General features: G+C 46.2%; 1 protein-coding gene and 1 long non-coding RNA gene across 8 annotated transcripts; one reads left to right on the top strand and one right to left on the bottom strand.

Annotated features, from left to right (window-relative positions):
- Positions 1-6,360: 6,360 nt before the first annotated feature.
- Positions 6,361-50,691, bottom strand: ELF5 (E74 like ETS transcription factor 5). Of its 3 annotated transcripts, none has more exons than XM_086677703.1 (7): positions 50,266-50,691; positions 31,459-31,583; positions 20,563-20,796; positions 17,027-17,077; positions 9,580-9,648; positions 8,195-8,390; positions 6,361-7,746 (listed from the first exon to the last, which is right to left on the bottom strand). In XM_086677703.1, the coding sequence occupies exons 1-7, from the start codon at positions 50,319-50,321 to the stop codon at positions 7,650-7,652; spliced, it is 828 nt and encodes a 275-aa protein (XP_086533829.1). In that variant the 5' UTR covers positions 50,322-50,691; the 3' UTR covers positions 6,361-7,649. The 3 variants fall into 3 exon arrangements, with proteins under 3 accessions (XP_086533829.1, XP_086533830.1, XP_025784092.1); XM_086677704.1 differs by lacking the exon at positions 50,266-50,691 and adding an exon at positions 38,691-38,845; XM_025928307.2 differs by lacking the exon at positions 50,266-50,691 and adding an exon at positions 36,368-36,557.
- An 8,086-nt stretch (positions 50,692-58,777) lies between these two features.
- On the top strand, positions 58,778-120,271 carry LOC147576555 (uncharacterized). 5 transcript variants are annotated; one of them, XR_015240913.1, is made up of 5 exons: positions 58,778-58,950; positions 60,489-60,660; positions 62,112-62,228; positions 91,260-91,379; positions 118,356-120,271. It is a non-coding gene; the product is annotated as an uncharacterized LOC147576555 (long non-coding RNA). The 5 variants fall into 5 exon arrangements; XR_015240912.1 differs by having other exon boundaries at positions 118,353-120,271; XR_015240911.1 differs by lacking the exons at positions 62,112-62,228; positions 118,356-120,271 and adding exons at positions 68,476-68,612; positions 94,335-94,420.
- The last annotated feature ends 18,425 nt before the right edge of the window (positions 120,272-138,696 follow it).

The raw sequence follows: 138,696 nt of genomic DNA, 5'->3' as shown, positions 1-138,696 counted from the left end.
AGCCCCGCGTCGGGCTCTGGGCTGATGGCCCAGAGCCTGGAGCCTGCTTCCGATTCTGTGTCTCCCTCTCTCTCTGCCCCTCCCCCGTTCATGCTCTGTCTCTCTCTGTCTCAAAAATAAATAAAAACGTTAAAAAAAAAAAAATTAAAAAAAAAAAAAGAAAGTAAGATTATCCATATGTACCCAGTGGTGAATACTTTCAATATGGTGACCTCACTACAGTTGTCTTTCTACAGTACATAAAAGATAAATATAAGTATATGTATCTTTATGATATAAGATAAAGTCATACAAATTAATATAATTTGACAGTGGGGAAGGAGTTGATTTGAATATTGGTTATAAACACAGAGATGGAGTTTTTGAGATAATTTCCCGTTTTGGTTTATTCTGTCATCTAGAAATAAGTCAGTAGTTAAAATCACGTGTATTTAACATGTTTCCTGTATATAAAAATCTGACACCTGGAAGTGTCTCCAGTTTTGCTCTGGAGACATCTTACTGTAGTTTTCAAAGATAAATATTGATGAGGTTAACTTCCCCAGTTAGGTTTTCCTTCCTGGGAAGTAATATCTAGTTGTATTCCTTTTAAGTGACATTAAGAGACATCCTTAGAGTTTCTGAGCCAAATTTATAAGGTGACTAAAATTAGTGAGACATGGTGTGTTATCACCTGTGGATATTTGAGTAAGTTGCTTTACCTCTCTGAGCACTAGTTTCCTCATCTCGAAGTGGAGTCAATAATTGTTCTTATCTCCCTAGGGTTGTATGGTGGTTATTCAAAATATTTGACTTTGACCACCACAGCTTTCCAGTTCAGCCCCCTAGGACTGTGTCTTGGTCAGATTTTGCATTGTAACAAACCACTTTAAAATTCAGTGACTTAAGTCAGATATCACCTATGTGTCCAAGTCAGCTAGGGATTGGCTGATCTAGGCTGGGCTCAGCTGGGGCAGCTTGGCGGTGTGACTCTGTGTCACATGTCTCTCAGCCTTCTGGGATGCATGGTGATGGCTAGCCCATAGTGATGGCAGAAGTGTAAGAATGCAAGAAAAGGAAACCTCTTTTTCCTTTCTCTGGAAATTGAGATTGCAAGAGTAGAATCCCAATTGCACAAGGGTTTTGAAGCCTTTGTTTGTGCCATGCCCACTGATATTTCATTGGCCAAAGCAAGTCACATGGCTACGCCCAAAGTCCAAGAGTGAGGAATTGTACTCCACCCCTGGAGGTGGAGTGTGCGCGCGTGTGTGTGACTGTATCTGAACATTAATTTACCATAGACTCCGCCCCCCATTAAGTTCCTCAGCACTACTAGAACATTCAATCAGTTCTCAATGATCATCACCCTGTTCATGTCCTCACTTCCCTTCTTACTCTGTTTAAATTTTATGTAGTTCTAAATCATAATTATTCCAGAACCCAGCTTTGGTAAGGGACACCTCTCAGTGACTCAGTTCCTGCACTGGAAATGACCATGACTGGAGCAAAACACAGCCCTGTTGGCTGGACTTTTTAAAATTTGACCCCAAACCTCAGGTGGGCCTTCAGCACTGCCTGGAAATCTGTCTTTGCCTCCTCACTAAACTCTCCCACTTGGTTCTTCCTTTCCCTCTGCCTCTCAGCTCCTTGTTTCACCAAGGATAGAATAACTTCCTTAGTTTTTCCCCCACCGGAATCTTCCAAACTGCCAGCATCGACATCCACATGCTCCCCTTTCCTTTCTATTGACAGAAGTGAGCTCTGCTCCTACTGAAGGCCAGACCCCTCGTGTGCACTGACCGCATGCCCTCCCTCCTACTCTGGGTTCTCCCTGTGCTCTCTTCCATCACCCCTGTGAGTATGAAAACCTGCTGCTCTAAGTCAAATCGTCTTTTGCCCTCGGAGGGCTCTCCTGTTATTGCCCCCTTCAGTCGGCAGTTCTCCTTTATGGAAAAACATCTTAAAAGAATTGCCTTTCCTTGCTATCCCCTCTGTCTTCTGTCCTCCCTTGAACCTACTCCAATCAGGCTGCCCTTGCCAGGGTCACCAGTGGCTTCCATGCTGCTAAAATCCAGTGGTCCCATTCAGCAATGCCACTTCTGGGTATATGCCCCAAAGAAGTGAAAGCAATGACTCGAAGAGCTGTGTGTACACCCTGTGCTCATAGCAGCGTTATTCACAATGTCCAAAAGATGGGTAGAACCCAAGTTTCCATTGATGGATGAATGAATAAACATAAGTTGGTATATCCAGACAATGGAATATTAGGCTTAAAAAGGAAGGAAATTCCAACACATGCTGCAACATGGATGACCTTTGAAGGCATGATGCAAGAGAAATAACCCAGCTACAGGACAAATGTGGTATCATTCCACTTATGTGAGGTCCCTAGAGGAGTCAGACCCTCTAGACCTAGAGTGGAATGGTGGTTCCCAGGGCTGGGGAAGGGGGAAGTTCGTGTTTAATGGTCATACAGTTTCAGTTTGGGAATAGGAAAAAGTTCTGGAGATGGATGCTGGTGATGGTTGCACAACGCTGTGAATATATTTAATGCCACTGACTTGGGCACTTACCATGATTAACTTATTAAATTTTGTGTTTACGTATTTTACCACAATGAAAAACAAAATCCCATGGTCCATCCTCCTTCCTTCTCCCACGTGGTCTCTTAGCAGTGTTTGACACAGTGGATCATTGGAACTTTTTAAAAAAAGATAATAGGGGCGCCTGGGTGGCTCAGTCGGTTAAGCGGCCGACTTCAGCTCAGGTCATGATCTCACGGTCCGCGAGTTCGAGCCCGGTGTCGGCTCTGTGCTGACAGCTCAGAGCCTGGAGCCTGTTTCCGATTCTGTGTCTCCCTCTCTCTCTGACCCTCCCCCGTTCATGCTCTGTCTCTCTCTGTCTCAAAAATAAATAAAGGTTAAAAAAAAATTTTTTTTTAAAAGATAATAGCTTTTTTGAGACATAATTTACATACCGTAAGATTCAGGCAATTAAAGCATACAATTCAGTGGCTTGTAGTATATATACGGAGTTGTATAGTCATCATAATTGATTTTAGGACATTTTTGTGCCCCCCCCCCGCAAAACCCTGTACCATTAGCAATCACTCACCCTGCCCCGAACTGAACTTTGCCCCAACCCTTGGCCATCACCAGTCTACCTGCTGTGTAGAGATGGGCCTGTTCCACACGTTTCATTTAAATGGAGGCCTACGACACACGGTCTTTGTGACTGGCTTCTTTCCCTCAGCATCGTGTTTTCAAGGCTCTTACATGTTGCAGCGTGTACCGTGCTTCATTTCCTTTTATTGCCAAATAATATGCCACTGTACGGATGTGCTGTGTTTTATTTACCCGTTCGTCAGTTGACAGACATGTGGGCGCCTCCACTTGTCGGCTACTCTGGATGATGCTGCTGGGACCGTTTGTGTGCCTGCTTTTGTGCGGACACGTCCTCTTCAGCTCTCACATCCTCACCTTCAAGGGCATTTTCCCTTCAGCTCTGGCACACCGCTGCCTGAAGATCCACTCCCGGTATTTTAAAATCGATGATTTGTTCTCCTGAGAGGAGTACTTGGTCGGGGCTTTTAAGCTCTGGGAGGGAGCTCCTTGTTCTTGTGAAATCCAGTGTCAGAATTTTGATGCAAAAACACATTCATCTTGTATTTCCCTGAGCATGAGCATCGCTCCAATTATCTACGAAGGAAATGAGCTTTAAGACCTTAGCACGTGCGTTTCTAAGAGAAAAGCGGGCAGGCTCTGTGGCCTCTTCTTGGCCTCTTAGTTCACGGCACCACAAAGCAGATGGCCGAATTCCACTTTCAGTGAGCTGCTGAGACAAATTGAAGGCTTTAAAGTCCTCATCAGAGCTTTTAACAACGTGAAAGGTTAGGAGAGGTGAACTCAAAAAGTTCTGTATACTTTTAGATTTTGGACAATTTTCTTTTTTTTTTTTTTAATTTTTTTTTTTTTCGGGGTGCCTGGGTGGCGCAGTCGGTTAAGCGTCCAACTTCAGCCAGGTCACGATCTCGCGGTCCGTGAGTTCGAGCCCCGCGTCGGGCTCTGGGCTGATGGCTCAGAGCCTGGAGCCTGTTTCTGATTCTGTGTCTCCCTCTCTCTCTGCCCCTCGCCCGTTCATGCTCTGTCTCTCTCTGTCCCAAAAAAATAAATAAACGTTAAAAAAAAAAAATTAAAAAAAAAAATAGAAATAAAAAAAATAAAAATAAAAAAAATAAATTTTTTTTTTCAACTTTTTTTTTTTTTTTTTTTTAATTTTTGGGACAGAGAGAGACAGAGCATGAACGGGGGAGGGGCAGAGAGAGAGGGAGACACAGAATCGGAAACAGGCTCCAGGCTCCGAGCCATCAGCCCAGAGCCCGACGCGGGGCTCGAACTCACGGACCGCGAGATCGTGACCTGGCTGAAGTCGGATGCTTAACCGACTGCGCCACCCAGGCGCCCCAAGATTTTGGACAATTTTCAACAGTCACGAATATACTGAAAGTTTTCTATCCAAAGCTCTACTGTGATTTTTTTTTTTTTTTTTTTTTTATAAAGCAACCACTTTTCCCTCATTTGACTCTTTGAATTTTGCATTGTCATTTTTAGGGTTTTTTGTTTGTTTGGTTTTGGTTTTGTTTTTTTTGCTCTAGTATCGTTTGCTGGCAGTGTGGTATTTTAAGCAGCTTTTCACATTTTCCGTTCTTTAGTGACTTGTGTCACGGAGCTCTACGTTCAAGTAAAGCTCACATTTAAATTTTTTTTTTACATTTTTTTTTTTTTTTTTGAGAGATAGAGTGAGACAAAGCGTGAGCAAGGGAGGGGCAGAGAGAGAAGGAGACAGAATCTGAAGCAGGCTCCAGGCTCTGAGCAAGCAGTCAGCACAGAACCTGATGTGGGGCTTGAACCCACGAACTGTGAGATCATGACCTGAGCCAAAGTGAGACACTCAACTGACTGAGCCACCCAGGCACCCCGTAAAGTTCACATTTTAAAGAGTATAGTGGGTTGAATTAAGTCCTCTAGAAGGATAGCCCGTGTCCCAACTCCGGAAGCTGTGAAGGTGACCTTATTTGAAAGGAGTTTTTGCAGATGTCATTAAGTTAAGGGTCTCAAGATACAATCATCCTGGATTATCCAGATGGTTCCTGAATCCAGAGATGAGTATTCTTCTAAGAGACGAAAGGGGAGAAGGAGGGGCAGGTGGAGGCAGAGGTTGGAATCTTAGAGCCCTAAGCCAAGGAGGCCTGGAGCCACCAGAAGCAGAATGAGGCAAGGAAGCATTCTTTCCTAGAGTCTAGGGAGGGGGCATGGCTCAGCCAACACCTTGATTTCAGACTTCCAGCCTCCAGAACTGGGAGACAATACATCCCTCCTGTTGTAAGCCACCAAATGTGGTCATTTGTCATGGGCAGCTCTAGGAAACTAATGCGAAGAGGATGCTGGTTTAATGATTTTGTAAAGGGAAAACTTCTTGAGTGGCAGAGGGATAAATTCTTTTGTTCTGTGAATTGCTCGAAGCCCCCCCTCCAGGGCTGGGCAGCATCTCTTAGGTAGCGTGTTACTCCTCCCCCCTCCCCACTCCCCCACCCTGCTCTGACCCCCACCTCAGTCCCCGCCATCTCCCCCCACCTCAACTTCTTGGTTCTGCTTCTGCCAAACTCTCTGCTGGAAAGTTCCCAGTTCTCTCCCGTCAGCAAATTTCCAATTCTCTGGACAATCTCTTCTTTCAGTGGGACTGTGGGCTTTGATCCATCCACTGCCATGGCACTTACCTCTTCAGATGGCCAAGACGGAGGTCCCAAGTTCAAAACGTACAAGCATTCTGGGTGCATGGAAACAACGCCACAATAGGGCGAGAACATAGCTGAATGTCCGGAAGGAGGTATGAAGTGGTGACCAGATGCTCTGCCCAAAGGGGGCAGTTTCTACTTAGCCCCAGGAAATTATTGCCACAAAGCATGGAGAAAACTAGTGTGGCCAGATCTGAGTTTTTAAAAGAAGCTGGGAATCTGGACTTTTCAGTCAATCCCCTGATTTTTAGATAAGGTAACTAATTCAGAGTGAGAGACAAAACCAAACCTCAAAACAAGCAAAAAAAAAATGTGTGTGTGTGTGTGTGTGTGTGTGTGCATGCTCGCACGTGGATACCAAACAGAAACATATCCATAGGTCCCACTCACCTATGTATTCCATTTTGTTAGGGGAACCTCTGCCTTAGGATGTAGAGGTGGTGGGTAGGGTTACTGCATACATTTCTTGCATCTTCTGGGGCTCTTTACACGTCCCAAACGCTAAGAAACGAAGTGTCGTCAAAGGTTTCCCAGGTCGCTAATGCTTTGCCAAGTCTGCCTTGTGGAATTTAACGACACAGAGACACTTTAACATGTTAAATATTTTATTCACATTGTTTACAAACTATATCCACCTGGAAAACACGTGAATCCAAAAATAGATTATTTTACAGTAATTCACATTTTTTTAAAACACGTTGCTTTTGAAGTTAAACTCTACGCATGGAGGTCCTCAGCCTGTATCCTGTTTCAGTGCCTTGTCACATGGAAATCCCTGCTCGGGTGGAGCAGCAGTCCTAGGGGCAGGCCACCTCATTGTAGGTCACTAATGGCTCCCCCCCACCCCCCCCCCCCTCGCCCCGTGAGTAATGAGAAGATGTCAGTGCAGACTCAAACCTGTGAACATTTACTGGTATAAATTCACTCTCGCTACTTTTGTCAAGGAAATGTGTTTTAGAGCTTGAGTACATGCCAGGAAGACAAAACAAAAGAGGCTTATACATTTAATCGGCCATTACAGAGTGGTCAGGGCACTGCCGGGTCTATAAAGGTTTAACGCCTTGGCCACTGACGGAATCGACGAGTTACAATTTTGTGGCACTGACAGCTGGAATCAGAAACAGCGGTGATTGGGAAATCGGTACAAGTATCTGTTGATTAACTTGGCTGCCCCCCGCCAGGAGGGGAAGAAGGGGAATAAACTCAGCAGGAGTAAATAATGTGCCTAATTTTAAGGGTGTTGCTCTAGAAAGATGGCCATGGGAGTTTTGCTGAGCGGCCCAAGAGATGCTCTGGTTCAGAAACTTACTATTAACCCATGCTAAATCCAGTCACGTCCCAGCTTGATGGATTAGCTCCTTTATTAATTAAGAAACTTTTCTATGGCATTTGACGTGAACGACTTAAAATCTACAGTATGTTTGTCTCACCCACGTCTCACCCCCTCCCACTATACTAACTGCTTTTCCTTTGTGAGCTGCCACAGTTAAAAATGTGAAAACTTCTGAGCCTTTCGAACGGGAGCACCGGACGAGTCTCCAGTGGCAGAACTGGATCCTTTCCTCCGAGCAGCACCAATAGCATGGGCTATTGTGTGTCTGCAATTCTTGATTCGGGAAGTAATGTTTCATCAAGGTACTGCGAAAGATCACCCCCTCCTCCCCCTTGGGTAAGGCAAAAAAAAAAAAAAAAGGAATTTCTTAAGAGCTGCTGCCGCTGTCCCCACGCAGGTGACAACAACTCTGAATCCAGATGTAAGCTGACAGGTGGAGAAATTTTATCAGCACATTTGCAGGTTGACAACAACAAAAAGACTTTGCAATGTCTCTGGTGATCCGATTGTTTTAGAAGACAGAGATCCGTGAAACCGAGCAGATCATAGCTTGTCTTCCTGCCACCCGTGTGCATTTTTGCCAAATTTGTACACTAGCCTCCGGTCGACTCGTTCCAGAATTCCCGTTTTGTAGTAGTACCTGAGAAGGGCAAGCAGAAGACGAATGTGGGGAGGTTCGCACCCCCCGGAAAACAACAGAATACAAACCCTGTCCTTCATTCCTCTTAGGTGAGCAGGCTGGTCTTTGGTTACCCTGGTATTTTCACACCCTGCTATCAGCTTACACTTAAACCTTTCCCAGACATCTTGAAGACTGAGCCTCCCCACTCTCAGTTCAAAGCGCGTTTTGTGTGTGTATGTGTGGGATGGCCTGCACTCAGCATGATCCCCGGGGCCACTGCCAAGAATGCGAAGGACGGCGTGTCCATTTACAAACCATAATCCCACCTGTAACTAAGAACCACAGTGTTGTCTCATGACCTTTCGATTATCAAGGAAGGAGCTGCAAACACAGTTTAATCCTCTGTGGCTGGCCATTTTGTATAACTCTGCCCGAAGGCTCATGGCATTTCATGCTCTCAACTTACCTCAGGGCTCTGCTCAACTTTTCATACGTCATTCTGTCATTTTTCTTCCTTTGTCCCCACATCTTTGCCAGGGCTTCTGATTTTACCACCCGAAAAATACCTTGTTCCCTATCTTCCCATTCCAGAATGCCACAGTTTTCTTCAGGAGATAGAAGCAGGTCTCGCACAAATTCCCATAGATGAGAACTTTGGAGGCCTTTTGAGAAGGAAAAAAAAAAAGTTACTTAAAAATTTTTTAAGGGGCACGTAGGTGGCTCCGTTGGTTGAGTGTCCGACCCCTGATCTCAGCTCAGGTCATGATCCCAGGGTTGTGGGATTGAGCCCCATGTCGGACTCTGTGCTGACAGCACGGGGCCTGCTTGGAGCCTCTCTTTCCCTCTCGATCTCTCTGGCCCTCCGCCCCGCTCATTCTTTTCCTCTCTCTCTCTCAAAATAAATAAATAAACTTAATTTTTTTTAAAAAAATTCTAAGAGAAGTATACAACTTCTCATTAATTTATGAGAATAGCTGCTTCTTTTATGGGGTTATTTTCCATCGTTATGACCCAGTGCTCCACTTGGAACCTGACTGAGCCATGAAATGTCTGTCTTCTATGAAAGCAATCAGAAAACACACATACGGGGACGCCAAATTTATACTGACTAGAAACACCATGGCTCACACACTGTCCTCGCTTCGTGGAGCTATGCACTAATTCTTAGGAATTAATTAAATGACAGTCAAATGGGCCGACAGGCATTATGGTTGTACTCAAATCCCATAACCCTACCTCTCTGGGCAGACCAATCCTACAATTTTGTTTTTCATGAAAAGCTGGTATTTCTCTTGTTTTCTTAACCACTTAACCACACTTTTCCATTGTGGTTAAGACTGTCTGGAGAGTCCAACCACCTGGGTTTGGGTCCTGAATTCACCTGTTCTAGCTCTGTAATCGTGATCTCTCTAGTTATCTGTGAAATGGGATAAGAGTACCTACCTCCGAGCAGACGTTGGAGGATTATGATTTAATACAGAGTTAGTTCTGCACTGGGTAGATTTTAGGGCCGGGAAAGGCTAACAGAACTGCCAACACCTGGTGTTTTCTCTACTATTGTCCATGAGTACTTCAGAGAGAAAACTCCCCAATAGACCAGGAGAAATAGACCCTTATTCAGAAATTCACCACGGTTAGAAAATTTCTTTCCTTCCTCATTTTAATTCTTGTAACACGATGTCTAAGTGAAAAGCAATGTGATTTTGATGCCATAAAAGTCAACTTTTCTGGTACCTTCTTCGGGAAACAACTGGTCCCATTCAAACATTTCAATTTGAAAGTGTATTAGAGTGCTTGTCTCATGAGTGGTTATAGGAAATTAGAAATGAGAAATGGCATCTCTACACTTACTCGTTCGACTATGACTGTGACAGTCTTGACTTTTGGTGCCACTGGTTTTCAAACAGTTGGAATCGGCATCTGAAATAGAATGATTTGTAGCAGGAGAAGTCACTCAGAGCTTAAATCACACCAAAATGAGCAACTCTTAACTGGCTGCCTTTGTGGCAGCCAAGGCGCTTTGGGGGTACGTAGTAGGTGCGAGGTGTTTGCCTGCAGGAAGCGTTTGTATGCTGACCCGCTGGGTGCCAGGTTCTGGGCTCTGTGCTGGGAACAGGAGAGAATGAGACAGACCTGGTCCCTGTGCAGGTGGAATTTAAGGACCCACAGGCAAGGCAACACACGAGTCAAACGAACAATCCACCTATTTAAGGTGTTGGGAAGGAAGCAAGACATCAGATAGAGAACAAATGGGGGGGGGGAGTGCCCACTTTAGGTGGGGTGGCCAGGGAGGGCCTCCTGTGCAGGAGGGATCTGCGCAGATGTGAGGAGGTGCGAGAGTGTTCCGGAGGGAGGGAGCAGCATGTGCAGAGACAAGCATGCAGAGAGAACCAGTGAGGCAGGCATCTGTGCCCAGGGGAGGGGCAGACAAGGATGCTGGGGAAGCCGGCTGCTGGCGGAGCCCATAGGGCCTTCCTTACAGGCCATAGTAAGGACTCGGGGTTTTATTCAAAGAGTAAAGTGAAGACTTTGGAGTTTGACAAGATCCACATTTAAAACTTTTTTTTTTATAAATGTTTTTTAACGTTTATTTTTGAGACAGAGAGAGACAGAGCACGAACGGGGGAGAGGCAGGGAGAGAGGGAGACACAGAATCGGAAGCAGGCTCCAGGCTCTGAGCCATCAGCCCAGAGCCCGACGCGGGGCTCGAACTCACAGATCGTGACCTGAGGTGACGTCGGACGCTTAACCGACTGAGCCACCCAGGCGCCCCAAGATCCACATTTTAAGAAAATTTCTCTGACTCGGGTGTGCAGAACAGACTGGAAGGGACACTAGCAGGAGCAGAGAGAGACCAGAGCTGATGAATAGCATAAAGCAAGGCAGGAACTCAATACAGAGCTCAATTAGAACTCATGCTGTAAGTAACCGCTTGAGACCCTCGCACAGCATCGTTTCAAAGTAGTATATGGTTTACGGAAAAATGAAACAGGTGGTACCAGATCTCACCCACCCACCCCCTGCCGCTCCCCTTGGTCACTTTGCTCCAGCCACACCGGCTTCCTGGCTCTTTCTGAAACTCACGTGCACATTCTACCCCAGGGTCTTTGCACTTGCCCTCCCTCTGCCCTGAGTGCTCTTTCCTTAGATATCCGTGGTTCGGGCCCTCCTCTCCATCTTTGCTCAAAGTCACCATCTCGGTGGAATCACACACACTCAACCCTACTCAGCATCCTGTATCCACAATCCCTTATTTTATTTTACTTTTTTTTTTTTGGCCTTAATATTTATCACCATCGAACCTGATCTTTTATTTAGATCTTTTATTTAGAACATCTTTTATTTAGTTCATGCTCTATTCCCATCAGAAGTCAGGGATTTGTGTCTCCAGATGTATTGTCCCCCCGACACCCAGCCCAGGGCCTGGAGTATGATAGATACTCAGTAGGTAGTACTGAGCAACCACTATACCACATGCCATTCTGTACTAAGCATGTGTACTGTGAGTCTAGTAGGTATACTACGCTATAATCACTGGATGAAAGGGTAAGTATGTTGTCAAGGAAAGGAATGGTGTCCTGTGTACCACACTGGTGACCAGGTCAATCTGTCTCAGTGCTACTGGGTCATGTCTCTCCCTGGCTTACCATCCTGCAGCAGCCTCCTCTTGTCTCCAGGATGAAGCCTGCCACGTTAGTCAGGCCTTTCACAAACCCAGCTCTCTAGCCTTCTGTCTTGCTGCTTCCCAACTTCTTCCCTGCTCTTGAGTTAGATAGTCCCAATGCAAATCGGCTTTCTCCTGCCTCAGGGCCTTTGCATAGCTCCCTGCTCCCCACTTCCACCAAACCCACTCTGGCTCTCCAGACCTCTTCAGGAAGTCTTCTCTGAACTTACCCCTGGGTCAGGTCCCCTCTCTGTCTCCTAGCGACTGTGCGTGCCTTAGTATCACAGCAGTGGTTATCTTGTCTCTTTTCTGCTCTACCGTGGAACGCTTGCTAAATGCCAAGTGCTTGTTAAGTGCTTCACGCAAACTATCTGATTTAATTACTGCAACCACCTTGTGTGGTACGGTTGCTATGTCCACTTTATGGAGGAAGAAATGGAAGCCCAGAGAGCTGAAGGATTTCATCCCGAGCGGTGGAGGCAGGACTTGAACCCAGGGCAGTTCCGTTCCAAAGCTGATGTTCAGAGCTATTACTCTAGCCTGTCTTTCATTGTAAGTGTTTGACAGACGTTTCCCGACTATGAGCTAAGCTTGTTGAGCGTGTGCTGTGGCCGGGTACTCACCTCACCCACGCTCGTGGTGACCGTCTGTTCCTATCCCCACGTGACACGGAAATAAACCGCGGCGCAGGGGACTCGGGGAGCACACTGCAGGTCATTGGCTCGTTTGTTCGCGAGTAGTGAGCCACCGCACGCCCACGCCACGAGGTGCTGGAGGCACGGCCCAAAAGAGGTCCAAGTCTCTCCTCTGAGACCTCCGAGTGGGTAGCAACATCTCACCAACAAGCCAATATGGACCATTTTGGCCGGTGATAAATGCTGGGAATATTGAAACGGGGCAGGGGCAGGGAAAGCGGCGCCCCGGATGGTAGGGGGGCGGGGCACGGGGCAGGTCACGTGCCTGGCCAGCGCCGGAGCAGGCCGACCTCAGAGCCCTAAGCTCCAGCAGCCCCAGTGCATGTCCACTGGAGCAAACAATGAGGTGCACGCATGCCTTCAGCCTTCAGGGTCCCTGGGCCTCTTCACCCTTTCAGATACTACAGCCTGGAATTGCACTGATGTGGAAAAACAGGCCCACGCACACGGGCAGGTATGTGCAAACCACAAGTGAATGCCCGGGCGAGGTCAGCGGAGAACGGGGACAGCTGCCAGGTGGAGAGACGTGAAAGCAGGTGAGCAGGACAGACAGCTGGCCGACTGCGACAAGAAAGACCGCTGCCCTTCTGTCCCCTCGGACGCCATGCTGCATGCACAGCGTCCCCCACGGGGCAGACCTGTTGTTGGGTTAATTTAATCTTTTAAGAAGAGAGAAAGCAACTGGAGTGGTGAAAATAGACGAAGGTGAATTACTAACCGGTGAAGAGACAATAAGCTTTCGCTGAAATGCCAAAACGGCAAGAAGAGGGAGGGGAAAAGTCGGCCTTTTAATTTTTATAATTTCTTCCATGTGTTGCAGATGAGGGGTATTCGACTGGCTGGGGTGAACACAGGATAGGTCAGTGTGAAACGGGGTTATGTGGACTGTGGGAGCCTCTCCTTGTGGGTCTTGCCAGACATAACTCTGTTTTGTCTGCCCCCAGTCCTCACTGGTGGCTTTGAAGCCACTCACGGGTCCCCTAGACTGGAGGCCTGGCTTGGCAGAGTGGCAGTGGGGGGCCATGGGGGCAGAGGCGCTGTGGCCATCAATGAGATGGCCAGGCAGAGGCAGGTTTCCAAGTCAAAGCCTCCACTGATGCCAGCCGGAGGCCACAGCGCCCCCACGAACCCGCTGTATTTCTTTGCCAGTGGTATTCTGGGGGACACTTCTCCCTGTCTCAGAACTATCTTTATCTCGAATGTGTCCCCGCAGCTAGGCTGTGCCAGTGTGGGGTGACTGGGGCGTGGCCTCAGTTCTCTGCTGTCTCTGGGATTTGGAAAGGTTCGGTTGCCTTGAGGCTGGAGACTGCTAAAATGTGGCCAAAGGATATATTCTCAGTCCTTGACTGAAGTCCAGAAGCCAATATGGGGCAGGAGAGGCAGAGTTTCCAAAAGCAGCTCATCACATCCCCACGATGTGAGCAGTGCCACAGAGCCCAGTCTCTGTGTCAGGAGGAGAGGCTCTGAGCCTAGAACCCAGGCCTTCAGGCTTTGTTTTCTGGCGTTTCTGCAGTGGGGGTGGGAGGGGCTGGGGCGTGTCACTTGGGCCAGTCCAACAGTTTCAGAGCTTGTTGGGCCTGGGTCCCTTCAGCAGGTACTAAGTTGAAAATCATCTCGTTCTCTGGATCACTGCAGAGCTGGGCCCAGACCCAGAAGATTCTTGAGCCTTGGGTCTCAGCTGAGGGGGCAACAGAATGAAGAGAAGGGTCTAGGCGCTTGTGCTCGTGTGCATGTATGCGTGTGTGTGTGTGTGTGTGTGTGTGTGTGTGTGTGTGTGTGTGTGTTTGGTGAATGGCATAGCGTATACAAGAACAGACTTGGAGAAAATGAATTGGAATCCCATCTTATTTGCAAGTTATTGCTCTTCTGATTTCCTCAGGTGTGAATGGGAGTAACAAAGCCACCTGTTGGAGTTTTAATGAAGATTAAATGGGCTAAAGTATGTGCAATACTCTTCCTGGCACCGCTCTGGGCACGTGTTTCACGGATGCCAATGAGTGATGTTAATCTTCACCGAAGACTCATGGGAACGTTACCTGAAGCCTCCGGGATGCCAGTTGTCTTGGTTGGCCAAGGCCTTGGCCTCTGGCTGGCACAACTCATTTCTGGGGTGGATGGTGTCTAAGATCGTGAAACATCACCTGGGCGGTGGGCATCATGATCATATGTCCTGGACTTTCTAGAACAGGCTCCTTATATGATCTGTTCCTACTAAACTGTACATTAGGGTTTCTGTTTGGGGAAATCTGTGAGAGAGCCAGGGGCCCAGGGGGAAGGCTGTGGTTTCCTGGCTGTAGCCGTGGAGGCTGCAACTCAGCAAAGCTGTGGTGCTCATTTTTGGGTGTACTCACCAGACCACATGACCCTGAGTTCAGTCTAGAACTTGTGCCGCTGATTGCAGCAGGCTGGGCAGGGCATGCACTGGGAGCGCTTGTCTCCATGGGTGCGTGTGCCAGAGAAGCCAGCTCAGAGTCCTTGTCTTATCACCACCTCTGCCTCCAGAAACTTCTCTCTGTCCCTCCCGTCACCTGGTCTGGGCCACCATCACCATCACTCTCCTCCTGGACAGTAGCCTCCTGGCTGTCCTCCTTCCTGACCTAGACACCACAGTCTGGGGGATCTTCTTAAAATGCAGATGGGATCTTACTGTTTCCTGCATTAGTGGCTTTCCAGCCTGCTCAGAATGACACCCAGACTCAAGAGCTGTACATGACCTGCCTCTGCCCTGCTCTTGGCCTCGGCTCCCACTCCTCCCTCTGCTGATGTGGCCAATGATCTACCAAGGTGCTGTCCAAGAGAACTTATCATGGTGACAGGAAGCTGAGCAGTCCTATGTGGTAGCCACTAGCTACCTGTGGCTATGGAGCACTTGGAATGTGGCCAGTGTGACTCAGCAGCTGAATTTTAACTTTATTTAATTTTATTTAAATTTAATAGCCACCTGTGGCTAGTGGTTACCATATTGAGCCTCCTAGTGTGAGAGTTTCTAGCCTTTTTTTGATTCTTCCTCAAGGGCTCCAAAATTGATCCTGCCCCAGGGCCTTTGCACTTGCCACTCATTCCCTGGACCCTTTTCTTCCTTCTTTTCCTGGCTAACTTTCATCCTTTAGGTTTAATTTAAAATATTTCTTCTTCCAGGAAGTCTTCCCTGGTCCCTAATTTAAATGCAATCTTTCCTCCATCACACACACAGCACCCTATCTTTTTCCTTTGCGATATCGTCATACTTAGTCATCACATATTTATTATGGGGATTATTTGTTTAATGTCTCTCTCCCTCTCTTGCTTTATGAAGGCAAGACCAAAGTTATCCTCATCAGTGCAGCCATGGCACATAGTAAGTGCCTGGGCCTGGCTCATAGTAGGTGTTCAATAAATATTTGTTGAATGAATGAATGAAAAGGGAAATAAAAGGGGTGCCTGGGGGATTAAATTAAAAAAACTTAAAAATTTAAAAAAAAAAAGGGAAAGAAAGGAATGGGTAGGAGATTAGGGGTTAAGGGCTTCAGATTTAGACACACCTGGGCTGCTCATCTTCCTAAACTTTAACCTCTAAGCTTTAGTTCCTATGTGGTACTAGGTCTTGTCTTACAGAGTTATTGAGAAGATTACCTAAAACAATGTCTATAAAGATTCTAGCACAGGGCCCAGCTCTTTGTAAGCACTCAGTAAATGCTAACTGCCATTGTTATTATTATAGCAATGACTCTAATTGGGGCTAGTTGTATACTCATGTAACAACTTCTTCTAAAGAACTTACCACATGCTATCTCTTCCTAGCTGTGAGGAAGGCAGGTTTGCAAAAAGACACCCATTTATAGGTAGAGACACTGACCCCTGAGAAAGGGTCAGGCAGGTCAGACTCATTGCTGCTTAGGAATACAGCAGGTGCCTGTCCCTGGGCCTCAGTGGGCTCATTTCTTCCAGGGGCTTCTCCTGGCCTGGGCTGGGTGGGGACAGCTGGGTTTGCACCCTGCAGACTGCTGCGGAAGGGTTCTAGTGGAGCTGGGAAGCTCCATGGGAGCTTTGTTCCCAGACAGGGATGAGGCTATGCTCTGAGGCCTGAATGCAGGGATGCCTCATGGAAGGCAGACCTGCTCTTGTGAGGTCCACTGGGGTCCATGGGGGCACCTCGGGCCTCTGTAAGCCTACAGAATGTGGTTCATGGATGCAGCTATTCCTGCACTAAAACTCTGAATGAAAAAACCCTTCATGGGGCGCCTGGGTGGCTCAGTCGGTTAAGTGCCCGACTTCGGCTCAGGTTATGATCTCGCAGTTCGTGGGTTCAAGTCCTGCATCAGGCTCTGTGCTGACAGCGCAGAGCCTGGAGCCTGCTTCGGATTCTGTGTCTCCCTCTCTCTCTGCCCCATCCCCACTCATGCTGTGTCTCTCTCTGTCTTAAAAATAAATAAAACATTAAAAAATTAAAAAGAAAGCTCCAAAGTTCCCTTTCCTAAACCTCCGTCTGCAAAAGTGAAACTGTGAGGGTTAATTTTCAGAATCAATAGGGCTCTTGTAGGTCCTCCATCCCCTTGTAATTGAAAACTGCTTAGTGAGCTCAGATCTTGAGAGACATTTGCAGCTACAAGGCCCCCATGGCTAGTAATTATGATGATTATTGCTCACAGATACCAGTGTTTGGAGCGTCCACGTCGCTGGCATCTGCCAGCCACTTCATGTGCACTATTTCTCCAACTCACCATGACCTGGCGAGGGCCACTCCATTTTACAGATAGGGACACTGAGGCTGGGGAGGGCAAGGAATCCATAAATCCAAGCCCCGTGCTCTGCCTACCACATTTCTCCCTGCTGTCTTCTCCTGGTCTGTGACCGTTTCTAGGTCATCAGCTTTTCAACGTGGTCACAAAAGGCCCATCAAGCCCCCGTGCCCAACAGCAGCCTCAGCACAGCCTTGGGCAGCTTGAACTTGGTTACTTACAGTCTTTGATGGCAGCCTTGGTCTCTTCTGTGTCATTAAAGAAGGAGTAACCTAGGAAAGAAAAAGAAGTCCACAAACCGCACCGTGATCCTGGGTTCCCTGGCCAGGAGAGGGGGTGCGGGGAGAAGGGGGGACAGCTGTCCTCTCTGTGGGGTAGTTTTATTTCAGAAAGAATCTTGGAGACCACCTGGCGCTAATTGGGCCACCCTGAAGCCATCCTTGGGAGATGACAGTCTCCTGGTTTTTAAAGGCCTCCTGGAGAGGGCCCCAGGGCCATGCATTCCAGCAGCCTCTAGGATTTTCCAAGCGGGCCTGGACTCTGAGCTGGACCTTGTCACTGACCCCAGTGGGACCTTGCCAGTCACTCAGTCTCCAGGCTCGTGTTCCTCGCTGGCCACAGGTGACAAAACTACCTCTGAGTCTCCCTTCCACTCTCAGGGTCTGTGGTCTATGATGTAGCCTCTAATCCTCTGGGGATTTAAATGCCTGCTACGTGCTGGTCACAGGGGAAAATGGATGCAGGAGGCCCAAAGAAGTGCAAGGCCCGCTAAGAGGCTTTAACAAGGATTTGGGGGGCCATGTTGGGGCCTTGGTTTGCTCCTCTGAAGCATGCGGTGAGTTGGGGGTGAATTCGGAGTTTCCAATCAAGTTACCATGTAGCAGTACAGGAAAAAGGACACCTCTGTCCTAGCTTGGTGGCCAGTGAGCACCAACTTCCACTGACTCAGGAGGCCGGGACAGGGCACATTTGGGACTGTTTATTCCTAGCCCCATTTTCTGATGGGTTCTGCTCGGCCGGGACACCTCGGTCCGCTCTGCCCACAGGGCCACCAGAGCACAGGATAGAGGATTAACCGATGAGGGACCCACTCCACCTCCACTGTGGCCCCCGCACTCCTAGCTGACCTCATCTTCCAGCAGCCAGCGTCCCCGGTTTTCCAGGCCCTTAAATCTTACCGAGATACCTCCGAACCGGACAGCACGCTGGGTCCTACGCTGCCCTGTAGCTCCTCCCGCTGTCAAAACTTACTTGTTTTGTGTCCTATTCTTTTTTTTCTCAAAAAAATTTTTTTTTAGTGTTTATTTTTGAGAGAGAGACAGAGCGCGAGCAGGGGAGGGACAGAAAGAGAGAGGGAGACACAGAATCAAAAGCAGGCTCCAGGCTCAGAGCTGTCAGCACAGAGCCCAATGGGAGGCTTGAACTCACAAACCAGGAGATCATGACCTGAGCCGAAGTTGGACGTTTAACCGACCGAACCACCCAGGCGGCCCTTCTGTGTCCTATTCTGCCAGAGTCCTAACCTATGCAGTAATAGAAGGCCTAAACTAGATAATAACCAGATCACCATATAATTAATTTATTATCCAAATGCAGGCACTTTTGAGAATGAAAGACAGTGCCTGTAACAACTATTCTGGGATAATGGGTGAAAACGATGTGTCCCAGGCAAATTGGGCCACTGTAAAGTCTGGTCACAATACGTGTACTTCAGTTCACAATACACAGCACACATTCCTGCTTGAAGAACATTGCTGGCCTGAAATTCCCCCGTTAGAGTTGGCTTTGTGACTCCAGGGATTCCTCAGAATAAGAAGGAGCCAAATATGGTCTGTTTGAAAAACAATTGTTTTGGGCTTGTTTTCCACCGACCCTGAGGCGATGGCACCAGGAATAGGGATTTGGGGTTGTAACAAGTGTCAGGGAAGGGAGGTACTCATGCGAAGAGACCCCAGCACAGTGGCTGCTGGGGGCCTGGGGACAAACTTGATGGACATGATGTTTGGCTAAGGCCGGCAATGCCAAGCTGCATCCTCTTCCAGGATGGGACACCTCCCTCTCTGTGGCCCAGGGGTTCTCATGCAAAGAGGTTCCCTCAGAAGGTGCTGGAGCCTGGAGCTCTACTCTGAGCTGCTGTGATTTACTCAGACTTTCCCCTTTTCAGGGAGGGCCCACTCTACGCCCAGACCACTGCTCCTGGCAGGGCACTGTCACTGGCTAAAGAAGCCAGGACTGGACAATGGACAGCAGGTCTCTTTGTCCCTTCCCTGCTCCCGATGGGTCGTGGCTCCCAGGACAGAAGCTGAGCAGTGCCCCAGGGCCAACATCTATAGCTTGCCTGCCCTCAGGCACTCATGATTGGGGAGAGCAAGGGGAAAGCAAAGAATTCTTAGAGTTGGAAGGTCTTCTGTGGTTTTCTGCCCAGACAGGAATCCCTGCCCCAGCACCCCCATCGATCAGGGGGCTATTAGACTGCTTGATTATCTCCAGTGATGGGGAGCTTCCTACCTTGAGTATATTCTGAAGCAGTCTTCCCTCAAAAAAGGTGCTAACCTTTAGAAATGTCTTTTCTTAAAATTGAGCTGAAATATGTTTCCTTTATTTTTAAAAATTTCTTCCCCTTGGTTATATGCATAATGACCAAAAAAAAAAAAAAAAAAACCAGCTGCCATTTATTGCATTTACACTTTTTTATGCTGCTCCAGGCAATGTTTCACTGAAACCTGTCACCTGTGAAGGTGTATTATTATCCCAGGGTACAGACGAGGCAGTGGAAATCCAGAGAGGGCAAGCCCTTTGCCAGAGGACCTATGGCTCCAAAGTGTTGGAGTCAGGATTGGAACACAGGTCTTTCTGAACTCAAAGCCTTTGCTTTCTATTGATTTTCCATGAATTAACCCTGTTTGCTGTATGACATCGGAGAAGTCACTTAATAGCTTGGGACCATAGTTCCTTTATCTGTGACGTGGGGATACAGAATTATACGTTCTCAAAAAGAAACCTATCCAGTTTTAAAACACCTGTTCAACATTCCGCTCTTGCGGGGCCTGTTGAAATGTTAAAGAATGCCACTGACGCCACCTTCTGGCTGTTTCTCCTTGACGGTTAGGAAAGTGATCACGAAATGTCAATGAATCGGACTCCTCTGGAAATGGGAAGGGAAAGGTCTAGTTAACTTTCTCTTTCTGCTTAATGAAAAGTCAAGCAGAAACCTCTTCTTCCATGTTTTATGGTTGCAAATCTTAATGAACATAATACAATGTTTTGTTGTATCTGGTTCCTGAATGTCTTTTTAGTTTTTCTTCTCGTATTAAAAAAGCACTCAACTGGGGCGCCTGGGTGGCTCAGTCGGTTGGGCGGCTGACTTCGGCTCAGGTCATGATCTCGCGGTCCGTGAGTTCGAGCCCCGCGTCGGGCTCTGTGCTGACAGCTCAGAGCCTGGAGCCTGTTTCAGATTCTGTGTCTCCCTCTCTCTCTGACCCTCCCCCGTTCATGCTCTGTCTCTCTCTGTCTCAAAAATAAATAAACGTTAAAAAAAAAAAAGCACTCAACTTGCTTCCCCTTAACTTGCTCCCTCTGACCTGCGATCTCTAATACTAGCAAACTAGAATTTGCAGGTATTGAGAGGTTTTGGTGACGGGGATGTTAGTGAACAGAGTTCCAGCGAATGAGATTTTGCCGTGTGAGTCACATCGTGGGGTCATTCGGTCCCAGTCCCGGGCCCCTCCCCTGGAGGCCCGGCCCTCTGGACACTGACCTTGGGAGCGGATGTTCTGGAGGATGAAGTAGAGGTACTCCCCACAGAGGCCGGCCGCCTCGGTGAACTCCTCCTGAGTCATGCTGCACAGCTGCGGGCCGCTGATGTTGAAGTGGCAGAAGGAAATGCAGTTGGCATCCAGCTTGTACTGGTCACAGCAGAACTGGAGCCATTCCCAGACGTGGCGCTTGGTCCAGTACTCGGGGTGGACGGACGTCCAGTAGGAGTCGCAGGCTATGCCAGAAGAGAGGGAAGTGAGGGACAGCCGCCCCCAGGGAAGCCTCTAGAGGGCCCCCGAAGGAGGCTTCGGTTGTGTTAACACCCCCACCCCTCTGCTGTGAGTTAAAAGAGCCTCTGGCTTTGGGGTGCTCTGGGACCCAGGTTACCTACTCCCCTGCAAAAACCAGAAGAGGCTGGATCTTACAGGTGGACGTCGGGGCAGGAGAGAGGATGACGGGTGAGAAACCCAGTCATGGCCTGAGAGTGCCTGGACCTAGTCTCGATGCTTAGAAAGAGGAGAAGTAGCGGAGAAGGGGAGAACAAGGCCCTTCAGTGGTTCGGTTTCAGACAACAGGTTATCAAGAGCACACTCTTTGGGGCCCGACGAGCCCGGGTTCCAACCCTAGTTTGGCTGCTTGCGACTGGGCAGGGTCCATAGACATTCAAGCCTCAGTTTCCTCATCTGTAAAATAGGTATAATATGCCCAACTCACAGGGCTGTGATGCAATTTGGAGTTAACGTATATAGGCTGTGTAGCGCCTAGAAAACTATCAACAATTCAGTGGTTATTAAATGCTGACTGTGTGCCAGACACAATCTGAAGCTGATTTGATTCCCTCTGCTCTTACAGCAGTTGCCAACACTAGCTGTTGGTTTGTGCACTGTTTCTGGTCATCTAGGGCCGAGGGTTCGAGCTGGTGAGACATTGCCCGCGGTCCGACAGAGCTTGGATCACCTTAGTGGTCTCCTCTGGGGAAGAGAGACGTGGGGGAGTTGATTGTATTGTTGCTTCTGTGGTTTTGACGATGCTTTTCTATCCTGAGGCCAGAGCCCCGTCACTCCGTCAGAGGAGCCCCATACAAACCCAGAGAGAAGTGGGCACCATCTTGTCTGGGAGGCTGGGAAGGGGCCATGCTTGGCTTGGAACAGAGACTGGGTGCTCAACAGCTCTGTCCCAATGCCAGGAGGAAAGGGTGGCAGACGAGTGTGGAAAAAGTGAGGAGCAAGGCAGAACGTAGAGGATGGCACAGTGACTGGCTCGGGCTGTGTCGACGACAGAAAGCGTCACTCAGAGTTAGACTCCACAGCAAATGTCAATGAGGCTATTCTGACTCCCTGGTAAATGCTGCATTTGCTGCCATTGTCCCCAGTGAATCTACGGAGCTTCCGATCCAAGGCAAGAGAGATGTTCGCTGCCTGTCAGGAGTCTTGCTCCTTCAGGAGCTCCTCAAGCACCCCTGGTGCGTCAGCTTCTCAAGGGCCTCAAATCCTCCCAAATAGGAATGATCAGGTGACTTCACAGAGGGGGAAACTGAGGCTCCCCCTAAAACTCAGAGCCCTTCCAGAAATCTCTTTCCCTACCGTGGAGTGGATTGAGGGGTGGTCAACTTAAACAATAGATTTGTTTTCATTTAAGTTTGTAATCAGAATTTTATATGCGTGTGGATAAAGGGTCGGTAGTCTGTCAAGATGGTCGAGATCAATGTTGTTGCCTATACCTGGTGCGTGAGGAGAACGAGGAGGCCGCCTCACTTCTTGCTTGCTGGTCGCTGGCTGCGGCCCGCCCACTAGCCCGTGAGGGGCACCTTGGGGCCAATAGGGTCTACTGGGAAAATAGGGCAGCCATTCCCCTGTCTGGTCTGTGCTTTCATCTACTGATTTCTGGCTTGAGTAAACCTCGGGGGCCTTTGACATTCCTGGTATTCTGATGAGGGATGTTTATGAGCCTTGAAATTCTTCCACCCTTGGTCCCTAGCTGAGTCCCCAACGGAGATGGCTATCGGTGTGCAACAGTTGGAGGATACAGTTTATTTCTTTCCGTGGAAAGGTTTCGCCAAGTCTCCATTCCCTCCTCTTTCCACTTCCACCCCCTTGTTATTTTCTTTGGCACGTGAAGAGGGCCATGTTGTTTCTGGACGCTAAAGGGCCTGGAGGATTCGGAGAAATGCTTGGGTGGGGGTGGGCACTGACACGAGGAGGTGTTGCTGGCAGGCTCTGTTCCCCTCAGCTCTCTCCTTTGAAGCTCACCCACAGAGCAGGCTTTGTGTGCGGCTCCCCCTGGAGGAAAGCCAGAGCCAGAGCCAAGCATGGCGGGCTCTCTTTAGGGAAGGCCTTCCCACAGCCCCCGGAGCTGAGAGGAAAATGGCTGTTCTCACTACACAGAGGGCAAAGAGAGTCAGCATAATGGGGTGCTTTCTAGTTGCCGTGTGTTTCCATGGTCCTGTCCTCACTAGAGGGGTGCAGCGATGAGGCTGACAGGGGTGAGGAAGGCCTGCTTCCTCTGGCCCCTCCTCACCCTCTCCCCTGTGGCTTCCTCAGGATTGCTCCTGGGCCGGAACAAGGTCTCCATCTACCGTCTCCTAACTAATTCTTGCTCATCCTCAAGACCACAGCTCACTCCCCCATCTCAGGGAGCCTTCCCACGTCTGCACAGCCCCCTCAGGTGTCCTTCTCAGAAGGATTCATGCCTAACCACCGCCGCCCCCCCACCCCACCCCAAACGTTGAACTCCACATGGCTGGCCAGCTCTGCTTTGCTCACCCTGAGCCAGGAGTGCACGCGGCCTGGCCTACCCCGCTGTGGGTGCTCAGTGAGTGGAACTGACTGGCTGAATGACCAAGGATTATTGTCCCCACTTTATAGTTGAGCAAAAGGAGATTCTGGGAGGCTATGTGACTCTACTAAGGCCATGTGGGTAGTCAGTAAAGGAGTTAGGTCCACATCAACTCTTCCATCTTGCGTCATATCATGCCTCACTGTCCTCGGTTGAGGAGGACAAAGTCGGACACATCTCAAAGACTGACTAAAAAAGATTTGGACGAAGGCATACTGAAGGCATAAACGCACATGATAATTATATACACACACACACACACATATGTGTGTGTGTGTGTGTGTGTGTGTATGGTATGCTATACATAAAAAATTTATGTCTAACGTGTAATATGTAAAATATAAGATAATGTGAAATTTACGTATATATGTATAATATCATACATGTATAAAATTTACTTTAAAAAGGTTTAAAAAATCAGAAAGAGGATGAGAGACTGATGATAACCAGATTTACAATCTTTAGAATGGCACGAAGAAGACTCTTTTGCCACCTGAAAGACATGAACTCAGGGCAGATAAAAGAAAGGGTGGGGCCCCTGGATGGCTCAATCGGTTAAGCGTCTGACTTTGCCCCAGGTCATGATCTCGAGGTTCATGAGTTCCAGCCCCGCGTTGGGCTCTGTGCTGACAGCTCAGGGCCTGGAGCCTGCTTCGGATTTTGTGTCTCCCTCTCTCTCTGTCCCTCCCCCAACTGTGCTCTCTCTCTCCAAAATAAATAAACATTAAATGGTGTGAACTGAAAACAAAAAACAAAAAAATCGTAATGTCAGTTGAATGTCTGACTTCGGCTCAGGTCATGATCTCACAGTTCTTAGGCTTGAGCCCCGCATTGGGGTCTGTGCTGATGGCTCAGAGCCTGGAGCCTGCTTCGGATTCTGTGTCTCCCTCTCTCTCTGCCCCTCCTCTGCTCATGCTTTGTCTCTCTGTCTCTCTCTTTCTCAAAAATAAATAAACATTAAAAAAATTTAAAAATAAATTAAAAGTAAATTTTAAGAAAGGAAAGGGTAATGCACCCACAGAATATATTATCTTTAATAGGTTGTGTTGTCTGGAAATACAAAGCGTTTTTCTCAATGCATCTAGCGTTTATAAAGTAATCAAGACTCTTTGGGGAAGCTGAGCATAAGCCCTTCTGCCTATGTGTGCAAATGACATCTCCTGCCTGGAAGACTTAATCTAAATGTCCACAGGCCACTATTAAACATCAGACTCAGCCAGCAACTTTGAAGTTGGAAGTGGGTCAGGACATTTGTTCAAGGGCCAGCTACGCTGGGAGGAAGAACTGAGCAGCTAAGGGAGTTTTCAGCAATTCTGGTTGTGGTTGGGGGGTAGTTCTCACAAGTGATGCTATAACCTGCGGTATATATAAACTCAGAGGGAAGACTTAACCTTGTAGAGCTGGGCTGACACACTCACTTGCCCACATGGTCAGCAGCGAATGTCCATGGAAGGCACTTAGAAGAGAGGCAGGTGTTTATGTAGTAAGTGCTCATTAAATACCATCCATTTATACTTGTTAGTACTGGGGCTACCCATAGCAACTACTTTGATTGTATTTCCTCAAATACTTCTAATAGGTTCTCTGCGTGTGTCTGTGTGTGTGTGTAGGTCGGCAGCTTTGTTCCTTTCCAGAGACTTGGGTTTATTTTCTTTATGAAAACAAAGGAAGTTATACTGTAAAGCAAGCTAATTTGTCCTTGAATTGCCAGCAGGAGTCAAGCAACCAATGCTGTCCAAAATGTGGGGACACTGTGTGGTTTTGTAAAATGCTTGATGTTCAGGATGCACATGAGACCCATGCTTCCCCACTGGGGTGGAGGGGAAGGGGCTAAATCCCCACAGAGGGTGCCAAGGGTAAGGGGGCCCACATGATTAATGTCTGGGCATCTCCAATGGTAATGCCAGAGAATGGGTCCATTAATCCACTACTTGCATTCTTTGTTATAGACACCTGCTGTCTTCTCAATCTTACGCCAAGTGCTCTTAAAAAAAAAAATCTAGGTGAGTGCCTTTGCCATCTCTTCCACATGAATTGCTGCCCCCAAGCCCTTCCTACATAGAAATTCTGGAGCCAACACTATTCATTATTTTGGAGCCTCACTTAAAGCAAAAATCTAGGTGGGGGGAGATTTTGACTTTTCTTTGCTATGCAACACAATGTGAAATCTGCAGACTGTAAAAATAGTTTGAACTTCGAGCTTTGAGTTATGTTCCCAGACCCTTGTAGGAGAACTTGGTCTTTCTCCTCTGCTGATCGGGGAACTTCGATGAGAAGGTTTGTGAAGCTAAATGAACCTGCCAGCTCCTGGATTCAATCAGACCCTTGTTCCCATCCTCCATTCTAACTGTCCCGTCAACTAACCTGATGTGGAAGGGACCTGAAGAAAAAGACCTGGAAGGGATTTGTGTGGATTAGCTGAGTTTGAGCTGCGGCATGGACCTTCCTGATTTGCAGTCCTGACTCTTCAGCATATTAGCTGTGCAATCCTAACTTCCTAACCTCTCTGGACCCCAGCTTCCTTCTGTAAAACAAGAATAATAATAGTGCCTACCTCTTAGAACGTTTGCTGTGAAAAGGAAAAGAAATGCCTGTAAAGAACTTAGCCCAGTTATCTGGACGGCAGTAAGCCTTCAATGGAAGTCACCTGTAATTTGTTACTATTTTGGGACTGTGTTTGTTCTCAGGGAAATGAGGTCTTCCTTACCAGAGCTTCAGTCTAGGTGAGGAGAAGCAGAACAAAGCAAGCCCAGGGCTCGGCGTGGGGAGGCAGACAGTCTGGGTCAGAGGAGGCCCGAGTTAGACAGCCTGGACCATAATTAGCATGATTTATTAGCATAGGGAGTTGGGAAAGTTTTTTGCCTGGGGCTGCACTGAAGAGAGCCGGTGAGTGGACTGGGTAGCAGGGGGGCACCATCAATTGTGGCTTTGTCACCGAAAGGAAGGACTTTATGAGGGGGGAAGCCTGAAATGATAAATTGTTTCCAGGTTTCCTCCCAGAGATGGTCTAACTCCATCCAAGAGCCCTTCTTAGCATTCCTTCCAAGGCTGTGGAATGATTTAGACCATGAGATGGTGGAATGGGAGGGAAGCCCGGAGCAGCGTAAGAAACTGGATGGGAAAAACACTGGAAGGGCTGGTGGCTATCAACAAAGGGCTGTGGCCTGGGGCATGTGGGGCTAGGAAGGGACAGGGAGCAGCGAGCCCTGAGTGGTCCTGAGGCCACAGCTGCCCAGGAGGCTCAGGTGTGTGCCAGATAGGGTAGCGGTGGTGAGTGCTGAGGTCTGTCTCTAGGGGGTGCTCGTGGGGTTGTGATCACTGCCATGGGCTCATCTCCCACTTTTCAGTGGATTTTGTTTATTTATCTGGTTTTGACTTAGAAATTCTTAGACTCTATTTTGTGTGCGCTCTCAGACTTCTATACCCAGCACATGAATCTTGCTTAGAAAAGCCCACATGGGACCCACATGCCTCTCTCCCTGATCTTCTGTGTATTAATATTCAAAAGGTTTTGCACCTTTTCAGATAAAGTTCTTTCTTTAAATAAAATTTCCCAGGGGTGCCTGGGTAGCTAAGTCAGCTCAGCATCCAACTTCGGCTCAGGTCATGATCTCATGGCTCACGAGTTTGAGCCCCGCGTCAGGCCCTCTGCGGTCAGCACAGAGCCTGCCTCAGTTTCTGTCTCCATCTTTCCCCGCCCCTCCCCAGCTCCTCCTCTCTCTGTGTCAAAAATAAGTAAGAACATCAAAAAAATGTAAATAAAATTTCCCCCGGTGTAACAATAGTTGATGCACGAGTGTTAGGATGTACCAGTTAGCATACCGGACTCTTTGTGCCCTTGGTATCGTCCACACTGTGCCACCAGGTCCTAGATCACATCGCCCATTTTACAAAGTAAACCAAGAAAGTAAGGCACAGAGAGGTGAAATGCCTTTGTCAGGTCACATAGTGAGTAGGCAGCGGAGCCAGCAGTAGGTCGGGTACGTGTACTTCCGCGTCTACACCTGAGGCTTAGTGACCACCGTGCTGTACTGTCTTTAAGGTGCGTGGGGATGGGAGGGGGAGCCAGAGCCTGGCCTTCTCAACTGTCACCTGAGGTCCCTGAGGGACCTCTCAGGAACCCCCAGAACTGCCCCGATCTAGAAACTGCTGCTGCCGACAAAGTATAAACCAGAATCCAGAGCAGAGGGGGTACCGCCTGGTGGTGTGGCGACCCTGCCAAATAGCGGGAGGGTGGCGTGTGGGCGTGTGGGGAGGTTCAGGATGGAGCACCAGAAGCTCAGCGCGGGGCCAGGATACTCCGTGGCTTGTCAGCGCTTGAGCGGGGAAATCTTTCACGAAGTCTCGTATGCTTGTAAAATATATGCAGCACGCCTGCCACGCTTGGATAAAATTGTCCAGTATTTGCAGTCCTTTAGTTTAAGGGGGCAGGAGGGAACGCCAGGGCGAGTGAATGAAACTCTAGGGCATGTTGCAATCTGTGACCATCCACTCCCCACACAGAAGGCGCGCTTCGAAGAGCAGGTCAGACCCTTTGTGGTTAGCGCGGGGAGGGCACAAATTCAGCCGCTGTCTGCTAAAGCCATTTGAAAAGGTTGTGAAAACAGCTGGTTTTCCTGACTGAGCTGATTATTCCTCTCTGCCCTCTTGTAGACATCGTTCGTCCGGCGGGCACACCCTTTCTTTCTCCTTTTCTTTCCCTTTGGTCTCCAAGTATCGAAGCTGTCAAACTCTGAATCGGAACGGATGAGAAGGAGACCTTTGTTGCTTTTGTTCACTGCGAAAACTGAAGAGAGGAGCAGGACCGTGAGGTGTTCCTGGCAACGGCGAGCACCTCCCAAGTGCCTGGCGTTTGACGAAACGCTTTCTATGTGTACTATCCGTCCTGCCAACCCTAAGAGGCAAAGGCCGTTCCAGCTGGGAAGGCATATCCCAGAGATGTTAGAGAAAAAACCTGCCAAGGTCACGGTGCTGGTGGTCAGTGAGAGCGTCAGCCAGACTCGAACAGGGAGCTGCCATTGGGACAACTGCGAATTCAAGATGGAGGCTGCAGAGAGGTCTCACTGGCCACGGAGTACAGGAAGTTTGCAGGGTCGTGTCCAGAGGTGACCGTGCTGCATCCTTCTCAGAGAGGGCTGCAGACACTCAGACGGACGCGTCACCTCTCTGGGTGAGAAAGGACAGAGGGAGGCCCTGCTGGTCACTCCTCCCACCGGCGGGGAGCCAGGGCCTCCAGGGCCCACGCAGTGCCTGGGGAAGTGCTCTGCTACCCTTCACATCCAGCTTCTCTGACCACCTCTGGGAGGTCAGAGACATTCAGCAACTTCTGGAATCCAGGGCGGGCAGGTGGCAACTCCAAAGCCGGGAGTATTTGGGAGCTCGGTCACTCCTGGAGGATATCTTGTCTTCACTGGCCGCATGCCTTGGTGGGACTTTACATTTTCTCAACGGGTGGTGGGAGAAGAAGGCTGCATCTGTGGTGCAGGAATCAGAGAAGCTTCTGGAAAGGGTTCTAGCAAAGACCTGGTCCATCCCCTTGTTACACTGATGGAAATGCAGGGGCCTCAGTCTTTTTATGTACGGCTGTTGGATTTCAGCCCCATCGACAGTCTTATTGGTGATCACTTCTGTTAACCCTTCAGTTTTGTTTTGTTTTGTTTTGTTTTTACTGTGGTAGAATAGACCTAAAATTTACCATTTTAACCCTTTTCAAGTGTAGATAGAGTGGCATTAAGTATATTCACATTATTGTGCATCACCACTGCCTGTGGTGAAAACACCACTTTCTCATCTTCCCAAACTGAAAGTAGTCCTTCGTTTTCATTTATTTATTTTTTAGGAAGAGAGAGCTTGAGTGGGGGAGGGGGAGAGAGAGAGGAAGAAAGAATCCCAAGCAAGCTCCACACTGAGTGCTGAGCCCCATGTGGGGCTTCATCTCACGGCCCTGGGATCATGACCTGAGCCGAAATCAACAGTTGGGTGCTTAAATGATTGGGCCGCCCAGGCGCCCCAGTCCTTCATTTTTATTTAAAAGAATTTTTTTAATGTTTATTTTATTTTTGAGACAGAGAGAGACAGAGCATGAATGGGGGAGGGTCAGAGAGAGGGAGACACAGAATCCAAAACAGCTCCAGGCTCCGAGCTGTCAGCACAGAGCCCGACACGGGGCTCGAACTCACAGACTGCGAGATCATGACCTGAGCCGAAGTCTGCTGCTCAACCGACTGAGCCACCCAGGCGCCCTGCCAGTCCTTCATTTTTAAACACATGTGTGTGCTTATCCTGTGCCTGACTGTGTCCCAAACACTTTGCGTATATTAACAAGTCACCCTCGCAACAATTCTACGAGGTAGGAGTTATAGCTATCTCCACCTTACAGATGAGACGACTGAGGCACGAGAAATTACGACGGCACAGTTATTAAATATCAAAGCCAGACTTCACAGTTAGGATGCCTGGCTCCAAAGCCCGAGCTCTTGATGACCCCAGAAACTGTTCCAATGCCTGCAACACTTCCCCGGGGCAGGCAGCTGAGGTCATCTCCTCCCGCCACCACCCCAGCTGCCACCTGGCAGAGAAGGCAGGGAGAGGGGGCTCCCAGGATGGCAGGTCTGGGTCATGCATGGGTGGAGGGAAGGACCTTCTCTCTGCGTCCTTCCATCATGGGGCATATGGGGAGATGAGGCGGACAGGTAAGCCTTCACTTTCTTCCTTCAAATTCAGGAAACGAGGTGCTTCTAGGCCTTAAGGAGAATTGCAATATGTATCTGGCTGACTCAGGACCCTTCAGATAGAGCGAGAGACATCATGTGCATGCGTGTATGCATGGGTTGGTGTTGGGAGCCCGTGCAGGACTGGATTATGGAGGTGAGTGCTTCAAGTCTGTCTGTGTGGCCCTGGCCCCCGGCCTGGAGGCAGGGGCTTCCTTCCAGTGGGGGACATTTTGCAGCATCCTCAGAGGCGTGGCCTCTGATGGACCCACCTGCTTCCTGCCCCTGAGTGTGGACCACGCCAAGCTGGGATGCACAGGGTTAAGGCCCCGCGAGGACTGACAGCTTGATTAGGACTCGCATCACCAGCCTCAGGGTGTGCACCTGCCGCGATAGCCGTCTGCCAGGTTTGCTGTGATGTGCAGTCACCCGAGCACCTGGGGACAGAGGCCCTCAGAAAGATTGTGGGGCAAAGCTCAGCTGGCTTCCCTTTGGCAGATTTGCATAAGGCCCCATGCTTCCTTTTTAGGTGGAGAAGACCAGCCAAGAGAGGATGAGGCGGGGGGAAGGGAGGCCTGGGGGTCAGTGCAGGGATTCGTGTTTACTGAACATTTGCTTTGTGCAAAGCTACATATTTTACGCAGTTTGGCTCCTTTAATCCTCAGAGAGTTTCTCATCATCTTTAGGGATAAAGAAATAGAAGCTCAGAGAAAGCCAGCAATATTAATATCAATAACCACACGGTAATATCATTTGTAAGATGACCATGTAGGAGAGTTAAGGGAACAGGTGCTCAAGTCAACTCGTGTGAAGCTTAACCAACCGTAAGACCTCGTACAACTCACTTAACCTCTCTGTGCCTCAGTTTCTTCATCCATAAAATGGAAATCATAATTGTTTGTTTCTCTTAGGTCTTCTATAAGGATGGGGTGGGTGCTTGGTGCAGGGCCTGAAACAATGCTAGTACTCAGCAAATGTTAGCTAAAACCATAATGAACAAGCAATAACAGTCTACTAGGCTCCGGGCTAAGAGTTTGTTTCCACTACATTGTTTAAATACAGTAACTCCAAGAAATTGGCATTATCATCTGCTAGCAAAAATGAGGCTTGAAGAAGTTAGTGGAGCCCCCAAGGCCACAGAGCTGGGAGGAGTTTGGGTGAAGATTCCAGTGCTTTCCTCTCTGCAGAAGCTGTCCTTCCTGTCGCCCAGACCTCCTCCAGTCCTCTGCCCTGCACACTGGTGAGCGCTGGCATTTTCAGGCCCCCAGCATGGCCTTGCTGCCTCCTGGAGGCCAGCACCACCTCCTGCCCCAGTTCTCCCAGCTCAGATGGGCTTCTCTGGATGTACGCACCTGTCTGATGCTCAAAGGCAGGATAATACTCTTCATTGCTGAACAGATCAGTCCACGACATCAGGGGGTCGCAGAAGGACGTGTTGGGCAGGAAGGTACTGTGTGTCACTGAGTCCAACATCACCCTGCAACGGCAGGAGAGGACTGTGAGGAGGCAGACAAGGGCCACGCTGCAGGAGCCCCCAGCTGGGCACACTTGTTTTTTAAAATTAAAAAAAAATTTTTTTTTTGTGCTTATTTATTTTTGAGAGAGAGAGAGAGACAGAATGCAAATGGGGGAGGGGCAGAGAGAGTGGGAGACTGAATCCGAAGCAGGCTCCAGGCTCCGAGCTGTCAGCACAGGCCCGACACGGGGCTCGAACCCATGAACTGTGAGATCATGACCTGAGCTGAAGTCGGACGCTTAACTGACTGAGCCACCCAGGTTGCCCCACGCTTGGTTTTTAATAACAAACATGTGGCCTCCTAGGAACCAGGCACCCCTCTAAGTGCTTGCCACAATGACGTTATTCAGTCCTTGCCACATCCCGTGAGGTTTGTACATCTATCCCCAGTGTGTATATGAGAAAACATAGGCAGAGGGGTTGAAAAACAGTTGCCCACGTAACATGGCCAGTAAGTGGCAAAGCTCGGGTTTTAAGATAGAGACTCTTGTGATGTAATACTGCTTTTTTCTTTACTTTTCCTACCGGCTCACATCTGACCCCTGAACTCTGGCTTATACTGTGTAACGATCTGCTTCTGAAAGTTGGGCAAGAATTGCTATACGTAATATACCCGCAAACCCTTACCTACAATCCTGAAATCCAAAAGCTCCGAAATTGAAAGTACGTGTGTGTGTTTGGTGCAAACTTATTTTCCAGCAGAAAAGCTCCCCCCCCTGCCAAACAGTTCTACATTAATGTTAAACAGTTTTATGTACGGCTATGTATATATTATATCCACACGTCTGTATACAGGCATAGAAAACTTCTACTAAATATATGTATACATGTATATGTATATAAGTGACATATTATATGTGTATAAACACATATAACTATAGTTATAGTTTTACTTATTCTACTTGATGAATATTCATATGATACATACAACACACATGGTTCCTATGATTCCTAGAAGGAATATTCTGTATTCTGCAGTGTATACACTGGAAAACCTTCCTAATACCTGAAGGATTCTGAACTCTGCAGCACATCTAGCCTCGGGGTTTTGGTTAAGGGAGTGAGGATCTGTGGTAATCGGAACATACACTTACTACCTGTTGGGCTCTGTGCTGAGCATTTTACTACTTTATATTCATTATTCATGGTCTCCTCGGGACAAACACCCTGAGACAGATTCAGATTCTGGTAGTGGTTCTGTGTGAGTGATGCAGACGGATGCTCTAAGATTTCAGGTAACATACCCCAAACCACCTGTTTGGCAGGTGGTGGAATTTGGGTTTGCCCATTTAAGAAGTCATGGTCCTAATCACAGAGCTGTACTTCCTGCCCGCACTGGCGAGGAGGGAGATTTGGGAGAAGGCGTCTGGTCAAGGCTGGAAAGGGGGAATGGGCTGGGGGCCCTCACTCGTGTGCATTCTTGCCCATGCTGGTCTCATCTTTCAAGTTTGCTGCTTCCCATATTCCCACATTTTAGGGGAAAAAAAAAAAAAAGAATTCATTTTTGGTGGGTTAGAAAAATCTGTTTGCCTGACTTCTCTTTTCTGATTATCACAATAATGTTGACGAGGTAGGGTGCTTCTGTTCCCACTTTGCAAAGGGGACCCAGCAGCTCAAGATCACACAGCTGGTAGGTAAGCGTCAGAACAAAGACTGGATGCCAGGTCTTGGGACATTGAGCGTATAGAATTTTCAGATGGCCAGGAGCTTATTAACCATCTAGCCCCGTGTTTCACAAACTTTAGTCATTTGCCTACCATCCCGATAATTTACTTAATCCGTTAAAAAAATCAACTCCTTTTTTGTTTACTTATAGGTTTGTTTATTTCCTTTTAAATAAGCTTATTTAAAAGGAAAACTTGGTATCGCCATGATAAATGGAAAGTCGGTATCCTTTTAACATGCATAAAAACAAAGGCATTTAAATAAAAGCTGTTGGCCCATGCAACACCTAAATCAGAGGTTAGCGAACTACAACTTAAAGGCCCATTCCAGGCCACCACCTATTTTTGAATGGTCCACAGCTAAAAATGATTTTACAGTTGTAAATAGTTACATAGTAAATGGTTATATAAGTACCTACCTAATACAATTGATTTTGCCTTTTGGCCTGTGTATCCTAAAATACTAACTACCTGGCCCTTTAAGTACAAGTTTTCCTACCTCTGATCAGATCTAGCTCTCGTATAGTAAGTGGTGTGAATGCCACATGTTGAAAAGTCCAGAATTAGTCCAATCTTTCCTTTTACCCCATCATTGTACAGTTGAGACAATTAAGGCCCAGGGACTTTGTGTATCTTGCTCAAGGTCAATGGGTGTCAACATTGTGTTGTAGAGAGTGCTTAAGGTTTCCGAATTTTGGCCCATCTGCTTTCTTTTCTAGAAACACTCACAGTCACATCTGCCTATAGACACACCCCTAACACACTTACCTATCAAATGGACCTCAATACTAAGAAGGGCAGGGATTGTGTGATTCCAGAATCAAAGGCCGATTCTTTGGGGGTTCTTGAAGATCTACCGTCATTATCGTCATCAAATGTGCACGAACATTTGGATATTAACAGAGAACAGAGAAATAGCCGAGTACAAATTCTCACGCTCTGGCACCCTTTATGGGCCATTATTAGAGAATCACCAGACCTCACTGGGAAGCCTCTTTTCTGATGCCCAGAAAGGGTTAATCTGCTTGGTGGGTTATCATGCTCATGGATCTCCCCCTGGGAGCCTAGCAAACAGAGGTCAAGGCTGCCTGAGTTTGGACTCTGATTTTCCCACGGATTGGCTGCTTTTATATCCTGAGCTGGGGGTAGGATGAAACGGGATGGGGGCGGGAGCTATGAGGGAGCTAAGGGCCGCTGGAGCCCAAAGCCCCTTCTGCATTCTGGACGCCACCTCAGAAAAGCTCCCCTAAGTGACGGCTGAAGGTAAAGTCTCAGAAAACCGAGGAAGAAGATGGCGGACCTTTGACATGACCTTCACGGGGAGGTTTGGAGAAAGGAGAGGTGTCCTTTATATGGAAGAAAATAGAAAACTGTCCCAGGTCTTCCCCATCAATTAGAAATTTTCCAGATTAAAAACCACAACAGCAGGAGTGAGCACTTCTTCACTTACACCTCAAAAGTCATTTGGTAAATTGAATTTGATCATAAAAAATCAGGAATATTTTACATCAGTAGGATATTTACCCCCTTTGAGGGTTTCTTTTCCATTTAATACCAACCTACTTACTTGCCCTGCAATTTCTCTACTGCTGTACGCAGCATCAGATCTGATTCCCTTTGGTAATCCCTTCTCTGACAAATTATATCCATTAAGTTTTCTTAAAGGGCTCTCAGGTGTACCATGGGCTATTTTTTTTTTTTTTTTTGTAATTATTTCTTGCTTCTCGGAAAAATGTTTTTTTTTTATAAAAGTGTCAAATTTAAAAAAAATTTTTCTATTTTTTTTGCTCTTACAGTAGGAGGGGGTATCATTAACCCTGGTCTTTCCACAAAAGACTCTGGCCACTTAGTCAGCATACGCTAAGGCGTGAGAGTTCAGGAATAATGACTAGTTGGTACCCAGTGGCCTAGCTTCCTAGGCCCTCGAAAGTCCTTGCAATAGTTGAACATTTTAGCTCTTAAGATTTCTTTCACGTAGGTGGAACAGGGTGAGGGTAGGGGGGAAAAGAACTGCTATTTGAAGCCCCATTTCTCAACCAGTACATTGAGTTCCAGCAATAGGTAGGCCCAGGCTTGAAGTTTGACCGTGTGTTCCCAATGGGGGTGACCTTGACCCCCGAGGGGAAACATTGGTTCTTGGGGGTCAAAATAAATCTTAGACATTATTATGTCTCATGGTCCTCTGAAGGGCCACGGTACATAAATGATACACATAAACATAAACGGTATCTATGGGGGGGGGGGTGGTAATGCAGTAGTAATGACTATGAAAACATTATCTATAAAGCCTCCTTAGTGGGGACGACAATGAAAACATGGTTGAGAAGCACTGGGTTAGACCTGGAGTCAGCCACAGGACAAGAGGGGAGATCCAAGGAGGGTCCTGGGCCTCCTGTTCTAGCCACACAGTTTTGTTTTTTGAGGTGCTGGCTGGTTTGTCATCATGGAAAGAACACGGGCCTGGGGGCCATGATTCTGCCTCTTGTGTCTCCATTATTCATTCACTAAATGAACCCACCGATGAGGGGGGCTCTGAGATGTGCCCTGGCCCCATGATTTTCTGCAGGCACCCACCTGAATGGACCTTCACATCCAGACATGTGCCCGCACACACGTACCCATACATGTTGGTGATACTGGATACCGTGGTCAAGCAAGCTCGCTAAGTTGGAGTAAAATCCAACCAATACAAATGGAGATTAAACTTTCAGCTCTGCCAAGTTCCCCCAGTTTCCTATTCTCCCTTCCCTCCTATGTCCGCTACTTTTAGCAGTGGGCTCTAGATATTCTTTGCCTGGGCTAGCCAGATCCCTTAAGCACTTTGGACCCTCACTCACTGCCCATCAACACACCCACAGCTTTTGGAATCAGTTTCCCCCACGACTACCTTTGTAGCTGCCTAGTAAGTAGGAAAGGCTCAAGCACAATCCACACAAGGGGAGGGAATCAGGTGGGTTCCCTTCCACGCACGAGAAAGGCTGGCCACAGGTACCTTTTGGAATGAGACAGTGATAGCAGGGAAGCTCAGATCCTTGGTGCCTCTACTGGCTTTCTAACCCTTCTGAGAGCCGGCTCACTCACCAAATATGCACAGGGACGGTCCGCACAGTCAGAGGGACAGTCCTGTGGGCTTCCTGCCCCCACAGGAGTCAGAGGCAGCAATCACAGGTGTGGTGCCCATGCCCTGAGCAAACAGGCACCTCTGCTCAGCCTTCCAGAGAGAGAGGAAGGAGCGAACCACCCAGGCTTGGCCAGTTTGCCAGAGGAGGAAAATTCCTTCCTGACCCTGGCAGAGATCATCAACTTTACTCTGGGCATGTGACCAAAAATCCACCCAATTAAGCATCTACACATTGGCTGTTTATGCACCAAAACATCACCAGGCAGAACAAGGCCATGAAGGTGGAAACCACGGAAAGGGTGGGGGGCGGGGGGCAAGAAGGGCCTTCCCTGATCCCACCACCTGGGCAGTCTCATTGGGACGAAGATGTTTTTTCTCCTTCAAAGCCTCGGCGACACCTAAGTGTCCACCAGGTCCTGAGCCCTGGGGGCAAGGCATGGTCAATTTCCGCTGCTTTGGACCTTTCTAAGAAGGAACACATGGAAGAAAACTCAGTGGACTATTCTGACACTTGCTGTGAAATAATTGGGGTGCTTGAATAGTTAGTTGTTTTAGGAGAAAGCAGAGCAACTGCGAGAACAGACTTGCTCTTGTCTTGACAAGTGACTCCTCATTTTCCTCTAGCTTGTTTAAGGAGCTTGCTGGTTTGTTCTTAGTTGTTTTCCCGAAGGTGTGGCAAAGACCCGCAAAAGGTAAGCCCCACGGTTTACTGTGGGTTCCAATCCAAAGCTCATCGGCTTTGGATTGAATCCTCTGGGGGTTAATTCTCTCTTTGCCACCCACAAGGACAAGGAACATAGGCCACATTTCTTACTACCCAGCCTGTCAAAATTCTTTATTTTTGTCTCATACAAGGTGCACTATAGAAAAACCCATGCCCTTCTCTGAACTCATCTTTAAAGTGCCTTACCTTTAAAATGGGATTTTAGGGTTGTCTGGGTGGCTCAATGGCTTAAGCGTCTGACTTTGGCTCAGGTCATGATCTCGGGATTCGTGAGTTTGAGTCCCTCGCTTGGGCTCTGTGCTGACAGCTCGGAGCCTGAAGCCTGCTTCAGATTCTGTCTCCCCCTCTCCCTGCTCCTCCCCCACTCATGCGCGTGCGCTCTCTCTCTCAAAAATAAACAAACATTAAAATTTTTTTTCAATGGAATTTTAACACGCGATCCTCATTATGTCCCGAGAATTGAATAAAATCAGATAATATATGCAGGGGTCTGGGCATAATACACTTATTCCTGCGCCAGAGGGGGGAAAATCATCTGTCGCCAATATATCTAAAAGCTTGCTATTATGGTGACTTCTGAGAAAAAAAGGCAACCGAGAGGTAGCTGTGAAAGGGCCTGCCTAGAAGACCTTGTGTTATGAAAAACATTCTTAGAGACAACATGAGGACAAAGAATTAAGCTTTCACTCAGGAGCAAACAACCCCTCTCCCTGGGCCTTTAGTCTAAAACACGAAGCTGTCTCCCTAAATCCCTTTATTTTTCTAGGCCTCAGTTTCCTCATCTGTAAAATGAAGAGGTTGTACTTTATGACCTCGGACATCCTTTCCAGTTTGTAAAATTCGTAAGTTCGTCCAAACGCAGGGCCCCCGGCTTCAGGTGAAGGGGGCATGTGCTACCAGTGGCTGCCAGCAGGGGGCAAATGCACACGAACCCCACACACAGGGCAGAGTCTTTGAAAAGGTCTGAGAATACAGTGGAAAAACCCTAAGCATTGCTTTTCTGGAAGCGGTCTATATACTGAGGTGGGAGGAGAGGGCAAAACGGGTTTCTTTTAAGCTATCATGTACAGACACATTCCTGAAAAATGCCCAAACCGTAATAAGGGAGCTCTCTTCTCTGTATCAAGGGGGAGCCACGAGGAGGCCAGTGGCGAAAGAAGCTTAGTAAGGGGGATGGTAGGCTCTCCTTGAAGCCGAATATTTTTCAGTGCGAAATCTAGCTTCCCTTCCTAAAGACAGCTTTAGGAAAGGGTAGAGAATTGAGTGCCTGTACATATTCTCTACCAGTTGCCCTTGGTTTGGTCAAGCGATCCGGAGCGCGTGGGAGTGCCTAGGAAGGGGGTGGTTACACAGCCCGAGGAGGCAAAACCGACTCTCTCGGGCAAGCATTTAAATCCCAGTCAAACGTTTCCCAGGAGGCATTGTGACTGATGGAACTGGCAAGGGGGGCTGGCAATGTGGAGCTGGAGACAAGATGAATGGTCCCAGGCCCCAGCCCGAGCCTCTAAGCCCTGACACCCCTTATAATTCTTCCAAAAGAGCAAAGAAAAGGTGCTTACGTGAGGACAGCGGTGACTAGGTCCAAAGAGGAGGCTTTCAAGGCAAGAGAAGGCAGGCGCTCCCAGCACCAGCATACAGTGGAAATAAAGGCACCTGTAGCCTTGTGATATAAGTAACACCTACAGACAGGTCCGTTTGGTTTTTCAGGTTTACGCACAGCCCCTTTGATGACGGTGACATACAGTGTGACACGGCTCCTTGGAGGGGGGGAATGGTTCTCACATGCAGAAAGTTTACCTTTATCCTGTTTTTGTGCCCAGCTCACTACCCGCCCCCACCCTCCCTCCCCCCCTTTCCAGGGGACTCAGTAAACAAGCTGAGAATTCTTGCCGCTGGGAGCTTTGCGGGGAACGTGCAGTGCATTTGCTGGGAATTCTCGTTCATGCAAGCTGGAGGGGAAACTCTGAAACTCAGCCCCGGTATCTGTCTCTGCCGCCTCCCTTCTGGGCTGGCGGAGTCCTGCACTTACGTATACCACGTCATTCTCCCTAACCCCCACGCGCCCCCCCCCCCATGTGGCAAAGAGCAAAGGCAGGATGGGCCAGTGGTTAAGAACACAGGCTTTGCAGCTAGATGGTTTGGGATTCAAATTCTAGGTTCATCGTTTTCTAGCTGTGTCACCTTGAATAACTTAACTAGCTAGATAATAAGTGGCTCTAATGCAAACAACAATACCTACCCACTGGGCGGCTGGGGGTCACATGAGGCAATGCAGGGGAAGCACTGAGTAAGCCCCTTGTGAGTTATTTTCCTTGACAAAGCACATCAATTAGAACCCCCCTTCTCTCCACCATTTCCTCCAACCTTATGCCTTGCAACACGATGAAGGCATTAGCCAGCTTGTAGACCGATGTGGGGACTTCCTTCTACCTTCTCTCTCAAAACCATCAGACACATGAACTTATTTAACTTCTAGCATCTCCAAATGCAGTGAGCCATGTGGTGGCTTTCTCCCTTTCCCCTCCCCCCCTTATAGACAGAGGTTTAGTGGCCCAATCGGGTAGATGGAGAAAGAGGTTTAATGGCCCAGTCAGGTGTCGGCTGCTACTAGGCTGGGGGCCTGACTCGCCTGCCAGCTCCCTGGTGTTGCAGTGAGAACTACCCACTTTGTAGTACTTCCCCTCCGGAGCGGAAACTCGACCTAATTTAGGCTGTGAAATACAGTGTCCCCGGTGGCCTATGGGATGACATTTATAATGCTATGCCTTTTTTGCACTGTGCTTCTAGCTCTGTTGCATAGCCAAGCCACTGTGTCCAAACTGCAGACTCCAATCTTTGAAGTGAAAGCAGAGACTGGTTCGTTAGGTTTTCTTGGGAACTCTGGGCACGGGTACAAACACACAAATACACACACACATACAGTGTGGAGAAACAAAAGGCCGTTCATTGGAGGGCTCAGGATGTCATGGAAAAACTGTTGAAGGAAGATAAGGCCACCGACTTGCTGTGTAACCTCAGGCAAGTCGGGCAGCTTCTCTGGGCTTCATTTCCTCCCATGGTAAAAGGAGGAGTTTCTTTTTTTTTTTTTTTTTCAACGTTTATTTATTTTTGCGACAGAGAGAGACAGAGCATGAACGGGGGAGGAGCAGAGAGAGAGGGAGACACAGAATCGGAAACAGGCTCCAGGCTCTGAGCCATCAGCCCAGAGCCCGACGCGGGGCTCGAACTCCCGGACCGCAAGATCGTGACCTGGCTGAAGTCGGACGCTTAACCGACTGCGCCACCCAGGCGCCCCTAAAAGGAGGAGTTTCGATGGGAATAGCGATGTTCAAATTCATTCAGACAATTCTCGGGAAACCCCAGGGGTTCCAGGGAGCCCCCAGAAGTGCTGCTGGGGACGGGGGGATGGGAGCCCAGTGGGTCAGGGCTCTAGACCTCTCCTCCCTGATTCAGTAAGGGCACCTCAGCTTTTATATAAATCTCCAGGGTAAGATTTCATTTGAACAAAAGAATCTGCACTTTAAAAGAGTTTGCAAAGAACTGGATTAGATGCTCTTTGAGAATCCTCTAAGCTCTAACATTCTGTGGTTTGCCTCTTGCTCCTTGGCGTCTAGGGAACTGAGATGGTCCCACACTGCTGGGACCCACCTTGTCGCTGGTTTCTGAAACGCTTCTCACGTTTGGACCTGCACACATGCACTCTTCTCAGTGGAGAGCTTTGCACGGAAAGCATAGTATTCCGCTGTTGTCTTTTGGAGGAATTACATTTCTTTTTCCTCTGCTGTCTCAGCTCAACTGTTTCAGAGTGAAAAGTTCTCTGGCAGTGAATACGTGTGACAACAAACTCTTCTTGTCTCATGGTCCTGAGTGTACAATACGGCATCTCCGAGGGCCTATGTGTGAAATTACAGGCTTCTGGACCAGTGGATAAAAGGGGTGATTAAGATAAAAACCAAAATAAAAGAGGAATTTGACTCTAATTAAGTCTAACTATCTCATCGAACCTAAATTTGATTAGAGTGGAGATCTTAGATAACATCAAACCCTAAGTTTATAAAAACTGTGTTGTGGATGTCGGTCGAAGACAAGAGGCGGGGGTTGGGGATGGGGAAGAGGAGGGCAGAAGACAGTATGGAACATTTTAGAATTTCCAGCCTATCCTTCTGATGTCTCAACACCCAGTAACAACAGGTAACACTAATTAGGCTCATAAGAGCAACCTAGTGACCAAGACCACATTATGGAAGGGGACTTCTTGTGTTTGAGTCCCTGCTTGGCCACCTGCTGGCCGGGTAAGCCTGGGAAGCTTCTTTAACATCCGGACCTCCCAGTTCCCTCATCTGGAAAATGGGAAAGAAGAATATCGCTCACAGGGTTGTGTGAATTGAATGAACTACGACCTGGGGAGTGGCTGGAGCCCTACGCAAGTGTGCGCTCTATTATCTATGTGCTGTTAGATTTCTCAAAGCAATTAAACAAGGAGGGCGCTAGACTCCAGTGGCTCTAATGGCTGGTAGCCCGTGTCAGCAAACCGAAACCTAAGCTAGACTCGATTGTGAATGCACTGGGATCTGAAAAAGTGACCTTTAAAAACCATCAATCGCAAACAGCCCAAGTAGCCTTTCCCAAATGAGGCAAGTGCTTAAGCTATACCCTATCAAATAATTTCCTTACTTTGCTTCCACGTCTGCTCTATAAAAGGCCTTCCCCTAGCTCTTGTCGGCTGACTACTTTCAATCTGGTGATGCCTGATTGGAATTGATGTTTGCTCAAATAGACACTTGAAAATTTTGGGGCGCCTGGGTGGCTCCGTCGGTTAAGCGTCTGACTTCGGCTCAGGTCGTAATCTCGCGGTCCATGAGTTCGAGCCCCGAGTCGGGCTCCGTGCTGACCTCTCAGAGCCTGGAGCCTGTTTCAGATTCTGTGTCTCCCTCTCTTTCTGCCCCTCCCCTGTTCATGCTCTGTCTCTCTCTGTCTCAAAAATAAATAAACGTTAAAAAAAAATAAAAAAGAAAAGAAAATTTTACATATGCCTCAGCTTACCTTTTAATACATTCATTCCGTTAAAATTCTCACAACTCTTTGATGAGGGGGTTACTAATATGTCCATTTTACAGATGCGGGAACTGAGGCACAGAGAGGTTAAGTAACTTGCCCATAGTCACACAGCTAATAAATGTGAGAACGAGTATTTTAGTCCAGGCTGCCTGCCTTCAGAACCTGTCCTCTTAACTACTGTGATCAGCCTCTGGGTGTCCCTGGGGTGGTTGTGTGGGGTCAGAGAGGAAAGAATCATATGCATAGAATATCTATCACGTGTCAGGCATTGTGCTAGAATGCTTACCTGTCTTACCATGGTTATTTTTCATAATAGCCCTGGGAATTAACTATCACTACCCTCTTCTCAGGATGAAGAAACAGAGGTCCCAGGCTTGCTGGGTGTCACCCAGCTGGGAGGTAGCCAAGCCTGGGTTGAACTTGGGCCTGCCCAGGGTTAAAACTGTGCTGTAGACAGAGGAGCTCAGGTCGGCCTGAGCCTCTCTCCTTTTGCTCTGGCCTCAGCGCTGCCTTCTGAGGGGACCCTGGCCTCTCTGTTGGCTCAAGATCCCTGGGTCTTATGGCCATTGCAGACATAGTCTGTGTCCCACTGTAGAGTGGAAATTCTGGTACCTCATGGACTTCCTGTACTTAGTATGGCTCTTGGGACAGAGAAGGCACTGAATACATGCATGTACCATGGAAGTAAATTCAAAGACAAGCCACTTGACGTAGGGCTGGAGGCTCCTACCCAATTCTTTCTACTAGATGTAATAGATTCCGTGCTCTTCCTTGAGCTTGCCCTCTTTAACCTGAGCCAGTGTTTCTGTAGTCATATCTTCTCTCCCTCTATCTGCCGCTCTCACCACCCACCCCAACGGGCAGCGTAAGCTGAAAGCATGGCAGCTAAGAAACGACATTTAGGTAAATTCATGGATGATGCCGTTAGCAAGAGAGATTTGCAGGCTGACGGTGAAATGGATGAGTCTTGGATCAGGATTCCTGTCTCTATTCTCCCAGTATTATATTTAGAAAAGAGTCTTTTGGAGAAATTCTACTTTTTAATGCTCTATTGGCTCAAACGTTTAAGAATGAAAAGTGTTCTGTCAGTGAGTGTGTATGACCATAAACTCCTGGCACATGGAAGACATTAGACGAGGCACGAACTTTGCAGGGCCTCAGTTTCCTCATCTGGAAGTACTTACTATGATTTCTGGTGCAGAGTAAGTTCTCGCCAAATGGTCTCTGGAGAGAAATGCAGATGTTGATCGAGATTGCTGACCTTTGAGCATTACCATATCAAGTAGGATAATGTTGCCCTTCTGCAATGAATAAGCATAATCGCTACCATTTATCAGGCCTTTTCTAGGTGCCAAGAACTGTCTAGGCATGCTACATGTATTAAATCACTTATTTCTTACATCATTCCTCCAACACAGGCACCATTATTATTATCAAAAAATTTCTAATGAGGAAATACGCATAGAGTGTTCAAGTAACTTGCCCAATACCACACAGCCAGTAGAACACAAAACAGAATTTGAGCCTAGGCAGATGCTCCAGAGTCTACAAGCTTCACCATCATGCTATGGTTTGTTACCTCTGGAAGAGGCAGAATCTAAGTTGAAGAGATACCAGTTTTCTTAGGTATCCCAGGTTGCTGGCAGGATCCTTGAAAGTAAGGACAAGAGTTGTAAACCTATTCGCCCCTAAAACACCCAGCATGCACTTAAGCACAAGGAAGTGCTCAAGAAATTCTCGTTGATTGATTGTGTATTTGCCTTACTTCCTTTTCGGGTATCTTTACCCAGTCCCCTATATCCAACTCACCCTTTAGCTCTTCGTGTTCTCCTGACCAGGAGCCCCAATTCAGTAGACAGCAACAGTGAGGTAGCTCCCCTGATAATCCCACCTTGGCCATGAGCCTCACAGAGGCAATGGGTCTTTGTGTGATTTCCGGCATTGAAGGCACAATGGAGGTTAAACAGAGGCAAAGTCCATGATTGGCGGACGCATAATGAAAATGAAGACAAGAATCCTGATTTTGTCGTTATAAGGTTAAATATGATAATGTTTATGAAAGGGCTATCACAACTGCATGACTGTATTTCTCGTCTCACTTTTTTTCTGTAAAGACACTAGTAATCAAACTAAGCAAAGTTGCCATGCTTTGGGTCCGCCTGAATGAATCTAAAGCAATAATGGCTTTTTAAGACCTAGATCTGGGAGGCCCAGCCAAGGAATGTCTTTCTTCCCAAAGGGAGGGTTCTTGAAGACAGAATTTTCTTCTGTTGTTTTCCTACCAAACATCAGTCCCCTACAACATAGACATGAGGGCTTGATTTCTGAAAGAGTTGTTGGGGGTGACAATTTGAGGAATGGGTGACATTGACTCCTAGGGTCAGTCCATGCTGTTGGTTGGGGGGCAGCATGGCGCTATGATGCCACCATTGAAATCTTGGGTGTCAAATGGACCAGTCCCTCCAGCAATGGCTAATTAGCTTGGTTAATCCAGGAACCCCACTAATGGAGGTGAGGCTTTCAGTAGAAAATAAAATCATTCCATCATTAAAGATTTACTCTTCCTACGGGTAGGCTGACACCAGATTTCCTGGGTAAACTTAACTATTTGAACCTCAGTTTCCTTGCCTATCAGTGGGAATGATCACACATGTAGTCCGATAATGTGTGTGACCAGACTGACTTCCACGCCTCCAGATTGAACTCACTTGTGCCAGTTGTCATCCAAAGGCATGTCTTTCACCAGGACAGGGTGTGAGGATAGAGGATGGAGGGTGAGGAGGGTTGCTAGGGGAACTTTGTGGTTGGATCCATGCTGACCTATCCTCATCAATCAACCAAATCTTATTTCTAAGATGCTGTTGATTATAATATACATCATTGACTTAAATAATCATCGTGGGGAGAAAGCATTATGTTAAATGTGCAGATAGATAGATTATGAACCTTATCCTGATTTCAGAAATATTAAAATGTGAATGTGGTATATATAGTTATTAAATACACACACACACACACACACACACACACACACACACACGACCAGTATTGTCAGGAATATTAAAAAAAAATAAGACCTAGTTGCGTCTCCAACAGAGAATTCATGAGGAAACTCTTAGAGGGAGTATATAATTCCAAGCCAAACTTTGAGTTAGGGGCTGTAGGTCTTCAGAGAGAGAGAGAGAGAGTGGTCAGTAAGGGCTGGAACAGTCAGAAAAAAAAAAAATTCCCGTGGGTCGTGGCATTTGAGCTGGGCCATGAAAATTGGCATGAGCAGCTAAAAATGGTTGCTTATTATGTGCCAAGCACAACAACTGTAGGAGTAGGGGCTGTTATTATCCTCATTTGACAGAAGGGGAGACTGAGGCTCAAAGAGCTTCAGTCATTTGCCCAAGGTCACACAGCTACAAGTAGCAGAGCCAGGATTCAATCCTAGGATTGCCTGACCACTATGCTCTGTGATGCCTGGGATGAGCAGAAGGAGAGTTTCTTTCAAACAAGAGGACACCTGCAAATGTGTAGGAGAGGATGAGTAGGCGATCCCCCGACACTGCTCATGGAGGGTTGGCCCTGGAGTTTTGGATCCTGGTTATGGATGGGGAGAGTGTCCGGCCAGTTGAATTTGAGGAGGCCTTGGATCTTGTCTGCTCTTCAGGGGAAAATTTGCGCGGGTCAGCAACGAGACCTGGTCAAAAACTTTGATTTTTCTCTTGTGTGTTTTCCACGTATTTTGCCAGCACCACGCTCTTATTTCTTAGGGAGGTTATTGCTGGGTTTTCTTCTTCCACCAATTGCCAACTTAAATACTGTTTCCAAATAGCTGCTTCCTTGCAATCTCTTACTACTTCCCACAGTTTAATTCGCCATTAAAAAGGACAAAGGTCCACATTACACTGAAATTTCCCGAGTTTGGTTTTTGGTCAGGAGCTCATGTAGAGAAAGAGTCTTGGTTGTAAACACAGAATGGCATAAGAATGTAGGCATTGTGCTTTTTTACAAAAGTTCGGTCTATCACTGTTTTGAATTTTCCGGATTTCTCCCTTTATCACAGAGTTTGTCATCATATCCTAACTGAAATCCAGGGGTTCCTGGTACTTATAAATCTGAGGGGAGAGGCCTCAAATTTAGAAAGCTGACCGGCCTCACCAAAGGCTCACACCAACACTCACTCCTCTACGCCTTGAACTTGCAAACCCGGGGAGGTTCCCGGTGGGAACTTGTCATTCCCCAGGGCGTACGTCTGGGGTCGCTGAGCTATGGGAGTAGACAAGTGTCTTCTTTGGTTCTTGCCTGCATCTCTTTTCATGACATGGCGTTTTAACTCCTTGTTGGTGTGTGAAGCCTGGTGGGCAGGATTTAGTTTCATTTTGAGTCAACAGCTGTCCCTTTGGTTCCAAAGAACCAGCGAGATATGGGACTTGGCTGAACATTGTCAGGTGATTCAACAGATAACCAAGGAGCAAAAGCCAGATGAGAAGGTAGCTAAGGAAAAACCAGTACTAGAAGGAGTGGGTAGATGTGGGTACCACTCTCAGTGCTGTCACTTGGTAGCCATTTACTTATCTCCTTGAGCCACAATTTCCTCATCCAAAAGCCTGAGTAAATAAATGTTACTTCCTAGAATTTTGGTGAGGATTAAATGAGATAATGTAATATAAGAAATACTTAGCTCAGTGCCTGGTGTATATTAAATACTTAATAAATGATGGCTGTACTACTACAAACTATTGTTATAATTTTTTATGTCTTTTAAGTTTATTTATTTTGAGAGAGAGAGAGGCAGGGAGGGCAGAGAGAGAGAGAGAGAGAGAGGGAGAGAGAATCCCAAGCAAACTCTTCACTGTCAATGCGGAGCCCAGTGCACGGTATGACCTGAACCAAAGTCAAGAGTCAGTTGCTTAACCAACTAAGCCACCCAGGTGGCCCATTATTATTATTATTATTTTCATTACTGCTACTACTACTAAACTTATCCAAGCCTTAGTCTCCTATCAGTAAAATTAGAATAATATTATCTACTCACTAGACTAATTGAAATAATATAGGTGTATGCATCTGGCACATGGTAGATATTCATCCATCCATCCATCCATCCATCCATCCCTCCATCCATCCATCCTTCCGTCCATTCATTTTCAGTCCCTTATGTGGTATCCATCAAAAGTTTATCAACCTTGGGAGTTAGGAGAAGGCCACTGTATTTGGCAATAGTCCTTAATTATCTGAAATACAGCGATACTTTTATAAGACATTTATTCCCCCACCCAAACTTGTTTTCCTCGGTTCCAATATGACCTTCTGCGAACAAAAGAAGCTCCAGGAATCCCCACAGCTCGCTGTACTGGGTGGCCAACAGATCTGCCACATGGTCATGGAGCTGCCAGCTGGCCCACGTTACCTCTTTCTATGCGAGCCCTGTGCGTGTAGCACCTTCCTGCAGGGGAGAATGGATGCCACCTCCCCTTTGGAGGTGGGGCCTTTTAGCTTTCTGGTTGTATCCACCCCAGGCTAAGGCTACAGCTGTCACTTTGGGCGAGGTCTAGGTGGCACCTCTGCCTTAAGACAGAGGGCAGATTTTGCATGAGGCCTTCTGAAGGAGGAAATTACCAATTGGGGTCAAGCATTCCAGCCACAGCAAGCGGCAAGTTGTGCAACAGGGCAGCAGACATGGCCCCGGTCCTGGTATCTAATGTTGCAAGTAGACTGGGGGGAAGGGGGGAGATGGCCGGGCTGGCTCTGTGCCTGTTCTACTCTGGGCAATTGCTCACCCTCACGGAGGAGGGATCCTGGCCTGGGAGTGTTACCTGACACCCATCTGGCCACTCACTGTTTAACCAAGTTTAAACCAGAACGGAGACTTCGTGCAGGACAGCTTTAGTGTCTGGGCCCTAAGGAGTTCATTTCTCCTGCCCAGAGGTAGGTGGAGTTGACTTCAGCTCAGGCCAAACAATATTCAGGAGGAGTGCTGCTCTTTCGGGAATGCTTGCAACTGACAAACTGGTTTAAGGTGATGGACATTAAAGGCAAGCCAAGATAGGCCTGGAGATGAGATCTGAAAATTGCTGACAATTAGTGGCTAAAGAGGGCACCTGCAGGTGGAATCTGTAGTTGAGAACTCTCTAGACTGCAGCCAAGTACACACAGGGAAAAGTGTATTCTGCAGGGACAGAGTTCTGACAAATGCAAGTAGAGAAACAGGCACAATTTCAAGTTCAGCTATGTAAACCTGAGCAAACACACACACACACACACACACACACACAGGCCATTAGTGCTACCACATATACTCCCGTCTCTCCCTCATGCACAGAGCCCACATAAACCTAGATACCACTCCCAGCCCCTCTCCCCCCCCATATCTACCATGCCCCCTAATATCCCATCCTCCCCATAGACCAACCACACACATCACAGATTCCCCCCCCACCCCACGCCATGCACACATTATACCCACAGCCATCAGATAAACACAGCCTCCTTAGGAAGCTGATTAATAAAACTATTTTATCTTTAATTACACTTGGCTGATAATAATGTCCTCAGAGCCTGCACGGTTAGATTGGCTCAGATTGTAACATCCAGATTAGGGTTGAACTCCCTTTGAACTCTGGCCACACTGCTGGTCTCTCCAGCTCAGAGGCTAGAAATGGCTTCAGCTGGATTCACCCCATGGGACTAGGAGGGTAAGTAGAATTCCAGCTCTCCTCGGTTCTCTTTTCTTTCCGACGCTGTGCAGATGATATCTCTGAAAACACATGGCCAAGACTAGGAGGAAGGCCCAAATCAAGTTACTGCCTCCAGTTCACCACTGTGTAGACCCCTGGTGGGTCTACTTTCAAAGGAATGTCAGTCTCAGACTCCATGGAGGAAGTTGCCCTGAATGCTGTCTGGAAGACCTGACACTTGAAAATAAACAGTTTAATTCCTGGATCTTGGACTCTTGGGGACAGGCTCTGGTGAACCATAATTAACTCTTTAAAGTCTTCACTGTGTCCTGCAAATAGTAAAGTATCTGATTCTTTGTGATGTAACGCTGAATGGAGGCAGCGAGGAGGCCTTTTAGGCTAATTACATGTTGGAATGAGGTTAACAACATGCCAAAGATTCCTTGCACGGCTCCTCTGACATTGACAAGTCACTTGGTAACACGCTAGGGCTAAAGACAGCGATGGCTTTTAAAGAGGGCGGGGGCTGGAAACTGAGCTAGACAGGCCCCTGACGTCATTCCCCAATCTTGTGTTTCCCCTGGGATGACCTTCCCATCCCTCAATTTCCAGGAGAGAGGAGATCTGGATTTGAACCTGGCATTCAATGCCCTGGGCCTGGACACGTGCAGTGACACCTGCAGGGGGCTCATCTCTCTCTTACGAATTTTACAGTAGCTGAATTCAGCCAAGGATGAAAGCCAAAGCCACTATCGAGGGGATGCTTTGGGCTGAGTAGGAGGTATGTCGGTACAAATAAGCAAGGTGTGCATCAGAATGAACAGGAAAATGCCCAGTACACAGGAACGAGTTCCAGTAGCAGCCAACTGAAAGAGCTTAACATCATTATGATCCCATTCTGCAGGGGTGCACACTGGCGTGTCATAGTCACATGGGGACACCTGACCACTGCTCCTTTCCCATCCTTCTACTGGGGACCAGCCATTACTTTAGTCACCTGCAGGGCTGTCCCAAAGGACTCCAGCCTAGACTCAAGGGTGTCACACGCTGCTTTGCCAACTCCCCAGCATTCCCTATCTGGATGAAATCGGCTAAAAATGAGTCTTCTGGGGGAGACCGAAGGGAAAACCTAGCTATAAAAGACCGTGGCGCTTCATAAGGAGACTTGTCCTACCCCATAGGAGTGGTGACGGGGGCTGGCTCAGAGGTTAGAAGGTATGAATAGGAGCCTTGAAGCTTCCTTGGCACCTGAAAGCAGATACTCACTTTTCCTCCCTGGAAAAGGAGTCGCTCCCCTGTCTCCCCTGGTGGAAGGCCTGGGGCAAGGTGAGTCCTGCCCTCTGGACGCCGGCCTTCCCGCTCCCACCGGGGCCCTTTCCTCTCCCTGCACACCCAGACACGTAGCACCCACCTTAGCTCACTTGTTCCGCCAGGCTGGGCTGGGCTCAGGTCCTCTGATGTTGTCATCACCCTGTCCAGAGAGGGCCCTGGTTGGGTGGGCCCCTCCTCCTCAGCGAGAGGGACACCGCATGGCTGCCTCCAGGCGGAAGCCGCCTCCTCTGGGTGCCCCAGCCCCACGCAGCCTCCCAGGTGCAGCAGGGTCCCGGGAATGGCGGCCGCAGGTAGACTTCCCACCTCCGCGAAACCCAGGGGTTAGCAGAAGGGTAGGCGGGTTTTGACAGGAGCTACCAAAAGAGAGAGACAGACACCTGAGGAGTGATGCCTGTTCGCTTGCTGAGCCTTGTGAAGCGTGGCTGCAGGGGGCTGCCCACGGCCGTGGTCTCCAGCGAAGGCGAGGTGTGGCGACCAGAGGAGCCAAGGAGAAATGTGTCAGACAGAGTTTGTCAGCACCTCAGCACCCTGCCAAATAGTAATTACTAGAGCCTCGTGCCACCCAGCAGAGGGAGGGCAATATTTTATCCCCATTTTATAGAAGGGTAAGTGGAGGCCCAGGGAGGTCAGGCAACCACTTCAGCCAGTCAGTCAGAGGCTAAACTTGGCCCTGAGGGGGGCTGACTCAGAGGTTACCAGGGGAGCTTGGGTGAAGCCAGGCCTGTTGGGGGGGGGGGGAGGACAGCCAAAGGCAGGGCTGCCTCATGGCAGCTATGGGCCTCCCCAGTTTTGCAGCCTTCTGTTCTCTTAGAGGTTCCCTTATCTCCAGGTCTTCTTCCTCTATAGCTCTTACCTGACCCTGCTTTACATACTGGCCCATTTGGCTTTTCTCTAGAACATGGTTCCCCTTTCCAGGGAAATGTTAGTCTCCTGAAATACTGTGTGAAGAAAAATGTCCCCAGCCAGCTAAGTTAGGACGGGCATGTCAGCCTATTAAAGCTCTGAGAGATCTTTCAGAAAAGAAACCTGTTTAATTTTTCTTAACCCAGCGTTTCCCAAACTTCTTCGAGCACCTTTTTCTAGTAACACCCATTAGCACCGCCCCTCCCCCCCCCCCCCCCCCCCCCAGCTAGTGTCCCACCAGACACTCATTGGGAAATCCTAATGGAGATGGTCACCTCCCCAAGAGAAGGGACTGTGCCTTTCCCCAGGGTGTTCCCCGCCCCACCCCCTCATGGCAGGCTCAGTAAATTGGACAGAACTGAGTAGCACTATCATTTCCCTACCTACTTCCTCAGACACGGAAGCCTGAAGTCCTCTTCGACATTCATTCCTCAGAGCCCCTGAATAAAGCCAGCCACCATGTCATGTGGATTCTACCCCCTACCCCCCCCCCCCCGCTTGCCACCCTCATGATATTTCTTTCACATGTATCTGTCTTACTGTCAGTGTCAGGTGACCTACCAGCTCCACAGAGAGGCTTTTCCTGACCCTTTCTAAACCATAGCACCTCCTGTCAGGTCGGCCATGTTGCTCAACCCCAGGGGGTGCCATTGCCCGGGGACCACAACACCAACGGTGCCTGATGGGAGTTATGAAGCAGGGCGTCCCTCTGATTCTCCTTGCCTTATTCACATTAGTTTTCCTTAGGGTACCTTATCTACTTAACATGTATTTGCTTACATATTGATTTACTTACCGATCATCCTCAGGAAATCACCTAATTGCTGGTTGCTTCTTGCCCTCGGGGACTTGGCCAGGCATTGTCTGGTGTCCTCGTATCCTTCCTGGGTCCACATCAAGGTGGCAAACTCGTGCATACAGTAAGGGAGAACAGGTGGAGATCCAGCCTGAGCTCTGCTTTCTCAGCCGAGTGTCCTGCAAAGGGGCTGCGTCGTCCCCTACGCGTGCCTGTATTCATTTGCACAGAGGGATATCTATTTGTCCACTGTGTACCTGTGGGCTATGTCCACGCAGCAGGGGACCCTTTGTCTAATTTACACAAAGGTGCCATGTAGGGTAGCCTCCCGGTCTAGTCTACAGAATGTAAAAGCCCCACGAATTGGGTGATCATTTAGTTTTTTTATTATCCAAAAAAGGGCAAATGTGAAGATAAATAAGGCACCATTTAATAATTATGTGGGGACAACGGACAAAAACTGGGACTGTCCTGGGCAAATCAGAACAGATGGTCACCCTGTCCATGTGGAGCAGACTTGTTTATTGCTTCATCTCCATTGTCTAGCCCAGGATGTGGCACAGCGTATATGTGGAATAGTGATTGAGAGAATGACTCCTGCTCTCATCCCCAAACTGCCTGCTTCCAGTCCCTCCCCTCTTCTCATCCATCCTACGCAATTAATTCTCCTAAAATTCCACTGCATATGCATAAGCCTCCCACATGCATCTTTAAAGCTACTGAAGCTCCATTCAAAGTGTCTTCAAGGAGGGGCGCCTGGGTGGCGCAGTCGGTTGAGCGTCCGACTTCAGCCAGGTCACGATCTCGCGGTCCGTGAGTTCGAGCCCCGCGTCGGGCTCTAGGCTGATGGCTCGGAGCCTGGAGCCTGTTTCCGATTCTGTGTCTCCCTCTCTCTCTGCCCCTCCCCCGTTCATGCTCTGTCTCTCTCTGTCCCAAAAATAAATAAACGTTGAAAAAAAAAATTAAAAAAAAAAAAAGTGTCTTCAAGGAAATACCAAATCCCGGCACCTGGCTGGCTCAGTTGGTAGAGCATGAGACTCTTGATCTCTGGGTGATGAGTTCGAGCCCCATGCTGGGTGTAGAGCTTACTTAAAAAATATAAGAAACACCGAATCCAGTGTGGTGTGTTAAAAAAAAAAAAAAAAAACAGCAAGGGTGCTATGGGTTCATATTTGGGAACACTTGTGTACCCTCAGTGATATGGTAGAGATGAAAGGAAGAATTATAGGAAGGAAACTTGCTGAACTTTGTTTAGTTCAGTGATCGAAAAATGCATATGAACCTGGAGTTTCTGTGTTTTTTATTAAAATTTTTTCTAAATGTTTATTTTTACTTTTGAGAGTGAGACACAGAGCGTGAGTGGGGCAGTGGCAGAGAGAGAGGGAGACACAGAATCTGAAGCAGGCCTCAGGCTCCAAGCTGTCAGCACAGAGCCCAAGGCGGGGCTTGAACTCATAAACCGTGAGATCACGATGGAGCGGAAGTATGACGCTTTACGAACTGAGCCACCCAGGCACTGCTGGAATTTCTGTTTTTGACTTACTGCATCCACTGGAGTTGGATAGGAAACTTGGAATATTCAATACGCCAAAATCCTTAATTTGATATTCAAAGGCAGTCACAACTGAGCCCACGTATTTTTCATACTGAACTCCTCCAAGTTCTCCTATAGGAAACCTTGGTCCATTCATTCATTTAATAAATGGGTTTTGTTTTGGTTTTATTTTCTTGTTTTGTTTTTTGTTTTTTTTTTGAGAGAGAGGGGGGCAGGGAGGGGCAGAGAGAGAGAGAGAGAGAGAGAGAGAGAGAGAGAATCCCAAGCAGGTTCCACATGGTCAGCGCAGAGACAAATGTGGGATTTGAACTCATGAACTGTGAGATCATGACTTGAACCAAAATAAAGAGTTGGACGTTTGATCAGCTGAGCCACCCAAACGCCCCTAATAAATGTTTCCTGAGCACCTAACAATGTGCCAGGCCCTGTTCCAGTGGCTGGGAACACAGAAGTGAACAAAGCAAATGAGATCCCCATCCTAGAGCTCACGGTCTAGATGACTAGGAAGGAAAACGTACCCCTGCTTTAGCTGGTCAGGGAAGGCCTCTTGGGGGAAGTGACAGTGGAACTGAATGTCACCCGAACGGCTTTAGTGTTAGGTGAATTGGTTTGTTCTCGGTTCCCTGAAGACTTCATATACGTGCTGTCCATCTCTGAGCATGAGATCCCACTCTCCTGTAAATTTGGGCTTTTCTCCCTTTTATCCTTCACTTCTCTAAGTCTTGTTTTTCCTTCAGTGTCTCCCTGCAGTCAGGAGTCTACATTCTTGGAGACCTCTAAACTCCCCCACTGATGCATCACACGTTTGGCCCTCAGCACGAGGCTGCCTGGTATTACCTTGTACCTCTTTTTTATACTTCCCTGGGCCCAAGACCTAGACGGTGAACCCTTGTATACCTTGGGGGCTCGATAAATGTTTGCTGCTAATGAAAATATATTCTCCCACAGAGGCTAGATGAGACATGGGAAGCAACTTTAATGTCCCACGCCAAATTGGACCGATGGCTGTTTCCACCTGCGGAACTGTGGGAAGGGGCCTGATACTGTGTGGACGGAGGGTCGCACTCTGTCAGCAGTGTCTTCCACGTGTGTGTGTATGTGTGGGTGGCAGGCAGAGCACAGGCACTCCTATTTGCTTTTCCTGAACTGGGCCTTGCAGAAGGTCAGTGTTATCAGCTCACATGGGCTTCCGTGAGCGTAGGACTGAAGGGATTCTCTTGTGGAAGATTCTCAGGTTGCTCAGCCTCTGTGTGTGCTTCCTGCGCATGTTCTGCGTGCCAGAGGAAAGACGGGCAAAATGAGAGGAGACACCCTTCTTAAAGTATCGGTCTCTGGCTTCACTTTGCCTTGTGGTGAATGCAGAAAAGAAAATGCTGCGGGACACCCTTTGCTCACTCGGCCTCTCGGGATGGAGCCTAAGCCAGGAAAACTGGCCTCCCTTCCTGAACTATAACGCTGGGCTACAGGAAGCTTTTAACATCCTAGCTTTAGAGGGACAACTATCTGAGTAAGGGCAAAAGAGAGGGGAATACCTTTTAATGACATCTGAAAACTGTAGAACTGTAATTACAAAAAAATAATCAAGAAATGGGGCACTTGAGAGGCTCGGTAGGTTAAGTGTCTGACTCTTGGTTTCAGCTCAGGTCAGGATCTCAGGGCTCCTGGGATCGAGTCCCATGTTGGGCTCTGCACTGACAGCATGGAGCCTGCTTGGGATTCTCTCTCTCCCTCTCTCTCTGCCCCTTCCCTTCTCGTGCTCTCACTCTCTCAAAATAAATAAACAAACTTAAAACAAAATAATGAAGAAAAATAAAAAAGGAAAAAAAGTCATCTATAGTTTCTTATCCCGAACAAAGTACCTTCTCTGGGCAGTTTCTTCATCCCCTCAACAAATGTTTACTTTGTGTCCATCATGAGCCAGGCACTGGGCACTGGACTAAGATAACACAGAGACTATTGAGTATCTAAAAGGAAAACGTTAGACTTCTTCTTGTTGATTATGAAGTACAATGGTGGAAAGGTAGCCCCTGCAAAGACATGTCCATGTTCCAGTTCCCAGAATCTGTGACTGTTACATTGTATGTTTGGGAGTGAATAAGACGTGACTAAGTTAAGGATCTTGAGAGGAGGAACCTGTTCTGGATTGTCCAGGTGGGTCTTAGGTGCAAGGATCACATTGACGCTTTATCAGAGAGAGGCAGAGGCCACCTGGAGACAGGTGCACAGAAGAGAAGAAGGTGATGTGGAGACGGGAGGAGACAGGGGTGTTGTGGTCTCAAGCCAAGGAACACTGGCAGCCCCCGAAGCTGGGAGAGCCTCCAGATGGAACCCCCCCCAGAGCCTTTGGAGGGAGCACGGCCCCACTGATGCCTGATTGCAGGCTTCTGGTCTCCAGAACTGGGAGAGAATAGATCTCTGTTGTTGTAAGCCACCATATTTGTGGCAACTTGTTAGGGCGGCCCTAGGAGTCCAATATACAAAATAATAGTACTCTCTGTAGAAAATGCAGACAAATCCAGAAAGAAGAAAGGTCCCAGTAATTCCACACTTAAGTAATTCTGTGGTTAAGGGACACACACACACACACACACACACACACACACTATGGGATTATTCTAAACACTTTTCCGCGTCTTATTGTCTTTTAGCATGATTTTAATGACTTGCACTCTATTCTGTCTTATGGACATGCTATGATTAAACTGATAATCCTCATGTTAAATGTTTGGGTTGTTTCTATTGCCAAAACCAGTGCAGATCTTTTTGATGGTAGCAACTGGGGCCACGGCAGGGTCGGCACCTCTCCACTGCCCGGGCTGTCGTGAGCTTCCTGAAGCTGAGCCAGGGATTGGGCAACTGGCAAGAGCCTGGGCGGGGTTGGGGGTTGGGGAGGATGTGTAGGACTGGTCAACATTACTAGCATGAGGGAGTCGCCTCAAACCCACAACAATACTTTTTTTTTTAATGAGTAGGATTAAGAAAAGATTTATGACCCAAGTGAGAAGAGCAGAAGGGTGTTTTCAACTTTGGATTTAGAGAAAGGAAGGTAGATTTTAGATTTATGGGTGAATGTAGATTTATGGCTAGGCAGTGATGTTGCTTGGAGTAAATGTTGGTGAGAGGCTGTCTGTTGCTTCAGCTCTGCCTCACCCCATGGGATGCAAAGCTTAACAAAGCCATTTCCTGCATGAAACACATCTCTCCCCGAAGGGGCAATGGGTGGCCATGTGGCCTTCAGAAGAATTTGGAGCTATCACCGAACGTTCTGTACGGAAGACTGCATTACCTTTATAATCAGGAAAAAACCATTTTGTGTTTCTTTGGTGTGCGGTCACGGTCTTGGGTATTATCATGTCTCCATATTTCCATTTGGGAAGAGAGCGACCTAAATTGGAGGTGTAAATGACAAACGAGCTTAGAAAGAAGTGGTCAGAGACTGAAATTTTGACCTATGCTACCACCATGAGACCTAGGATGAACCCTGAAGACATTACGCTAAGTGAAATGATCAAGTCAGGAAACAACAAATACTGTATGATTCCACTTGTGTGGGGTCCTTCGAATAGTCACATTTATAGAGACAGAGAGAAGAATGGTTGCCAGGGATGGTAAGAGAGGTGGGGTGAGTAGTTCTTAATTAATAAGAATTTCACTTGGGGAAGATGAAAAATGTCTGGAGATGGTTGGTGGTGATGGTCATACGCCATTGGGAATATGTTTAATGCCGCTGAACTGCACACCTAAAAGTGGACAAAATGGGAAATTTTGTTCGGTATGTTACAAAAAAAAAAAAAAAAAAAAGAGCATTTTTAGGAGTCCTGGGCAAGAAGGTAGAAAAAGAACAGAGGGGAATAGGGAGAGAAACCCTGTAGACCAGAGTCATAGGATAGCTACCCTAATTTACACATCAGAGATATGCTAAGCACTTTTTATGCCCATCTCATGAATTGTATAGGAAGTAGGTGATGATTTTCCTATTTTACCGACGCAGGAACTGAGGATTAGTGAGGTCTAGTAGCTTCCCAAGGGGGCACTGTAACAGAGCTGGAATTCAAACCCAGGTGTGGTACTTCCAGAACTCACTCTCATTACATTTATGGAGTCTTGACCACTATAGGATGTGCTTTGCACATTTGTTTCACTTAATTCACGTAACAACTGGGTCAGTTTGTTATTTTTGTCTCATCTTATAGACAAAGACACTGAAGACTTGGATGTTAAAAGAGGTTTGCCTAACTGTACAGATAATGAGTAGCGGAGTCTGGCTTTGAACCCACACCTTCTGGGATTTGGAACTGAAGTGAGGTTTTTCTATGGCTTATTGGCTTAGACAATGCTCCAGGGTAGAGTTTCTCATCCATTCTCCTTTCAGTCTAGCTGTCTGCTGCAGCAGGAGAGGGGAAGATTGTTTGCTGTTGTTCTCTTAGATTAAAGATGGTCCCTGGCTATCTTTATAGGGTCTTTTCTCTAACTACAGAAGTTGTGCAAGTCCTAATTTGCCTGCCTTCATTACCTACCTAAGAATTCCTGATACCAATACCCTTTACTCTGAGACATTGTATTACAAAGATTTATTGACTCATCTGTCTCGTCTACCAGGTTATAGGCTCTAAGGGCTTGTGAGCTCTGATTTCTGTTTCTTTAATGTCTACCACTGTGCTCTATACCTAGGAAGGGCCCATTAGATGTATGTTGAAAGAATGAATGAAGTAAGCCAGGGGGTCGAGGAAAGATTTTTATTAACTCCTCAACATAAGACTGATCTGGTCCATTAATAAAACAATCTATGAAGAACAGCGGTCTGCTCTTGCCCCTGACCTTGGTGTTCGCCTCTATTTATCTGAGAGATATTGACTGAACCCTTGCTGGGTGGGCTGGGAAAGCAGAAATGAATATGATAACCCCCTGCTTTTAAGAAGCTTACAGTCTAGAAGGTGGTGCAAAATTACACACAAATCCTTAGAATAGTGGTCACAAGGTTAGCAGTGTTGAGTGTCCTGCAGAGAGATGGGATTTCTGGAGAAGGACAAGAATGGAGACAGAGTGAAGTTGTTAAGATCCCAGGCGTTTATATCCAGGCTGCTTATGAGCTGTGTGACTCTGGCAAATTACATAATCCCCTAAGGCTCAGTTTTCTCCTGTAAAAAAAAAAAAAAAAAGTGTTTGTTTTTTGAATTGTGTTCCCCCACAAGGGTTGAAGTCCTAGCCCCTGTCAGTACCTGTCAGTGTGACCTTATATGGAAATAAGGTCTTTGTTGATGATCAACTTAAGGTGACGTCATTGGGCTGGGTCCTAATCCAAAATGACCAGTGTAGTTATAAAAAGGGTAAGTTTGGACTCAGACACAGGCACATACAGAAGGAAGGCGATACGAAGACAAAAGAGAATGTTACCGACAAGCCAAGGAATGCCTGGAGCTACCAGAAGTTACAACAGATTCTCCCTCTGAGCCCTCAGAAGGAACTAATCTGTTCAACATCTTGATTTTGGACTTCTGGCCTCCAGAACTGTAAGATAATAAATTTCTGTTGTTGAAGTCACCCAGTTTGTGGTACTGTGTTATGGTAACCCTAGGAAACTAAGTCGGGGCAGTAATAGTGCTTATCTCATGGAGATGTGAGGATTAGATGAGATATAAGCAAAGGACTTAGCACAGTTCTTGGTACATAGTAAGTGCTTGATGATTGTGGGTAGGACGAACACCCTTGATGTGGGGGCGATCGAACAACGCCTCACAGGGGCGATGGCATTTGCCTTAAGGCTTGAAGGCTGGGTAGGGTGTGGGCATTGAGAAGGTGTAGGAAGAGGGATTCATGGAACTGTCATTTGCAGTGACATCTCGGCCCCAGAGAAGACTTAAGCTGAGCCCTGAGGTTCTTGCCTTCTGGCCCAGGGGCAAGTAACCGTTGGGGAATGTGGAGGATTCCTGTTATTTTTACATTCCTTGTCTTTTGATAACAGCCACTCAGTCTTCCTTTGGAAAAGTCACCCCTCCCCTGCTCTAATCATGGCTCTGTCCTTCCTCAGGCCAGTGAGAGGTCTCCAGCCTGCTGGGCCTCATGAAGAGTCCAGGAGGTAGCACAAACCCAAACAGGGCCAATCAGAGTTCTCACTAAGGATAGATATGGATAGTGAGAAAGGGAGGATCTCTGATCCTCTGGCGTGGGGAACAGTAAGGACAATGAACCTGGTGCTTCTTGGAGCTATTTTCCCTGACTGTGTTGAAGAAGCCATCTTTGGGATGAGGGAAGCAGGCTAATGTGCAAATGGAAGTAAATCTGAGAGTTGGAGAGTGATGGAGATGGATGGATTGATGGCTGGCTGGCTGGCTGGCCGGATGGATGGATGGATGGAGAGAGAGAGAGAGAGAGAGAGAGCAAGAGATCTGAAGGCAGTGATACAGTGTTTGAGGCCCAGGAGCCAGCATTCCTGAATCCAGAGGTCCATGGACCTTAAAGTAATGAAAACAAATACTTTTTTTTCCCCCTTACACTAGTTTGTGTTGGGGTTGATTGCATGCATCCAGGAGAGTCCTGACTTCGTCATTATCTTCAGGCACCAGCCTTACCCCAGGGCAAGCAGCTCCTGGGTATGAACTTTCAAGAGGGTGATGTAGGTGGTCATGGTGGTGACAGTGGTGCCTGTTACAGCGTAGTGGGTCACAGAGGCCAAGACAGGCCTCCAGTGCAATTTCACATCAAGATTGGCTTCCGTCTGTGACTTTCCCTCAAATGTCCTCACTGTGTACTGACAGGTATTTGCTTCTTTCTCTTTTGACCAAAATCCACTGTGGGGAATAAGGCTAGTTCTGCAAAGAATTTCAGAGATTTTAAGAAGGCAGAAGCCTTACTTCTCACATCGAATGGAGAATTCCAAGAGTGTGAGTTGGGAGACCTTCAGGACCATTGGAATGGGTGTGGAGAGGCATCCCTTTTCTCTTAAGGTGTCAAGGAGCTAGATCTTCTTGGCATTTCCACTCAAGCTTAATTTCTAGTCCTCCTCATGTGTGCACCTCAGTGCTGATTTAGTTGTTTTTCTCATCCACAGGGATCACAAGAAGGTCTGGGGTCCAGATTTTACACGGTCGCCCGTCACCCAACCACGTGTGCAAATACTTGTATGCAGATAGAACTCGAGTTTGTCCAAAGACCAATCATCTCTGAATGTCTTCTGCTAAGAATTTAATATATATATTTCTATTTAGCCCTCTAGTCTAAAGGTGAGTTGTTAGTATGCAAGGTTCCTGATAGAATTGAACACTTTCAAAATTTTATTTTTCAGTAACTAGTTAACATGGGAACACATAATGTGTACTAAATTGTAGAGTTACATTTATGTGTATCAGTTTTGTGCCAGGAGGGTTGAGGGAATGGTGGGTACATCATGGCTGCTTTTCACCCATTGAAAGTGCTATGCTCCAAGACTTCTTGGGAGAATTAAGACTATAAAGCTGACATAGGCCAGGTGACACAGGAACACACAGTGAACATTTGTAAGCTTATGGCAATGACTACCATAGTGTCTTTACAAACTGGTTTTGACCACATGTTCATAAAAATCCTAGTTACTGACTGAGGGCAATCAGTGGGTTCTGCCCTTTTATTGTCTACTCAAACTAGATACATTGTTTATGGCTAGAATAGTGCCCAGCACAGTGTAGGCCCTCATTAAGCAGCTGGTGGATTCCTTAATGGGTATTGGTAGCGAACTCTGTTTCTCTTCTCTCTCCATGTTCCAGCTCTGTTGGACTTCCCCTATTAGTTCCCAGAATGCTCTGCACTTTTTTTTACCCCTCGGGCCCTTTGCACATGCTAGTCCCCCTGCCTAGAACACTGTGCACTCATCCAGCAAGTATTTATTGAGTGATAATTATGTGTTAGGTAGGCATTTGTACAGGTACTGGGGCTCCCACAGTGAACAAGACGATGGAGCTTGTGTCGTAGCTGGGGGAGACTGACGATTAAGAAAAATCAGTACGTATATATTGTATCAGATGAAGAAAAGATCTGCAGAGAAAAATAAAGCTGGGAAAGAGGAAGTTGTGTCTATGTGGGTAGGGGCTGTTGTTGCAAATTTTAAAGAGAAAGTGACAGTTGGCCAACTAACTGCCACACCTCCTTCAGGCCCTCTCTGCACCCCTAGACTACGTGAACACTCCTTGTTTTGGGTTTCCAGAGCATGTGTGCTTCCTTTGTCATTACGCTCTTTATAACTGCGGTTGTTTTATGGAAACTTTTTCCCTGCTGGATTGGGCTTCACAAAACTGGGGCCGTGTCGTCTTATTTACCACTCTGTTGCTGCCCTCGGGGACGGCCTTGCCCGTGACAGACATTCTGTGGCTACTTACTGGGTGAACAGATGAGGGAAAAGAGGACATCACTTAGAAAACATCCTATGTTTTCCTGCTTGCTATGTGTACAGTAGAAATAATGTATTGACTCTTTGGCCGTTGTACATAGTAGGAGCTTTGGAAAGCAAAATATCAAATAATTAAGTGAGCCTAAAATTAGTGTAGAGCAGGGCTTCTCAAACCTGAATGTGCACACTAGCCACCTACAGACCGTACTTTCCAGAGATGGCTGGACAGCACATCCCAGCCCACGTGGTCTTCTTATGGTAACATTGACATTTCTCCCATTGAGGCATGGGGTCTCTTTCTCTCCCTTCCAGTCTGGGTGGAACCATGGCCAGAGGAAGTGACACTATGTGACTTTTTGAAACGTCTACTTTTGGAAATCATGCTGTGAAGAGACTTGATCTCAGGATCTTTCTTGGAGCTCTTGGAAAGTAATTTCCCTTTCTTATGAATGTGTAAGCCTGGAGTTGCTGAGGGTCCCTCATGTGGTAGCAAACTGCTCAAGAGTGAGACCCATATGTAGGGAAGCAGAGCTGACACGGAGAGACCAAATCTTGATGATTGTCTGAGCTGCATGATCCGGATATACCTGAAGTCCCCTTAGAGTTTTCAGTTAGAAAAGCCAATAATCCCCTTCCCTTTTTTTTTTTTTTTTAACTACTTCAAGTTGGGTTTGTGTCACCTGCATCAGATGAGGGGTGCCTGGGTGGCTCGGTCGGTTAAGCGTCTGACTTTGGCTCAGGTCATGAACTCGCGGTTTGTGAGTTTGAGCCCCAAGTCGGGCTCTGTGCTGACAGCTTGGAGCCTGGAGCCTGCTTCGGATTCTGTGTCTCTCTCTGCCCCTCCCCCCCCCCAAAAACAAACATCAAAAAAATCTTTTTAAAAAAAGACGATTCATGATGAATATGAATTCATGCCAATATCCTTGGCAACACAGAGTCTATAAACCTAGCTTTTGAAAACTATTTAGCACTATAAAAAAACAAGGATATTGCTGTTCCTACTTCCCTAAGAATATCCTCGAGGAGCCATATCCATCAATTACTATTAATGAGCACATCCCAAATTCCGGCCCTTTGATGATCTGGGCACCCTCGTCAGGTATTTCCGCCCTCTTCCCTCCGTGACCCCTGCAGTTTCCCAGGCTACCCTGACTCAAAGATAACCTACACCTGTTCTCAGCATGTCCTGCGGAGACCCAGGCGAACCCCTTGGAGATTCTGAATGATTCATCTTGAACAGAACCCTGGGTTTGCCTGGGACTCTCAGGGGAGCCGTGTGAGAAACTCTAAAATACACATGAATGAGTAAATCGGGACTGAGTGCCAATTTGGAGCGATTAAAGGATCCCGTGAAAGCTGAACCCCTGGAGAGATGTACATGCTTCTGTTGTATAATCCCGTAAGTGCAAAGGGGCATAGGAGTAGCCTCTTTTGATGGAGCGCCTGTGCACACCCACTCTTGCCCCTTGGGTCCTTGGCACCTGCAGAGCTCCTGTCATCACGGAGGCCAGCCCCGAGCTCTCTCCTATCACCCTGGGAGTGTCTTCTAAAGAATTCCTCCAGAGCCGTGGTTCTGGGCTGCGCTGATTACTCCTAGTAAGGTTAGCCCTGGCCCCTGGCTCTTCACGGCAGGAATGAGTTTCCAGAAGGGTCACATTCTTCCTCTGAGGCAGTTCACCGTCCTTTCTTTTAGCAGGAGGTGGTGATGTGTTTTTCCCTACGTGCCACTCCTCTCTCGCTAAATCTCCATCTAACCTCAAGACTCTCAGATGCCACCTTATCTGGGAATCCATCCCGGGCCCTCCTTTTTCACTCAGGCCTGTCTAGCTTCTGCAGCCTTAGAGCTTCCGGGACTCGTTATACGGGCGTCGTTAATGAAGTTTTTGGCACAATGTCTGGTACAGTGCTTCGGTGGTGACGATCCAGGATTCAGAACAGCTTCTTCAACTCCCCTCTTTCCCGGACGGCGTCTAAAACTGTCCAGCGGGCTGTGTTGTAACCCCACGGGCTCCAGCCGATGGGAAGTCAGGATCTCACCTCCCTCCCTTCTGGAGAGCTGGGTGGCTAAACCCTGGAGCCCAGAGACCTGCTCTGTCCCTTGGTAGCTCGCTTCTCATTACCTCACTTTTCTTATCTGGACAATGGGGATCACGTTGAGTTCTACTCCTCAGCATTGTCATGAAGAGTAAATAAAGTATCCAGGGACAGCTAAGTTTCATAGAGTGCTGGGCACATAAGAACTCAGCAGTGGCATGGCTCCTATAACGTCATCAATGAAAATCTATTGAATATCGAATAGAAGACAGGGCAGAGTTTTAGGTTCCAGCCTCTGGGCCTCGCGTGGAATTGACTTCTCGGTGACTTGAGGTAGTGTCTAGACCTTGCTGTGTGTGACCCGTTGCATGTGTTCATCCGCTCAGCAGCTGTTCACTGCCTGGCTGCTCCTCGTCTACCATATATAAGCCACAGCTCCCATAGTGGCGTTGTGGGAATCGGGAGTGAGGCCAGGAACATATTTTGCAGTTTTGGCCGAACGATGGGTTAGCATTCTAGACTGTTTATTTTTCTTCCCTAGAATTTGCTTTGCCAGCTCCCAGCCCTGTGGTCAGGGGCAAGAAGTCTTTACTTACTTTAAGAGAAAGCCGAGGGTGAAAATAATACTCCTGTTTCTGCTGTTTCTGAAACAGAGGAACCGTAAAGGAGGCTTCAGAGAAAAGTGTGTGGGTTCAGACAATGCTTTCTGGCTGGTAAGGAATGAAACCACAAGGATTAGGAGGCACATTGCACTTAAAAAAAAAAAAAAAAGGAGCAGGCAAAGGACTTAACTCTACATGTACTGGGGTAAAGTTCAATGTTCGTAATCTAGTCTTTGGCTATTGTAGTATAGTGTTCAGTAAATATGTATATATATTTAGCATGTATTATGTTTAGAATTCAGCACCCTTTGCCTGACTTTAGATGGAGGTGCATTTGTTATATGTAATACTTTGACCATAGAGTAGGATTCTGTGAACAGAACTTCCCCCCTTGAATTCTTTCTGCCCCTTAGATTCTGCCCAAATATTTAATGGCAAGTATCCTATAAAACTCTGGCAGGCTGGGGTACCTGGCTGGCTCAGTCAGTAGAGCATACAACTCTTGATCCTGGGGTCATGGGTTTGAGCCCCACGTTCAGCATAAAACAACAACAATAGCGGCAACAATAACAACAGAGAACTCTGGCAGGCTGTGGTTCAATGTGCTGACCATTGGTCTGATGGTCGTTCAATGTTGATTGCTTACAATTTTCTATCAAATCTGAATGCTGTTGGCGTTTTAGGTAGAATGACTATTCTTTTTTGCTGGAGTGTCCATTGCATTCCCACTAAAAGTCAGTAACGGCCTCCAGTTGTTACAACTGAAAATGTCTCCCCCCATTTCCAAAAGCCCCGTAGGGGGCCTGTGCCACCTCCCATTGAGAACCACTAAATCACATAGCATCTTGTTTAATGATCGCACGGAATTGAGTTCAGAACTTTCCCCACTAGACGTGAAGCTTCATGAACGCTGCACAGACCCATGTCAGGTGTTAGTCTCTGATGGTTTTTTTCTGGTGCTTAGAACAGGGCTTGACCCTTAGTGGGTTCTCGATAGATACTGTGCTGGGTTGATGGCAATGCCATATAGTACACTATTAATTTTCCATAACTTAGTCAAACTGCATTGCAGAGTTTTTTGTAAGCAAGGGTGATATTCAAAATATTTAACAAATAGGGGCACTTGAGCGGCTCGGTCGGTCAAGTGTCTGACTTCCGCTCAGGTTATGATCTCATGTCTCACAGGTTTGAGCCCTGAGTCGGGCTCTGTGCTGACAGCTTGGAGTCTGGAGCCTGCTTCTGATTCTGTGTTTCCTTCTCTCTCTGCGCCTCCCCGGCTTATGCTCTCTTTCAAAAATAAAGAAATAAACATTAGAAAAAATATTTAACGAATAATATTGCACACGCTCTGACCAATAAGAACTTATTGGAGAGTCTGGAGGCCCCCTTGCTGGCACAGGAACCTTTAGTTGCTGGCTCATGGGACAGTCCAGAGGGTCCCAGGAATAGGAGACAGGGAGTGAGGTGATAGGAGGGGACAGTGTCAAATTTTAACAGCCAGCAAGGCAATACGAGAAGATGCTTCTGAATATCATCAGAGTGACTATTGTGTAGAGTGCAGCATACAGAACGTTTTCAGGACATCCCGGGAGCTATTCATCTGTTGACCAGATATTATGAAATATCTGTACAAAAGTTCTCTGGCTTCCAGGCTTTCTCTACTTTTTCCCCCAGAAGTCTCTCTTCATTTTGTTCAGTCAGTGCCAGACCAGATTGTTCAAGAAAAGAGTGAGAAAGAACATGGGGGTGCCTCCTGTATTTCATGCCCATAACCCACAGGCAAATGCGTGTTCCTCGGGAGCCTGGCAAGATTCCCTATGCAAGCAGTGCCTTCCCACCCACCTGGCTCCTGCGGCTGAGGCCCTAACCCTTTTTTCCAGGTGAGCCTCGTAGTCTTCTAAGTCTCTAGAATTTGGCTCAGCAGTTGACTGTGTAGGAAGGACAGTGACAAAGTTTTGGATTCTGGGACACCTGGGTTTTAGTCCCGCCTCTTCCCTTACCGGATGGGTGATTGTAGGCAAAGACAAAAAAAAAAAAAGAAAAAATCACACACTCTGCATTGGGTGCCTGTGGACAAATCACGTAGCCCCTCTGTTTCATTTACTGTAAAGTGAAGGATCCACACTGGCTGCTCTCTAGAACTCTCCCTGCTGAGTTGTTAGATCCCCTGGGTTGTGGAGGTGGAAGGCTTGTCCTTGTGTGGATCCAAGGCCCACTGCTCTGGCCTCACTTGTGTGGCAGGGACCTGGGGGCCCGTGCATGGGATCCAGGCTCTGTCCGCCCTCTCTTGGCTTAGGCCAGAGGGCCTCCAGCCCTAGAGCTTAGCTCTGAGGTTCTCCCACTGGAAACGACGGCCACGACCGCTTCCTCCTCCGTGTCCTCCCTTGTACCCCTCTCTCCTCCTCCCTCACTTTCTTAAGCTGTTGCTCTTTCTCTGTTCTCTCTCTCCTTCTCCATCCTTGGGGGGCCTCATCCCCTCACCTGCTTCAACTCCAAGAAAACCAAAACGCTAAGGCCCCCACCCTGTCGTCAAACTGGGTCCTTGGGAAGTTCCTTAACCTCTGCTTGACTCAATTTCCTCATTTAAAAATGTGATAGTCCTTCCCATCTCAAAGGGTCGTCGGGACGGTTCAGTGAGACTGTACGTGTGAAATACTACAGCAGCGTCTGGCCAATGGGACTTGAGCCTCCTTCGTTAGTATTTCCCTTTTCACTGCAGCAAGTTGACTTGGCTCATGGCGTACATATGGGTGTGCTATGATTAATCTGCCCTGGAAAGTTTGCATTCTCTTTCCTTCGAGCATTAAAGTGTGTGAGTAACCTACTCGCTGAGCTTTCTTTTTTCATGCAGCCTCTTGCCGTTCCCATTCCTTCCTGCAAACACGCACATTCTTCAGCTTGATTAAACTATTTGGAGTTCTGGGGCGCCTGGGTGGCTCAGTCGGTTAAGCAGCTGACTTCGGCTCAGGTCACGATCTCCCAGTCCGTGAGTTCGAGCCCCGCGTCGGGCTCTGTGCTGACAGCTTGGAGCCTGGAGCCTGTTTCAGATTCTGTGTCTCCCTCTCTCTGACCCTCCCCCATTCGTGCTCTGTCTCTCTCTGTCTCAAAAATAAACAAACATTAAAAAAAAAAAAAAACTATTTGGAGTTCCAAGACTCACTAGACTTTCTCATTTTTCCTTGTCTCTGTATCTGGCCAGCATGCCCTTTCCCCAATCTATCTTTTTTTGTCTTTGGTAGTGGTGGGACAGATTGACCTCTTATGAGTAGATGCTTCAGGAATTGGCTCACACGCCACCTCCTCCAGGAAGACTTCCCTGGTTGCTGCCACTCCCCAAGGTAGAGTTAAGTGGTTTTTCGGTTGTGCTTTTTAGAGACTGTTGTCACAGGGCTTACACCATGGCAGTACCATTATTTCTGTTTACTTGTCTCTCTTTTTAAACTGGCAAGTCCTTGAAGGCAGGAACTTTGCTTTATCTATCTTTTTTATCCTCAGCACCCAGCCTTCTTCTTTTCTTTCTTTCTTTCTTTTTTTCTTTTTTTTTGGAATCTAATATGTGTTTAGTAAATGTTATACGAATGAATGAAGAGGATGGGAAAAGACATCCTAAGAACTCACTAGAAAAGTCGCAAAGTCATTGTACTAAAGGAGATTCATTTTACTAAGAGGAACACTTCTCTGTTCCTGTTTCTTTCCAGATATATGTGCCTACTTTGGGCACAATTATAATAATTTTGATTTTTAGAAAGTCCATAGCTGTTAGAAAGAACAGACTAGAAGGGATGGAGGTAAGGTGTTAGAGACAAGGATCCTGAAACACCTGATCCTCTGATAGTGACAGGCACAGAAAGAGTACAAAACACACAACTGGGCACCTGAGCACAGGGAAACAGCTTTAAGCCGCACAGAATATTCCTACACAGCCCAACAACCGACATTCAAAAGGGATGGCCTGAGTTACTGAAGGTTTAAATTATACTTTGAAGAGTCTGCTTAAGAAAACAAAGCTCTAAAACCGATTGAATTTTTCGTGGAATAAGTTTCAGTCACCGGGAAACGGCATGGGACTGTTCAGTCATTAGGATGCTACTTGGACATTTTAAGACGGAAACTATGTTGTGGGTCTGGAGACGGTTCTGCAATCTCGTAACGACTTTCGCCGATACACAACAGAATGGTAATTAAAAGAAGTCTTTAGGACCTGGCTTGTTGAACTCATATGGAGCCCTGGGGGCTTGTTGGCATTCTTTTGAATATTGATGCTGAGATGGGGGAGTACAGGAGCTTCCCTCCCTCTCTTGTCATCATCAGCCTCCTATTTTCTATGCAACAGGCTGGGTGTAGGATTTTGTTTGAAGGAAAGCATCCTCAGCTAAAACATGCAGTAAGCATGTTCTTACAGGAGCACGCATCCAGATATAAGTTCTCAGGAGGCAGTGATTATGAGCATCGTCTGAATGAGTTCAGGTCTGGGTGTCTGGGCTTCACCTCTCCATACCTCGGTTTACTCCTTTGTAAAATGTGGATAATTATAGCCCCCGTGTCACTGAGCTGTTGTGAGAATTAAACTTGTTAAAATAGGTAAGGCGCTTAGAAAAATGCTTGGCATATAAGAAATCTATTTTGCTATTTGCTATTCGGGTAGCCCCTTCATCAAGCCTGCCTCGTAAGGGGTGAGGCAAAGCTTTGAAAGCCAGTGCTCTCTGAGCCTTGAAGAATGTAGGGAGGCGCAGGGCATTTGAGTCTAAGAGCAAGGGAAGGAGGGGGAAAGATCACACGTTTGGGCCCTGGGTCGGGACCTCGCATACACGAGAGGAACACTACGTGGCAAATATGTTATTACTAAGCAGTGTCTCAGGTCAGGCAGCGTGCAAGGTGAGAGGGAGGGGACAGAGCACAGCTGCGGGGAGAAGGAGAAGCAGCTTGAGCCCTGTGTGGGCTCCCAATCCGTCTGCCTCGCTCACGACCCGGAACTAATGTCAACCGGCGTCTTTGGATCTGGGTTTTAGAAAGCTACTCTGGGAAGTGCTGTGGAGGTTAGAGAGTTGGAAGGAGAGGAGAAGGACAGAGTCAGTGGCTGTTTCAGAGAAAAAACACCCAGGGTGGGGTGGGAGGCACGGGAGAGGACAAAGATGATTCCAGAGTTTCCTGGTTTGGGCAACCGGGTGGATATGATGCTGTTCATCAAGATAGAGAAGGCAGGAGGAAGAGCAGGTTTGGGTGGGGGAGGTAATGAGTTCATTTCTGGGACAGGCTGAATTTGAGGTGCCTAAGGGAAGTTGAGGCGGAGATACCCAGTAGGCAGTCGGGTCTGGAGCTCAGCTAGGAAGGGCAGGGCCAGAGATACGGATCCCAAGTTGTGAACTTATAAATGAGAGTTAGAACTTTGGGAGTGGTTGAGTTCACTCAGGGAAGAAGCGTGAAGTGTTAGAAGAACAAGAATGGAATGGCGAGGTCGTCGATGGCTGGGGGTGGGGCTGAGGAAGGGTTCGGCAGGAGAGACCAGGAGGGGCTGCCCATGTGAGCCAAGTCCTTGGCTTGAGCAGGTAGGACGCACAGCAGCTTTCAGTGGGGCCCTTCCCAGGCCTTGGCTGCCCTGATAACTTAAACAAAAAGCATTATTGCTCTCAAAGGGCAAGAAGGGATTTGTGATCTTGAAATCAGTGTGCTTTGGAGCTGAATCTCAGAGATTTGATGATCCAGTGGTGTGTGTGTGTGTGTGTGTGTGTGTGTATTTTGTTAAGTTTTCAAGATGACAACCTTTAGAGCAAAATGAAACCTGTTCCAAATCCCAAGAGATGATAGAGTGATCAACAGAGGTCTCGTCATTGAGGCTGGGGCTGGGTGGCTTCTCTCTAATGTCTTAGGGCAGCATACGCACATTCATCCCACATATATTACTTAGGTACCAAGTATATGGCAGTCCCTGTGCTCAGCTCTGGATAGAGCTGTGGCCAAAACAGTTTCTGCCCCTGGGGCTAACTGGTTCTCAATCTTGGCTGGACCTTAGCATCATATGGGGACTATTGAAAAATTCCCCCATGCCTAGGACGTGCCTCATACCAGAGAACTCAAAAATCCTTGGCAATGCGACCAAGTGGAAGTAGCTTTAAAAACTCTGCAGACTTGGGGGTCCCTGGGTGGCTCAGTCGGTTAAGCGTCTGACTTTGACTCAGATCTCACGGCTCATGAGTTCGAGTCCTGCGTCGGGCTCGATGCTGACAGCTCAGAGCCTGGAGCCTGCTTTGGATTCTGTGTCTCCCTGTCTTTCTGTTCCTCCCCTGCTCTCACTGTCTCTCTCTCTCTCTCTCTCTCTCTCTCTCTCTCTCTCAAAAATAAATAAAGATTAAAAAATAAATAAAACGAAGAAACCTCTGCAGATGATTTCAATGTGTAGCTACAGCTGAGAACCAGCTGAGTGTAGATAATCTAGCGCACCCAAGTATTTCCACGGAACCCCAATGGCAGACTCTTGACTCAGTCAAGTTGCCTTAATTTATCCCTGAGGGGCCAGGAGTTGAGTTGGCCAAGGTGGCCCATGAAGGGCCTGGGCTGAGACCTCCTGTACCCCACTCCTCAGCCAAGGAAGAGTCTTGCACACCGGTGTGGCCTCGGCCTGATCTGTGCTGTGGCCCTTAACCTGGCTGGCCACCCAGCTTTGATGTTTAAGTAGAACTCTGGTGAATGATTTACATTGTTCTCTCTTTTCACCAGGGCTGTCTTCTTTCTCTGTGAAAAACCAGTTGAATTCTTTGTCTAAATGGGGTATTCATTCAGAGGACGCACAATGGACCTCTTTCACTCGCAACTAAATCTCTAGTAACAGAGACCAAGGGCCTGCCAGCAACGTCCTTGTGAAACCCGTCCCCGTGCGCCCGGCCTCTGGAAATGAACCGTGAGCACTGCCGTTTGGAGAAACAGGGGCCCCACATTGTGTAGGGGGTGGGGCTGAGAGCCACAGACTGCTCTGACACTGCGGGCAGGTCTCCGAGCTCGCACTGGGGAGCCCTGGAGTTGCTCCCCACAAGGGCAACCAAGCCCTTTTCTCGGTGGGACCCCCAAAAGCATCAGTCTGGCAATCACCGTTTAAGCCTGGAAGGGCAGCTGTGTGACTTTGGGTTACTGGCGTGACCTCTCTGAGCCTGAGTTTCAGGCCGAAACATGGGGGAATAGGATTATCGTGAGGATTAAATGACATAATATGTGCAAAATGTGGGGCACCTACGGTTATCTGCCATGTCCTAAATTAAGGCCCTTTGATATATAATGCAAAATTGAACCCAAAGAACTAAAGCAGCAAACGAGCTGTTGTGGCTTGTCATCCCTCAATTATAAATGAGGATACTGAAGCCCAGGGAATGGAAGAAACGTGTCCAATGTTGCACAGTCATCAAAGGAGATGGACTTTGAACTTGGGCCTCCCACAATAAGAGGGCAAGAGTGGATTAGCTATTACTATTTTCTGGATGTTGCTTTGGATTCAGACAGGAGGAGAGAAGGTGTGGGGAGTGGGGAAGAATTTTCTTATAACTTTGGAGGATGTATTCAGAGCCATGATACTTAAGCCAGACGCTGCAGAGTTTCATCCTGGGAACAGAGGAAAAGGAGCCAGTTTCTGCTGGGACCGACTAGGTGCTAGGCAGCACGCGAACCCTTTTTGGGGACACTTGTACATTATTTAACGCGCAGGAATAAATCTGCAAGGGAGGTGGTAGGGATTTTTATCACTAATTTGGGGTTGGAGGGAGGGTTCAGAAGCTCAGGGAAGTTAAGCAACACGCCCAATGTCACAGAGTCAGTGTTGAAGCCTGACTTTGAACCAGAGTCTGTCTGGCCTGAGATGCACCTGCTGCTTTGCTTTTGCTGAATGTATCCCGTTGACCTTGAGAAATGAGGTCTTCTCCGTGTCTTCAGTTTACTCTCTCACTTTGTAGGGATCTCGTCTCCATTTCCTAGGTCCTGAACAATTAGAGAGGGTGGTTTCCTAGGCTGTTTGCTTGGCAGCCACGTCGGGAGGAGAGTGGCAGTGATACTAAAATTAATAATAATAATAATAATAATAATAGCAATAATTATCACATTGAGCACTGTGTCCCAAGCACTCCATGTGTTCCAGACACAGTTGCAAGAACTCAACAGACCTTACCTCAGTTTAATCCGCACAACACTCCTGTACAGTTGGGATTATCACTCTTCCTGTTTCTGCAGATGGGAAACTGGCACAGATCAGTCCAGCAACTTGCCTAAGGTCACACAGCTAGTCACCGTGGACCTGGGATTTGAACCCAAGTAGTGGTCGGACCCAGAAGCTACTTGGCAGAACTTGCTGGAAGCAGATGTGGTCTTTGTGCCTCCTGACCTGGCTTCCGGTTGGCAGCTGACACAAGAGGTGTTCCATGGGGGAACGTTCCCTGGGGAATGACTCTCCTGTCACTTCGTCTTGAGGAAGGGGTTGTTCCTGGTATGTGGAGTTTCACTGATGTTGAGAGGGTGCTTACTCTTTCCGCCTGTAGGTTTCCTCGGATTGGTCTTTGTTTAACTTGGCCCGACATACTCACTCAGCTGGGCTCTCAGGCCCTCCTTTAATGAGGCGGAGGCTCCCTTTGCAGGAGGTCAGGCTCCTGTGGCCTCTTGCCTTGTCCTCTGGCCACACTGTCCTCCGCAGGCTGCCTCTGTGTCCCCAGATCTCAGATCCAGGAGCTGGACCCAAACCCTGTCGTAGATGGCTGGAGAACCCTCGTGAGTCTCTGACCACCTGGGGCCACCAGCCCAGCTCTGGTCCTGTGGAACCTGGCCACAGTGGGCACAGCATCCCAGCCTGGGGCTGGGTGCCGTGTCGTATCTACACCCATGCACCTGGGGCTTATGTTTCAGGGAAGGGAGATTCTGGTTTTCCCCAGCAAGTTTTAATTCAGTCCCCTGGCTTTCAAGAGGGTGTGAATACCGTAGCATTCTGTCCTTGCATTCTGTCCTTTGTATTCTGTACTTAAAAAAACAAAAGATAAAAAAACCCTAAACTTTGCCTTAATAATGAAATGAGCAGCAGTGATTTATTGAGCACATACTATGTGCCAAACATTCCACAAGCAGCATCTCACTTAATTCTGTTCACATTTTTGAGGGGAAGGCCTTGGTTATCTTGTTTTTATGGTTGAACAACCTGAGTGCAGAGGGATTAATTTGCTCAAGGCCACACGGTAAGCAGTGGCCGAGCTGGGATTTGAGCCCAGGTCAGTCTGACACCAAAGCTCTTAACCACCGTCTGTACTACTTTCCATTTCTCTCCTTACCCATCCTCCCTTCGTCCGGAAGTCCAAAACGTTGCATGGATGGGTGAGAACCTGGACTATTTGAGTGACAAGAGGAGCTGTTCCAGTGGCTCTTTTCTCCCTGCCCACACGGTGTGCCTGTGGTTTCTTCAATCTGGGACCAGGGAGACCTTGTAGCGTTTGTCTGGGGCAGAATGTAAATGTGTCACTTGTCTTTCTCGGCTTGACAGCAACAGCTCTGTCATATGCCAGTATGCGTGTGCATGCACGTGTTCCACCCTTACTTGCTCCTCCTGACAGATAGCTGGTCCTGTGCCTGAAATTGATTCATTTCTAATGAAAAACAACCCGACCTGAAGATAAGAATTCACTCAAGCAAGATTGGAAGGAGAGATAATGTGGAGCATGCAATGAGTTCGTTTTAACTGGTGACTTATTCCACCTAAGAGTTCTCATGTGTCAGAAGGGAGTCCGGGTCTGGGAAAGGTATGCAGAGGAAGCTGGAAAAGCCCCTGAGTTCTGCAGGGGAGCTGGACCTTCCTACTGCAAATGCTTAGGAGCCTGGACCCTGGGCCAGGAGTGGAGGGTGGAGTGCAGTGACTGATGCAGGCCTGGGGAGGGGGGCAGGGGCTTTCATTCGCTAGTGAGTGGGCATTTCCCATGTGGGTGGCACCTGACTCTCTAGGATATTTTCTTAAGTTTGTCTCTGCATTCTGACTCTTGATTCCCCAATGGAGGAGCTAGGCGTCTGCCTTCTCAGCACCCCTGTGCATGGAGTAGAGAGTCGTGACTTAGGCTCCTTCGATGAGACACCACCTCCCTTCCCCCACTCCCCCGAAACGGACTTTGATCTTCAGGAAGGTGGCATCGCAAAGGATCCATTTTCAGGGCCAGCAATGGTTGGGGTCCTGGCGGAGGCAGCATGTGGTCCAGGCAGGTGGTGGTGGCGGGGACATCTTTGCAGGAAGCAGGCCTGTGGTAATGCTTGATTCTTAATTGTTCTTGGTGGCAGAGCTTCCGTGTCTGACTCTCCGACCACCCAGGAGATTTGTGAGCTACCCCCAAGTCCTGTAAATTTGTGGAGGTTTGCTGAATGGCCCAGGATATAGTTTATCTTCATACATGGTCCGTGGATGCTTGAGTATTTATTCTGCTGTTGCTGGCCGAAGTGTTCTCTAAATGTCGATTGGATTCTGTTGGTTGATGGTGGTGTTGAGTTCTGTGCTCTTGTTGAGTGCTGTCTAGTTGTTCTATCAGTTATTGAGAGGGGATGTTGAAGCCTCTACCTATAATTGTGGATTTGTCTAGTTTCCCTTTCAAGGTCTAGTGATAACATTGCTTTCCATATTTTGCAGCTCCGCTGTTTGGTCAGGATTCTTGTGGACTGAAGGTTTAAAATCATTATGTAATGTCCTTCTCTGTCTCTGATCATTTGCTTTGCTCTGAAATTTACTTTATCAAATATTAATATAGCCAGCTGCTTCCTCTCGATCAAAGTTGGCATGACGTATCTTCTCCCATCCTTTTAACTTTCAACCTGCCCGTATCGTTATGTTGGAAGTGAGAGACCGTGTTTTCAAATCCACTCTGACGATCTGTCTCATTTAACCTTGTCTGAGAATGTCTTGATTTCTTATTTGTTGTTCTGAAGGATATTTCTGCCGGATTCTGAGCTGACAGGGTTTGCTTTATTTATTTGCTTGTTTTGTGTGTGTGTGTGTGTGTGTGTGTGTGTGTGTGTGTGTGTGTGTTGTGCTGTTTTGTTTTGCTTTGTTTTCCTCAGCATTTGAATAATGTTGTACTACTCCCTTCCCGCTCCCACAGTTTCTAATGAGAAATACACAATGATTTAATTGTTTTTCCTTTATAGATAAGGTGTTGTTTCTCTCCAGCTGCTTTAAAGACATTTTCATTTGCCTTTCGTTTTCACAAGTTTGACCATGATGTGTCCTGGAATGGATTTTTTTTTTTTTTTTTTCACTTATCCTGTTTGGGGCTTGCCGCTCAGCTCCTTGAAACTGAGGCTTATGGGGGCGCCTGGGTGGCGCAGTCGGTTAAGCGTCCGACTTCAGCCAGGTCACGATCTCGCGGTCTGTGAGTTCGAGCCCCGCGTCGGGCTCTGGGCTGATGGCTCAGAGCCTGGAGCCTGTTTCCGATTCTGTGTCTCCCTCTCTCTCTGCCCCTCCCCTGCTCATGCTCTGTCTCTCTCTCTCTGTGTCTCAAAAATAAACATTAAGGGGCGCCTGGGTGGCGCAGTCGGTTAAGCGTCCGACTTCAGCCAGGTCACGATCTCGCGGTCCGTGAGTTCGAGCCCCGCGTCGGGCTCTGGGCTGATGGCTCGGAGCCTGGAGCCTGTTTCCGATTCTGTGTCTCCCTCTCTCTCTGCCCCTCCCCTGTTCATGCTCTGTCTCTCTTTGTCCCAAAAATAAAAATAAACGTTGAAAAAAAAAATTAAAAAAAAAAAAAAAAGAAACTGAGGCTTATGTCTTTTGCCAAATTTGGGAAGTTTCAGCCTTTAGTTTCTTTGAATGCTTTTCCAGCCCTGCCCTCTTTCACCTCTCCTTCTGGAACTCTGATGATGTGAATGTTAGATGTTGTTCCACAGGCCCCCGAGGCTCTGTTGAGTTTTTCATTCCAGCCTGTTTTCTCTCCATTGTTCACACTGGGTTATTTCTATCAATCTACTTTCAAGTTCATTGATTTTTTTTCTTTCCTCCCTCCATTCTACTGTTGAGCCCACCCAGTGAGTTTTTTATTTCAGTTATTGTATTTTTCAGTTCTAAAATTCCATTTGGTTGTCTTTTATATCTTCTATTCACCAAATGTTCTATTTCTTTGATGAAGCTTTCTATTTTTTTTTTCAATTATTTCAAGCATGTCCATAATTGCACGTTGAAGCATTTGTATGATACCTGCTTGAAAATCCTTATTGGATGATGATAACGTTTCTGTCATTTTGAGATTGGTCTCTATAGATTGTCTCTGTTACATTCAAGTTGAAATTTTCTTGGTTCTTGGTGTGAACAGTTATTTTCTATTGAAACTGGACATTTTTGTTATTATGTCTGATACTCTGAATCTTGTTTACATTTTCTGCTTCGGCTGACTTTTTTTTGACATTGCTCTGCCCAGGGGAAGGAGTCGGTGCTGCCCTGTGACTGCCAGGTGAGGTTAGAAATACAGATTCCTCAGGGACACCTGGGTGGCTTAGTCAGTTAAGCATACGACTTAGGCTCAGGTCATGATCTTGCGGTTAGGGAGTTCGAGCCCTGTGTTGGGCTCCATGCTGACAGCTCAGAATCTGGATCCTGCTTCGGATTCTGTGCCTCCCTCTCTCTCTGCCCTCCCCTGCTTGTGCTCTGTCTCTTTCTCTCTCAAAAATAAATAAACGTTAAAAAAAATTTAAAAAGAAGGGATGCCTGGGTGGCTCAGTTGGTTAAGCGTCCGACTTCACTTCAGGTCATGATCTCACGGTTCATAGGTTCAAGCCCTATCTATGTTGGGCTCTATGCTGACAGCTCAGAGCCTGGAGCCTGCTTTGGATTCTCTGTCTCCCTCTCTCTCTGACCCTCCCCTGCTCATGCCCTGTCTCTCTCTGTCTCAAAAATCAATAAAAACATTTAAAATTAAAAAAAAAAATTATGTTTATTTATTTTTGAGAGAGAGACAGAGTGTGAGCGGGGGAGAAGCAGAGAGAGAGAGGGAGACACAGAATCCGAAGCTGGCTCCAGGCTCTGAGCTGTCAGCGCAGAGCCCTATGCGGGGCTCGAACTCAGGAACAGCAACAGCATGACCTGAGCTGAAGTCGGACGCTTACCGACTGAGCCACCCAGACGCCCACCAAAAAAAAAAAATTTTTTTTTTAAATTAAAAAAAGAAAAAAGAAATGCATACTCCTCACTTGGCCTCTGTTGTTACTTGACTTGGGACTTGGGGAGGGATTCCTCATTCTAGGCCAGAGGTGGGAGTTCTGGTTCTCTGTTAGGCCTTCACTGACATCACTCTGACTGGGAGGGGTAGGAGTGCCTTGTTACCACTCACACGTGTCTTCCACTGGACACTACAGTAAAGAGAGGTGGCCTCATTGCCTCTGGGTGGTGATGAAAGTCCTGACTCTTCCCTAAGCCTTCTCTAACACCAGAGGGGAGGGAACAGAGCACCTCCATAGTTCTAGGTAGGGGTGGAAGTCCAGACTCCCCATGAGGGCTCCACTGACATCATGGGGGCATAGGTGTTGTTCCCATTTAGTGGGAATTTTGAGATTCCTACTAAATCTCAAAATGTAGATTTTGACATCATGGCGGGGGGGGGGGGGGGTTAGTTTCCAGCTCCTTACTTGGCTTTCTCTGACACCACACTGGCAAGATGGTTGGGGAGCCTCATGACATTCCACAAGGGAGGAGTCTAGATTCTTCACTCTGTCTTTGCTGGCTTGGGTAAGGAGAGGCACTTTTTTCCCCATGATGTTAGTATGGAGTACGTGGTTACTGTCTGAGAGTTTTCTGTCTTCATACCCTTTTCTGGCTAGAGAGAGGAGGCTTTTGTTGGGGCTTTTTCATGTTTGGGATCATTTGCATTTCTGGGCCACACGTTTCTTCAGCTCCCAGTCTGGGATATATGAGACAAAGAGAAAACCCAGAAAACTCACCTCCATGTCACTCCTTGGGTCTGAAGTCCCTCACCCATCTGCCTTCCTCTCCCCACCTTTGAGAATTTTCTGATGATTTTTTTTTTTTATACGTTATGTCTATGGTTTTTAGTTGTACTTGGTGGAAGGAAGAGAAAGAAGTATTATCTATTCCTTGTTCCCAGAGAGCAAGTCCCAACATCCTTTATTAAACTGTCTTTCTGCTGAAACTGGCCACAGGGGGCTCTGTTGTTTGCAGTGTAGAACCCTTCCCTTTGAGAAGGACGGGGCCAAGTTCCCCCTTGAGTGGGAACACTGGTCTTGTCAATACGTTTTGAGAATTGGTAGTTCTCTTGTGTGTGAGTGGTTTTCCTCTGTTTTCTCCGAACCATACAGCTTGTCTTCTGAACACAAACAAAAACTTTCTCATAATTAAAAAAAAAAGTTTATTATGTTAATAATCTCTGCACCCAATATGGGACTTGAACTCATGACCCCAAGATCAAGTGTTGCATATTCTTCTGACTGAAGCAGCCAGGTGCCCCAATATAATCATATATATATATATTATGTACTCTATATATATATAATCATATATATATATTATGTACTATATATATAATATATATAGTACATATATAATTAATATATATACTGGTTATATATATATAGGTTATATATATGTATTATATATATACTAGTTATATATATATATATATATATATATATAATACATATATATACATACACACACACACATATAATAAAAATGTGATCACACTGCATTTTTTGCTTAGTAACCTGCGTTTTCACTTAGCCAGATACCCTGATATCTTTTTACTCAAATAAATGCGGCTTAGATCATCATTTTTTGATGGTTACATAAGGTTCCATTGCAAGAGCACAGTTATTTACATATCCGATCCCTATTGTTTCCAATTTTTGTCCACTGTAAACAATTCTGCATGGAACATCTTTGTAGATAATCATTGGGTACTTGTCTGGTTATCTTAAACTAACCCCCTAGAAATGGAATTGCTGGGCTGTAGGGGACACACATTTTTTAAAAAGAGCTTTTGATGCATATCTTTACTTATCCTTTCCATCTTGCTTCTAGTTGTAGGACCATTGCTTGGTTCTCATTCCCCTCGAGTTTTCTCATTCACTAACAGGCATTACCCCTTCAGTCTCCCCTCTGCTTCTCTCTGTCCACTAGTGCTAGCTTGTGGCAGGATGATATGTGACAAATCAAGGCCCCTATAACACCTTCCATATTCCACTTGCTTACATCCTGAGGCTCTTTTACCATTCGTGGCATGGTGGGACTTCCAAACTGAGATGGCAAGCAGTTTTAAGTTCAACTGCTGAGGGTTCAGATGGAAGATTCCGGAAGTAGATGTGATCAGCCATTTCCTTCCCTCACCGCTGACCTCTGGTCCTTAGGGGAGAAGAAAAGTAGAGATGAAGTAAGATGGTGAGATAGGAGTAGGAGTGGCCCTATCTCATGTATCCCTCCGCCCCACAAAATGAATCTTGGCCAGGGAGGGGCATGATAAAATCTGCCTTGAAGTCAAGAGAACCTGTTTCAGGTTTCCCAGGGTGTCATCTGCGGAGGCATCAAGTTTCAGGTCAGTTCTCTATTCATCATGGAAAAGCTACCATAGAAAGGAAATGGTGGTATGGTGTTTCTGGTGAGGGGACAGTGTAGGGACAGCCTTCCAATTTTCCCAGAGCCTTAGAGTGATGATGGTCAGATATCTGAGTGTCCCAGTGGCATCAAGTTGGGGTACAGAAGAAGAGGAAAGAGGAGAGGAAATATAAGGAGGAGGGGAGGGGAAGGGGAGAAAGCAGGAGGGGAGGGAAGAGAGAGGAAATGAGAAATGAAGCTCAGAGGCCTACAAGAGCTCCTTGCCTGAATGTTGTGGACCCCATGGCAGAAGTTGAAGGGTGGGTCATGCTTGCAGGCATCTGAGGAGAACATGGTTGCCTGTCAGATAATTTGTTAGCATGAGACACAAGTAAGGATCAGATGAGTTACATTTGAAGCCAGAGGTCAGAATGGGACCAAGACAGATGCAGACAGTGCAGTAACTTCTTTCTCAGCCTAGATGCAGGGTCACGTCCCCACAACACGCACCCATAACACCTGTATGTACACATACATGCACATTTAGCCAAAATGGTGATTAAAAAGCACTCTTTTTGACTTTGTTTACCTGCAAATAACTAGATTACTTATGCTACATTGGGCAGAATAGGGATCCCAGGCAGAAAGTACACTGTTTGAGAAAGGGGCAGGTGGGGGCGGGGGGGGGCGGGGAGAGGAATTTTTGTAGTCTTGAGTTCACATTGACTGAAAATCCTTACCAAGTTTACTTCTCTAAACTACCATGGTCTAAGAAAATATGTTTTCTAGATTCAAGCCTTTGCATATTCCCAAGCAAAATCTCCTTTTATTTATTTGTGTTACCTATGTGCACAGTGATTATTGAGGTTTTTTAAAATCGCATTTTGTTCAAACAAAAACATTCATAGATGGCCAATATCATGTAAAGGAAATAAAAATCAGATCTGGGGGAGGGAGGATGCTTCCTCTCAGTCATCTGAGGTTCATAAAGGGCCTCTATGGAACCCTTGGGACTCAACAGATAGAAGGCTGCCGTGTATGGAATGCCAGTGTTGGCCAAAGTGCTCCCTGGGAGCTGAAATCTAGCTCATGTACCACTCATCAAGACTCAGCCTCTGGCACAGGGCTGTACCTACCTGGGGATAGCATTGCCTTTGTCTTTTTACAAAGTGTAGTCTGCTTATAAGCCATGTGTCCATAGAACAGCATGTATCAGAGAAGATTTCTTCTCAAATTCAGCCACCCAGATGGGGCACCTTACACGGGCCCCATAAAGGCAGCTAATGGTCCTGCGTGAGCGTACTTTGAAAACAACAGTAAGTGTTTACTGGTACATAGAATTGGCTTTCTATTTTGAGTTCCCCGTTTGCTGCTAAATTTCAAAACAAGTTCAGTACATTTCCTTGTCCCAGACTTAGAACATTACTGCTCAAGTGTGGGCGAGGGGCCAGCAGCCTTTTGGAAGAGCAGTAACTGATACTGTCATTAAACTATGGAGAAATACGCCAGGGAAGACTTTCCCTGGGTAGAATCCCTTGTGATTTGTTTTGGGGGTAACTGTAAAAATCAAAACTAGGAGACCAGCCAATCACTTTAGTGAAACATTCTAGTTTACAATCAGGAAATGATGATCTTGAGAAATTATGGCTTATGTTCAAGGCCATAAGATTCTAGTTGGTGGAGCTGAGACTCAAATCTAAAGCCTCCTGGCTATGATCCCAGGACTTTTCAGTTGGCTGTGTGATGATAGAAACCGTATAGCCAAAGAAATGATGGGATCTTCTTCCCTGGCCTCCTTCCTCCAAAGACAAATATTTACCATTTGGAGGCACTCTAGGGATGGTCCTACACTGAGGGAGGTGAATACCTCACTCCACACGGCAGCCTAGGAATGTGCCATCGTGTCATGTCGATGAAATGGGTGGTCTCTATATCAACAGCTTCTGCAGTGCTGAAACGCTTCCTTATTCTGCTTTGGTGCTGAATCAGCCACGGGAGTCATGTCTACTTCCTGGGCTGCAAGATGGCAGCCCCAAATAACGACAATAATAATAACAACACTAATGATGGCAAGCACCATCATCATCTTGTTTGGTCCAGACAGATCACCTTTGATCTGGGGATTTCTAAGCATGTTGCCAACATGATCCAGCAGCTAGTGTCATTATCTCCCTTTACAGACAGAGAAAATGAGGCACGAGATGTTTAAGCTAGAGGCTCAAGGTCATGCGAGGCATCATTAGTGGAGACATGTGAGGAACTCAAGTCGTTAGCTCTGAAATAAAATCTGTAGGCACTTAACAGGCTTTAGGTTGGCAATGGCTGCTCTTTATGAGGACGGTATATTTTTATAAACCATGCCATAAAACTGAATACCGATCATTAGATTTCATTTCAAGCATGTCTTTCACAATCTTAAATGCTGTGAGCATGTGGCAGATAGTCCCCTGCTCCAAACAGCCTGTTCCACACATAGTCCTTTGTAATACTCAGTGGATCCCCAGTGGTTCAGGAAGGTGAACCCTCTCTACCAAGAATCAAAGCTGGCATTGTATGACAGAAGGAACATTGGTCAAAGTATCAGGGAGGGGGGCCTCAATTTATCGTTTTCCCCCAGCTTTATGGAGGTATAATTGACAAATAAAATTGTATATATTTAGAACGTAAAACGTGATGATTTGACATAACTTCTGTTTTGTGCAGTGGTTACCCCAATTCTGTTAACTAACACATCCATCACTTCACAGAGTTACCTTTCTTTTTCTTTTTCTTTTTTTCTTTTTCTTTTTCTTTTTTTTCTTTTTCTCTTTCTTTTTTTTCTTTTTCTTTTTCTTTTTCTTTTTCTTTTTCTTTTTCTTTTTCTTTTCTTTATGTGTGTGTGTGCCTGTGTGTGTGTGTAGAGAGAGAGAACGCTTAAGTTCTACTCTCTTAGCATTATTTTATTATTTTTTTTTCTTAGCAAATTTTAAATACACAACACAATATTATTAACTATGGTCACCATGTTGTACATTAGATCCCCGGAGACTATTCATCTCGTAACTGAAGGTTTATACCCTTTGCCCAGCTTCTTCCCACCTCCTTAATATCTCAGTCCCTGAAAACTATCATTCTGCTCCATTTCTCTAAGTTTGACTTAAAAAAAATTTTTTTTAATTTTTATTTTTTGAGAGAGAGACAGAGTGAGAGTGGGGAAGGGGCAGAGAGAGAGAGAGGGAGACACAAAATCCAAAGCAGGCTCCAGGCTCCAAGCTGTTAGCACAGAACCTGATGTGGGGCTTGAACTCACGAACTGTGAGATCATGACCTGAGCCGAAGTCGGACACTTAACCAACTGAGCCACCCGGGTGCCCCCCCCCTTTTTTTTTGGTTAAGATTCCATATATAAGTGAGATCATACTGTTTTTTCTCTGGCTAATTTTACTCAGCATGTCTTCTAGGTTCATCCATGTTGTTGCAAATGGCAGAATTTCCTTCTTTCTCATGGCTGAAATAATGTTCCTATATATATATATATATTTTATAATTGTTTATTCTATTTCCATGAAAAACATCAACGGAATTTTGATAGGGATTACATTGAATCTGTAGATTGCTTTGGGTGGTATGGACATTTCAACAATTAATTCTTCCAATTCATGAATATTTATATATTTCTCAATTTCTTTCATCAGTGTTTTACAGTTTTCAGCATACAGATCTTTCAGCTCCTCGCTTAAATTTATTCTTAAGTATTTTATTGTTTTTGATGCTATTATAAATGGGGTTGTTTTCCTAATTTCTCTTTCTGATGCTTTGTTGTCAGTGTATAGAAATGCAACTGATTTTTGTATATTAATTTTGTATCCTGCATCTTCACTGTAATGATTTATTTGTTCCAACAGTGTTTGGGTGGAATCTTTAGGGTTTTCTATATGTAGGATCATGCCATCTGCAAGCAGAGACAATTTTACTGCTTCCTTTCTGATTGGATAGCCTTTGTTTTGTTTTGTTTTTCTTGCTTACTTGCTTTGCCTAGGATTTCTAGTACTACACTGCATAGAAGTGGCAAAAGTAGACATTCTTATCTTGTTCCTGATCTTAGAGGAAAAACTTTCAGCTTTTCACTGTTGAGTATGATGTTAGCTGTTGGGCTTTCATATGTGGCCTTTATTATACTGAAGTACCTTCCTTCTATACCTAATTTCTTGAGAATTCTTATCATGAAAGAATGTTGAATTTTGTTAAATGCCTTTTCATCTTCTATTGAGACGATAATATGATTTTTATTCTTCATTCTGTGAATGTGGTGTATTACATTTATTGATTTGCAGATGTCAAATCATCCTTGTATCCCAGGGGTGAATCCAACTTGATCATGATATATGATCCTTTTAATGTGTTGTTGAATTCTGTTTGCTAGTGTTTTGTTGAGGATTTTTGCATCTATATTCACTGGGGATATTGGACTATAATTTTTTATTCTTGTAGTATTGTTGCCTGGCTTTGGTATCAGGGTGATGCTGACCTCAAAAAGTGAATTTGGAAGTGTTCCTTCCTCTTCAGTTTTTGAGAAGGGGTTGAGAAGGATTGGTATTAATTCTTCTTTAAATGTTTGGTAGAATTCACCACTAAATCCAGTCCTGGGCTTCTGTTTGTTGGAAGGTTTTTGATTACTGAGTCAATATCCTTACTCACTATTGGTCAGTTTAGATTTTTTATTTCTTTGTGATTCAGTTTTGGTAGGTTGTATGTTTCTAGGAATTCTTGGACTTCTTTTAAGTTATGCAACTTGTTGGCCTATAATTGTTCATAGTAGTCTTTTATGATTCTTTGTATTTATATGGTATCTCTTGTTACATTTCCTCCTTCATTTCTGATTTCATTTATTAGAGTCTTCACTCTTTTTTATTATTTAGTCTAGCTAAAGGTTTGTCAGTTTTGTTTATCTTTTTAAAATGCCAGTTCTTAGTTTGGTTGATATTTTCTATTGTATTTCTTGTCTATTTCATTGATTTCTCCTCTGCTTTTTCTTTTTTTTAATTTCCTTCCTTTTGTTGACTTAGTTTGCTCTTTTTCTAGCTCCTTGAGGTATAAAGTTAGGTTGTTTATTTGAGATCAATCTTTTTTCTTAATGTAGGCATTTATTGCTATAAATCTCCCTATTGAAACTGGTTTTGCTATATCCTGTAAGGTTTGGTATGCTGTGTTTCAATTTCCATTTGCTTCAGGATATTTTTTTGATTTCCCTTTTCGTTTCTTTTGTGACCCATTCTTTGTTCAGGAGTGTGTTGTTTAATTTCCACATATGTGGGAATTTTCTAATTTCCCTCCTATTGTTAATTTCTAGTTTCATATCATTGTGGTCAGGAAAGATACCTGTATGATTTTAATGTCCTTAAATTTGTTAAGACCTGTTTGTGACCTAACATATAATCTGTCCTGGAGAATGTTCCATGTGTGCCTGAGCAGAATTCATATTCTGCTGCTTTTGGATAAAAATTTTTGTGTATGTCTGATAAGTCCATTTGGTTCTAAAATATAGTTCAAGTCCAATGTTTCCTTATTGATTTTCTGCATAGATGATGTATCCATTGTTGAAAGTGAAGTATTGAAGTCCCCTACTATTATTCTATTTTTCAAATCTGTTAGTATTTGCTTACACAGGTGATCTGATGTTGGGTGCATATATGTTTATAGTTGTTATATCCTCTTGATGAATTGATCCCTTCAGCATTATAAACTAACCTTCTTTGTCTCTTGTTACAGTTTCTGACTTAAAATCTGTTTGTCTAATATAATTATAGCTACTCCCCTCTCTTTTGGTTTCCATTTTTCATAGAATATTTTTTTCTCAACCTTTCACTTTGCACCTAGATATGCTTTTAAAACTAAAGTAAATCTTTTCTAGGCAGCATGTAGTTGGGTCTTGTATATATATATATATTCGGCCTCTATGCCTTTTCATTTGAGAATTTAATCCATGTAGATTGAAAGTAATTATTGATAGACAAGGATTTACTAATTCCATCTGATTGTTTTCTGACTGTTTTGTGGTTCCTTTTTTCCTTTCTTTCTCTCTTGTGTCTTCCTTTGTTAATTGATGGCTTTTAGTGGTGGTGCGCTTTGATTCCCTTCTCTTTATCTTTTATGTATTTCATAGATTTTGCTTTGTGATTATCAGGAGGCTTACATAAAATGTCTTTTGGTTATAGTGGTCTATTTTAGGCTGATAACTTCGATTGCATACAAAAAGTATACCCTTTTACTCTCCCCCTCACATTTTATTTTTGATATCACGATTTACATATTTTTATATTGTCTATCTATTCACAATTATTGTAGCCATAGTTATTTTTAATGTTTTTGTCATTTAACCTTTATACTAGAGTTAAGTGATATACACATCACCAGACTACAGTATTAGAGTATTCTGAATTGGCTATACACTTACCTTTACTGATGTGCTTTATACTTTCCTATGTTTTCATGTTACTAATTGGCATCCTTTCATGTCAGCCTGAAGAACATGCAGCATTTCTTGTAAGGCAGGTCCAACAATGAACCACCTCAGCTTTGTTTGTTTGGGAGAGTCTTTATCTCTCCTTCATTTCTGGAGGACAACTTTGCCAGGTAGTGTGTTTTTGGTTGGAAGTTTTTTTTTTTCCTTCAGCATTTTAAATACATCATCCTGTTCTCTTCTGGCCTGCAAGATTTCTGCTCAGAAGCCCACTGATTTCACTCATATGTGGAATTTAAGAAACAAAACAGATGGACATAGGGGAAGGGAAGGAAAAATAAAATAAAAACACAGAGGGAGGCAAACCCTTTAAATACAGAGACTCTTAAATACAGAGAACAAACTGAGAGTTGCTGGAAGGGAGTTGGGTGGGGGGATGGGCTAAATGGATGATGGGCATTAAGGAGGGCACTTGTTGGAATGAGCCCTGAGTGTTATATGTAAGTGATGAATCACTAAATTCTACTCCTGAAACCATTGCTACACTGTATGTTAACTAACTTGGATTTAAATAAGTAAATAAAAAGGAGTCCACTGATAATTTTATGGGAGTTCCTTTGTTTGTGATGAGTTTTTTTTTCCTCTCTTTCTGCTTTAAGAAGACTCTTTGATTTTAGATGGTTACATTAAAATGTGTCCTGGAGAAGATCTTTTTGGGTTGGATTTTTTGGGGGACCTATGAGCACCATGAACTTAGATATCTAAATTTCTCCTCAGATTTGGAAATTTCTTAGCCATTATTTCTTTAAATAAGGTTACCACCTTTTTCTTTCTTTTCCATCTGAGACTCCAATAATGCATGGGTTGTTTTGCTTGATGGCATCCCATTAATTCACATAGGCTTTCTTCACTTTTTTTCATTCTATTGTATTTGTTCTCCTCTAAATGGATAATTGAAAATGACCTGTCTTTGCACAGATTCTTTCTTTTGCTTGATCAAGTCTGCTGGTGATGCTTTCCATTGCATTTTTCATTTCATTCATTGTATTTTTCAGATTCAGAATTTCTGCTTGGTTCTCTTTTATGATTTGTATCTCTCTGTTAAAGTTTTTGTTTTACTTATGTATTGTTTTCTTGATTTCAATTGAATTGTCCTGTGTTTTCTTGTAGCTCACTGAGCTTTCTTAAAATAACAACTTTGGATTATTTATTGAACAATTCATGGATCTCCATTTCTTTGTGGTTAGTTACTGGAAAATTATTGTGTCCCTTTAGTAGTGTTATATTGCCTTGGTTTTTCATGTTCCTTGAAATCTTACATATACCATCTTCACATTTGAAGAAGCAGTTACCTCCTCCAGTCTTTACCGACTGGCTTTGGGAGAGAAATACCTTCTGTCTCAGCCCTGCTAGGGATTCTTTGCCTTTCTCAGATCTTTTCTACGGACTGACCTGCTTTACACTTCTTGCACCCTCCTGGTGGTAGGGGGATTCTTAAAATTGTATGCCTTCTCTCAATCCTGCAAAGCCAGGCCACCACTGACAGATTCCCATTTGCTTACCCTAGGGCAGTGCTTAATCTCAACTTTCTCCCAATCCTGCAGAGTTGGGCTGGCTTTCTCTGCATGCTCACTAGCTGTCTACAAAGGCTTGCCCTTGCTTCCTTCATAGGAAGCCAGCCATTGGGTGGGGGTATGTGTAGGTGGGGTGTGTAGAACATTGGGGGCGCCTCTGGGACAGTTGGGAGAATATGCAGATGAGACAGTCCCAGCAGCTTGTTGTTAGGCTTCTTGATGGAGTCTACAAAATGGTTAGTAGAATCCACATTCAGGAGACCTCAGTTTGAACTACAGCTCTGCCTTTACTGCTTGTGCCACCTTGGAGAAGGGACTTAGATTCACTGGGCCTCCTTTTCATCTTCAATTGTAATGGGAAAGAGTTGCATTAAATCATTGATGCTACAGGGGCGCCTGGGTGGCGCAGTCGGTTAAGCGTCCGACTTCAGCCAGGTCACGGTCTCGCGGTCCGTGAGTTCGAGCCCCGCGTCGGGCTCTGGGCTGATGGCTCAGAGCCTGGAGCCTGTTTCCGATTCTGTGTCTCCCTCTCTCTCTGCCCCTCCCCCGTTCATGCTCTGTCTCTCTCTGTCCCAAAAATAAATAAACGTTGAAAAAAAAATTTAAATCATTGATGCTACATTTTAAAAATGAACTCATGGTTGTGTGGCAATTCTTTCTACCACATTTTTCCCTCCAAACTTCTGAGGTTTCAGAGAATCTGCCATCTCTCAGTTTTGAGTCTTTGGAGTGCTCTACATCGTCTTTGTTGCTATGCTATCTATTTTCAAAGGCTTTCAAACTTTTTAAAGCAACATAGATCCAGAGTTCAGTGAAGGAAATAGCCACCACTCCATGTATTTCAAGAAGAAAGGAATTCAGTCCAGGGAATTACAAGCTTATAGAACTGTTGTAAGAGCTGGAGAAGTGGAAATCTAGAGCGTTCCACTGGGGAGCACTATTTCAAAGTGATCCCGTTGTAGTTGTGATCCAGAGATTAGGAAACTGCTGCCCTGGCTGCTTTCACCACAAGTGCCTCTGGCACCCATGAAGCTCGTGACTAAACTCTGGAATGAGGAGTCCAGTGGCCGAAATGGCTCTAAGCATTCATGTTTCTACTATAATGCTGCATTATTTGGGGAAACGAATTTATTTCTAGAACCATACCTTCAAAGTGTCTGGGAAATGTTGGTTTTTCCTTTCTAGCTCTCGAGTTACAGGGAATGGGAAATTAGTGCCAACAGTCCTATTCAGCATGAACACTTGTTCAGATTTCATCTTACATGATGTATTAGTCAGGATAGGCTCTGTTATGCTGCCGCAATAAACAACCCTAAAATTTCAGTGATCTAAAACAATAAACATGGATTTCTTACTCACCAAATATCTGTTGCAGGCTGGTTGACCTTCCTCAAAGGTGCACCGTCTAGAACAAATGACTTTCAAGACATTAAGGCAGGGGAAGGGAAAGGTAGAGGGGGCACATCAGCTATTAGCTGCTTCAGCTCAGGAGTGGCACATGTCACTTATGCCCACAGTCTATGGCCAGAGCTAACCCTATTGCTGCAAACTAAGCTGGAAGGCAGGCTAGAAAATTAGGAGAGTACATAAAATACTTGGTGAATACTTATTTTCAGTCATGGAAAAAAGGGAATACTTGGGTTCTAAGTGGGTTGATCCTGCTGTCAGTCTCCCTTTCCCTCTGTGAAAGCCTCTGAAGACAAAGATCCCAGGGCTCCTCAAATACAGATGTGCCTGCCTTACATATTAAAGGAGCTATAATCTAGATATCTGTATGGCATCCTTGAGGAATCAGCAAAAAGATTTCCTTCTCCATAAATATCTCTCTCACTGGCCTAAACTGGCACTTAAAACTTCCACCATTGACATTACTTTTTGTGTACTCCCTTAAAGATATGCATATTTAAATAAGTTAAGGCAATTTGTCATCTTGGATTGCACTGGAACACTCTCAGTGAGCAGGGAGCAGGGAGCAGGGTGTGGGAAATGGACAGGAGGCACGCACTGAGGCATGAGAAAAGTAGACTGATGTCAGTGGATTCCATAGATCAGCCAGAGGGGCTTGAGGATGGAGAGCAGGGGGCTGGAAGGGAGTAAGCAAGGGACCCCAAGGACGAGGAGAAGGGGGCTTTAGGCAGAGTCTCCACATCACATCTTTCCCAAGGGCCTGACTTATTTTGGCCTCTGGGACAGCCTTCTCCAACTGCATCCAGTAAGGTCATAAATGTCTCTTTGAACTGAGCCTGCTTTTAGAAGATAAATTCAGAAATATCTATCCAACTAGACTGTGGTGAGCAGAATGAGGCTGAAATGGAATACTTGACTCCCAAGTCCAGAGCTTCTGGACAGAGTCTGAGTGTTGACTTTATTTTTTTTATTTTTTAAAAATATTTGTTTATTTATTTTAGAGATATAGTACAAGCAGGGGAGAGGTAGAGAGAGAGAGAGAGAGAGAGAGAGAATACCAAGCAGGCTCTGTACTGTTAGCAAGAGCCCCATATGGGGCTCAAACTCATGAACTGTAAGATCATGACCTGGGTAGAAATCAAGATTTGGTCGCTTAGCCTATGAGCCACCTCAGCACCCCCCAAAATTGACTCTAAATAATACTTACTGGCACTCCTGGGCACGTTTCAAATACAACTGTGTGATCTTGAGCAAGTTACATGACATTTCTACACTTCTGGTGTGAGGATTAAATGAGAAAATGCATTTTAGGCACATAGCAGAGAATCAGAAGATCCTCAGCAAGGATTGGGGATAAAACCAAATGTAGAATCCCATTTGGTCTGTTCAACAAACCTGGTGGATGGGAAGCAAAGGGGTGATGGTCAGTAAGAGATGGCAGTGTCCCCAGGGACCAGCAAGAGTGAGAAGTCTTTCCTAGCCCTCGGCAGATGAACCCAGTGAACACTGGAGCCACGGGAGATGGGCTGTCTCTTGGGATCCATGATCATGGCTCAGGGGACACAGCTACCGAGACAGTCCTGGCCCAGTAGTAAGGGAGTGAGGGCAATTAATTGCTCATCCCTCTCTTGTCTTGCCTCCCAATCTCCTCCTGACATCTGCCACCAGCTGAGCATCACTAGAAGGCAGAGGGTAAAGGAGGCTGGGAATGGAGTCCATAGAGGTCAACTTCTTGAGGCCCATAGTAGAGCCTGGGGAGCAGAGCAGAATCAACCCCAAGCAAGAGGCTCCTCAAACTCTCAGAGCCAAGAAACCAGGACACCCCTCCCCCCAGCAGTTGCTCAAACATGGGCTGACCCTCTCTTTCTTTCTCTCCCACAGCAGTGGTAAAGAAACCATGAACCAAGTGGGCTGTTGGTCAGAGGAGTCCCCACACTATAACAGGGAGTAGAGGAGATACCTGATTTCTTTGGCTTGTCTTTCCCAGAAGATGAGGAGCAGGTATGAACCAGCACTCTCCCCCAAGACAAATGTCTCTCTATTCATGGGAGGAGTAGAGCAGACTCACATTTGTTGTTGATGACGCATGGCATACGGAGTTGGCCCTTTATGTATATTGCCTCTTTGAATCCTTAGGTGATTAACTCGTGGAAATCAACAGCTCCAGGGCCAGCTACCATTGGAGGGGACAGTCAGGCCTAGCTCTTAGAAACCTGGTGACACTTAGGAAGTTTGACTGCAAAGCCTCCCCTGCTCTCTGGCTCTCTGAGACCCACCTCAGCCCTGTGGGCCAAGCACCCATGTATCTCTCCTATCAGGAGAAAATAAAATGTCAGGTGAAGTTATTCACTCCAGGTGTTAGGAACTTCATGCATAATACCTCCCAGGAGAATGTGTATTTCTCAGGACAGCCAGAAAGTGGGTGGTACTGAACCAAAAGAGTGAATCACTAATAGTGGAATCCCAGGCATTTGGGGAGGTCATATTTCTTGGGTGGGTTCCTTCCTGACATTGTTTATATTATATAAAGTTGACAGCCACCTATTGTCCCCCTAAAGGAGATTGTCCCTATGGGTGCGGTGATGATGAGGAAAGAGAAGAACATTCAGGCTGGAGCCAGGGTGGTCTGATTTTCAAAAACAAATCTGTCCCTTAGAGTGAGAGGTGACTTAAACACTCACACAGCCTCACCAAGTGTGGTGAAGAGATCCTGTCTCCCCTCTGCAACCATGTTCTCTTCACCTGGAACATGGTGCTGTCATTATGCAATGTCCCTGTTGGCAGAGGTGTTTGGGCCCCTTGTTTTCAAGTCTGTGCCATTTCCAAGAAGGAGCTGTGGCCTTTGAGTAGGACTGAGCTACTGAATAGCAGCCCCAGTGCCAAGTGAAGGAGCCAAGAAGAGGCAGAGAAGAGAAAGTCACGACTGTCACACAAAGATGAGACAGCCGCCCCCCGTGGTAGCTGGATGGCAGTCCTGTTGTCCTGCAGCGGTCTTGGGGCCAGGATGGGGTCAAAGTCGGGCTGCGGACAGAAAGAAGCCAGGCCAGGCAAGAGAGAAGGGCAAAGCCCCTGGGTGGTATGATGTGAGAAAAGTTACTTTCGTCAGGAGGGTATCACTCGACATTCAAATCCAGCGCCCCATGAATTTATAAAAGCCAGGCTCAAGGAAAAGTTTTTCCTATTAGACTTAACCACATCATCAATAACAATAATCACTGTTACTATTTCTTAAGTGTTTAATCCAAAGCCAGTATTGAAGTTATCGACTGAAGTCCTGACGAAGGTCTAATTCACTCATCCAGCATGTATTTATTGAGTTTCTACTTAAGTCAGGCACTACCCTAGGCACTTAGGGCAGACCAAAGGCTAGGACAGACAAAACCCTGGTCCCAGCGGCAGGGCCACCACATGCAATTAACAACACATCACTCTAGGGGGCACCGTATGATGCCTGGGCTACTTTGTGTATTGAGCAGCCTGGCGGCCCCTGTCTGCGGTGCTCTCATTCTAGCAGATGTAATCGAATACCGATAAGGTGGGCGAAATTCTCCTATTACAGTTTGAGACACAGAGGGCTGAGTAACTTGCTGAGTTTTTCAGCCCCAAAGGACTGAGCCACAATTTATACCTAAAGACCTTGCAATCCACCTGTGCCACGTATGTGCCATTCTCTCCCTGGTGGGTGTAGAGATGAAGGGGTAGACAGGCTCATAGAGGCAGAGCTGGGTTGGTTGGCCCAGTAGCAGTACTGTGTCCTGACTGGATAGACTGGAACCAGCTCAGCGGTAACAGAGAATCTCTTGGGGAAGGCTGACTTAGGAAGGTTTGATAACATGAGCTGCCTTCATAGTAAGGGTGGGGGGACTGGACTTTTTATTTTTATCAGCTGGGGACTTATGTAGAAAGGTCCATCCCTGGGTAGACCTTGCTGTCTTGCAGGGCCAGAGGCAGCTATTGATTCTTGCACGTATTTATCGTTTATGAAATATCCTAGTTATATTGGCAGAGAAGTTGGTCCAGGTTTGTAAGGGTAGGCTCCAAACTCCTCAGGTTGAGAATGGAGTAGGACAGGTGCCCTTGGACAGGTTTCCCGAATAAAGTGAGCATGTGCAGCGAGAACGGAGAAGGTGCTCTCGTCTGATGAGCTCATTCTGCTAGGGTTGGATCTAGTTTTCAGCGAACAGCATGAGTCTTGCCTTTGGACCAGACTCTGTGCTACCCCAGTCATGAAAGGAGGACAGCCACGTCTACGTTCTTCTGCCTTTTGTCCAACCTTCTGTCTTGAAGGAAGAAAGATGGCCTCTGGTTGTCGTCCCCTCCTCTTCTGCTGGGTGTCCCTTCTCCCACCTGCAGGTGCACCCGTGTGTGGCTTCTGAGCCAACCTTCTGAGACCTGAACTGGGCCGCCAGAGATCTAATGGCTGCTGCTTTGGCGCAGCAACCCTTGAGACTTGACACAGTTTTTCGTTAGCCCCCTGGAGAAATGGAGAGGCTAAAGCAATAGAGGACAGAAGGTTATTTGGTGCCGGAGACTGGGAAAAGGGGAAAGGTAGAGGGAAGCTCGGTGTCCTAAAAACAAATTTCACCCCCCTCTCCGTTTTACCTAAGACGGGTGTTGCCTAGACAGCGTAAGTTCTGCAAAAGTGATTTTCGTGATGGTTTGGGCCAGGGGTGACAAACGTCTGGCACATTTGCTGTCATCTGTCTTCTCCCCACACCTTCTCCTGGCCACTGGGATGGTAGCTTCAGACCCTTCTCATTTTTTTTTTTTTTTTAATATATGAAATGTATTGTCTTCAGACCCTTCTCAAATCAGCATTCCATGCAGGCTCCATCCATCATAGTTGGCCTTTGAGATGAAGTCCCCTCCCTGTGCCTGTTTAGAGGCCTTTTGCTGTGAGTTCTTTATGGTAGCTTTTTCCTGAGGTATCTCATCTTATTGTTGTGTCTTTCGCAGAACCTGGAAAGTCCGAACACAATTTGGTGGTTGACTCACAGAATGTCCTCTGAATCGATGACCTTCGGTGTGTGCCAAAGCTGACTGACTCACTGGTCTCTTCCCCCAACCAGGCTGGTTCTCTGGGCTCGGCAGGAGTCCTGACTGAGACCTCTCCTTACTCCATATTCTCTTTATTACTAATGAGGCGTGGTTCCTTAATTACTAGGTGCTGGATACCAGAATTGATTTCCTTTGTTTCAGTGAATTTAGGAAAAGGCTTATGAATATTTCTTGCGCTTGACATGAACTGCTTGATTTTTTTTTTTTTTTTATTTCCGGCCTGCAAAGGTCACTGAAGGGAGACAAGGCAAAGTGACGCCTAGAGCATCAACAAGTATGAAATTCACCTTTATCATTGAAGCATTCAGATCCTTTGATACACGTTCCCTGGACGCTCTGCTGCCTTATTTAAAGTGAAAAACAACCAGAATGTGGGAGGTGCCCCAGGTAGCTCAATATTCTGTGAGCTAAATGAGTGATATCAGTATATTAAATCACTAATAGCCCTTGTTGTAAAAAACTGTTCCAACATAGATGAGCCTAAATTTCCTACCTTAGGGTGTCCCACCTCTTGAACATAACTGACTCCTTAATGATTCAGAGTTTCAAAGCCTCAGGGTCCCAATCCTGAGAAGCAGAGAGTGGGGAAATTTTGCTGAAGTTTGTTGGCTGGCTACGGGATCTATTAAGAAATTGTCTTTGTTGGTATTAAATCCAAGACTTTTTTTTTTTAAGCCATTTTTTTTTTTTTTCTCATGAAAACCGTAAAGTTAATGAAGGTAGAAGCTGGTTAGAATTTCATTTAATGGATGAGCTCTTTCTCTAAGTCTTGGAGCGCTTATGTCTGAGGGCAAAATGTGTAGTTGTGATGATCTGTGTTGGCCATTCCAGCACAAATAGCCTGAGGTTGCAATGGTTAGAATCATCCACACTGTCCCTGCCAAAACACGGATCCTGGCAGGTCACCTAGCCTCTGTTGGCCTCAGTTTCCTCCTCTGTAAAATGGGCGGAATAATCAGGCAAGGTGCAGTATTTAACCTAAGTGAGGAAGGTGGATTATTATTGCCCTAAAAAACCTGTAGAAAGACATTAAAAATATTTTTATTCAATTGCACGTTGAAATTTATTTTTAAAATAGGGTTTGTTGAGGCATCTGGGTGGCTCAGTCAGTTAAGCGTCTGACTCTTGATTTCGGCTCAGGTCATGATCTCATGGCTCACGAGTTTGAGCCCTGTTGTAGGGCTGTGCTCTGACAGTGTTGAGCATGCTTGGGATTCTGTCTTTGTCCCTCTCTCCCTCTCTCTCTGCCACTGCCCCACACGTGCACACTCCCCCCCCTGCCCCCGACCAAATAAATAAATAAACTTAAAAAAAAAAAGATAAAATAGGATTTGTTGAATGGGTGATGGATATTAACAAGGGCACTTGTGAAAAGCACTGGGTGTTACATGTAGGTGATGAAATCACTAAATTCTACACCTTGCCAAAATGAAGCTCTCTACCCATTAACTAATAACTCCTTATTTTCCTCTTCCCCAGTCCCTGATAAACACCATTCTATTTTCTGTCTCTAGGAACCTGACTATTCTAGATGCCTCATATAAATGGGACCGTTTCTAGTCATTTTTATAAATGGGTCTTCTTAAAAAATATGAACTTAGCCTAATGAATATGTAATTCAGCATCCTGATTTCTTAACATTTTAAACATCTTATAAGATATTATAAACATCTTTTTGTATTGTTACATCCTCTATATGAACATACCCGCAAAGGCTGGGCATTATCACATTGAGTAGTGGATATATCATTCATTATTATTCCTCCATAGTTTCAACTGCTTGCTATTTTAAAGAGTGTGTTGAAAACAGTTCTGTGTAGAGCGTTTGTCATATTGAGGCTCACGGTCTTTAGGGCAGATTCAAGAACTTAATGACTGGCTTGAAGGGAATGAGAACATTTTCAGGCTCGTGATCTACATTTCCGAATGGCTAGGAAAAATTTTCAGATGATGTCATTGACAGCTGGGTGGGCTTCCTCCGGGGCTGTGAGGTCCTAGTCTCTTAGGACGGTGACCGCTTGTAGGGTTGACTCAAGCACTGACTGTGGTGGTGGGAGGGGCAAGGATAGTTCCAAAATTCCTCTGTGGGAGAGGGTTAGACATGCTGATGTCTTCATTAGGGGGGAAGCAGAACATGTGAAACAAGCCCTGTTTTCCCTTTCAACGTGTGCTTTTTCGGGGGCAGCCTGGAGGTGTGCTGATGGCGGTTATGGAGAGTCTAGAGCCTTCTCCCACCCTAAACCACCTTTGGCTCCTCCAGCTGGTGGGATGGGCACTAGTGACCTTTTAAATCTTTCCCATCTCTGTGTTTTTGTGATTCCAGGGCTCTGCCACTGTGCAGGTCCACTGGCTGGACTCATCCATTTTAGTTTTCTCATGTCAGCCTGGGTCATCCAAACCTCTCTTTGGTTCTGTCCCAAGTGTCACAGAGAGGTGGACCCACCCTCTCCCTTCACAGGAAAGCCCGTGTTGCAATGAGCACTCCTGTGCTTCTCCCCAGTGCTTTCTCGGTAGCACAATCGGATCACACTGCTCTCGCTGCCCTCAGCTGCCCTCTGAGAAGACGTCACAACCGCGAAAGATCCCAATCAGTCTGCTTTCTCCCTGTGGCACTGTGTGCTTTGGCTGCCTGGCCAGAAAGCTGGGCCTATTTTTACCTATCATTCTGATACTATCTCGGGTATAATTGGAATTGAGCTCTCAGTGTGGAAATTCTTACTCAGAACACAAAGGATTGAAGAGAACTCGGAGGCTGAACTCTGGAAGGACTCTTGCCCGACTCTTCTTGGCAGAGATGGCTCTGGTTTCTCGGAGCGGTGGTATGGCCAACAGGTGGGTGTTGCCCAGGAAATTGTTTTTTCTGCTTTCTCAGTAGCTATGGGCCATGGGGAACACTGCCATTTCCGGCCTTCTCTGCATTATTTGATGAAAATGCAGGTGAACTGCCCTGTGGTTTAATTCCAATGGCAGAGCAGTTAGCATTTGCTGGCTTTTCTTGTCCCAGTGGGAACGCTGGTTTGCATCTCACTGTGCTTCCCTTGAGATGTTGTGTGGGGTCCTTTAACCTGCAACGTGCCCCTCTGAGTGACGCCCACCCAGATTCCAATCAGATCTAAATCAACGGTCTCAGCCTTGAGAGCTACCTGTGTGTGTAAAGGCCTACAAGTGCTGCCCACACCAGCAATATCAGCTGAAGAGTGTTTTCAAGGGACATCATTTCAATGATCCGTGACATCTGTTTCTTTTCTGAGTTTTTCCCTGCACAGCTAATGCAATGATTGTTTTTAAATTAGATTCTCTTTTTTTCTCTCATTCCTGTTATTTCTTATGTGAGGCTGATTCTAACATAATTGCAAACAATGGATGCACATTTCCTAGACAAAGTCATGATTTTATGAAGACAGGAAAGGGCTTATGATAATTTCTGTGAAATCCATATTTGATCGTTCTTCTCCTTTCTCAGCTGAGAGGTGAGTTCTGACAGTGCTCAGTACAAAAAAGATAAGGTTGTGGTTTTCTTTTTTACATTTTAACTATTTTTAAATCTTTATTATGGAACCAAAGCAGGCAGAAGTGGAATAACTCAACATACCCTAGATAGCTACCTCCAAGGCTCCATGTTGATCAACCTTTGGCCAATTCTGCCTCTTCTGATCTCCATCCACTCGCTGACTCCAGATTCCTTTGGAGCCTATCTTAGACATCCTGTCATTTCACACCTAAGTTTTTTACTATGTAGCTCTAGAAGAGAAATATTCCCTTGAAAAGTCTATCTCTACTTTTTAAATGGAGAAACATGTGGAACATTTTCAGAGAGGATTTAGAAAAGGATGATACTCTCTCTCTTTAATTAAAAATTGATTAAACTAAGCCACATTAATTGTTACTAGGACAGATGTATTAGGAATAGGAATGGGAATAGATACAATTAAAGAGAAGTCATTCAGAAGGATATGTTGCAATTTTTTAGTCACTTGTTGAAATCAAGGCTTTATTCTGCAGAACACAATTATTCACTTGGTTCAGAATTATATACGTTGAATGTATCTCACCAGAGGTAAGCTCAGGTCCAACTGATTTACTTTTCCATTTGCGTGACTGTGGGTTAGTCATGTTAGCTTTGTCTAGATGTCTCCAAGCATTTTTGACTGCATACTTCTATCAGTAAAGAATTAAGCGTGTATCCATAGTATGAATTATTTATTTAGAGATGGTCTGTATACTCTATTATGGTGGTAAGTGAAGTATATTGTAAACCACATATAAAATAGAAACTAAAGAATTAACTGATAAATAGGTTATCAGCAGGTCTAATAGGTACAGCAGGTCTAATATTTTCTTCCTGCCCTCAGTGGATATTCTTGTGTGTGCCCCAATTTGAAGACAACTGGAGAAGGCAGTGTGAGGCAATATACATCATAGCGAGGTATCAGTTGTCAAGCAGGACTGCCTGGGTTTGAATCCTGGTGCCGCTGCTCCTTAGCTGTGTGATTTTGTACACATAACTTAGCTCCTCTAAATCTGTCCTCTCATTTGTAATACGAAGGCATTCATGCCTTATAGGGTATCGTAAGGTTTAATCCTTGCGCAGTGCCCATTGTGTGGTAAGCGTTCAATACATTTTAGCTAATAATGATGACGATGATAATGCAGTCCTAGAGGGCTGGACCAAGGTTTGGCTTCCTCTTTGTACAGAGTGCCTGGCACACACTTATTGGCACTTATTTCAGTGTTCGGTGTGCTGATGGTGGTGTGGGTGATGACACTTACGGGGATGGTCATACTGATGATCAAAAACACAGCGTACATATTGTCACTCACTCGGTTTTATTTGCATTGATGATGATGGTGACAGTATGATGACGGTTACAGGGACGGTCACATTGAGAGTGGTGAATATGACCAGCAGCAGAAGCCCTTTTGCATTCCCTACTGGAACTACATCATCAGTGTTTGCATTTGTCTTTCCTAAGAATTTACCCATCTGACAAATATGTTGACTAACTTGTTTTGCTGTCTCCCTTCCTGGCCTCTCTGCCCTGTTGATCTGTTGTGCTGCTCTGCCCTCCTCTTGTGCTCTTGTGTCTCCATCTCTCTGTAGAGCCTGCTGCTCCGCTTGCCCACACACGGGTCCAGGAGACGAACCAGCCCCTGTTCAGTGCAGGGCCATTTCTTTGCCAGTGGCTATTTGGTTCTCATGTCAAAGAAGCTGCCTATCAGCCCCTGAGGACTATGGGTAGTGCTAGAACCTATGAAGTGTGGCCCTTTATGGCCTTATGCAAGACCACATGGCCTTTATGGTCTGTGTCTTTTCAGGTGTGAAAAAGGGCAGATGTGGTAGGAAGTAAACTCATCTGCTTATGTAAATCTGGGGCAAATGCCCAAACCTGATCAGGCAGAGGTTCCTGGAATGCTCTTGTTCAGGAAGTCTGCCATCCAGCTCTGTGCCTCTGCTTCCCAAAGGAGGGAAGAGGGCTCCTGAGAAGGGCTGGATCCCCACTGGCATGAGATCTCAAGAAAGCTCTTGAGGAAGGACTTTCTCCTTTCCAAAATCAGGACAAAGGAAGGCTAGGGTTGTCCCCGGTGGTACCAAAAGTAAGGGTAATTACAATAAAAATTTGCCTTAGGCTCTTTTTCTGGGGGCTTGTGTTTTTCCCATGAACCTCGTTGGCTGGGCTTTTGGGAAATATGCCCCACCCCCTCCAGGAGTGGTTCAGATTTTAAATGTTTAAGAAATTCAAAGGTCTGAGGTTGACATTTCATTGGAAGCACCCTGAACTCTTTCATTCTAGATATTGACTTGGGAATTAATCTCTTTAGGGAATTCCAAATAGAGTGGCACCTCATACCCTTCCATTTTTAATCTTTGTCTATAGACCATGTGGTATCTACCTCTAATATTCTGAAAATGAGTACTGACACCTAAGAATATATGTTTATCTCTTCATACTAATTCTTCAACTGGGATGTTGCTCGTGTCTCAAAATGACTAGAGTATGGAGTATGTGATTCTGTAGAATGAGATTATGTACTCCTAAAACACTAGCTAGGGGGGAATTGCTCTTTAATACAAATATTCTAATGATTTCAAATACTTTATCAGTTCTATACTTAATTCTAAATAGTCTTGGGGTTAAAATACACTTATCTAATAACCAAACAGTCATGCTATTCCAAACAGTTTGGGATTGCCTTCCCGTCCACGGTTTTGGAAGTTTCCTTGGCTGGGAGACTCTAGGCCAGGGAAGAGAAGTATATTTCTATTTGTGACTCTGATGAAGTGGACTGCATCCTTTGGATAGTCACTCGAACAAGGACTGGTCACGGGACTGATTTCTCAAGCAGAGGTGAAAATGAAAGCCAGGCTGCTGTGTGGTTGGAGAGATGGAGCTTGCGTCCATACTTAGGAGCATTGTTTGGGCTAAACATGGCGGACTTGCCAGTCACATGTATCATCTCCCTTTTCCAAATCCAACCCCTGATGATAGGAAAGGAATAAAAGAGAAGAAATATGTCCATCCACTGATGAACAGATACACAAAATATGGTACATCCACACAATGGAATATTATCCAGCCATAAAAAGACATGAAGTCTACGTCTACAAAATGGATGAATCCTGAAAATGTTACGCGAAGTGAAAGAGACCAGTCACAAAAGGTCACATATTGTACGATTCTGTTTATTTGAAAAGCCCCAAATAGGCAAATCCATAGGAATAGAAAGCAGATTGGTGGTTTCCAGGGGATGGGACCGAGGAGAAGCAGGGAGTGACTGCTTAATAGGTATGGGGTTTCCTCTTGGGGTGATGAAAATGTTTGGAACTAGATAGAGGTGATGGTTGCACAACATTGTGAATGCACTAATTGCCACTGAATTGTATAATTTAAAATGGTTAAAGTGAATTTTATGTCGTGTACATTTTACCTTGATAAAAACGGGTAAAGGGGCAAGAGGAGACATCGCTGCAGACATTTCCCAAATTTTGGAATATGAAAAACATTTGAAGAGATGGCAATTGACTTAACAGAGTGGAGGAAGCAATAACCTAAGTGACTAAGGGAGGAGGATAGGGGGTTGGTACCAATGAGAAATGAGCCACATTACTGGTCAGAACCATAGAAAGGCTGAGGCTTGGAGATACCAGGTGCTACAGCAGGTAGCAATAAACAGGGAGATTTCTTGAAATTCAAGATATAGAGAATTAGGATGCTAAGGTCTTTTTTTCCCCTATGCCAAGCAGCCAGGAGATCCTTTCCTGCCCCTTTCTCTGAGTTGGAAAGACCTAGAGACAGTCAAGTGCAGGCTGGGATCCCATCTTAAAAACAAGGGAGAAGTTCAAGTTGACAGGTGAGACACCAGCTGTCTTTAGAATGCCCACAGCCAGGATTGAACCAGCCCCTTAGATTATCCTGCCCCAAGAAGAAGACTGGAATATTCCTTTCCAAAGAAACTGACTAGTCCAAAAGAAAACACCCATTTTCTTAATAAGACCCTTCTTTGGGGGACTTCCTCAGTAAAAAGGCAGCTCACTACATCAGCTCCTGGGGATGCTCCTGGTCAGGGTCCACCAGGAACCCAGACCTTCTAATTGGTTGTATGATACTTTAGTTTTAATTATGGAAAGACAGGCTCACTTTTGATGAAGCTTCTAATATGAAAGAGAGAATAAAATAAAGAGGAAAAAAAAACCTTGGTAGTATAAAGAGAAAAGAAACTTGGCAGGAAAAGAAAATAAGTTAAAAAACAGAAACTTTTATATAATTAATACCCTTTGGAGACATAAAGAGAATATTGCATCCCTGAAAGAAGTAAAAGTTGCTATGGAAACAGATAAATTAGAGGAGAGAAAAGAGCTCCTGGAAATTTAAAGAGTGAACAACAAAATAAAAGTGAAAAATTAGACAGAAGATTGGAAGATAATGTTGAAAGAATAAAACTTCAGATTTCAAAAACAATGCAGAATCAACTTGGGAGGTGGTATGCAACCAGAAGAAATTTCTGGAGACTAGAGGAAAGGGAGTGTCTATGAGTCTACGTGTCTATGTGTCTGTCTGTCTATCTATCTATCTGTTTTTAAAGTAGGCTTCATACTCAACCCAACATGGGGCTTGAACTCACAACCGTGAGATTAAGACCTGAGCTGAGGTCAAGAATTGGATGTTTAACTGACTAAGAAAAGTTTCTGGAACAAAAGGCCATGAGGTTTCCAGATCGAAAAGATTCACCTTGTATTCAGAAAAAAACGGAGTGAAAAAACCTCATTGAAACCCATTCCTGTGAAAGTTTAGGACAAGAAGACCCAAAATTTTTCAGAGGGTAAAGTGGGTCATATACAAAGGACATGGACCCAGAATGGCATCAGACTTCTCTTGGACAATACTGAATGCTAAAAGAAAAGAAGCAATGCCTTACAATTTCCAAGAAAAAAAAAAAAAGATTTTTAACCAGAATTCTATATCCAGTTCAACCAAAATCCTGATGTAAGGGAGGAATTAAAATATTATCAGACATAGAAGGACTCTAAAATTTTACCTCCTATGCACCTGATCTCAGAAGGTATTGGAAAATCTACTTCGCGAAAACAAGGACGTGTATCAAGAAAGTAGACGTGGGATCTGGGAACCAGGGATGCCACACAATACAGGGCACAGCCAGGGTGTGGGGGTGGGTTCCCAAGAACATGGCAAGGATGAACGGTTCTTGAATGGACAGCACCAGAGGAAGAAACAAAAGGGATATTTGACCACCTTAAGCATTTGGAAATAATATTCAAAATCTGTATAACAGATATGTCACAACATTTGTATAAAAACAGAAGACACAAAGAAAGTCAGACAAATGAAGAGTAAACAAAGCAATGCTTAACTCCTGGAAAAACAAAAATAAAAAAGCTTTCAAGAAAGGAAATGCAGGGGCGCCTGGGTGGCGCAGTCGGTTAAGCGTCCGACTTCAGCCAGGTCACGATCTCGCGGTCCGTGAGTTCGAGCCCCGCGTCAGGCTCTGGGCTGATGGCTCAGAGCCTGGAGCCTGTTTCCGATTCTGTGTCTCCCTCTCTCTCTGCCCCTCCCCCATTCATGCTCTGTGTCTCTCTCTGTCCCAAAAATAAATAAACGTTGAAGAAAGGAAATGCAGGCTTCTTGGTTGGCTCAATCAGTTACGCGTCTGACTCTTGATTTCTGCTCAGGTCGTGATCCTGGGATCACAGGATTGAGCTCCACGTTGGGCTCTGTGTGGCGTGTAGAACCTGCTTGGGATTGTCTCTCTCTCCCTCTCTCTGCCCCTCCCCTGCTAATGCTCTCTCTCTCTCTCTCTTTCTCTCTCTCTCTCTCTTTCTCAAAATAAGTAAATAAACATTAAAAAAAAAAAAGAAAGGAAATGCAGTCATGGTATACCACCTGACTAATTGGTGGATAATAATGTGCATAGTCACTGAGTTTGGTTTGACCCCAAGTTGTGACATTTTGGAGGAAGGGGCAGGGACAGTGGGGTATAAAAGAGCTAAATCTAAACCTTCATTGGTGATAATGTCTAAAATTGACGTCGAATAATGGCAGCACAGGGACATTATTTCGAGATGGGGTTGCAAATACCAGAAGAAAAGCCAAGAGAGGCAAAAGTGCTTGCCTCTTCAAACAGAACTTAGCAGGTGATGGCGGGGGGAACAGGAACTTGCTGTTTCCTTGTTGTTATCGTGACCCTTTTGGTGCCGTCAACCAGGTTTTCAACAATGTTGAAAATGTTAAAAACATGTATTCGTCGAAAATAAAAACTAGTTTAAAATATTTGCCATGGTGGAGGGTGTCAATGGATGAATGCCAAGACTAGACAGTTTTGGTGACTTCCCTGTATTCGCACCCCGAATGAGCCCAGATAAAAACGAGTGGCATTTACTGGACATTTATAATATACCAGCCTCTCCGCACCGTCTCCATGAATGTTTACCACAACCCTGTGAAGGAGGGTCTTTTCCTCTCTTCTTTCCCAGATGAGTAAACCCAGGGAGGGAAGTGACTTGCCCAGGGCCCTGCGGCCAGCAGCCTGGAGGTGTGGAACTAGGATTCAAACCAGGTCTAGGAGACCCCTCGGCCCGTGTGCTCGCCATTGCAGTTTTGCCACCTGGCCTTGTCCTCTGAATCTTCGCGAAGTGCTCTTAGGGCCTAATTGTCTGCGCCCTGTGCTGAATGCTGTAAAGGTGAATCACGGTGGGCACAGTGCACCACGACTCCTGTTGAGTGTAACAGGTCAGAAATCATGGAAATGCACACCCATTGCCCATTGACTCGGTGCTGGAACACAGTGAGGGGGTGGTGCAGAGAGCGCCGGGGGGCCTGTAATTTGGGGGACCCGGATGCGATTCAGGGGTGGGGTACTGGTGGGCAGGGACGTGACAGAAAGAAAGCTGTTCTTCTGGGCCAGACCTATCCCTCATCACTTAATCCATCACCATGGAACTCCCCTTTCCCCTTCTACAAGCTCCCTCCAAGACCCACTTTCCAGTTTCTCTTTGTGTTCAAATCTGATGTTCTTTTTCGAGGAGTTGATTTCATTTTCCTCCTGTATAAAATATAAAGGTGGACTTACTTTTAATTGAGAAATACAGAAAAGCAAAAATAAATCACTCAAACACTTGGCCACATTTCCCCTTTGTTTCTTTAAGATTCATTTTTATTTGTTTTTTAATCAAACAAATACACATTTATAGCTTAAACATTCAAATAGTGCCCCAGGGTTATAACGGCCAAGCATAGTCCTTCCTAGCTCAGCACTCCAGTTTTTTCGGGGGCTGCTTCTGGTCCTTATCTCCATTGTTCCCAACATATGTAAATGACTTTTCTTATTGATTGATTGAGTTTATTGCCATTCAAAATGAGGACTTGGATCAATCACTTACGGCGCCTTCCTCTCGCTGTGCCCACTTTCCCCATCTGTATTCACAGTCCTGCCCGTCTGCCAGGGAGTAATATCACCATGTGGAGTAGTCAAGAGTCACTATTTATGCGATAACTATGCAGCTGAGCCACTTAATGTACTAGGAGGAGATATTATTTCTTTCACCAGTCCTCATCCTCTACCCCCGCCCTCCACCTCCCCCAGCATTCACAATTACATTTTTCCTTTGCTTGATCTTCCAAGTACCCGTCACTAATTTTTCTCTCAACTCCTTTCTCCAAATTTCAGTAAGACTTTTTTTTTTCCCCTCTCAAGAAGATTATCTCATCGGGTAGCCTACCAGTTCCACGTTTTTCCCTGTAGACGTCTCTCCCAGAACCCTCCACTTGGTGGTCATTCCTACTGGCTGCTCCACTGTCTTCCTGGGATTTCTGACCTTGCCTCCATCATCCCAGGAATTCTGGTCTCACTGTTCCTGTGTTCGATCAGTTGTGTCCTGGATCCCATGTTTTTCTGTCTCTTGAGTTTATTCCCTTCGTTGGATCTAATTCACCACCTACGAACTTCCTAAGAAAGACTGAAAGATAAGTTTTTTGAATTCTGGACTGAATTTTGAAGTCACCAGCCCAGAAGCCTTTATTGCTACACCACGATTCCCCTTGCACTGTAGATAGTCCCCCTTCTATGTCCCCAGCTCGCCGTGCACCCATCCCCCAGGACAACAGTGTTGAGTGTCCTCGTTTGGCACGAGGCCACTGCCCATGCCCAGTAAGTGCCAATCAACAGCACCTGTCTTAATAATACCTTAGCCTCAACACCCAAGGTTTCAGTTGTATTAATCACCTAATAAAGAAACCTTCACAAGTGCTAATTACTAGTCTAGTCTTCATATGAGGCCCATTTAAAGAGGTGCCATTTCAGAAGCTGTCGTGCTGATAGTCACTTAACAAACGTTTATTAAATGTCTACCATATACAGGACACCATGATAGAGCTTTAACATTTAGTCCTCATGGCAATCCTGCGAAGTGGGCATTATTGCCAAATGTAAGTGAGGGAACAGTTTCAGAGAATAAAGCTTCTTCAGCTAGTCATTCACCACATTTACTGAGAACCTACTATGTGCTGGGTGAGGAGGATACTGTGAGGGGCAGGCCCACACGTCTCTGGCCTCTTGGAGAGTCTAGGTGAGCCAAAGGAGACAGACATCAAGCAAATAATTTTACAAATAGTTTATTAAATACATTCGAGACAAGTGCCATGAGACGGAAGTATGAAGTGCCGTGTCCCCTAATCTGGGGAATTGGGGGCTGTTTTCTGGAGGCAGCATAGTAGGTCTGTAAGATTAGTGAGAGTTGGCCAAATGAAATGAGATGTCAGGAAGGGAGAGAGGGAGGAAAAAGCAGGAGCTAAGCCTCAGGGGTGGGAAGGGGTTTGCAGAAGTGAGGAACTAACAGGCCAGTGTGACCAGAACTGAGCGGAATGATGTGGCATAAAGCTCAGTGGGGACATGTCAAAGAGCAGATGGTGAAGGGTTTGTGTGCTGGGACCTGAACACTCTCTCTGAGGGACCTGAACACTCTCTCTGAAGACAAAGGGAGGCAATGAAGAGTTTTGATCAACGGGCATGAAATGATGAGATTTATTCTATAAAAACTCCTTGTGGTTGTTATGGAGACACTACATTGGAGGAGACAAGAGTGGACATGGGGAGAGCCAAGGAAAGGCTGCTCCGGATGTCACAACTGTGCTGACAGCTGCTTGCATTAAAGGGGCTGCCGGTGGAGATGAGGACAAGGACGTCTGTGGCAAAAGGCTTGTTCAAGGTCACATGAAGCAGAGTCGGGAGCTAAACCCAGCCCTTGTGGTGGAAAGGCCAGCACTCTTTCTGATACATGAGAACCGCTTCTTATTCTGTGCAAGGGTGAGAGGGTACACACGCAGTTTCTCTCCCCGGGCACTGGTTGGGGAGTTATAACCGAATAGTCGTGAAGAATCTCTTCCTAGTGCAATGATAGAGCTCCTAAATTAGGCTGTGTAATATGTCCGTCATCTGGGATAGAAGAAGAAAACAGTCACTGCTTTTAAGAGTGTGCACATCCTAATAAAGGCTATAGGAATGTAAACAGGGTCCTCAAACAATACTAAACACGAGGGAGTTGTAGAAGCTCTAGAATCTCACACAGCTCCTAGGATCACAGTCCCAGCGCTACACTTTTTGACTCTGACTACACTACACCCAGCAATATCTTTGTGGTCCTGGAACCATACATACATCCTCCTAAACAGACTTAAAATAACATTACTCTTGGCCTTACCCTGATTCTCAATCCTGGCCAGAAATTGTGTTTCTCAGAAACAATGGTGACATATTTTGAAATTATTTTATTATGTTTTAAGTCTCACTATCCTCCTAAATAATTGATCTTCATGGATTTATTGATCAATGCTTAAAAACCTCATTAGTGAACTTCTTGGTCACACGGCCAGTAGGTGTGAAGTTTGAGAATTTAACCAACCATATGACCTAAATTCCCTGCAACATTCTTAGTTTCCATACATAAAAACCATCTTTAGAACATGTACCAAATTTAAGCTTGAAAATAGAATTCACCTCCCAGGCAAAGTGTGTAGGAACTTAAGAGTACAGCTAACCTTTGAAAAATAGGAGTTTGAACTGCATGGGTCCGCTTATATGCGGATTTTTCCCTGATAAATACAGTAAAGCACTGTGAATGTATTTCTCTTCTTAATAATCTTCTTAATATTTTCTTGTCTCTAGCTTGCTTTATTATAAGAATACAGCATATAAAGGATGCCTGGGTGACTCAGTCGGTTAAACGCCCAGCTCTTGATTTCAGCTCAGGTCATGATCGTGGGATTGAGACCCACATAGGGCTCCATGCTGACAGTGCAGATCCTGCTTGGGATTGTCTCTCTCCTTCTCTCCCGGTCCCTCCCACTGTCTCTCTCTCCCTCTCCAAATAAATAAATAAACTAAAAAAAAAAAAAAAAAAAAAAACAAACACACAGTATGTAATACATATAAACTAGAAAATCTGTGTTCATCAGCTGTTTATGTTATTATGGCTTCTGGTCAATAGTAGGCTTTTAGTAATGTTTTGGGGGGAGTCAAAGCTATATGTGAATTTTTGACTGTGCAGGAGGTCAGAACCCCTAACCCCCATTGTTGTTCATGGGTCAACTGTGTGTGTTTCCAATGGAAACTCTGGAGTTCAGTTTCAAAAGGGAGGCAGAAACCCATGGACCTAAGCTCCTAGACTAGGAAGTCTCTTGCAGATGCCTTGAGAATTCAGGTTGTGCCCTTTGGGGACCCTCTCCTAGCTGCCATATGGATGGGGCAGGGCTGAGTGAAAAAAAAAAAAGTATTGTTTATGGAACATGATTTATTTTCAAAGGTTGTAAAACTCCGTGTTACCTGGCCCAGGCCTTAATGAAATAGTTTGAAGAACACGAAGAAAGTACACATGAAGTTCAGTGGCAAGCTGGTAAATATTTATTGACCTAAAGAATGTGCAAATGTAATTTATAGATCACAAATGATACAATAATCTTTATTGTAAATTCCTTATAGCTAGTGGATTCCCACAGAATGCTTCTGAGTTTTGCTCTGGGCTCCTATATCCAGAGCGTAGCCAATCTATTATTTCACTTGATGAACAAACTCAGTGCCCACATGAATGTGGGTTGATATAACAACAAAGCTGTATGTCGGGTGTTCAATCATTTGTCAATGATAAGAGCAAGTTCTTTGCTGAACGAAATGATAGTTTTCAAATATTGGAGGAAGACTTCCTCAGGTTTTTTTGCACCATTCATAATATATTGAATGTATTCACCTTTACAGTAAAGTACTGTAAATGCACTTCTCTTCTAAAAATTTTTTTTTTCAACGTTTATTTATTTTTGGGACAGAGAGAGACAGAGCATGAACGGGGGAGGGGCAGAGAGAGAGGGAGACACAGAATCGGAAACAGGCTCCAGGCTCTGAGCCATCAGCCCAGAGCCCGACGCGGGGCTCGAACTCACGGACCGCGAGATCGTGACCTGGCTGAAGTCGGACGCTTAACCGACTGCGCCACCCAGGCGCCCCATGCACTTCTCTTCTTAATCATTTTCTTAATGTTTTCTTTTGTTTAGCTTGCTTTATTGTAAGAATACAGTATATGATACATATACAAAATATGTGTTCATCGCCTGTTTATGTTATTATGGCTTCTGGTCAGTAGTAGGCTTTTAGCGATGTTTTTGGGGAGTCAAAAGTTATATGTGGATTTTTGACTGTGCAGGGGGTCGGCACCCCTAACCCCCGTTGTAGTTCAAGGGCCAACTGTATGTGTTTCCAGTGGAAACTCTGGAGTTCATTTTGAAAAGGGGGGCAGGAACCCGTAGATCTCCATAAACACATTTGAAAATTTAATCAGCATTATTAACATTTTTTTCCATCCCTTTCTTAAAAGTCTTGACCAGGGACCAGTAAACTATGGCCTGCAGGCCAAATCCGATCCCCCCAACCTCTCTCTGTAAATAAAGTTTATGGGAACACGGCCATGCCCCATGGTTTCACATATCGTCCGTGGCTGTTTTTGTCCTACAGTGGCAGAAGTGAGTAGGTTAGGCAGAGACTGGCCACAAAGCCCAAAATATTTACTCTCTGGCCCTTTACCGAATAGAGTTTGCCGACTCCAGGTTTGGATAGTCAATAAAACAGGAAATCAGGCCTTGATCCGGTGCTGTTTGCTGATTTCTGTGGTATAACTACTCCCACGGTGGCTAATTTCACCCTTGCAAGGCGCCATCACCAGCCACAGAGTCGGGAAGATTGAACACCCAACAGCGGCTCTAGCTGCACAGCCACAGTACATAGTACATAACTTCAAGAGCATCCATCACGGTAAAATAATGAAGAACTGAAGAGCTTTGAGTATTTATCTTTGTTTCTAAATATAATCTATTTAGTTATGATTTATATCATTGAATTTTTAGTAATGGTTGTGTTTAACGACAAGTGGTCCACAAAGTTTCGGAGCACGTGACGATCCCTCGGCATGAGCTGGTTCGATTGCTTTCCTGTAGTGCCCAGCCATCTTTTTCTCCCCCATCTCTGGGGGACATCCCCGTCTTCCCAGCACACCTGGCTCCTGAAGTGTCCTGTGCCCTTTTAATGACCCTCTGGCTGTCCAGGGACCCCCGTTTTTCCTGTCTTTGATATCTTGCTCTCACACCGCCCCATTCCCTCTCATCTGCATTCATCAATACTTTGAGTTCTGTAGGAGAACTGGCCTCAGATAGCTGACAGAAATTCACGACAAGGGATAGCTGATCAAATCTTGGTGGTTGGGGCGCCTGGGTGGCTCAGCTGGTTAAGCGTCCGACTTCAGCTCAGGTCATGATCTCACGGTTCGTGGGTCTGAGCCCTGTGTCGGGCTCTGTGCCGACAGCTCGGAGCCTGGAGCCTGCTTCGGATTCTGTGTGTGTCTCTTTCTCTGTCCCTCCCCCACTCGCACTCTGACTGTCTCTCTCTCTCAAAATAAATACACATTTAAAAAGTTGGTTGTTTCAATAGGCCTGGAAATGGCTGCATTTAAAAAAAAAGATTCTTGTCGACCCAAAGGTTATAGAATCTGAATGTCTGGTCACACTGCAGGTGTAGGAAGTATCTTTGGAATTCTGGGGTGCCAACATCTCTCAGTCCCGGGCAGGAGGTCATCATCTTCTCTACAGGGCAGCACTGGCCCAGACGTGCACCTGATGGCTCTCATTTCTCTAGACAACCTTTTTCTCTTCTCTCTTGGCTTTAGCCCTTACCCTCTCTCCCACTTGTCCTCTGTTTAAACCTCACTGTTGTGGCTGAGGTGAGGCAGGTGTTATATAGACTAGGCGGGGAGAGGATCAAGAAAACTACAGCTGTTTGTGCTTATCTAGAACCTTCGGCTCCTGCCTTGTGTGATCTTGGCTGATACTTGACATATCTGGTGTTTCGTCAGAATTAGTGTGTTCTCTGTTCCGGCCAGCTCTGCCGTCTGGCACCTTGGCGTGTTGTGACGGGTAGAACTGCCAATGGAAAGACAACATAGCCATTGAGAAGTAGGAGCTTGAGTGAGTCTAGGAGATGGGGGGCGAGAGGGCGCTCCCATACAGCCCTTAAGCTGGAGTGGGAGGACATGGGAAGTCACGGCACAGAGTATAAGAAGTGGGGTGAAAATGCAGGAGGAGGGAGTTAGGTCAGGCTCTGGAATGATGGCATTAACAAACAAACCAGATGGAGGAAAAAGGCATTTGTGTGTCAACACATATTTATTGAGTATCTTCCATGTTTCAGGGCTTGTCTAGGCCCCGGACTACAGCCAGGGAATAAAACGAAGCCCCTGTTCTAGGTCGCTGACATTTCTAGTGGGGTGGGACAGAAACATGGCAGAAGGTAGCAGCAAAAGAACAGGATGAGAGGTCAGGTGAGGAGCGAGATTGTGGAGCGACCATGGGGGCGAGATAAGAATCTCTTGGAAGGTTTTGAGCAGGGGGTGTTACATTCTGACTTGTATGTCAAAATGGCAACTCTGAGTTGATTGCTTTTCAGAAAGCCCAGGTAAGAGGCCGCTGCAAAGTCCGGGTACAGGTGGTTGGGTCACAAGGAGGTGGTGCGAATCCACAAATTCTGGACATGCGGTGAGGACAGATGGGTCATGGGCTGTGAGAGAAACAGAGGAAACCTGGAAAGACTCCAAAGGTTTTGGCCTGAGGAAGTGGATGCATAGGACTTCCATTTACTGAGGTGCAAGGCATAGGGAGGGCGGGGTGGGGGTTAGAGAGAACCAGGAGTTTGGGGGTGGGCATGATAGTTTTGATGGCTTAGTGGATGAGGTGCAGATGTTGAGTCGATGGCTGCATCTATGAATCTGAAATGCAGAGGGAGAGGACGGTGCTGTTGGTATAAGTCAAGGAATCATTTAAAGGCACGAGGCTAGGTTAACTAACCCAAGTGTCGAGGGAGATTCGATACAGAAGAGAACGGGTCTGAGGATGGGGCTTTGGGTCTTGATGTTCAGAGGTGAGGACCCAGCAAAGGAGATCCTGTATTTCTAAAATGAGAAGGCATGAAGAATCCTCTTTGTCAGGGCATTTACCCAAGGGTTACCTGGAAATGGTCTAGGGGGTGGGGGGATAAAAAGTCCTCCTGACAGTCCCCTGGACCCAGGCTGGTGGCCTGAGCTATAGCGAGGAGCTCTGCTTCACCCCACTTTCTCAGAGATGGTGACACCTGGCAAAATTTCTCTAAGTGAATTTTATTGATTTATTTTTCTCTTGAAGTCAATTTTATTAAATTCTTTTTTTCAACGTTTATTTATTTTTTGGGGGACAGAGAGAGACAGAGCATGAACGGGGGAGGGGCAGAGAGAGAGGGAGACACAGAATCGGAAACAGGCTCCAGGCTCCGAGCCATCAGCCCAGAGCCCGACGCGGGGCTCGACCTCACGGACCGCCAGATCGTGACCTGGCTGAAGTCGGACGCTTAACCGACTGTGCCACCCAGGCGCCCCTGAAGTCAATTTTGAATTAAAAGGCACGTCATATGGCTTTCCAGTGTGTTCTACAGTGGAGCAAATAACAATAGGATGTGGTAGCCACAAAAAGACTGGGTGCTTCTGAAGTCGTCAGGCTGGAAGAACAAGGTGTGGGTGAATGCTGTCTTGCTACTCCCTAAGTAGAGAAGCCACGGAGAGCTGTGTTGGGAGCACTTTGTACCTTGCCTGGCCCACACAGGGTTAAATATCGTTTTCTCCTTCCAAGTCTCTGCTGACTGGTAGCTGTGTGACCTCAGGAAAATTGCTTAACTTCTCAGAGCCTCTGTTTCCTCATTGGTAATGACTATTCCCCCAAAAGGTGTTTGTAAAGATTGAATAATTTTATTTTTTTATTTTATTGTTTTAAAATATGTATTTATTTTTGAGAGAAAGAGAGAGAGAGAGAGCACAGCAGGGGGGAGGCAGAGAGAGAGAGAGAGAGAGAGAGAGAGAGAGAGAGACAGAATCTGAAGCAGGCTCCAGGCTCTGAGCTGTCAGTACAGAGCCTGATGTGGAGGTCGAACCCACGAACTGCTAGATTATGTCCTGAGCCGAAGTTGGACGCTCAACTGCCTGAGCCACCCAGGCGCCCCAAGATTAAGTAACTTTAAATAGATTGAAGCCTGTAGTGAACTGCAAAGTTACATACAAATACGAGGCAGAAGCGGCTGTGCCTATAAGAAAATAGCTCAATTTACACAATAATAGATTCTCACCCTTTGCATAAATACAGGATTTCCATACTCAGGTCACTGGAGCTGGCCTTCTTCAGCACGCAAGTATTCCAATTAGACACGGAAGCACTCTCCACTATTATGTCATATATTTCTTGTGGGCTCAGAGAGAGAAGAAGATGAGCTTACTAGTCATGCCCTGTTGCCATCACCGACTCCTGAGTTGGAAATATGAAGAATTCTCAGCTCCCTCATCTATCTGTCCATGTTCTTACCTCTGGTGTCCAATCTGCCTCCTTTCTATGCCGATTGCCGGTTGAAAGTGCCTCTGGTCTTCCTCTTCTGAATTCTGTGACATCAATAAACAGCAAGAGGCAGCATGCAGGGTGAAGGTGATCCTGTCTGTGCTGGCCTCAATTATGGAGTCAGTTTAAGCTAAAGTGTGGGGTGAGCATAAGCCTGGCGGAGGGGGTGTAGGGAGGGTGAGGGCTGAATTACATAAAGGGTCAGGAGATCTGGGTTCTAGCCGTGACATTCACAAACCGTCTCTCTACAACATTTCCATTAGTCGAAGGAAAGGAATTGGATCCCAGCTCTTCTAGCTCTCCTCTCTTTGGGACTCTGACTTCACTTGTTTGGAGACTCAGTCTACTTATTTCAGCATCGTTCCACTAGGTGGCGATGTTTCCTTAACCCCCAAGCAAGTTTTCATTCTGGGAAAAAAGCCGAGTTTCGTAGCTAGTTTTTTTTTTCTCCCGTGAAAGTGCGAAAGAATGATTTTTTTTCCTCTCTCTCTCTCTCTCTCTCTCTCTCTTTTAAATATAAGAATGATTCTCCAAAGCTGGGGACGAAAGAAGGAACTTTCCTTCTGAACACCTCAGGCAGTTTATGCTGGAAACAAGGCCTCTGTTTAGAGATTCCTCCTCTCTGCTGGGAGTGGGAACTCAGGCTAGAGTTTTGCATTCTGTGATTGCACAAGGGGTGGGGGCGGCGGGGGGAGGGGAAGAGGCGGGGGCTGGGAGACGTTGGAATTGCTGGGTCCTAGGGAGGTTAGGGGGCGGTGGACGGTAGGCACGAGCTCTGGGCCCGCGTGAGCCCTGCAAAACTCTGCCCGGAGAAGCTCACTGGACGCCAACTTTTCCGGGCTCCGCAGGAGTAGGCATTGCCAGATGCTCCCACCAGGGGCTAGGACGGTCCTCCCAGAGTCAGACTGCTTTGCTCATGAAGGTCAGAGATGCACGAGGGCAGCATGAGGCCCAGCCTCCTTCTCATGCAGATGGGGAAGCTGAGGCCCAGAGAGGGTCAGTTCTCCTAATGCTACCTCCCAGCCAAATTACTTTGTCCTTACACATTTCAAATAGACTTGCCAACCGTCTCATCTTGAGTGTGCAGCTAGCGCATCTAGTAGTTAATTAAGCCTGCGAGCCTCCCGCCCGCCGAGCCCTCGCACTGTGCACATCAGGACATACTGCACCGGAAGAGTTGGGGTGATTTGCTCAAAGACCTCAAACGGAACACCAATCCAGTGGGGGAGACATCTCATTTAAAGCAACTGCTTATTAACCCGTAGAACAGATCTCATAGTAGGGTCCATTTGTTTATTTGCGTTTAATAATAACGTAATAATAGCGAACTTTTATTCAGTGGTTCCTATGGACTGGGCCCTGTGCTAAGCACTTAGCATCATTCTATCTATCCTATAGTAATGTCAGCAAATCTGTGAGGCAGCTATCGCTATCTATTTAAAATTTTTTTTAATGTTTATGTACTTTTGAGAGAAGGCGAGAGTGGGGGAGGGGCAGAGAGAGGGAGACACAGAATGGGAAGCAGGCTCCAGGCTCTGAGCGGTCAGCACAGAGCCCAACGCGGGGCTCGAACTCACAGACAGCGAGATCGTGACCTGAGCTGAAGTCAGACGCTTAACCGACTGAGCCACCCAGGCGCCCCTGCTGTCTATTTATTATAGAGGTTCAGAAAGGTTGAGTAACTAGCTTAAAGTCACACAGCCGGAAGGAGCAGAGCCAACAGTCACACCCTAATTTCCCTAAGTCAACCTTTGGTCTTTTAGCCTCCACATTGTGCTTCAGGACGCTGTCCCCATTTTTAGGATCTGATACAGAAACTTACCGGAGTTTCTGGAGGACCAGTCACTATCTCATCATGTTCCCGGTTGTGACATGAAGGCTCCGTGGTAGCAAGCCAGCTTAGGGCCTAGAGACTTGGTGACATCAGTGTCACATCTGCAGGACACTCAGAACGCGAACGCACGACATGAGGAGAGATGCTCCCAAAGGAGGCTGTTGGCACCAGGATCCAAGAAGCTGCGAGAATCTGTGTTTGTTTGGAGGTGTTCCCACTACCTGTGAAGGCAGGGATAGTCGGCAGTGTGGTGCCTGAGGAACAGCCACATGACACCGGAGGCTGCTCTAGGGACCGTCCTCCTCCGTGCTAGGCTCAGAGTGTGGCATTTAGTATGCATCACCTCACCTGGGACTCCTGGCGGCGTGTTGCCCCAGGGACCACTTTGTCCCCACCTTACCAGGGGCAATATCTCAAATACAGGAAGTTCTCAACAAACTGATGCCAGATACAGACAGCCTTCAGAAATCCAGGTTTGCGTGTTCTCTCAAAAGGGCACGAAATTGAAATGCTTTATTAAGTTGTGGGATAACAACCAGTTATCCTGGAGCTGCAGTTACTGTTAGAGAAAAAGGGACAAGGATTTCCAGCCTGACAGATTTAGATTCCCCGGCTCAATAACCACGGGACCTTGGGCAAATTACCTAACCTCTTTGAGTCTCAGTTTCCTCATTTTCTAAAAGGGGGCAATATTGCATACGTCCCAGGGTTACAGTGATAGTCAATGAGATGATGTATGTGAACTGCCTGGTGTATTTTGTGCAACGTCGTAAGTGTTCAGTAAATACTAACGATGACGACGAAGGTGGTTACTGTTAATGCCCTTCCAGCGAGCTGCCCACCCTTATTCCAGATCCTTTGTGACCACTGCTGGGGACTTTAGAATCTCTGAACCCACCGAAACCCCGTTTATCCAGAGGGCCTCGCCATTTCTGCCTGCTGATGGCTCATTTGTCTTGGGGATGACCCTCATCCTCCACATTCCCATTCCATGGTTTGCCAGAATCCAGCATTTAGGCAGTGAATTCTCAGGGCTGTAGGAGCTATGGTCTATGAGGAGTTTACTACCTGTGCCCAATAAATGTTCAATGAATAAATAAGAGCCAATAAAACTGTAAAAGCAAGAATAAAAATGAGTATCCTTATAAGCACTTTAGATCTTAAAAGGTCTTTATATTCAGGCTGCTCGGAGTCAAACTTGTATCCAATAAAGATTTTACAAAGGGTCTGGAGTTGCACCACCAAAGGAAGGGGGAGGCTCCAATATCCATCACTGGCCGGATGAACAGCCACCCAGGGCGGGGCCAGTGGCCTTGCGTCTCCAGGTCTGATAAACTCCAGGAAATACATTCAGGCCAAAGTATATTTCCTATCAGTGGAAGAAGACCAGAAATGGAAGAGGGAGACAGGGAGGAGACCTCCCAAGGGCACCTCACTCCAACACTAGGGACTATGAATCTACAACAGGAAGGCTTTAAAAAAGTCGTGTCAGTCTGTCTTGATGATGTTCTAGTAGCTAAATAGAAAGGATCCATGAGGACGGCCACAAAGACCATCATATCTCACCTCCATCCACCCACCACATTGCCTGAAATGTTACCATTAGGATTCTTTTCCTTTGGGTTTCCTTTGAGTTTTGAGTTAACAAACAAGTAAGAGTAATGTCTGGAAAATTCTTATTTTACATCCTCAACTTTTGGAGTTTCTCTTCTAGATCATAAAGACAAACAATAGTGAGTAACTTCTTATTGTTTTTTCCTTCTTATTACAAAAGAGATCCACATTCATCATAGAATATTTGCAAAAAGAGATAAGCAAAATTAAGGAAATAAATTCAGCCTATAATGTAATTTCCCAGGGATAGTGATTATTAAAATTTATTTTAATTTTTTTTTCAACGTTTTTTATTTATTTTTGGGACAGAGAGAGGCAGAGCATGAACAGGGGAGGGGCAGAGAGAGAGGGAGACACAGAATCGGAAACAGGCTCCAGGCTCCGAGCCATCAGCCCAGAGCCTGACACGGGGCTCGAACTCACGGACCGCGAGATCGTGACCTGGCTGAAGTCGGACGCTTAACCGACTGCGCCACCCAGGCGCCCCGGTGATTATTAAAATTTAGGTATTCCCTTCTGCCATTTTCTTTCTTAATGAAACTTTTTTTCCTATGAAATTTAATAGAATACAATGTAACTCTCTTTTCCTTTATATTTAACATTATTTATTTCTTACTTAGAAAACCTTTTCCTGTGTTATGAAAAATTCTCCTATATTTTCTTCTAAATGTTAACAATTTGTAGTTTTATACAGTTGTTGCCTTTCAGATAAAGTTAGCAATCTACCTAGATTGACATCTGTGGATGGCATAAGGTAGGGACAAGTTCTATTTTTCGCCCCAAATGGATATCCAGGTGTGTATCGAGACCATTCTTTCCCTACTACTCTGCAATTTCACTTTTTGTTGAAAAATCAATGGTCCACGCACGGTGGCTCTCTTTCTGGGCACTCCTGTGTTCCATCGGACTGTCTGTATATTGGACAAGACAGGGTGGGCTATGCTTTGTTTTGGGTAACGAATAACCCCAACATGTCATGGATTAACATACTAAAGTTATTGTTTTCTTTACTAGCAGATCACTGGTGATACAGAATATGCGTCAGGGCAACTGTCCTTCATGAATGAAGTCTCTGCGCCATTGGGAGCACTCTCTATCCCAAGAAGAGAGACTGGAAAGTGCCCATGAGGTTTTCACAGGCTCCCCAGGAAACGTCACTCATCATTCACTTCCTCTTACAACCCATTAGCCAGTGACTCTCTCAGTAAGAGTTAGACTCATGAGCAAAGGGCTGTGAAGTGCTGTCCGCCATATGCCTGGAAGGGGAGGCTACCCAGATATTGGAAAACACGAGCGATGCCTACCTTCATCTATACCATTGACTGAAAGCGCTGGTCTTAATCATTTTTATAGTAAGACTCCGTACCTAACAGACGAAAGCCTCCGATGCTGTGTTTCGACTTCAAGAAGGCCTTGGCTCGTCTTAGACCTTGGCAATTCCATACAAATTGTAGAAAGTGTTTGTGAAGTTCTGAAAAAGATCCCGAATTCACAGCTGAATCAAGGGAGAATCGACACTGAAAATATCAAGTGTTCTAATTCAGTAACAGAATTTCTCTCCTTTAATCCAGGTCTTCTTTAGTTTCTTTCAATAATGTTTTATAATGTTTAAAAAATTTTTTTAAACATTTATTCATTTTTGAGAGAGAGACAGAGTGTGAGGGGGGGAGGGGCAGAGAGAGGGGGAGACACAGAATCCGAAGCAGGGTCCAGGCTCCGAGCCATCAGCACAGAGCCAGAGGCAGGGCTTGAAATCACAGACCACAGGATCATGACTTGAGCTGAAGTTGGACACTTAATGGACTGAGCCACCCGGGTGCCCCAATGTTTTAGAATGTTTTGCACAGAGGTCTTCTACACCTTTTGTTAAATTTTCCCCTAAAATTTGGATATGTTTAAATCCTAGTGTAAATGTTATTTTCAAAGTTTTTTCCATTTTATAAAATCTGTGGTTGATAGGGGCACCTGGGTGGCTCAGTTGGTTTTAACCATCCAACTTCGGCTCAGGCAATGATCTCGCAGTTCACTAGTTCGAGCCCCACGTCAGGCTCAGAGCCTGAAGCCTGTTTCAGATTCTGTGTCTGCCAATCTGCCTCTCCCCCACTCGCACCTGTCTCTCTCTCTCTCTCTCTCTCTCTCTCTCTCTCTCTCTCTCAAAAATAAATAAAACACTAACAACACAGTTAAAAAAAGAAGTTTAGAATTTGTGGTTGGTAGATAAAAATTCAATTCCTATTTTGGTGTTGACCTTGTATCTAGCAACCTTCTGAAACTTCCTTAAATTCTAAAAACTATCTGCAGATTCCCATGGATTTTCTATGTAGTTAATAATGTGATCCACAGATAATGATAATTGCATTCCTTCCTTTTTGATCTTATGCGTTTTCTTTTATTTTCTTTCCTTGCTTGTAGGGAACCTCCAAAATACTGCAGAATGGATGTTGTGAGAGTAACCATATTTGTACTCTCCACAATCTCAAAGGGAACATTTTCGAAGTTTTGATTTTAAATGTATTGGTTGTTATAGGTCTTTTGTAGCTATTCTTTACCAGATTACTTCAGTGTTTGCTTTTTTCTAGTTTTTAAGATTTTGAATAACCAATGGATATTGAATTTTAGCAAATGCTTTTTTTCCTGTATGTATTGACACGAATAGATGATTTTCTCCCCTTTGATCTTAACAGGCGGCAAATTACATTGATTTTCTCACGATAAAGCAACATTTACACCAGCATCCTGGAATAAGCCAAATTTGAACATGTTGTGTTTCCTTTTTATATATTGTTAGCTTTGACTCGTTAATATTCTGTTTAGGATTTTTCCACATGTTCGTGAGTAAAATTGGCCTGTAATTTTCTTTGCTATGCTGTTCTTGTTGGGTTTCAATATGAAGATGACTTTAGCCTCACACAATAAAATGGAGAGTGTTCTCACTTTTTCTATTTTCTGGAAGAGTTTGTATAAGATTAGCATTATATCTTTAAACATCTTTAAAATTTGCCTGAAGCCATCAAAGATATTTTATTTGTGAGAGGTTTATTTCTGTATGTTTTTAAATTTTTTAAATGTTTATTCATTTTTGAGAGAGAGAGAGAGAGAGACAGAGCGTGAGGCGGGGAGGGGCAGAGAGAGAGGGAGACACAGAATCCAAAGGAGGCTCCAGGATCCAAGATGTCAGCACAGAGCCCAACGTGAGGCTCAAACTCGTCAACCGTGAGATCATGACCAGAGCCAAAGTCGGACGCCCAACCGCTGAGCCACCCAGGTGCCCTGATGAGTTTATTTTTAATTTAAAAGGTAATTCTTTTAATAGCTATAGGATTATTCAGATTTTTAAATTTCTTTTTTGTTGGTTTCAGTAAGTAATGTTTTCCAAAGGATTTGTCTATTTCATCTAAATTTTCAAACTTATTAACAGAGTTGCTTACAATATTCCCTTATTATCTTGCTAATGTCTGCAACATCTGTAATGACTTGTTTCAACACTGACATTAATTTTTTGCATCTTCCCCTTTTTTGTCTGGATCTGTCTCAACAGAGGTTTATCAATTTTATTGGTCATTTCCAAGATTCAAATTTTGCCCTTTTAATACTGTCTATTTTGTTTTTGTTTCATTAATTTTTGCTCTTATCTCTTTTATTTCCTTCCTTCCATGTATTTGGGAGATTATTTTGCTGTTCTTTTTCTAACTTCCCCTTCTAGTATCCGTGACAAAAATATGTTAAGTCTGCTCACTGTATTCTGCTCATCTTTGTATTTTCCATCATTTTGTCTCTCTCTGTTTTATTCTGGGTAATTTCTTCTGACCTATCGGTTCACTAATTCTCTTTCTTTCTGTGTTGAATCTGTTATTAAACCCATCTGTTGAAATTTTCACTTTGATTATTGGATTTTTTAAATGTTAGACTGTCTATTTGATTCTTGTATCAAATTTATAATTTTTTTTTAATTTTTTTTTTAACGTTTATTTACTTTTGATACAGAGAGAGACAGAGCATGAACAGGGGAGGGTCAGAGAGAGAGAGAGGGAGACACAGAATCTGAAACAGGCTCCAGGCTCTGAGCTGTCAGCACAGAGCCCGACGCGGGGCTCGAACTCACGAGCTGTGAGATCATGACCTGAGCTGAAGTCGGACGCTTAACCGACTGAGCCACCCAGGTGCCCCTCAAATTTATAATTATTTAACTTCAGTTGATTGTTGAAATATTTTAAGTTCAATTTTTACCTCTTTGAGCATGGTAAGCACAGTTGTTTTAGAGTCCTTATGTAAATATGTGTCTTTTATTAATCTTTCCAAGTTTCTGGTAGTGGGAGTAGCTATGAGAGCCACATTTCATTTGTGACATCTATTATTTTCTTATCTAATTATTTATATATTTTTATCCTTACCAGACTGATGGTTCAAGGTTCATCAAAGAGAAATTCTCCTTCTGATTTATCTTTGTATTTGTCACAGTATCTAGCGGAGTTCACTCAAGATACGAAGATGTTATGAACACATGAATGGATGTCATCGTATTTACTCGTCTGCTTACCTATGTCTCCCTTACTTTTTCCTTTGGCTCCTTCCCTAACCTCAACTACTACTAAGCCACAGGGGCCTCTGTGCTATTCTCTGAATGAAAAAACATGAGCCAGCCTCAGACCCCCTTGCCCTTGATCTTCCTTCTGTCTGAAATGCTCTTGCCCCAGATATCCATCGGTTTTATTATTCCCTCACCTCATTCACACCTCTTTTCCAAGGTCACTTCTGCAGAGAGATCTCCTCTGACCACCTTATCAGTAACAGCATTTGCTCTCCCCTCTGCCATTCTCTATCCCCTCACCCTGCTTTATTTTGCTCCTCGGCACTTTTTCCTGACAGCATGGTTGTAAATGTATGTGTTTATCGTCTGTCTCTACCACTATTTTATAAACCTCATGGGAGAAGGGACTATGTTTTTTGTCCACTATAATTATCTCCAGGTCCTTAAATAGTATCTGGCACGTAGAAGGCCCTCAAGAAGCATTTACTGAGCTAGGTGCTGTGATAACTGATTTATACAAAAATTTTTAACACGTTCTTCTCTGGGGGCTCCTGGGTGGCTCAGCCAGTTAATCATCCAACTTCGGCTCAGATCATGATCTCGCGGTGAGTTCGAGCCCTATGTTGGGCTCTGTGCTGACAGCCGAGAGCCTGGAACCTGCTTTGGATTCCGTGTCTCCCTTTCTCCCTGCCCCTCCCCGTCTCTCTCTTTCAAAAATAAATACACACTAAAAAACAATTTAAAAAAACGTTCTCCTCTAGCAGTTCTGAAAGTTTAATATGCTATTACTGCTTCTGTTTTGCTGATGAGTGGACTGAGGCTCAGAGAAGTTATTTAACATGTCTGAGGAGACACAGCTAGTGAGTGATTGACTTCGAATTTGAACCCAGGCCTTTGCTTTCTAAAGCTCGCGGGGGAAGCCTGACATATGTGATAAATGCCTACTGAGACATGCACGTGTAATTAAACGGCACAGGGTGGGATCCAACAGCTGTTGGGAAAAAGAAAAACACTGAGGATGTGAGGGAGCACTAGACGTTTCCTTATGGGTTAGCAGCCTTCCTTACACCCTTCAAATGATCACCTGGTAATCTTCCACCCCTGCCCTGCCTCACTCAGTGTCTGTCTGGCAGTTTTGTTAGCCTGGCTGATCCAAAGAGCAGTGTCAACAGAATGGTGACCAGACATGTAAAGCAATGTATCAGACAAAAGGAAAAGGCAGCTCAGATGATGCAAGACTGTCCAGATGTCAAGCAGCCCGTGCTTGCACACTTGCCCATTCATGTTACTAAGTTTTTAAACATTTGTGATAAGAACAACAGTTGGGCTGCTTCCCCGTAAGCCTCCCTGGATGGATGAATGCAGACATCTGCTGCTTCAGGTTTTCTGATTGGTTCCTACTGGTTTGGGGCAAAAGCAGAAACTTCTGAACCAAGTGCAGGGGAGGCCTTCCAAGAGCCCCTAGGAAAAATTGAGAAGGACAATGAAGAGACCACTGGGAGTCTCACCTGCCAGGATCCCTTCCTCTCACCGGGTGGGTTAGGAAGGGGATTGGATGCCATTCACTTGCCCCCTTTGCAGCCGTACTGGCACCTCATTTGCGAGCAAGCAGTAAGAAAACCCAGACCCTCCAGAGAACAGGGTTAGGGTGCACCATGCCCCGCCCCCCAGAACCAGAACAGCATATAATTGTCCCCGTGATCATTTGGAGACGAAGTGGGCTCCCTTCTGGGAAGGGTGACAGGGACAAACAAAAGCCCAACGGTGGAGTCATGCAGAACTTGATTGGAATTTGGAGGACAGCTGGATGAGCTGGTGGCAAGAATTCAATCTGAATCTTAGATTTCTTATGTCTATAATGAGAATGATAATAGCTGCTTTTTATAGGATTTCTTGTGAAGAGTAAATGGAAACATGTACATGCACCGTCTGAGAATAAGGCTGACACATAGTAGGGTGTCATCAGTGGTACGTCTTATTGGGACAGAAGTCTTTATCCGACGGGCCCCAAACCAGCCCTCTCATCTTCTTGCCAACCTCTCCCTCTCTGTGGTCGATGACAACTGTTTTCTATCTCATAGAACGGTGGCTCTCAAAATTTCTTTTTCATAAGAATCATCTGGAATGCTAGTTAGGAAGACACTTTCCCAGTGCCATTCCTCAGATTTTGTTTTTTTTTGTTTTTTTAACATTTATTTATTTTTGAGACAGAGAGCATGAACAGGGGAGGGTCAGAGAAAGAGGGAGACACAGAATCTGAAACAGGCTCCAGGCTCCGAGCTGTCAGCACAGAGCCCGACCCCACGGACCGCGAGACCATGACCTGAGCCAAAGTCGGCCGCTTAACCGACTGAGCCACCCAGGCGCCCCAAGATTTTCTGTTTCAATAGGTGGTGTGAGGCCCAGGAATCTGAGTTTTTACCAGACATTCCCCCCACTTCCTCCTCATGCAATTCTGACCTTGGAAAACACAGCTCTAGGATTTACAGAATGCTGACAAAGCCTGGTTGGTTGACTTAAATGCAAAATATTTTTCTAAAGACCAACATAGAAACGCAGACTCCCTCGAACTCCTTTGGATGTGCAATTTGCATAGTTACAGCCCCTCTTCATCAGGTGCAAATGAGATCCAAATGAATCTGCATTTTGACCCTTGAAGAATCGGTTGGGGAGAGATACAAGAGGCTGAATGCCACAGGGAAATTAACACCAGCCCACGAGACCCCTGGATCTTAGGTTTGCTCTGTAGTTCACTAGCTGTGCAACTTTGGCATATCACTTTAGCATCTCTAGATGTGTTCCCTCTTCTGTAAAATAAAAGTGGTGATCCCTGCCCTGTCTATGTCTCAGGGATGCTGTGAGCTTCGGTGAGATGAACAGGCTTTGAAAAGGACAAGCTCCTTGATGAGCATGGAAGCCAAAGAGTTATAATATTGACTGGGCCGAGAGAAGAGGCCCATTATCTCCTGTATCAGTGGAGTCTAACCAGGAAAGCAGAAAGGAACTCAAGTGTTTTCAATAGAGGGAATTTAATGCAGGGAATGGGTCACACCAGTGTCGGAAGATCTGTGAAGCCAAACAGAGCACGGTGAAGTAACTCAAAGGTGAAGGAGCTGAAAGTCACTAGTATACACAGGCTGAAGAGAGAAGGGGTGGGAGTTGTGTCACCAGGCTCCCTGATGGGCTTGTCTGGAGGGAGCTGGAGCCATGGAGGAAACGAAGTGGCTGCTGGAGGCATGCCCAAGGCAGAGAGGGAGGGAAGAAATACCCTGGCTTCTCACTTCCTCCCTCCAGTCTCTCACTGGTGCCCTCATTTGGACGGAAGCTGGTTGATGTGGGAGCCTGAGAAACCTCTACACTATCGAGCATCAGACCTGGAGGAAGAGAGCAGAAGGGCAGGAAGCCTCAATGGGGAAAAGGGTAGGGAATGGTTCTGAGGCAAACAGGCCAGAACAAGCATATCTTCCGATCTTTTGCCTGGACACAGGTCTACCCACAGATCTGTGTTAATGGAATTTATCTTGGAGCTAAGAAAGCTACCATAATACCTCCTGTACCTCGGCGGCAATTAATGACTAAATTCAGAAGTTAAAAAAGTCTCAGAGGCAAAGATTTAAAGATTGCCTCCACAATGGCCAAGATTCATGCGAAAAAAGATGGCATGGAATCAAAGTTTTATTTGAACCTTCAGTCAATATTATTTTTCCTTGTCCACAGAGGCAGTAAGTATGCATAGGGAATTTTGCCAACATTTGCCTGAACCCTACCCAGTTCAAGAGCAGTCAAATAATTAATCAGATATTCTGGGTCTTCTAGTTTTGATAATCCACCATGTGTGTGTTGACTTTTTCAAGCCATTAGAATCTCATTATCCACATTCAGTTGGGGAATGGTCTCCAAACATACTCAACGCTTCCTTGGGGAAGATGCTCTGGGAGTGTGCAGGGTCCACATGAGGATTTAAGGAGCCAGGATTCGTCATTCACAGAGAGTTCTGGTTACAGACTGCTAGTGAATAGAGAGGCTGCTGTATACAGAAGTAGGGCTGTGGGCTCCTTTGGAAAACCTTTCTGACCTATTAGGCAACATGCCCATCCAGGGAGAGAAGCACAGAAGGGACAAATAGAAGGACAAAAGGAGCGATCCTCCGGTTTGGCTTTCTTGTACATGAGATGACTGAGTTCTATGGAGGAGAAATGCCCCCAGCTCCCTCGTCCACGGATCCTGCCAATCCAGGCCATCCCGAACTCTTTGCCTAGTAAGTGATGAGTAACCAGGGACCACATGTGACCCACAGAGTTTTGTAATCCAGCTTGAAATCAAACCTCATGATAAGTGATCAGATACAATGTGACTCAAACGCTGCCTGCATTGGTATCACATGTTGTCCTCACAAGAAGTCCTCTCCTTGGACACCTTCCTGGACCTAAGACTCAGACTCTGAGTGTGGGGACAGAAATTCCGCCTTTTATCTCAGCAGGGGCACTTGTTGGGATGAGCACTGGGTGTTGTATGTAAACGATGAATCACGGGACTCTACTCTCGAAACCAAGAGCACACTGCATACGCTGTGTGTTAGCTAACTTGACAATAAATTGTATTTTTAAAAATTCTGCTTTTTGAACAAGCTTCCCAGGTGATTCTTACAGATATTAATAAGAAAAGAAGATTTGTTGAATGAAAAAAAAAATGAACAACAAATGTGGCTCACCTGGGGATTTATTTGTCAAGTATTTATCCGTTCTCCTACGGAAGTACATCTGGGTTTCCCAATTGTTCATTTTACTAACAGTGATGCAATGAATATATCTGTACTGTCCCCTTGTGAGCAGGTGCTAAGGTTTCCCAGGGCTTGCATCTGGGATTTGCTAGGTCGTGGGCACGTATACCTTCCTCTTTACTAGAATTAACAAGCCACTTAGAATTCCTTCCTTGTTACCTTCTGGCCAACATGTTTTTTTAAATGTTTATTTATTTTTGAGACAGAGACAGAGCTTGAGCAGGGGAGGGGCAGAAAGAGAGGGAGACACAGATTCCGAAGCAGGCTCCGGGCTCTGAGCTATCAGCACAGAGCCTGACACGGGGTTCAAACCACAAACCGTGAGATCATGACCTGAGCCGAAGTTGGACGTTTATCCAACTGAGCCACCCAGGTGCCCTAAGCCAACATTTTTTAAAAAAGTTTATTTATTTATTTTTGAGAGAGAGAGAGAGAAATCGTGCACCTGTGCGTGCCTGCATGCGTGGGGGAGGGGCAGAGAGAGAGAGGGAGAGAGAGAATCTCAAGCAGGCTCTGTGCTGACAGCACAGAGCCTGATGCAGGACTCCATCCCACAAACCATGGGATCATGACCTGAGCTGAACCAAGAGTCAGATGCTTAACCGATTGAGCCACCCAGGAGCCCCTGGACAACATTTATTATCATGTGAATTTTTAGTTCTGTCAATTTGAAAGATATGCGGTGGCTTCTAATATTAGTTTGTTCCTCTGATTATTGCTGAGGATAAGCACTTTTCACATGTTGAACGATGCTTGTTTTTAAATGGACTTTCTTCTACCTTTTTTTATAACAGTGAATTTAAGTTGTAAGAATATATATTTCTTACAACCTGGGACGCCTGTCAATAAAGTGATTTTTATTTGAACGAAAAAGACAATATGTTGTATAAACATTTGTATTTTCTTTCTGAATTTCATCTGGGCAAAAAACCGCCACTCACCCTGGAAGAGACAATGGCACTTTGCAAACTGAAGGTGCAAAGGAGGCAGTCCTTAGAAGAGTCCCTTTCTGCCCTGGAAGCGACGGGTCACATCTGGAAGTCAGGGCAATCTACTCAACCCGACTTTCTTCTACTATGATTTCTATGGATTTCTCTGCTGCTGCCATCTGGTTTTCTTCCTTGGGTACTTCCTGTTGTCTGAAAAGACGGACTTTGTGACCCAGAGTCTTTGCCTCACTTCCAATCTCGGGGTCCCCCAGGAGTTACTGGTAGTTGCCGCCAGAAGCCACTCTAACAGATGCGGGGAAGGCACAAGGAGGCTCAGAGCCTTCAGGTGATGGTGTCATCAAAAACGAAAGAACCAGAGCCACATTGCATAGCCCTCTTCTGATTGGCTTCACTAAGACATCAGTCATACTTCCGTTCCCATCACTTTACCCTCCCCTTCTCTCCTTGCATTCCCAAGGCTAGTGCTCATGAGTTCATCTCGTCTTCTCTTTTATAAGGAGACTTGTCCCCTTTCTCAAACCAGCCACCAAAGCAAGAGTCATCACTCTCACAGGAAATACCAGAGAGATGTGGTATCGCCTCCTTATCACACAGGGAGATCATCTGGAACTCGTTTCTGATTGGGCCTCCTAGCTTGGTTTTACCTACTGCTGTCTAGGAGCAACCACAGGGGCAGTGCGGTTTCCAAATATAACCTCTCTATTGTCAGTTGTCCATTTTCACCAGCCCTCATTCAATTACTTGCTTTCCCCGAGACCAGGCAAGAGCCTAACATGGTGATCAGACAAGTAGAAGGGACAGGGGCTGTGGGATGAGAGGTGGGCAGCTCCACAGAAGGGGCACAAACAAGGCAGGGAATTGTGGGAGTGAGCTGAGAACCCTCAGGCCTCTGTGGATTGGCCTTTGAGTGGGTTGTAGCATTGTCGAGAAGAATCTGTTGCTGGCCATCTTTCTTACGGAATTGCCCTCCACTGGCATCCTCTGTCCTGAGAAATGATTGTTAAGCTGAACTAAGACTCTGCATGTCTGTCTGTCTCATTTAGTCACTTAGCACATGTTTATCGAGTTCCTACTATGTGCCATGTGTCTTGCTGGGTAGTATGGGTGGGTGTGGACGTAATGCAGAGAAAACCCGTCTTCAGTTCTGTAGTCACTTTGCACTTTAAGGGAATAAGAGGGAACTTTTGCAGAGAGAAATATCTGAAAGAGAAAATGCTATGGGGAAGGGTCAGAGCTAAGGGCCTTAATGGCAGGAGAGGGGGCAGGATGGTCAACGGGCAACAGGTGCTCAGAGGAAGCCCAGCGTCTGGGGATGAAGGCTTCTTGACCACAGATTCTGCCTCTACTTAAAGTTTTGTCTAGAGCTGAAAAATCAGGTAGGTAAAGCACCAAACACAGTACATGGCACATAGTAGGTGCTAAGTAAAATCTATCTCTTCTCCTTATTGTTTTTCTTTTCTTTTCTCCTTTTTTGTTTTTATTCATTTCCTTTCCTCCATCCTTTCTTGTATCTAATTGGATTCCACCTCTACCTCCCTTCTTAGTATTAGTTAAAGTAGGGGTTGGCAAACTTTTTCTGTAAAGGTCCCGGGCAGTAAATATTAAAGGCTTTTCAGGCTAGCCCGTCTGTCACAATTCCTCAGCTCTGCTGTTGCAGCCACAGAGAATACATCAATGGGTGCGTGTGGCCGTGTTCCAATATAACTTCAGTTAATGGCACTGAAATGTGAATTTCATATATTTTTCATGTGTTACTAAATATGATTCTTTTGATTTTTTTTTTCCCAGTCATTTAAAAATGTGAAAAACCAACTTAGAGGCTGTCCCAAAACAGGCTGCAGATTTAGTTTGCCTCGAAGGCTGTAGTACGCTGATCTCGGATTTAAAGCAATTATTGTTAACTGTGGGGGACTTACAACTAACTCCTTTGAGAACTCTAGGAGAGCTTCACATTCATTCATTCGTGCTGCAAGTGTTTTGAACTCAACCAGCCACTGGAGTTACAGCAGTGAGCCCCACAAAGTCCTGTCCTCAGGGAGCTTATATTCTAAACACTAAATAAACAAAGCAAGACCTAATATGTGTTATGGAGACACAGCAGGGGGCTGGGGGCTGTGGGGGCCTGGGGGCGTGGGTCGGGATGATGTGGGTTCAGTGAGGGCAGTCAGGGCAGGCCTCTCTGAAGGTGAGACGTGGAGCTGAACCTGAACTCTGAGACTGGGCAGCCACTGGAGGGAAGCTGGCCGCAGAGAGAGGGAACAGTAAGAGCAAAGGCCTGACACCTGGGCAGAGAGGTGGCTGGTGGGGCCTGAGCACATAATCCAGCATGGGCAGGCAGGGCCACCTAGTCAGGGAAAGGGCTTGCCCCCACTTCCAATAAAAACAATGGAGAAAACCGGAAGTGAGTAAAGGGTTTTGGGGTGAGATGTGATAAGGTCTGATTCATACCACTTTGGCTGAGTGTCGGAGCCCTTTCCTAGAAAAATGTGCTTAACTGTGTCCTCCCAATAATTTTGCTTGCTGTGTGTATTTTTAGGGCTTCGTAGATCTCCCTGAAAGTCCCCCTATGCAAGTACAAACCTCAAGTCAAAAAATCCTGGCCTTAGGGCGCCTGGGTGGCTCAGTGGGTTGAGCGTCCAATTTCAGCTCAGGTCATGATCTCAGGGTTCGTAAGTAGGAGCCCTGCATCAGGCTCTGTGCTGACGGCTCAGAGCCTGGAGCGTGCTTTGGATTCTGTGTCTCCCCCTCTCTCTGCCCCTCCCCTGCTCACACTCTGTCTCTCTCTGTCCCTCCACATTTAATAAATGTTAAAAAAAAATTTTAAAACAAATCCTGGCATTAAAGAAAGGAAAAGGGGGGGGTGCCTGGGTGGCCCAGTCAGTTAAGTGTCTGACTCGGGCTCAGGTCATGATCTCACGGTTTGTGGGTTCAAGCCCCACGTCGGGCTCTGTGCTGGCAGCTGGGAGCCTGGAGCCTGCTTCGGATTCTGTGTCTCCCTCTCCCTCTGCCTCTCCCCCACTTGTGCTCTGTCTCTCTGTCTCTCTCAAAAATAAATAGAATGTAAAAAAAAAAAAAATGTTAAAAACGAAAGGAAAAGGTGGAGGAGAGACCCTCATCCTGGAAAGGAAATGGTCTTTGTGTCTTCTGGAAAGTTCTGGACACTGCTCATCCAAGTCAGCCTGGTCTCTTTGGTGGCTCATCTGAGATAAGGCTTGCTAAAAAGGGTTGGGAGGGGGGTTGCTCCAAACTTTGGGGGCCGTCTGTAAAGGTAGTTCTTATCTGATAGAAGCCACTCAGTTAGGATTTGTACAGAAAGCTCCAGGGGGTGGGTGGAGGCAGGGGTGGTGAGAGAAAGTCAAGCCTCTCTCCCAGGTTCTGGTTGTCACCCCCCTTTCCCCCAAACACACACACACGCGCACACACACACACACACACACACACACACAACCAGAACTCACAGACACCAACCCCTGCCCCCCGGTGCCCTTCCCAGCAATCCCTGGCACTTAGTGCAACACCAACCCTCTTGGCTTTGCCCCAGTAGGCTCATGACCCAGGGGCTGCACCTCTGGGTCCTCCCAGTCTTGCAGAGAGAACTGGGCCCTGAGTCAGGCTCTCCTGCTCCAACCCAGTGGCCACCTGTGCTCCCGGGGAGCTTCGGGGGCTGGGAAACCTTCAAAGAGTAGTTAATCACTAACTAGCTGGAGATAAGAGAAAGAATGAAACAATGGAGAAATGCCCAACCCAGAGTTTAGTGCTTCCCTGCTTGCACACGCCAAGACCTGGCCTCCCCGAGGAGCCGGGATCAGACTGAGGTGGTTCACTGGGGAGAGGTGACATGCCAGTCTTGGGGTGCTGCAGCACCCAGGCCTGAGAGTCTGATAGTGGCCGCTGTCCCTCCTTCACTAGACCCTTTCCCTTTAGCCAAGCCTCAGCCCCAAGGACAAGTGTGGGCAGGTAGCCAGGGAGGGCTGTCTTTATCTCCAAGTTCAGGGTCTGGAATTCAGATCGGCCCATTTATTATGCCAGTACTGTTCAGGATGCAGAGATCCAAGATCAATCAGACAGGGTCCCTGCCCTCCATGAGCTCACAGTGAGCAACAGGGAAGAAAGAAACAGACACAAAGAGAATAACTTCCAGCCGCCTACCCGGGACAATGGCAGAGCGGGTGACAGGCTGGGATCTAGGAGGGCAGGGTCAGGCCTACTAGGGGAGGTCATTTTCACAGACATTAATGGAGGGTTTGCCAGTGTCTGGCATTATCCTGGGTACTTCCTGTACATTATCTCTAATCCCACAACCACCTCAAATGGGAGGTACTAACCTCACTTAACAGACGACGAACTGTTGGTAAGGATACACAGTTGGTAAATGCTGGAGCTGGGATTCCAACTCAGGCCTTTCCGACCTTGAAACCACATCACTTTCCTTCCACCTACCCCTGCCCCCTGGCTAATGTGAAAGATGTTCTCCGTGGAGTGTTTCTTCTTCAGTCAGAGACTTGGATTCTGGGGAAAACGAAAGCCCAGACTTCCATGCAAGGTTCTGGCCGTCATTCATGCCTCAGTATGAATGATGTGGATGGGAGGCGTGTTGCTGGTGGACAGACAGGAGAGTTGGGGAGGGGGGTGCGTCAAGAGTAGAGATAAAGGATCCCCCAGCCAGAGAACGAGGAGCCAAGCTTTGGATACCTGGTTCCCACTTTTTCCCAAGCCCTTGCTGACCTGATAACCCCAAGGGCTTTTAATTTATGCCTTCTGAGAACTCTGCCGATAAGCATGCCTGCTTTCTTAGTGATGATATCAGCAGGATTCGGTCTTTATTACCTTCTGGCTCTTCAGGATCTTGGAGATAAAAATGCTCTGCCTCCTGAAAGCTCTGAGAGGCTTTTAAAGAAAACAAATCCGAGCTACTGCCAGCTGGAACCTCAGAGCTGCAAGGGTGGGGGGTGGGGGCTCTGCTGTATCTGCCTGCTGGCCCATTTTCCACGGTCCCGCTCACACAGGCGGGGTGGGGGGATGGCCTGGGCTGTTCTGACCATCACCTGGGTTCTGTAGTCTCATCCTTTCTGGCCTCAGGCCTGTTCAAGGGTGATTTGGAATATGGCTAGCTGGCTGTCGGAGAAAAATGTTTGGACTCTTCTGGGGGTGGCTGTCCGGGACAGGGAGCGGGAAGACCGCCTTATTAGGAGAAAGGTTCTCCTCTACCTTCTGAGAACAGTCAATGGTTTCTGAGTGCTAACACGTGCCAGAGACGGAGCAAAGTGCTCAATACACCTTAACTCGTCAAATCTCCCAATGATCCTGCAAAGCAGGTAGTAGTGTTACATCTCGCCCCTTTACGGGCAAGAAAACCAAGGCACAGGAAGTGGCCCAAGGCTACACGGCTGGTGAGTAGCAGAGTTGAGCTTTGAATCCAGGCAATCCGGCTCCAGAGTATGATGCTCTATGATGTCCAGGTTAGGGGCTGGGGCTCCCCAGGCCAGCATCACCCGAGAGGGAGCCTGCCAGGATTGTAGAACACCAGCCCCCCCAAGCTCCCTGAGTCCACATCTGCATTGTCACTCGGTCCCCAAGGGAGGCCTGTTCACACTGCAGCCTGAGAAGCGTGGTCCCCGCCACATCACACACTCTTCTCCCTGTAGTAGATTTGGTTCCCAAACCATTCGCTCAATCGGCCGAGAGTTCCCGGGCTGTGGATGTTGTGCCAGGCAGTTGATGGAGTCCAAGAGACAAACGTCCTCATGGAGCTGATGGTTGTGTCTCACATGGGCACAGTGGGGGCCATGCGAGGGGACTTGGATCCACATCCTGGCACCACTATGTGCTGGCCGGTGGTGAGAGCAAGGCAGAGTCATTTCAACCTTCGGGGTCCCAGGTTGCTCCTCTGGGTCCCGGGTTGTACAAAACAAGGCAGGTGAGCCGGAAGATGCCTGGCCCTGTGCTGAATTCTAGATGCAGGGTAGCCAGTGGGTCATCTGCTGCAGGAGGCAGGGAATGAGTAAGTGAATGTGCCGATCACCAGCATGGTGATGGGTTTTCTGTTGGTCTCCCACCCCCCATTTCCAAGTGAAGAAAAAAGTACTTCAGTGTAAGAGACACAGGAGCGCTTCCTCTGTCAGCAAAAAGGCGGGGCTGTCCCAAACCCCTCATCCAAGACATGGGGTCCTAGATTGCCCCCTCAACGCTCCTCGACCCCTCAGTGTATTTCTCTTGGTGACATTCTGCCTCGCACCTGTGGGTCACTGGGTAATGTTGGCCACACATCCACTGTGAGCAGAGATCAGGAAGTGAGGAATGACCGAGAATGCCCACCTCCGGTTTTAGGGACCTCACAGGTGGAAGGGAAGGCGTAAAGGACGTCTGGACAGCACAGATGGTTTGGGGTCTCCCTTTATCCCCTTCCCACTCTTCTTCCTCTTCCCCACCTTGTCCTCTCTGCAGACCGCTGCGACTCCCTTTTGGTTACCAAGATAAAAAACCAATCCTGTGTTAATACTGGCCAGCATTTGGTTAGCTCTTATCCGAGCCACTCACTCAACAATACGCTTTACACACGTAACGTCATGGAATCCTTCAAACAATCTGAGGCTGCGCAGGAGCCATTGCTATCTCCCTTCGTAGCCCAGACGGTGAGGGCTCAGAGTGGTTGAGCTGCTTGCCTGAGGACACTCAGCCACTTCCTTGTGCTGAGTGCAGGATTTGAATCTAGGTTTGCTCAAGTCCAAAGCCCACATACTAAATCTCTCCATTTGCTGCCTTGATAACTAACTGTGGGTTGTTCCTCAGCCACACAGAAAGGAGCAGATGTTTCCAACCAAGGACATGGGCTTCCAGACCCACCTTAACATCTGACTCAGAAGAGCACAAAATGCCACCTTGCAGCCCCCACCCTTTGGTGGCTGGCTCCACGGGTCTGTGTGGGGTCCAGGTGCCTTAATCTTGTGGTCGGGCTCCTTACGTGTTTCTGATACTGAGCCTATGGGGGACCCATCCACCTGGGGAGAAGCTGGCTTCACTGGGACATAGTTTTGTTTTTTTTTTGTTTTTTTTTTTTTTGGACATAGTTCTTCTGCCAGCAGAGTAGGAGAAGCCTGTTGACTTCTGAGAATGAAGGCTGATTAATTTGCAGGGAGCTTCCTATGAGTGACCTTTGCCCTCAGTGAAAGTGTGGAGATTGAGATAAGGGAGATAAATCACCGGCGTGGGCGTGGGTGACGGGAAGGGCAGGGTGTTTGCTGTCGGCTCCAGGCTAGGCTCCCGTGGCCTCTCTCCTGGAGACCATGTGGAGTGAGGTGGGTGGTGGCAGGGTGAGGGGGGGGGGACTGCGACGACAGGTGCGGGATTCATTAGAGCATGAAGCGGTGAACCTGTGAGCTACCCGGAGTCTCGATCCTATAAGCCGGAGAACATGGGGCCGGGAGCGTGTGTGGGTCTTGAGATGCAGCGGGGCTCCTGGCCACGTGTTTGCACTGCCTGCTTCGAGCCTCCCAGACCCCCAGCACTTCATCTCGTGCATTGACCACCGGCCCCCTCTTAGGTCTGTCTTTAAAAGGACTCACTGGTCAAAGAATTTACCTTTATTTAAAAAGTCACTGTATCACTACCTTTCATGGAAAATCAGCATCACCTGCCACTCGCAGATGTTAACCGTAAACCCCCGCAATGGAATGAACTTCTCACTGGTTCCTGCAGCCACGCCCTTTTTTTTGAAAGGGGTATCAGCCGACTGAGGCCTCCTTCAAAGTCTGGGAAGGACTGAAAGACAGTTGGAAAGGGCACACATTTCTTGCTATGTAATTCAATAATGTTGAATTCCACGCCTGTGTATCATCTAAAATCCTATCATTTATAGCCACTTGTACAAACTGCAGTACCAGAATCTAAGCTCCAGGAGGGCTGGGTTTCTCTTTCTTCTTTTTTTAAAAAATCTGTTGTAGTCACTGCCCTAGTTTCGGAGCCGGGAACACTGCCCGGAGCATAGTAAATGCTTACGTATTTACTGAAAACGCGGACCGTGGGGGCATGTGAGCTGGGTGGTTCCACCCGCTCTTCCTTCTGGATGGAGAAGCAGAATGTCAAGATGTGGAGGGTGTCAGACTGCAGTCAGTTGTCCCGGTTCTTTGATCCTAGCTTAGCCACTCGCTCAGGACGGGGAACTGTGGGAAACTGACCTAAAGCCTGGCCCAGCCTCAGCTATTTCCTAGTCTGAGGCTACATGTGCCATCCTGGTGTTTTGAGGACCCAATGAGATCACAGGTGGCCAAGGACCTTGGGTGCCCTACAGCCCTGAGCACAGGATGAGGGCTGAGTTGATTATAAATGGCAGAGGGGATGCCTGACTCCGGTGACTCTAAAGCCTGACTCTAGAACATTTTCTTTGCTCTCTTCTCAGGGAGAACCCTCTTGCTTCCCTTCTCCTGGCCTTGGGCAATCACGCTAACATCAGGGACACTGTCAGACCTCACGCTGTTGAGACCCGATTCCATGTTCTACTGACTACTGAGAGATTGTGACACCATCTTCCCTGTGAGTGCTTATTTTTAGAGGAACTATAATAATAATAATAAGCATACTCCTGTTAATAATATAAGGAGATACCCGTTTGTCTGTGATTGAACCAGTCCAGGCGGGGGAATGGACTCTTGACCTCCTGAGCCTGGTTGCAGCCCTCTGGCTCCATTACCACCTTGTAAACCCGAGGGTGTTCCATTTTCCCCCCTAAGGACTTGTGGTTAGAACTTGCTGGCAATTTCTCACAACACCCCTCCCCACATCCACTGCCCATCATAACATACATTGTCATTCGAGGCTTAAGATTTCCCAGACAATGGCAAAGAAGAACTGGCCATATGGATCAAGGCAGCAGGATTTAGGTGACACCTGCCAGGGCTGTGGGATGAAGTTCCATCGCTGAAGTCTGATACCTGTCATTTACTATGGGGTGACAGCCATATCCTGTCATTCTTCATTCATTAATTGTGTATTTAGGGATCCCTTAAATGCATCAGCCAACTGGACTGTGCTAGTCCAGCCAGGGAGAGAGACAAGCAAACAAGCCATTACAATGCAGTATGGCAAGTACTTGAGAGACGAAGGCTCAGGAGGAATGGGGGCGGCAACTCAGTGGTGGGGGGATGGTGGCAGGGGGAGCCTATCTGGAACGCTCGCCAGAGGAAGCTATGTTTGGGCTGAAGTCCGAAGCTCGTGGAGAAGTTAGCCAGTGGGACGGGCCGTAAATATATGCTCTGGGCAGATGGTACGGCGTATGGAATAGATTGGGGGTGGGGGGAGGGAAGCAGATGGGGGGGGGGGGGAGGACGGCCTGCCTGTTAAGGGTACTGAATGGAGTCAACGTGCAGAATGCCAGGTGAGAATACGTGGAGATGTGGCTGATAACACAAGTAGATAGATGCCAGATCACAAGAGGCCTTGTGAATTATGTTAGGGAGGCTGGACTTCATTCCAAAGGGCACGGGAGCCACTGAAGCATGTTGAACAAGCAGGTGCACATTATAGAAAGGCCTCTGAGATCTCTTCTCCTACTTGTGCCTCTGAGGACAGATCCCTAAGGGCCTCTTGAGCAGAACTTCACGTGCCATACCTAGGAGGGGAGTGTCCCACTGCCACACCGGGGCTTAGGCTTGCCTCACATCCAGCAAAGAGCAAGATGGGGACAGATGACTCATCCCCAAACAACAGAGCAGTCCTGGGAACGAGGTACCTGTTAGGGTCTCGCTTACCTGGTTTGCTGATGGACTACTCAAGTCATTATTAAACAGGATGCCAAGCCTCCTGTCCTTCTCAAACCTTCTTAGTCTCTTGTCTCTATCATACTCTTCCCCTCCCCCGCCCTCTCTGCTCTTCCCTTGTCCCCCCTCAGCTTTGTTAGCAATGGCAGGGTATTCTGGTGTTCTACCTCGTGCCAGAGAAGGTCTGAGGCCAGCATCGTCTGATTTGGGCCATGGAAGGAACATTGTAGGTATCAGCTGGGAAGGTGCCTGGGTGGTGGACAACTTGGGCTTCTCGTTCTGGCTCTCCCAACCACCACCAGCCATTTGCCACTGGGCAGAACTACTTCTCCTCTAAAAGCCTATTTCCTTGTCTGTAAGATGGGGATAGTCTCCTGGGGATGGTGTGAGATTCAAGTGAGGTTTTATCCGTGAAAGTGCTTGGTGAACTGCAAAGCCCTGTGTAAGTGTTTATTCTGGATGATCATGCATTGCTTTGGTAGAAGATTCTACCTGAGGGACAGCAGGGGAAAAAATTGAGATCCATTGTGTTGGGATATTTGTGTCCTACAGACACAAATACAGGTAAATATACACCTGTCACAAAATTGAAACAAAGAAGAATGTGAATATCTCCACGGTCCTACCCCCTTCCCTTCCAGCAGCAACTATTACTGTGTTTGTTACATATCCTCCCACACATCAAATTCATGTGCTTAAATAAAAAGAATGCAGTCATATTATAAGCCTTATTCTTAAGTTTGCTTTTCACTGCATATAGCTCTGTCTTCCTAATATTACTTCCTGGTGTAAATGGACCAGAGTATTTAAATATCCTCCTACTGCTGAATCCTATATTTCTGTGGTCTTTTGTACGTATCTCTATGGGAGAAATTCTGAATACTGGGGTTGCTGAGTCAAAGGATATAAGCATTAAAATTTTGATAGATACCCCCAAATTGCTCTCCATAAAGATTGCACAAAAATACCCTCCCACAAACAGTGTTCCTGCTCCCCATGCCCGAATCAACGATGGGTGTGTTACCAGTTGTGTTGGGGCTTTTATAGCTATGAAACCCTCCTCCTCATTACACTGTCCCATGGGGGCCACTGGCCGGCCGTATTCCACTGCTCGTCTGACAAGCAGAGTGCTCTATGACAGCTGTGGGAAGGAGCCATCTGAGACATGGTTACCCCAAAAAATGGTAGCAACCAGGCCTGAGGATACCTGGAAAGCTGGCTCTTCCGGTTAAATGGAGTATCTACATTTTTAAACGTAAAGCCTAAAAGCAATAGAGGGGCGCCTGAGTGGCTCAGTTGGTTGAGCGTCTGACTTGGGCTCAGGTCATGATCTCACGGTTCGTGAGTT

Source organism: Puma concolor, chromosome D1, assembly GCF_028749965.1.
Source record: "Puma concolor isolate L17-30 chromosome D1, mPumCon1.1.hap2, whole genome shotgun sequence".
Lineage (NCBI taxonomy): Eukaryota > Metazoa > Chordata > Mammalia > Carnivora > Felidae > Puma > Puma concolor.
This window is presented reverse-complemented; position numbering and strand designations above follow the sequence as displayed.

Coding starts and splice junctions, on each gene's coding strand:
- ELF5 (XM_086677703.1), bottom strand. CDS start 50,321: ATGACAACATCAGAGGACCTGAGCCCAGCCCAGCCTGGCGGAACAAGT. Junction 8,391..9,579: donor TCACAGTCATAGTCGAACGA/GTAAGTGTAGAG, acceptor CCTTCTCAAAAG/GCCTCCAAAGTTCTCATCTA. Junction 7,747..8,194: donor AAGTTGAGCAGAGCCCTGAG/GTAAGTTGAGAG, acceptor TGCCCTTCTCAG/GTACTACTACAAAACGGGAA.